We start from the raw sequence: 144179 nt of genomic DNA, 5'->3' as shown, positions 1-144179 counted from the left end.
CGCAACCATTCAAGGTAATTTAACTAAGAAATTTTATCTGTTACAATTATCTGATACAAATGTTAGAATTGGATTTAAATTTAACGGTGCGATATTCCACTTTAAACATCCTCAATGGTACCGTATTTAAAGATTGTCAGAGGTAAACCAGGCAAATACACTGCTTTATATAACTTTTTATTGTAACATTTCCATATGGCAAAAACTGTTTGGATAGCCCCTTTTCCAAAATCACGAACCCAGTACACGAACCCATATACCTTAGCAAAAAGTTCTGGTTATTGATTTTGGTTCATTCCACAAAATTATCTAATAAACATGTATTACTACTACCTCAAAATTTCTGGACCGCTTATTACATGCATATTGTCGTTCTACCAAGTCAGAGGTTGGTGTTTCAGCAATCTCCAGAAAAGATATGTTATGCTTTTTGCTCTGAGGTGTGGCTATATTACATAATTCGGTCTAAAACGAGGATAAAAAATAAAGGTAATTCTTATAAAAAACAAACATCAAAAGTAGGGTTAAAATATTAGTTTTTAAAAGTTGCCATTATTTTAACCAACAGAGAATACTATTAAATAAGAAAATACAATACAGTCCACATTACATAAGTTTAACTAATATCTTAAATTTTAGAACAAAATTTAACCTACCGATAATGTTTTGTATGTGAATTTAATATTCGCTAATGTAAGTTGATCACCATCGTTTAAGGAATACCGAATATTTGGCTTTAGTTTTAAGGTTCTTAGCATGGTTTTGTTGCTGCTTCCACAATCATAAATAAATGACATAGTCTTTTCTGCTTCGATGCAAGCATGTTTCTTGCTAAGAGCAACTCCGCTCGGAATGCTAATGTCACAGTTGTCATGGCGTCCTGCAAAACGATTAGAAGTAATTTTATTTTAAACCTAGTTTGGTTTTATAAAGTGGTATAAAAACCTATATTTGCAGCAGTTCCCTTTCGCTTGATGTTTTTTTATAAAATTTATTACAGTAACATAGGCTTTTTCCACCAAATGTGCGGCTGTGACTAATGGTGCAAGGAAAAGGCTATTTGCCTGTTGCTCAAGTATCTTTCAATTTTCACTGCATTACATGATCAATTTTTCAGACAATAAGACAAAGACAAGTGCAAAATGTGTTTAATACATGGCTAAAAAAGTAAAATTGCACACTTAAAATGCAATCATTGGCATACAGTCAATCAAATGCAAAATACTTGGAAGAAGTTCGTGTAGAATTTTAGCAATATTTTTTTACTACTCAGAATGTTAAGCTGCATAAACATCTCCTCTAAAGTTTCCAGACAGTAAAGTGGTAGTTGCTCAAATCGCTTCTAAAGAAGGAATAGAATCAAATTAATTTTGAATATATTGGACAAGGAGATGTTTATACTGTTTGAAATTGCATTGCTCTAATAAAATTTCAGTCAAAATTTTCACTGTTGTAATGTATTTGTTTCTAAAATTTGCACAGGTAAAAATTAACACCTATACAGAAAACCGATAGCAGGCAGAGGGGTAGCTAAGGGGAGCGGTAGGGTACATATGTCCCCAGGCGCCAAGGTACAGAGGCACCAAAATGAGGCTTACAAGTAGGGATGCTCAAAGTAGAATATCGAATCCTTGGATTCGAATCCAGATGGGATTCGAATCGAATTCTGCCGTTTATTTTGGGTAATTGGATTATTGGAACCAATATAATTTAATGTTTTACCGCGGATTGTTGCGCCTAATTGCACAAACGCATGTGGTAAGTTGGCCTGTCGCCGCGGCGACCGATTTATAGTGCTTGCTTTAAATGTAACCTGGTAGTGCAGTGTCAGCGTTTTTTCGGGCGACCAATTACTGCGTCTTGCGATAACGTTTAAGTCTAATAATTAAGTGTCAATCAAGCGTTATTGGGTGAGTGGCTAACGTGTAATGTCTGGTGTGGAGTTCGCAATTTCCCTAAATGCGTTAAGTTGTAAAAGTAACATAGCGTTGCAAAACGTGCTGGCCGTCCACAAAATGCACTATGGGGTTACTTAAGGTCAACTTTAGGCCAATATTCAGGGAAGTTATGCAGTTATGCACAACGTAATTGTCAAGAATTCGTTATGTCAATAATAACTTTGTATTCTTTGCAGTACATCATTTTACTGCATAACAGATCATGTTAGTCAAAAAAGAAGCAATAAGACTTAACAATGCTTTCAAAATCAGGACCGAATTGCTTAAGAGTTCTGTGTGCAGTGTTGCATTTTCTCACTAATGGCAGAAATATAAGTTTTGGACACAACCTGGACAGTTGACATATTCCAGTTTACATAACGGCTTCAGATGACGGTTGTTAAGAATGTTAAACATATGAGAGAGTTTTTTTATTATAATATACACATGTTAGAAAATTGTTTGGGCGATTTATTGCTGTGATTGTGGGCCCTGTTATTTTAAATAATTTAATAAAAATATACTAGGATTCGCTATTCTGGATTCGTTATTCTAGATTCGAAACCTATTATTCTAGAATACCTAGGGATTCTACTTTGAACATCCCTACTTACAAGTGCCAAAATGAGGCTACTTTCTTTTTTAAAGAATGTTCTACTAAAATTTTAATTGTTTTTCGTATAAAGTTAGGTATATTATGGTAATACAATAGAAAATGTGAATAAACATGGAGGAGGGTGCACAAATTGTATAGTTTGCCCCAGGCGCGAAATACCTTGGCTATGCAGCTACGTCTCTGTAGCAGGACAAAAGTTTTGCAGTTTTGAGTGACTTTTTTAGCTAACTGCACTTTATGGCGATTTTTTATGGGCGACTTCAGCCGCAGCTGAGAGTGCAAATGCATGCAGGCCACTTTCCAACCTGGGATGCTTTCACAACCGAGGTTAAGAATTCTATTAAAAATCACGATTTTATAAATTAAGTTTTGCGTTCAACAAATTTATGTGTGCATACCGCATACAAATTACTTTTTGACTTACCTATTACGTTATCACCTTCATACACGGGATATACGGAAATGAGTATATTATGCAATTTAGCTTCAGTTGATGTTATCTAGAAAACATGTAAACAGGCAATGCTTGTTTTCCAAAAATCGGCGCTAGTCTAGAATCCTACCACATTATTAAAACAACACACAATATTTGAGTTAGGGTGTCGGTTAGTGTTTGGGTAAGGGTGGGTCAAGTATTAATATATTCATTATTTAATAATAATACTTGACCCACCCTAACCCAAACGCCAACCCCGCACCCTAACCCAAATAATTTGCATTGTGGTAGGATTCTAGACCAGCGCCCAAAAATCTCAGCAAAGCCAACAAGTTTACTTTCTATACCTCTAACATTCCAACTTGATTTTTTTCTTGGTTTGCATCATCTGAAATAAAGCTATCATTACATTCTGGAAGCCGTTGGGTACTGGGAAAATCCATGCTTTTTTTAAAACTCAACAGGGTGCAAAGAATTAGAAAGTTCTTACAAACTTTATTATCACGATCTGCAATATGCAGCTGCAGGTCGCACTGGCAGCCTCGCAGGTTAACTTAACAATAACAACATATTTCGCGCCAGGAGATATGCTACAGTCGAGTGGTCGCCAGGCTTAGTCTAGCCATAGAATACTAATAGAGTTCATTTGCCAATAACCAAGCCTTAACTTGACAATAGCCAGAAAACATTTTCACAAAATACTAAACGCCAATAGTTTTGTTAAGTTAATATAACCAATGCTATAAATGTTTACCAACATTAACCTTCTTACATTCTTGAAATCATTTGATTTAAAAAAATCGTTAGACCGTGAAGCATTGGGACCGTAGTAACAGGGATTTAGTTGTCCTACTCGTCCAGTGTGCAATCCATGGCAGTTTTCGCCAATTTGGGTGGTGTACAGCTTAAATTTTAAGGTGTTCAGGTGTGCAATCAAGGTTTCATGCACACTTCAAGCTCGGAATCTTAATAATGCTTAACTTTTTTGTACCTACACGTACACCCACTTACCCGTAACGCTAATCGCTAAAATGGTCGATTTAGGAGGGCTCTTTCTGTTTGAAAGATAAAAAGTAACGCCAAAAAAACAGTCCACAAATACCGCTTACCGCAAAGCACATCATTTGGGTTAGGGTGTCGTATTATTAAATTTATTATTAATTATAAAGATTGACCCACTCTACCACTAACATGTACCCTAACCCAAATAGTGCACGTTGCGGTATGCAGCATTTGTAGACCGTTTTTGCGTTACTTTGTACTTATCGATAGAGCGCGGATTTAGGTTTAAGCATTTAAAGGTAAATAATAATGGTAAAATAAAATCCATTTGCGATTTAAAGAATGTAGAACTCCATTTTTGGTTATTATTCTCTTTTAAAAAATTTTAAAGAACACCAGAAAAAAAATCCAACATTTAGGAATGCAAAAAATTCCGTAAAGGAAAATATGTCATTGTGTACTTGTAATTTTTTTATATTAACTTATTAAGGCTATATCTTACATTATAACATGTCAGTTTATGTTGACGCAAGCACTGTTTTCGTCAAGAAGGGTGAACTACCACTATCAGCGCAAAGTGCATTTGGTTCAATACCTAAAAGTCGAGATGCCCCAAGACAATTGACATACTTCAACAATGAACAAAAGGTTTACTGCTAAGAAGTTGTTTAAAAATTATTAAAATTTAATTTTCTCCACCATTATTTTTTATCATGGCCTTCAAAAAGGAAAGAGTCAATTCAACCTACAACCGTCTCTTCCATTGGGAAAACAGTTTTAACAATAAACTTCATCGCTGTGACCGAGAACATGCCAAAAGCCGTGGCTTAGATGTTCATAGTGAGGTATTATGTTTCAGAAGTTTTTTTTATTGCTTTTTTTACAGAGCAATATACAAATCTACCTTGAAACCTGTCAATCAACAATATATTTTTTACCATAGGAATTTTCCAAACCATCTCCTACATTAATGTCAACTGTATACGGCCACAAACTTCACATGGCTGTAGATCTTCCAGACCGGAAGCATGTTAGAATAATTAAAACAAGGGAGTTCCTGAGCAACAATGGTATTACCCACTCTGTTCAACAAGGGTATGGCAATGTCACTCCAAGTTAACATGGTAGTGCAATTAATAGCCTTTTAGATTGTTGATATTGTGTTTCTGTAATTTTGTCTGTATTTTTAAATAATTGTTTGAACTTATTTATCCACTGATCTTTATTAATCATGTCTTATTTTAATGGAACAATGCTGTTTTACCACCATGATTTATTCAATAAATTTTGTCCACCTATGAATATTCTTGCATAGTATTTTTTCCAATACAATTTATTTACAGTTGCCAGTTTGGTACTAAAACATTGTGGTTATTATATCTCAATCTTCCAGAAAAATATCACACACATACCATAGAAACATTTATGTACTTTTATTATTATGTATCAAGTTTTCAAATGCTGAAAACGATAGTTGGCAATAAGTACAATATAATATAATAATTATGAAGGTTTGTATAGCTAGTAGTTTTCAAGGGTGGAATTAGGGATTGTCACCGGGTATATAAAAACTTCCAGGAATGACGTCATTAAGTGTTGCGTCATAACCAATTAAACTTAAAATCACCTGTTGTTTAAATAAACTTTGTGCAAACATGCCTAAAACCAATTTTTGTATCCCTTCGTGTAAAAAATGAATTGATTTATTTTAAATCGGCAAAACTTTCACACTGTACAACATGCCATAGTTTGGCGCCTTTGGGCTGAAAAGATTTCCCTCAAAAGGGCTTAGCAATACAAATAGTGTGGGCAAGCGCGTAGCGTGACCGTTTCAAAGGGGGTGTCACATGATCAGCAACCAAAATCACCTAGTCTAGGGGTTCTCGGGGTGACATATGAACACCCCTAGCAGGTACGGGCGGAGCCCGATAAAATTTTACGTTTTGTGTATTCTAGACGTTGAAATGGCGATCGTTAGGAGCAGGACTGCGGAGTCGGTTAAAATTTAAAATAACTCTAGTCTGACTCCGGCCAAAAAAATAAACCTGAGTCCGACTTGTGCGATTTCGCCGAGTCCTGCCCTGACTCGACAGCCTGTATTCCGCCAATTTACGTAACTAAAATAACGTAGAAATTCAGCAATCCACATAAGGGTATCGTATTATTCATTCACTTACATTACATAGTTAGAAAATATTCCACCTTTACAATTTCCAGTTGGCGGCCATATTAGTTTTAAAATTTCATAGTGCGCATGTCGGACTCGGGACTCGGGTAGTATTACGTGGTCTTCCTCGAGTCCCGAGTCCGACTCCAGCAAAACAAACCAACTCCGCGAGTCCGAGTCCCGAGTACCTTCGGCGAAAAGCGCTTGACCGACTTAACGCTTATGAGTGTAAACCTAGATATCAACTACTCCGTGGATGATATTATACAGGAGTTCACATAAAAAAATCGAGAAGACCAAATTACTTTTGTTTAAAGTGCACCTTGCTGTAGCTTACACGCCTGTTTTCTCTACGTCGTTGCTCGTTTCACCATTTAAATATATTTTTGTGATCAAGCCTGTTTGAGATTACTTGAGTCGGTGACAGGCGAACTGCTTAATAACAGACGATAACGAGCGGTGATATAGGCGGTGGCGGCGAAGCACTGACGACTAACGTGTTTTCCATGCCAGGTGCAATGTTTCCGATGTAACATCGCAGTAATCACGGTTTAGTTTTGTGATAATTGTTTACTGAGATATCAAATTTCGGTGTCTCTGGTAGTAGACTCTGTGTATTGTTCGAATCGACTCTGTGTATTGTTCGAATCGAATCCTTATTGAAGCATTGACGACTTGACAAATTGGTTGAAGTGCCAACAAAAATCTTTGTGAAAGCTCGCATTGCACAAACGAATATATACACCAACAAACGCTGCAAATACGTCCCACGGACCAGGACCAGCCCGCCAGGCAATTTAAGCTTACCCATGTATTTTATCCATAAAGTAGTGATAAAGTATTTTTAAGGAATAACAATATTTTAGATCGTGATATGCAACTAAAGTTTAATAAAACTAGCGAACCATAAAACAATGAGTTTATTTGGTTTTAATTTGCAAACTTTGTTTGTAATTTCAGAAAATAAGTTATTTGTATTACCAATAGGCATACACTCAAGCATTTTAGACGAAAACACGCATTATCCGTTACAAATTATTAATATTGAGACATTTACATATAGTTTGTCGTGTGTTTAGGGCAATTGTAAAATAACTCTATTGCTGTTCTGTTAAAAGTATGCCTCAAAATATTTAAGATTTTTTTTAGTGTGCCGCAAGCTAAAAAGTTTGAGAACCACTGCTGTATAAGCCTTAGCTAGATCTGCCTAACCATATTCATGTTGCATTCTATTAGGTGCGCCTTCTTCTTGTGCCTGCTTATATTTCTTACAACTTCTCGGTCAGGACAACCACCTCTGGTCTCCTCGCTTGCCCTCTATTCTGCCACTTCTGTGATGGAATAAACTAAACAAGTTAACCGAAAATAAGTAGTATATCTTTAAGATAACCTACACTACAGGCACATAAAAATATTAGACCAGAGTTCTCAACCGTGGCCCTCGGCCCCCCTTGTGGGACCACGGAACGGTCATTTGGGGGGCCACGGGCAACTCTCTAGCTAGGTATTGCGAAACAAAAGTGTCACTTTTTTTAATATGCCAGTTCTTAAATTTGTGTTTTTTATTACGACTGTAAAACATTTTTGTAACGTTATGTAACACACTTTTTTTTCTGACACCTGCTTTGACTCGCCAGTGGGTATGTTTAATATAGAATAATGGATCATTTTTATTCATTTATCGCGCAAAGTTGCGCCACCTAACTAAACGTACGCGAGTGGCAAGTTTGCTTGAAGGCCTGTCGCTATAGCGAAACAATTACTGTGCTGTTCGGGAGGCCAATTACTTGCCGATACCTTTCGCCTAATCAGTAAGTGTCTGGCAAATGCTGTTGGGCGAGCAACTAACGTGTAATGCCAGGTACAACGATTTCGCAATTTCCTTAAAGGGCGTTTATTTGCAAAATAAACGTTCCGTCGTAAAACGTATAAAGTACGCTACAGGGTTACTCAATGTCAATTTTAGGCCTATATTTAGCGAGGTTATGCACGGCCTATTTGTCAAATAAAAGTAAGGCATTAATAAAACGAAAATCAAGAAATCATCTCGACGAATGTAGTGACATCGCGACATCGCTTGGCTCAGTACAAAACAGAGCCGAATAAAAAAATACCTTGGCGTAGTCCAAGAACAAGCTTTGTAATGACTTACTAAGTTAGTTAAAATGACTTATTTGTTAATTTTTTAGAAAGTAAGTGCATTTATTCGTTTTTAATGGCTGTAATGGTTATTAACGTGAAGAAATAAAACAAGTGAAAATACGTTTAACACAATGCTAGGCAATTTTATAGGCAGCGCGGCCACAAGGGTTGAGAACCTTTTAAAGGGGGTTACGGAGCATAAAAGGTTGAGAACCACTGTATTAGACGTATATCACTGCTCCGCAATCAGTGTGCCGCTAGAGCTAGACCACACCAGGTGTGTCGCGGTGTTTCCGGAAGTTTGTTACTTTCGATTCTTGTTGCAAAAGTACATTTCAATGAATATTAAATATAATGAAAAAGAAATATATTTACCTAGACAGACAATTTCACTGTATACAATAATCCAAGTGCAAATTTTGTAACGTTTAATATTTATGCTTCTTAAAAAAACATCTTGTAGCCTACGGTTAATCGCTAAACGTCATTATAGTTCTAGATAGCCGTAGTCGTTTAACAATCTCAACTTCAAGCGATTATGGCGCGTCGAAACTATTTTTTAACAACGCTTTTCAATTTTTAAAACGAAGCATAAGAGGAGACTATCCAAAAGTATCCATGCACCGAAAACCCATGAAATACCATTGTAAAATTATGGGTATTTTTGTATTAATTATTATCACTTCGGTTTTCAATGGAGGCTATTGTTATTCTTGGCTGTCGATGTAAAAAAACAGGCGAAAAAGTCCAAACATAACCGTCAGGTTTTAGGTGTCGAATACTATTAATAGCTTCCAAAGGTCGCTGGTCGATTATTGTAACGGAGTAGGCTACAAAGTTTTTTTTTGAGGTTCGTAAAACCGCGATTTAAAATATAATAACTCTAAAAACTGGCCGTCGGTTACAAACGTTTTATATACACCTTATTTGATTTTATTATATTAAAACGAAGGGAAGATAACAAAATATATCAAAATTTATTCTCATGAAATTGTCGTTTAGTTTAAAACTTTATCGAATTTAGCCAATTTGGGCATCTGACAAACATTTTGGTGAATAAACTATTACTAATCCCGATCTTGCCCACAGGCCGTAGTTTGGTTACCCCTGACTTAGTAAAACGGATAAAGAGTTGTTGTATTTTGACTGCAGAACAACACAATAGGTGATTACAACGTAGCATATGTGTGCTTATTTTACAACAACAGAACAACCACTCAGTTTTGTAAAATGAAGAATACGGTCCAGGTTTGTTACAGGAAAATTAGGCCCAAAAATGTATCGTTAAGACTTCGCTGTTTTAAAAAGATAAAATTGTGACACAACCAAAATGAAACTTGAAAATAAGTTGTTTCTGCTTGTTTGGGTCCCAAATGCAAATGTTCGAGTCTGTGTCCCCTCCTCCCATCTTATCAGTACTTTTTCTACATAATATATCGTGAAAAAACAAAGAGCAATGTGAAAAACCCTCGTATATCATATTCTTAATACTATTAATATTTAAAATGTTTGAAAAAATTTAGTTTATTAGAGACGTTGAAAGTTTTTTGTGTTCCTGTGACGACGAATGAGTAGTACAGCAAGTCCTACGAGGACAAAACAAGATACAACGAGACAAAAACAGAATATTGCAAGGTTGATCCTGTTCTTCATATTGATAGCAGTATCGCTGTCGTGTACTGTTTCTGTTGAAAATTAATCGTATTGGAATTTTACTAAATTTGTAATTCATATTTATTTTAAGACAAGCTTGCTTACATTTATTTTTGTTTTGTTGAGTTTAACAAACAAAGTATTACAGCAATAAAAAGTATGACGTGTTGCGAGCAATATAGGGCGAGTATTTAACATTTTTTTAAAAATCAGTAGGTAATCAGAGGCCTATAGCTTACTCAAACAGCTGTGTCCATTTATACTCAAAACGTATCCTTTCTCGCAAGAACATCGGAATTCTTGGTTTTTCTTTACGCACAAATGTTCACAAGTTGCCCCGTTCTTAACGTAAAAATAAAACTTAGCCTATTAATACATTTTATATGTTGGGATTTTTTAAAGGAAGGGTTCAGCAAAATAATGTGATCGCATCAGTTACAACTAAAAAGTAAAACTGAAAATGTGGTTACCACCGTGCAGTTGACCGCCAAGTCATTGTTTGACAATTGTTCAACACTTGTCTTATTTTCACCTCGCTCTTGGATGCTGTTTGCCGCCTGACGAATGGATCGGCCGACAAAGCATCCCTGTTAAGCAAGCATTATTTTTTAACTAATTTGCAGTTTCGAGTTGCTCAAAATAAATAATTTCTATTCATTAATTTTACTGTTAATATTTACAACTGTAAGCACCCTTTTGTGTGATTTTAAATTAGAGCTGTCGTATAGCCAAGATTTTGCCTACGCATTTTACAAACAGTAGGCCCACGCTGGATTCAATAGCTGGGGTTTTTCACAGGCGACTAGCATTTTGTTAACTGTTTCACTTTGAGGGGTTTTATATCTTTGATTGATAAATAACTTACCGGTAAGCACCGCTTATTTTTTAAGCAAAGAAAGAAGCTGCACTGAAGATGCACACTTTTAGGCTCGATGGTCTCACTTGACCAATAGAATGAGCGGAACCGCAAGTTGACCGAACTCGTGACATTGCTTTCAAGCAGTTTGGTGCTGAATAAACGATTAACAGCACATCTGTAACAAAATTTAAAGGAATGTAAACAACATTTACGGTAATTTTTGGTCAGTAAAATAAATAATTTCGTTTGGCATTTGGTATTTAACTTCTTCTATTTCGCTCGGAAGGAGCAGTGTTGGTCTCCCACCTACTATATAATAGTTGTACAAAATGAAAATTCAGCTAAATTTCTTTGCAGTCCTAGATACAGCTGTGAAGTTAATGGTCAAAGTTTCAAAGTGAAAAGGCCTTCTAATAAAGTAAAATTCATGCATTTTTTAGCGCCTCGCGCGATTCCTGACTGCTGTTATGTGATGCACACGAGTTCGCTCAAGAACAGGTTTCTCCAGAGTTATTTGTTTTATGATATCACGTTATCACGTAACATCTTAAACAAATACTAACAAAGTGTGTTTGGCACACGAAGGATACGTCAATAGTATTGTGGCACTTGAATTAGACCAGGGGTGACTAACCTATTTGCTGTCGCGGGCCACTTTATCAGTTACCGCTGAGTAAGCGGATCGCACAACTTTTCACTCATACTACAAAACCTGTTAAAATCAAAGGCAAGCTAAGCTTACACTCCCAAGTTACTACTGCATTGTATTTAAGCAGCAACAGGCTCATGGTGTTAAATTGTTATTAATATATTTTGTGACACAACAATGAATAAACAGTTGAATCCTGAACTGTATCGATTTACACAACAGTTTCTACGATTCCTGCATGGTATACGCGTTATTCAATCCGGCTATCAGCTTTTGATATCGCATCGCAAGAGTAGAAGCGGGTTAAAGAAACTTCAAGACTGCCGTGATCTCACCCGAATGCTTCGCGGGCCACACAAAATTCTTTGGCCACATGTTCGTCACCCCTGAATTAGACAATGACAAATATTTTTTACCACCCTGATCTATGGTACATTGTGGCCTGCGGGTTATTACACATGTTTCATTAGGCCCTCAATAAAATTTGTGTTTATGACCATTAATTGTGTTTGCCACAGCAATATGCTATATTTGTAAGGTTAGAAAGACAGCTTTAGTTTGTACTCCATCAGGTATTCCTGTACAAAGTGACACTGATGCATGTCAAGTTAAATATGCATCATAAAACCCATTGGTTAGCAGTAACGAGTGTATTCAAAGATTAATGTCCCTTAATACAATTTCAGTCATTTAAACCATTGAAATGAATGCAATACGTGCAAGTTACTAAAAACACATGCACTATCTAAGTCACAGTGTTGTCTTGTTTATATATATTGTTTTTAAAACGTACAACATAAACAAACATAGACATTACCCGTTTGAAACAAGTTTAACTTTTCTTTTGCTATATGAATCCTTTCTATCCGCAGCGAAGCAAGAGTTAACCTGTACAATAAATTACATATGATATGGTATGGTTAGTCTATGCATAGGTCATGTGCGGCTCCACGATTTTTGTTTGGGGGAGTCATGACAATTTCTTTCAGAAATGAGCTACAAAGTTACGTTAGAACGTGACGTCACATAGTTACGACAAAACGTGAGATCACAAAGTTACATTCAAACGAGAATTCATAAAGACGTCGCCTAAAGAACACCACACAGTCCGTTTATTATGTCAAACTATTAGGTTGAAGAGGTGTTAGGTTTAATACAAAAGCTGCATTACAAAGATATTATCAATTCGCGCCAAACAAAAAAAACGCCTTTATATGGAAGTTTTCAAAACATATATTTTTGAGGTTGCGATGAGACGCTCGACGCCTTCAGGCTATAGAGAATTTATTAAAAGTAGTCTAAATAGAAATAAATTCAAATTTGCGCTGGAAAATGTCTAAATAAAACGTTGGGTTTTGTGGGAAGCTTCAATATTGCTATTAGCATTCTAATAAGCAGCTGGATGGTTTAGCCCAGGGGTTCCCAACCTTTTTTACACCGAGGCCTAGGGGGTCATGGCCCACAGGTTGGGAACCCCTGGTTTAGCCAGATCCGGCATCAGAGTTAATTTTACTCCATCGCGGCATATTTTCTGATAAAGTACTGTATAGAGCAGTGCTCCGCAACCTTTTTCATTTGCGGCGCACTAACAGTGCTAAAAATATTCGACGTACACCTACGAAATATATGAAGATCGTCAATAGAAAACAAAAGCAATATTCCAGGCTACCCAGGGAAAATCGGCGACTTTTGATCAAACGCGCCGTAGGCGTCTTATCTTCTGTTTTTACGGTCTTCCTAAAACATCTTAAGACGGCCACAGGGACTTCAGCCATAAGACCGAAATTAGAACAACTTAAACGCCGGTATAAAACACAGTTCGGAATAAGACCAAAATAGGACAATACTACCTAATAGTTGTATTAACGTTTAAATCGATATAAGTCCTATAGGTAGGCTTGCCATACGTCCCGGTTTAGCCGGTACAGTCCCGGTTTTAAGGCCTTGTCCCGGTGTCCCGGCCGGTTAACCCATTTGTCCCGGATTTTCAATTTGAGATTTACAAACAAAATTTATAAAATGTAAAAACTTATGAGTTAGCCATTTTAGTCTTTCTCAAAACTATATGTAATACTTTTTGATTTTGATTTTTGGTTGGTAAGGCTGCCAAGCTGCCATTTTAACATAAATTAATTATTTTTCAGCGGCTGTTAAAAAATATTTTTCTGGTGGTACGGTTGCTGGGGCTAGCTTATTTTTTGTGTGTGGTGAGTACATTTTTTTTGACGTATGACCAGGGACGCCCGCAGGAAATTTTCCAGGAGGGGGGGGCAATCAGGGGTGTAACCAGAAAATCAAAAAGGGGAGGTCCTGAATTTTCAACTTAGGGAATTCCCCTATTTTTCGTCTTACGTTAATGAATAATGACGTCATAAAACAGTTGCAGTATGACGTCATAGAATGGTGATTGCAAAACGTGATAAAAAAACTAATCAGAAACAGCCAAATAAGTCCAGCAAAAGCGACCACTTGCTAATCAGTCAACCTAAACAAACAACGAAAGAGAAAAACTTCCAGCGTTTACGGTCGACCAAACAAAAGACGAAAAACGGCGTTTTGCACTCAATTTTGGTTTCGCATTAGATTAGATTAAGACGCGTGACCCAATTACTTAAAAAATACGCCGCTTCGAACAGTTTGTTAAACCATGACAAAAACGATAATATCACTTACAAAAAGAGGGTAAGAACTCCCGCCCCGTGGATACGCCACTGGGGGCAATGGATAATGTATAATATTTTTTACCTTCTTAAGTAATACATATTACACTTATAAATAATGCTAATAATCGTATTTTGAAATTCCAGGGGGGGGCAATGAGGTTTTGCTTACGTTGGACGCAAAATGGTAGGGATTACATGTCTGCTTAAAGGTTTTACGTTTGTGAGTAGTTGTGAGTAGTTTAAAATTGCTTTTTGGTGACATACTTTATTGCATTGTATAAAAAAACTGTGTAAAGATAGTAATTTAATCACACAAGACCAAGAATTGAATTTGTTTCTTTAAAATATGCTTTTTGGCTACACTTTGTTGCATTGTATAAAAAAACTTTAATAGCAATTATCTGCGTGGAATAGGTATATATTGCCTTAATTAAAATTGATTACTTTTAGGTTTAAGAACTTATTGAAGTACGCATTTAATGCGGCGGTTTTAATCACAACCAATTTTCAGTTTCAAACTAGATTTTACTTACGTTGAACGCAGTATGGTACAGGGATTACGTGTTTGCTGAATATCACGCAATGCGAACAATGTCTGCTACACCTTAGGGTTTTACGTTAGTGAGTGGTTTCCTATTGATATATGTCACTGATTTTCGTTACGTAAAATATGTTTGACGTGCTTAGACATTGGGTATTCAGTCGTTTCATAAGTAAGCACACATTATTTGCAATTTTAGTTTGCGAAGACGAACAATTAGATGTTTCACAGTCACGCAGATAAATGCGATAATTTATAACACGCCATTCGATTAAATGCTGCTTCCACACAGGTTAAAGAATGTGACTCCATTTCAAGCCAGGATACTACGCTATTCGTAACATTACTTTTTAGTAACATGATAAATTACTTTTTTACATCATCGGCAATAACACGCGGCTCAAGCAAATGACGCAGAGTACATCATAGTATGAAATAGTTTTAAGAGGCCATCTGCTTGAGAACGAATTTGCTATGAACACAGCGCCTTTGCCAAAATACAACCTAATATTGTTGCTGCTTTCACGAGGACCGCATCCTACTTTAATTATAGAAAGTATTTACCCGACTTATTTTAGACACAATACAGATATTATTTTCGGTTACGATTTAAATTACTTCGACAAACCACGCTAAAAAATACCCCCTGACAAAATATAAAACAACCGCAACCCCGTTAAGTTAATTAGTTGCATTAAATTATTTTGTATTAGGTCTACATTAAGTTTATTTGCAGCTTTTAATATGCGTCCCGGATTTACGTTTCCAAAAACTGGCAAGCCTACCTATAGGCATACACAACATTTTACCAAACCTTAAACCCAACCCCTCAATTCATCACTAACTTAATTTTCAACCCCACCCATTAGACTGCCCAACACTTTCCCCCCAAAACGGGAAAACAACACAATGCGAAAACAGCGGCTCTCCAATGGCGCCCAAACCGCCGTTCCAATTAGAGCGCCCAAACGTCGACACCAAAAGAAGCCAGATTGGTGACCCCCGATCGTTCCATAGCCTCTCACAACATTTTTAGACATTTTTTGTCCATTAATAGGCCTAATTTCCATGAACTTTGAACTTATTCTGACAGGTTAAGGTATTTGTAGACGATTTTAGATCTTACTCTATTGTGGTTAGAAAACAATTGCTGCATAATTATACCTGTGTTATTGAGTTTTGAAATCCGACTTCCGGCGATTGACATAACGTAGATTTTAGTTTTAAATATTATGGAAAATTTATAAGGTACACCTTGATTATTAAATAAGGTTAAAATGCCTGCCTTGATATACCATTTTCATTCAATTCTACTGTAAAAAGTACGATTAAATAAAATGAATAAACGCAAGTAAAAACCTCCAGGGAACGGCGCGGCATACCTGGCATGGTCTCGCGGCACACCTGTTGCAGAGCACTGGTATAGAGTTGAAATGTGTTTAGATGCAATTATAAACTACATTTTCACAAAATGTTAAACTGGACGACACTTTAATAAATTTCGCTATAGTTTTGGTTGCATAGTAACGTATATTTTCATCATTTACCCGTAATCAAGTTCGACACAAAATGTTATATCTGACCCGCGATGGTCAACCCTTTCAGTTATTTGGCCATTAATGAAAAAAGTTTTGTGATAACTGGTTCAACAAAAACGCTGCGGTTAGTATAAGCCTAATCTTTTTCGCACGTCACACAAACTTTAGCAACAATTTCGTGTAATTACCGCTGCGAAAAATCGTCAAAGTGCCTGTAATGAAATTGTTCGAGTACGCCAAAAGGTACGCGTACCCCAGTGTGTGAGGCAATAATATTGTTTTATAGTTATTCTTCCAAATATAGTATGATGTTACTAACGTGGAGTTGATAAGAGTTAAAGGCTGAATCAGCCTGACATCTGACGTATATGAACTCTCCTGCTACTATGGAAGCAGCACGTGCTTGATCAATTGCGTGATCTTCTTGTGCGGATGTTTGGAGTTCAACTAACAAGGGAATCTGTGGATTGTCTTGAAGTTGCACGCTATAAAATTTTCAAGTTTTTAGTTAGATACCGCACCCCATTTATACATAACAGAAAATTGATGCCATGTACAAACTAATCAATAAGTTTTAAAGCACTAAAGTTTTGGGTAATATTGAATTTCAGACAACTTAAAAGTGTAGCACCTAATCTTGGGGTGATTCACGTCACAAACCATAGATATTTTGTTGTTCAATTTTTCGCCCAACCTTCGCACCACAAAATGCAACTCAGCACTATGGCTTGTGTAGTTAAACTGCAATATAAAAAATAACAGGTGTCTATTGGTGTAGCGTATCGGCAAATGCAAGAACCCTAAAAAAGCTTTTAGCTTTTTGAACAGGAAAGTATTTACTTTAAACACAAAAACAACAAAAGTTAAACAGCAAATACACTTTGAAAGTAGCCTAAATAACACAAAACTGTCAAATTTTATTGCTGTAGCCCCCAAACATGCAAATCGCAAAAACATGAACCATTTTTTCAGTTACTTATGATACACAATGTACCCATGCGTATTTGTTCATTTAAAGCATAGGACAACAAAAGCGGACCCCCATCAAACTCACTTACCCTAACTAGATTGTCACACTGAGAAGGTGAGAAGTTGAATTTGACCTCGGTTGGGGTTACGCTTGTTGGTCGGCAGTGGTGCGGAACCGAATGCCAAACATTTTGCGCCGCTCGTGAAACGATCAATGAATCAACTTTCTCATGAAAATCTAAATCTCTCAGACCTTGGGTCCCCACACTAAAATTAATCGTCTGGTTATAATTTATCTATTCATAATTTGCGTCTTTTGGAGTTTATTTATGTTGCTGCTTAAAAATTGACATCTGGACGAATCGTTCAAAAAAGCGAGTGATTATGAGCATTATTCTAAAACGAGAGCAGTCGTATACTTTTACTAAAAGAACTTACATTACGGAAATTTGCGTTAGAGAACACTCAATGGACGTCGTATATTCAAATTCTGAAAAAACAGTGATAAGTAAAGAAATACAAATAACAGGTAAATAAAAAAATAAACATTGTTTTTATTGGGATAAAAAAGATAATTATAAAACATATTTAAAGTTGCTTATAAAGAAGTTTTTGTATGTTTTCTCCAGAATTTAATTAATTAAAAATAGATTTAGTCCTAAATATATATTTGTTTGGAAACAATCATAACCCTATAAGGAAAACGAGACATTCAATTATTAAATTGAAAAGGTACAGCTACGATTCTCCGTGTCCTCCATTATATTTTAACTTTTATTTTTTTCCAAAATCATTCTATACTCTACAGCAGTGGTCGGCAAACTTTTTTCGTCGCGGCCCAAAATACTCTTTTCGGAGCTATTGAAGGCCCACTACGTAAAACCACTACGAAAACGGTGTCAGAAGTTTAAGGCATTAGAATGGCGTCACAAAGTTAGAAACTCTTGTTTTTCTCGAACGAACTCATGGGCAAATATGAGGCTAAAATCCAGTTTAATTGAGCAAAAAAAAAGTGGGCTAATTAGATTTACATTGGCAAAACTTCAATTAAAAGGATACGTGAGGCATGTGGCACTTAAAAAATTCCAATATTGCTCGAAATAAAGGCATTTATAGTATAATTTAACAGAAATTGAACTGTACAGTTATGAGACACACGACGCAAGAAATTATAGAATGTCGCTTTTTGGCTGTATAGATTTAAGTATAAAACTTAACATAAACGTACATAAAAATCCTTGCATTTGACTTCAAAAGTAACATCGTAGTTCAAGTAATTTGGGAAACTTGTTGTTCTCCAACCAACCGGTTTATCACGCGAAAAAGTTTACCACTATATCATCTCCACAGCTGAATGACGGCACCCGCAATTACGTAAATCGTTCGCACGAAACACGTAGAAAGAAATCCATTACGTTAATCTTGTTTTAAAATTTGAATAAATGTTACTCATGATACAATAGCCATATTGCAAAGTTGAATAGAAAATTAAATTTAACTACATATATTTTGGTAGAAATTGCAATTTGCAGAGAGTCTAAGTTTGCACGGCGTTAGACTGTTGACACCAAATAAAGGTGAAATGTTACACGGCGCTTTGATGCCGAAATCACTGCCATACGATAATGTAAAACATAGCGGTAGTTCAAAACGAAGAATATACGCGCGAAGCGCGAAAAAAATTGCGTTTACATATTGTTAACGTTGGCAAAAAATATAGTTTGATAGGCACTCTCGGGGCCCCATTTGGCAAGCGGGCCTGAAAAGCGCTAGGAAATATAATTCTTAGCCACATGAACTTTTAGAATACAGAAATGAGCGGCCCACAGTTTGCCGATCACTGCTCTACAGTGACAAGCAGTCTCAAGATTCCACATGATACAGTTTTATGTTTCGTTAAGGTGTTCTGTTTTGTGTTCATAATAATTGTTCCAAGAAGTCAGAATACCAATAAATTATTAAGGAATAACCAGTAATTAAAACATAACAAATATACCGAAGTAATCAAAGGCGTAGCGCCTTGTATTTCCTCCTGCATTGAAGTAGAATCGTACAAGTATTGAATGTTCTGTTGATACAATACCCGACATGTTTTTGACAAGATTGTAACCAGAGAAAAACAAAAGACGCTTATTAGAATCTCTAATGGTTCCATCGTATACCTAATCATAAAAGTGCCGTTACATTAACTGCACATTAAAATTATTATCTTTGAGTTTTATTAAAATAGTAGTGCGCAAGGTTTACATTGTTAAACTAAGCACAAACATAAATAAAAACTACTTATATAGGGTTAGCTGTACACAGGAATCATGCTATCGGGTTTTACCGTAACAATGTCGTCTGGCTCTGTATCAAAAACATAAAAATTCAGACCAACAGCAGCAGGAGGAGAAGCAGATATTTGCCACTCGCACAAATATTCATCTTGTTGTAATACTTTATTTGGTCCTGGCATTAATTTTGTTACCGGCACAGAATCGGCCATCAGAATCTTCTTACGGCATGTCGAGTTTACTGTGAATAAACATAAATAGGACACCTGTAAGCAGTTTCGGATCCATAACCTTTGTTTACGGAGAAAAGATGATTCCAGAAAGTTATGTCAAAAGCAAATTATCTCACTATAGTTGTTGTTGAGTGAACTCGTGCGCAAATATGCAAAAAATAACAGTTGAGTCAAAACTTTTTAAGCAATAGGTGATATATTAAGCAAATAAAAGAGATTCTCCTATCACTCAAATACCGGAATTTTTAACCTAATTTTCCAGAAATTGTAATTTGTAAAGGTTACGTGTCACGTGGCGGACCATGCCATAGTAGGCACAGTACTGTGCACGTGCGTTTGGGCTGAACGTTTTTTTAACGGGCAAAGTCATATAGTTAATACGAATTTTTTTTTTTTTTTTTTTTAGCAAAATTTTGTGTCTACATAGTAAAAGTAGCAGAACTATATAGTTAAGGGTGCTTAGGTTGGTGTCCCCGTCGATCCGCCCCGCTTGTAAAAGAGTAATTTACCCACATTTTTTTCTGAAAAACGCCGGGAAAGAAGGACCTTTACCAGTCATTATTTGAAAGCCGAATAGTGCAATAAACAAAATATGTACCTACTGTAGTGACATACTCACAAGTGTTCACAATTAGATTAAAATGATCGATAAACCCAGGCGTCAATTGTTCACAAACGCCATGCAATAGATGACTTGTGGTGGCAACTGTATCGGTGAGTCCTAGTGGATAGTCACCCGAGAAAGTAGCGATTGGTTGTGCTCCCATGTTGACTTCGTCAAAAACCTTAGGACAAAAAGCAGTATCTAAATATGGCCTGAAAACATGGTATATTAAACTCAAAAACGAACTTTTAATTGATTGTAGTACTTACACTGCAGTTGAAATTGTTTGAAAATATATTGTTATACTTGTATGCAGTTATACAAGTAATTACAGCAATGCCCAAAACGAATTTTGACATGGTTTAAGATAAAAATCATACTTTAAACAGCCTTAATCACTAAAAAATGCCATGCGAGATCGTAGGTGAACAAAACCCTATGATATGTCACTACTTCGCGTTCTTTCAAATTTATTAGATAGTATGCAAATATGTCAACATTGTTACCTTCTCACCCACCAAACGATATACTTCTTTCAAAACACGACCAAGTCTGGTTTAATATAGTTAATATTTCTGCAGCACCGAATTAACTTTCTATAAACTCCTATGCACATGAAAAGTTCTTGACTAAGCTATACTCACTACAATAAGAAAAGTATAATGTGGAACGTACATGACATATTGCGTGGTACCCGACGAAAAAGTTTGTGAATCTCATTAGAAGTCGTCCCTTCCCTTCAGCAATAAATGACAGTCTTGTGCAGAAGTCGCTAAATCTCAGCGTCGTAGTTCCTCCATTGGGCTTTACATTGTAATGACACGGCTCATCATTACCTTAAAAACAAGTCCCAAGGCCGCTATCTTGTGAAAAAAGCTGTTTTGTTTTATTCCGGAGCCCATTCCTATAACAAAATCTGTATAAAACTTACCATTGCAGAACCACACATAGAAAATGTATTGAAGGAGCACTATTGTGTACCGCATATTGACCTGAACTGAAGAACATCTATGCGAAATAATTATAATTTTCATTACTGACTCATTGCCGGGCATTAATCAACAATGATATTTCAAATCCGGTTATAACGCCAAAATTATATTGCGTGGTTTATATTTATTTTCATAAAGCGCAGATATTTCTTACGTTGCTTATACCTATAGATAAACACTTTTTGGTTTACTACGTTTCACTGTGTTTTTCAAATGGGGAAAATGAAACGTTTTTGTGACACAGCTTCTGTCGTTATCTATACCAGTGCTCCGCAACCTTTTACCAACAGGGCTCTTAAAATATTCGGCGGCACACCTACGAAATATATGACTATCGACAGTAGACGAAAAAACAAATATCAGTAGAACAGATCAAACAAAAACGGTCTACAATCGACCGATCGTGGCGAAAAAAAAATTGTAACAATGTTTGAGTCAATAAAGGCGAAATAACGTTTTTAAATTTGTGATTTTGCGAAATAGCTGAGGAAAGAGGGGTAAAATTATTTTTACAATAAGGTTTCGTTACTAACCATTGCCACGGATTTAACTAACGTTGGACGCCGTTTGGTGCCGGGATTACGCAATGATACCACGCAATTCGAAGAATTACTGCTACCACACGGGTCGTTTCCTTAAACTATTAGTAACTTTAATAAAAATATAAAAGCCATAATATTTGATAAAAGCGACATTTCGCAATTTACAGACGTTTCAGCAATAACTCATGCCATCATCAGTGTAAAAATCAAGTGAAGATAAAAGCGTTAAAACGTAAAAAGAAAGGAAAAAGGGACAAAAATAGCAGCGAAAAAAGGCGATGTATGGGTCAATGCTAAGTATTGAAAAAGATATTAAGGTGCCGAGGTTGTATCTATATTAAGTTCTGGTTTGTGATGTTGGATCATCAGCAATTCCAGCAAAAAAGGCGATATTTGTCATGCCGCGAACCCAATATTTCCGGTTTGTTGAAATTAACCTTATGTGTTGTATTCGCGAGCAAATGGGCACAAACTTCCGACTTTGGTAACGACTGGTGTTCTTTCATACGGGTCTTTAGGTTGCGTTGCGTTTGGCCGATGTATGTCTGGTTGCAGCTGCATCGCAGTCGATACACCACGTTGGTTTTGTGGAGTAGCGATGGTGAATCTTTTAGGGCAAACCAGGAGGCCAGCTTTGACGTTTCATGAACAAACCTTAGCTTAGCTTTGTTAGTTGTGCTTCGTTGAATAAAACGTTGGAGTTCACGTCTTATGTGCTGTGAAACAGGTCCAACAAATGGAAGTTTCATTACGCTAAAGCGCACATCTACAACCGGCGTAATTTCCGAATCCTTTTTCTGGTGGCGATTAGTAAGGAATTGCGAAATAGCACGGTCTACAAATGTATTGGGATATCCAAAACAGAATTTGTTTTAAAAAAAAAAAAATTTTTTTCACCACCATAAACGCTAACCATCCTAACATTGCGTTCACCAGCCAGGGAGTTGGAAACACCTAACGGACTAACCTATTTAGATGTACTTTTACAACGCTGTAGTCAAGGTTTACTTACCAAAGTTTTCCGCAAACCGACTCACTCGGGTATTTATGCCAACTGGTCCAGTTTTATTCCCTTTACGTACAAACGGAATTTAGCTAACGCTCTTTTAACCAGGGCGTATAACATCGCCAGTTCATACAAAATCATGCACGCTGAGTTTGCCACAATAAAGAACATGTTGTTGGGCAGTGGATATCCCAGTGCATTTGTTGACCGTGCTATTTCGCAATTCCTTACTAATCGCCACCAGAAAAAGGATTCGGAAATTACGCCGGTTGTAGATGTGCGCTTTAGCGTAATGAAACTTCCATTTGTCGGACCTGTTTCACAGCACATAAGACGTGAACTCCAACGTTTTATTCAACGAAGCACAAATAACAAGGCTAAGCTAAGGTTTGTTCATGAAACGTCAAAGCTGGCCTCCTGGTTTGCCCTAAAAGATTCGCCATCGCTACTCCACAAAACCAACGTGGTGTATCGACTGCGATGCAGCTGCAACCAGACATACATCGGCCAAACGCAACGCAACCTAAAGACCCGTATGAAAGAACACCAGTCGTCACAAGTCGTAAGTTTGTGCCCATTTGCTCGCGAATCCAACACACTGACCCATACATCGCCTTTTTGCGCTGCTATTTTGGTCCTTTTTTCCTTTGTTTTTACGTTTTAACGCTTTTATCTTCACTTGAGTATTGCACTGATGATGGCATGAGTTATTGCTGAAACGTCTGTAAATTGCGAAATGTCGCTTTTATCAAATATTATGGCTTTTATATTTTTATTGAAGTTACTAAAAAAACCCGTGTATTGTGTTCCATAATTTGATTAGGCAATAGGAAACTTACACAGATATCGTACAACAATTTTTAAAAAAGAACAAGATGAATTGTTTCATTTTGTTTACCCGCACGCAAAATTCGATAGATTTTGCAAATTATTTCGCTTATTGCAGTTGTAATTTATTTACATCGCCGGAAGAACGCCAGTAGTCCTTTGCTAGTTACATTTAAACGGACTTTAGCCATAAGACCGAAATGAGAACCACATCAACGTCGGAATAAGAATCAGTTCGGAAAAAGACCGAAATAAGACTAATACCCAATGGTGGTAATGAAGTCTAAATCGAAATAAGCCCTAATCAGTCGAAATGAGATCTAAATGGTCAAAAAATGGTTAATAATCTTTTAAACTTCGCAATGTCAGGTATTTCGTGTTCGACATTTGGTAAATAAAACGTTCGGCTTTGTTAAAATCATTTATATCACTGACATATAACTTGTTTGGTATTGCGTTTCGATAATTGTATTGTGATAGAGGTGAACAAAACTGTAATAAACTTCAAAAAGCGGTTGTTTAAAATGTCGTTTATTATTGTTATTAACTATAAATCTAAACAAGTAACTTAAAACGGTGATATATGTATTGTTACGTGACAAAAACATATTGTGGCGGCCAAGCGAACAATTAGTTTAATTGGCAAACAAAGCGGAAGTTATCCGATAAAGTTGTTTTTACGCAAGCAACTGCAATGAAGACCGGCCCATTTCGTTCAGATGTGTATGTTACAGGTAACAGTAAACTAGAAAATAAAAATTACCATTACTTGTTACGTATAGTTTGATATGGCCGTTGGCAAATGGAACAGTGTGCTACGAAACCCTACGATGTCCTTCAAAGATTCTACAGTAAAGCAAGGCTCTTTAACAGGATATACTGTATATCTAGCCTAGTGTATAGTATACACTGTATACCGAATCGAAGCTAGGGTAGAAAACTGACAAAACGGTATACAGATTAGTTTAGTATATGACTCTGCATGTCACAACTGTAACAGAATGTTTTTTACTCATCCCGACCTATGTTGTATTTTTTAAACTATTGGAAGGATTTATCTAAATCGCTTGTGTTTTTAACCAGATAGAAGACCAGATATAAGCACTTTAGTTTAACAATTAATATTAGTGTTTTTTCGTAGGCAGGGCCAGGAGGGATCTAACGTAGCAGGGTGCGTAACATGGCAGCACTCTCTATAATTTTTGTTTTAACTTAACAAATTAATGCATTTTTTCTCGCGCATATATTTGTCGTCTTTTGAATATCAATAAAAGATCGAGAAATTAAAGGCCCTATGCAATAAGGCTGTTGTATAAGATTGTTTAACAAGATAAACGGATTATATGATTATTTTGCGCATGGTACAAACTTATACGATGTTTTTTTTTTGTAGAACCGGGGTAAATTGCTCACAACTTGTTTGTTCAAATTACCTCCTTATATAATCTACAGTGTTGTAAACAAGTTATTTTAAAATGACTTAAGTCCAAGTCAAGACATTTGAAAAATAACTGAAGTACAAGTCAAGTCTTTCGCAAAAATAACAAGTCAAGTCCCAGTCCAAGTCATCGGTTGCCCAAGTCAAGTCCCAGTCAAGTCATTATGAGAGCAAGTCAATTTCAAGTCATGTTATTGTCATAAAAGTAAACTGTTAAACCATTAAAATCGGTAAACTCGTCCGATAATGAGCAACAATTTAACTAAAAATTTACACAAAGGAAATATGCAGCAATAAATTCTTTAGTGTGCAAAACTTGGGATACATTTTAATAAAAAACACTTAATTTAATCCCAAGATGTTTGACAGTATGACTCAAGTCCAAGTCAAGTCATTTGTCCAAAAGACTTAAGTCAAGTCAAGTCATTCTGGTCGAAATACTTAAGTCAAGTCAAGTCATTTTAAAACAGTGACTTAAGTGCACTTAAGTCAAGTCAGTGACTTAAGTCATTACAACACTGATAATCTATGTCTTAAAGCTACTTTGTTAAATGTTGTTTCATGCCCCCCTTTTCTTGTAAGGCAGTGTTTCTCAACCAATGGTGGTACTCGAGCACTTTTTCGCATTTTGCGGATGTAGTTCGTGTTTTTAAAAAACGTTAGGTGGTCTCAAAATATTTGTTGCTTTATCCGCTTGGTTATATACCTTGCAACACTAACCTATTTTAATCAAAGTGCAAAAGTAGGTTGGCCAAGGCCAACAACTTTTTTACGGACATTAAGTCTGTCTCAATAATGATACGTCATGAAGTTAATAAAGGCAAATGGTTAAGCGCCTCCAATTGTACTTTTTGCTACGCCTGGATTCAGGGGTCGGCAACCTTAGACCAGCGGGCCAAATCGGGTCAGCCATTGTAAATTATCTGACTGCTAGCTCTTTTGCAAACTGAGTACGAGGAACAATTTTTTTGCGTTTTACCACCAAGTAAACAAAATTAATGAAATTTGATGAACACCTGCGCGAATTGCGAATAGAATATTGTTTAAATCCATTACATTTATATGCACCACCGCCTAAAAAACTGTCTCGGTAAAAAAGGTTGACCTGGGAAATTATGAGTTAACTTAGGGAATAAAAATTGCACCACATTTAAAATCAACGTTAATTTGTAGGCAACGATAACATGTTGGCAGCGGATCCCGTCCATCTGCGCAAATCCAATTTGACCTTAAGCAAATTTGATGAAGTCATGCCTGGAAAACCAACCAACTCCAATTACGGTGTAAGGACAAGTGTTTACTACAATAACGTGAGTGAGAAAACAACAACATGACTATATATTCAATGGAAAGACAGCTCTTTCTTCGTTTTACACTAACGAAATATTAATTAGTTAAAATACAAAAATCTCCGCAAAAAGTTATTTATTTTAACGTTAATTCAAACTACGACACATTACAGTCAAATATTTAGAGTTAGACCTTTCGTGACATACCATTATAATTGTTGTTGATTTGAACTACCTTTTTTTACAGCCTGCATCAAAACGCATGTCTTCAAATATGAGGTATTCCAATACCAGCCAACAAAACATTGAAGTCGTTTCAACTATGGCAAAAAAATTGTCAGCAATATATCCTGGACCTGCCAGTCAGGTGAAATATATGCTTGCATTGTAAAACAACATGTAATCTTACCTCCAGGGATGGTTAATTTTTTATCATTAATTTGATAAATATTGCTTGAATGTTTTATAATTATAGGCGATTATTTTTTTCTGAAGAAATAAAGCAATGCTGTTTAATACATTTGTCCGAACTAGAGATACTAAACTATATAAAGCAAAAACGAAGTTCGAGCTCAACCTAATGCGTAAAACTAGGCCTGGGTAGTTATTTCTGCCAGCTCGGTATACCGTACATTGCTATAATGAAGATATAATACAGTTAAAATATGGTTGAATATAACTCAAAACTATTTTTATTGATAATATTTTAACTTATCGACAATTTAAAAAAAACGACTATAGTTTGTTTAATTTTGTAAACTATTTATTTGCATGTTTAATCGATTTTGACTTAAAATAATTTTGAAAAATGATAACCTAGTATCAATTTTGACAAAATTAGACTTTTTCAAGTCAAAAAATAATCATCCTATTTCTAATAAATGCTTAAAACCAGGGATTCAAATCGAACATAATTTTTACCCGAATCGTAACCGAACCTGAACCTTTTTATAAAAATTTAAGGACGCTGCTACGCCAATAGCGATTAGGAGGCGATAGTTTACTGGCGTTTTGCTCGCGTCTTCGCATTGCATGTAGCTCGCTGTAATTCAAGGGTCGCCAAACTTTTTTATAAAGGGACGAATATGTTGGCCACCTCAAGGTTAATCGATTAGCACATAAACATATTTATGAAAAAATAAAAGAAACAGTCATAATTTTTAACTTTACTAAATTACGTAATCGTGCGATTTATTTGTCGACTTATAGACGGAATTCTGCCCAGATCAGGATGACAGAGGGCTGGGACCCAGGAAAAGCATCCTGCATGAAATGGTCACGAAACAGCGACGAATCCTTATCTTAATCGGATGTATTTGCATAGCAGTCTTGGTTACTGGCAAGTGGTGTTACAAATCTCTTTTCCCTTTTTTCAGTATAGCGTTACTGCAAGCATTCGGACCAGTAGTTGATTTCGGTTTCATAAAGACACAGGTCGCAAGAGCGTGTTGAACCATTCATTATGGCTACATTTCTTTGTTAAATGAGAAGTAGGTTCTTAAATTGTTTTTCCTCGAGTTTGCTGGTCTTACGACGAACCCCGCCATAGGGATCCCAATACTTGTTTGTTTTTTACTATGAAAATACGCATAAAGAGAAAACAAGCAAATTGCAACTGCATATACAAAAAACAGCGCAAGAAATCGAGATAAGAAATTACGTTTGACGGGTGTCTCTTGTACAGAATTGTCGACAGAGTGTTCGACAAAACAAATGTTTTTTTTTTTTATCAAGTTCTTTTTTTTTTTTTTTTTTCAAGTTTAGTTACTTTTTCCCTTTTCATTTTGCAAGTGACATCGCTGTCACCAAAGCCTGGCAAATTAACCCATATTAGGCTAAAATGAAAAAAAAAATATTAATATTTTGTCAAAGCTTGAGAAGAGCACCGCTCCGAACAAAAATCTGTCAGCAAAGGTCTAAAACTTTTAATACAAATATGCATTTCGCCATATAAATGTCTGCATCAGTTTGTCTGTACAAATAAATAGTAAAAAATTAAAATATTAAAATGTAAAATAAATTAATAAAATACATTCAAGACGAACAAAGACAAAGACAGTCCGCGTATAAACGCCAACCACTAAAGTAAAAACAAAAGCAAAAGGAGCATGCGATACGTGTAGCGGCCGCAGAAAGCCACTGATAAAAAATCTGCAATTACATTTTCGGGTGTTTTGTTCAGATTACCCTAAATACGACGCTGTTTTTCGATGTGCTTCACGCTCGGATTCACGACTCGGGACAACGTTAAGATCACATCAAAAAATAGATGTTTTTGCATGGCTCCTCTTACCATCCATTACATATTTACAAATCTATTGTGTTGGGTAAAGCAAGCTGCTTCAGGAGGCTTAACGAATCCGATGAGGACTACCACCGAAGTCTGGAGCAATTGAAGATAAAATGCAGAAAATCCTGTTTTTCTGCTGGCCTCACGGATTACAACCTTGATGAGGCTAAATCGTGGACCGAGAGACTCGAACACACTAAAGAAAAGTCAGAAAACCGTGTTGTCGCATGGGCTACTCCAAAGTCTCTATAGAAATCACAAGTTGCGCAGCTAACTCGCTCTTAGTTAGAGTTAGAGTTAGAGTTAGAGTTAGAGTTAAGGCCCGTTTACACTACAGCTGCACTGAGCGGAGCTGAGCTGCACTGGGCGTGGAATTGTTTTCACTACAGCTGCAGTGAGCTGCGCTGGGCGTAAAAATCGCGACAAAACGTAATGTTTTTCTATAGCTGCACTGGGCTTGAGTTTAACAAAGCGTGGAAATCGCTCCAAAGCGTATTTTTTCCCACCTGCACGGGGCTTGAGTTTAGCAAAGCGTAACTTTAAGCTAGCTGCAGCTGCTGCACGGGGCTTGAGTTTAGCAAAGCGTGAACGCTCGCCACAATAGAATTTAAATGCAAATTACGCCCAGCGCAGCAAAAACAGGGGACATCTACTGCAAGACAATGTACTAAGTTTTATTTGAAACATATTCAAATATTTTGTTATCGATTCATAGGAAAACTACAAAAATAATTGGTCATTTTAATTTTCCGATGATTGCATTATTTTCATGATTAATTTTCCAACTCATTGAAGTAATTTCTTAGCGGGGTAAATAACCAAAACTGTACATATTGGCTATTAGCCTGGCACACTGGAGTAGGCATACACTATAATCCTACCACAGTTATGCTATTAACGCACAAAAATTTGGGTTAAGGTGTGAGTTAGCGTTTGGGTTTAGGTGGGTCAAATCTTATTTATTTAATTATAATACTTGACCCACCCTAACCCAAAGAATGCTTCTTGTGGTAGGATTCCAGACCAACGCCCCACTTGTAATTATATATGCATTTACCTACTTAGTAATCCGGGTAAATAGCGTCTTACCTAACTAAAATGCCTAAACCTATATAGTTGCTATTTTTCGTTCGAACGCCAATCTAACCAAATTAATGCGATATAACACACAAATCTAACATATTTTAACTTAATTCGGTGCATTATACATATACGTTTGTATATTGGGTCGTTACAATTTACAAAATTGCCCAAAAAAATTGAAAACGACGATTTTCTATTTTGCTCCCATAAGAGCCCATTATAAATTGAGGCAATTTGGGAAACATTTGAGCGCGCATGAATTTGAGTTGCACAACTTGTATAATTTCTATGGACTTTGGGCTACTCCATTCGCCCATCTACTCAGGCTCTCGGGCAAATAAAAGGCGCTTCAACCACGAGTTAAAATAGTATACAAAAGGCCTCATATACTCGGTAACCTTCATACTAACTACTGACAACTTGCGCACACCATGGGGGCACAAAGGGATGGTTGGTGAATCGAGTAACCTGGGGGCTGCAGGTAAGACCATAGCGCTCCCCAGATGGAACGCACACTGAGCGACCTGGAATACATTTAACCCAGCAACAACAAACGACAACGCAGCGCTGCTTCACCACAACGCAACCTACCATGGCGAGAAGTTAAAGAAACATCCGCATATTGCAGAATGTTTTACGGCCAACTTCTCTCGTTGAGGAGCAAAACACCAGCAAGCTCGATGAATCTGAGGTTAAATGGCTCAAACTGACCAGAGCCTCAATTACATTCAAAAAAATGATTTTAACCCAAATTCGGTAGCCTTTTTATATATATATTTTATATATAATTTTGCGGATTTGTGTTTTCGTTGTGCGCTGTACCGTTCCATTTTTCGGGATGTGATCTATATGCCGTTTCTTGTTTAACTGTTGTTTTAGGTTTGCTTTTGCCTTTCCACCGTCAGATTATTTTCTTATCTACCGTGTTTTGCTACGTCACTGATTCTCATACCGCTTTCCTATGGGCTGTGTTTTTATCAGTGGCTTTCTGCGGCGGCTACACGTATCGCATGCTCCTTTTGCTTTTGTTTTTACTTTAGTGGATGGCGTTTATACACAGACTGTCTTTGTCTTTGTTCGTCTTGAATGTATTTTATTAATATATTTTACATTTTAGTTTTTTACTATTTATTTGTACTGACAAACTGATGATGCCATTTATATGTCGAAATGCATATTTGTATTAAAAGTTTTAGACCTCTACTGACTGATTTTTGTTCGGAGCGGTATACTTCTCAAGCTTTTATAAAAAAATTAGATCTTTTATCGTCGGCATTATGTGTTCTGTTGGAGGGCAAGATTCTGTTGTGGATACACGTACTAAGCTTAATACTTTGTAATTAATTATTGTAGGACATAAACTAACAACGCCACCCCTAAATACCCTAAATGGGCTGCGATATTTCACTCAGTAATCCCGAACCTTTGGCAGGCTGCGTAATTTCAATCGTTTGCTATTCGATCGGTGACGTCAAAATGATGCCAGGACAAGTGCTCGGCCCGATCCTTTTATTTGCTGGAGCGGTGGGATCTGTTTTAAGTGCCCTGAAATTGCTTCACCTGACCACGGAAGACAAAGTATGTGTCGATATTTGCAACTTCATTTATGCGGAATAATGGTACTATTTAAAATATCAAGCTAACAAAACATGGAGAACGACAAGCAGTAAATTAGCATTAAAAGTATTTTATTGTATTGCAAATAGTCATTTGCAAAAATTGCAACCGCTGTCCAAGACAAGTCAGTTACATGTTAATTAAGTGGTAAACCATGCGCCAATGCTTGCTCAATCTGTTAGTACAAGCAAACCAATGGTTGTTTCTCGACTCGTTCACTTCTGAGCCTGCATAGCTCAGTTGGTAGAGCGACAATCCCGGCTTAACCGGAGGTCGTGAGTTCGAACCTCACTGCAGGCTAGTTGTTTTTCTAGTCTGCTCTGCTTGCATCATGGATCAACAGATTCGGTGAGTCTGCGATGGCTTTCGGTGTACTAATTATACGTAAGCCGTAGTCGTTGGTCAATAAGCAGCTTCGAAGGGCTAGATCTCAATTATTAACACACATTTGTGTGAATGTTTCATTGAATAAGGGATAAACTCGTTATAACTCAGCTATATTTCGAGCCATTGGTTCACGAGCCTTTAGTTAAGTCAATTAAGTTGACAACATTGACTTATAGTTGCACTTAATTACCACACGGCAAATAGTATTTTAAGATGTGACATAAAAATGGCTCATACGTAAATAAATATTGTCGTCTGCTACCCACAACCTTATATTTAAAGGTATCTACAATACCATATCAAGTCACTAAAACATAGGTGTGTACTACTCTGATCAAGCCATTCACAGGTCATACTAACCAACGATATTGAGAAACATATGTTAAGACTCAACTTGCTCCCCTGTGGGCCTGTATAGCTCAGTGATGACGTCACAAAACTACATTAATTTTCACTTTTCAACGGTCACAGGGTAAACTTGAATGCTCCTTTATGTTTAAGCAACAAAAGTTAAACAAAGCTCGCAAAGTGCGGGTTTAACAGTATTCAGGCAGGCCATTGATTCGATCCTTTGAAGACACATCACACAACGTAGTTTTTTTATGTTGTCAACCCTTGTACTTACAAAACTTTAAGTATAAAGTTTTAACGTTGCCAATTGTACACTGGTTTCGCCAATTGTAACGCTCTACAGCCAATTATTTATTCGGTCCATTTCAAACGCATAGCACAATAATTCGCCGGGACAACGTCGGATGTCTAAAGTAGTTTTTTGTATCACTTAATGTAACATATTTATAAACTGGTAAACACCTTATAGGTAGAATTAACCCAGGTAAGTATCTCGGTATAGCATTGCTTTTTCATTACCTGTCAAATTTTCACAATCTTTTTTAAGTCATTGGTCGACTTTCGCAAACCTAATTACACGGGGATGGCCCAACATAATAAATCGAGGTCACAGCTTCACAAAGTCTTAACGTTTTAAGCTTGACAAAACAGCGGCAAACGGCTAAGCAAGGCCCTCTTTATAGAAAAAAATAGCTAGAACTACGCAGACGCTGCTACGCCAACAGTGAATAAAAGGTCACAGTTTAATGGGTTTTTAGGCCGTGCATGCTTGTGTCTTCTCATTGTATGTAGCTCTCTGTAATTCATAGGTCACCAACCAAACTTTCTTATAAGGGGCCGGATATCTATAGCGTATGACGATCGAGAGCCGACTAACTGTGAGGATTGACAATAGCGGGGCGGACATAACATTTTGAGTAAAACTTTATTAACTAGATTATCGTTAAACACCGGTAGTTTATATAAATATATACAAAAAAAACTATAGTAAGCCTTAATAAATTGTGGTTTAGTTAAAATAAATCAAAATATATAGTTTAAGATTGCACCCGACAACATTTCAGCTGTACATCTTCATTACGCAAATATGCCGAGGCTTAATACGATAAATTTTGCGGCCTGTTGTCCCTCGAGCTGTAGTTTGGTGACCCTGCTATAATCGAAATATAATTATTTTGTTATTTTGCCGAATATTCAATAAACACGTGCTAACCGTTTATAGCGTATTGACTGGCCTGCAAAGTTGTGGTAACGCCGACCAATTCTTACCTTCTAGCAGTAGCCTAACTGTTTCATGATGTGTTAAATTTTCACAATGTGATTTTTAAATGATTGGCTGCAAAACGCGATTTAAACAAACTTACACATGTCAAAACGCATTAGTTACTATATGCGGCCTTAGCTTTGTGGCCTCTTTTATTTTGTTTAAGCAAGCAAAATATACCATTTATTGCATAGGCAAATACATTAATTTGATTAACTTGAGACCAGATGCCATGAACTAAAAAAAAATGATTTTATCAATTATATATTTGATTTTGTTTGTATTTGGATGTTAAAGTTCAATAAAAAAGTATATAGATTACTTTTACAGTATAATTTATTTTATCACAGAAACGAGCTCTTAGTCGAGATCGGATGTTTTCAAATTTTCGCAACATCGATAACGAGAGCAACACAAAATCAAAGCCATTCATCCAAAGCAGTATCCCGATATTGTTACCGTCCGGTGATAATCGTCAAACTATGCGTTTTTCCGAATAAAGATGAATGCCAACATTGCCTATTTATTACAAAAATTAAAACTGTTAAACAATGGATTTTGTTACGTAAGAATTCAGCAATGTCATTTTTGCTAAATGTTAAGGTATCGTTTTTATAATTTATTATAAAGAAAATTTAACTATTTCCTATATGAAATAAATCACTTGGGGAAATTTGGGCAAATTATTATTGACAACAAATAATAGTTTCAATAAAAACTGAAAAAATGAAGAATTATACTCTGGCCCAACATTTTCTCAACGAAGGAGTCGACAAAAACAACGAAAAAACGACAGAAAACGAAGTCGTAAGCAATCTGTGTAATAAAACAAATAGTAAAGTTATATAATGGTCAATCGTAATCTATTAACTAACACATGGTGGCCAGGGTCACCAGCATTAGGAGTTACTTGCTTATATGAGGTTACGTATCTTCGCAGGCATTACACAACAGGCTATTAATTTCCCTGTTACTATTTATTTATTTGTTCTTTCGCTTTTTTATTTGATTTTCGTGATACAGGTTGCACACTTTACAAAAACCACAAAAGGTACGCTAATAAAAAGTTTAAGCCTTATTAAATTAACCAATGTTCCGCAGCCAACAAATAGGCTAGTTATGTCCACATATAGCCAGAGGACCTAAGTTAGAACTAGTATCATCATAAACTAAGATATTATACAGTACACGCTAATATGGATTGATAAAAATAGTGCCGTTGGGCCATGCAGCGTACGTCGTTTGGTTTCGTAAGAACGTTTGATTTTTACGATATACGAAAACGTTAATAAAACCGATCTACAAACTCTATTAAGGAAAACAAAATCTCCAATAGGCTTATGGAAACTGATAAATAAGAATTAATTATCTCCGCATAATTAGCAGGCACGCTTTTAAAGGCCTTAATAGTGTCACAAAGACATATTTGTATGTTTCTATGGCCATCAGTGACTCAGTCTTTAGTGACACAGAGGGACATTTCTTAAAAATAGCGTTTTTTTCAACATCTGCTTAAATACAGACGCTGAAACTTCCACCGATAAGTAATATGAAGGTGAACAAGCGATGGAGTACAAATCCTTTTAGAACTCTTAACAAGGAGAACTGGATTAACCAGTGTCAGGTACCGTTCTTTAAAACGTATATGTTTCTCTTATTATTACAAGCAAGATCCACAGTTCAGACCCTAAAACATTTGTTTTGTAAATTAAGGCGAGCAAACAGTTTTAATAAATTGTATTTTTTAGTTTGAAATAAGTTTACTTAGAATAAATTTATAAATTTTAAGGTAAATGACGAAATAACAAAAGGAACATGAAAATATGTTATGAAGGATTTTTTCTAAATTAAAAAATTCTTATTGCTTCCTGATTAATGTACTAGTAATTTATGCTTTTTCTCAGCAACTTGACTCCTAAGGTGTTGGTGCATCTTAGGAAAGGTCCTGAGAAGTTACTTACCGATGATAAAATTGGGATTAATTTAATTATTTTCTGTTTCCAGTGTTGTAATGACTTAAGTCAATGACTTGACTCGAGTGCACTTAAGTCACTGTTTTCAAATGACTTGACTTGACTTAAGTCATTTGGGCGAAATGACTTGGCTTGACTTAAGTCTTTCGGGCAAATGACTTGACCTGACTTAAGTCTTTCGGGCAAATTACTTAAATTGAATTGAAATGCTTTCTGTAAGTCTTTTTTTAATAAAATTGAGCTATTTATCCAAATGTTTGCACATAAAACAATTTGCTTGCTATAAGTTGCGTTTTTCTCATTTTTTAGTTCAGTTATTGCTCATAATCGTACGAGATTAAAAATTTCAATAGTTCAACGTTTTATTTTTACGACAAGGACGTGACTTGAAGTTAACTTGCTCTAATTATGACTTGACTGGGACTTGACTTGCGCAACCGATGACTTGGACTGAAACTTGACTTGTTATCTATTCAAAAAGACTTGACTTGGACTTAAGTTATTTCAAAATGACTTGTTCACAACACTGTCTGTTTCCCAAACAACACTCTAAGTAGCCTATAGACCTCAAAATTGACTTTATAGAACACTTTTAAAAATGATGACTGCAACCCTTTTGCTTTGTTATAAGGTTTTTTGTTAAGAATCATTACCCATATAGGAGTAGAATTTGTTTTTTGCATTTGCTATTTTCGTGCAAAGATTAAATTTGTTGTTCTCAATGCCAAAACAGTAGGCCTATACATTTTAGTTTTTGCTAAACTTTTATTTACTATACCCTTTATTGTTCAATAGCTTGTTAACTTGATTTGTTACTACCAATATGTGAGATATATAAGCGTTTATGGAATCCAAAACAATTGGCAGAAGGTTTCTGTTTGCCGATTATTGTTCCCCTTACGCGTATATTAACAATACAACTTAAAAATAGAGTAAAACCAGAATCAATCATTTTTAAATGAATATATATTTCGCCTATACTGACATCGTAAGTTCCTATAAGTAAAGTAAAATAACTATAAATAGCAAAGTAATAATATAATTGATAAAAATGTCAAAAAAAAACTATGTAAGATAACGCGGCCTGTGTTCAACTTTCTTTCCGAAGTACGGTATATAACCTTGTTTTTCGTTTTAGCAACAAATGAACGTATTTGCTTCGTTAAGTCCACATTAAGTTGTTCCTCGCTTAGAAATTTGTCAAGGCGGATTTCTATAACACAACCAAATTAAAAACTGTAAATCCACAGAGAGAAAAGCAACGTTTAAAAGAACAACGCAGGTCCGAACGAACGAAAAAGGTGCATGAGAAACATACATTCACATCGCGAAATGTTGGCCCGACATTGCCCGCCATCAAACAAATGTTTAAGGACATGGACGAAGAAACCACCGAGGTTGGACCTAACAGTTTCAACACATTTTGAAATACAAACATACAAGGCAATGTCGTGGTTATTTGCAAAATAGGCATTCGAAACAAACCAATAGTAGGGATTCACATCAACTATACATAAAATGTATTTTGTTTTCTTGTTTACAAAATGTTAACAGCACAAAGTGTCAAGCCTTTATTTAGCACGTTGTTAGTTTAGGACGAGTTGGCAGCAATCAAGAGGACACACTTAAGCGAGGCGATCGCACAGACTTCCAAAATGTGTCGCGTGCGGCACGTCGAGCGCGAGTTTACCCATGAACTCGTACAACGCAAGCGCGAGATGTTTCTCGTCAACTACTCAATTCGGACCAAGCGCAACAAGATCGCGGCGTACAAAGCCAAAGAGGAGTCTGAGGAGAAAAAGGTGACCGAAGCGAGATATAAGTTACCGAATTTCCACTAAACGATTCAAACATTGGTTGTTAACATAAAATGTCTTTAGTTAAAATATTTCATTTATATCTAGGTTTAAATAAAACTTTTAATGCTTTTAACTTTTAATCGCTTACCCAAATGACAAGTTCGAATGATATTTGTTATGTTTACAGATCAATGAGATCGCTGCACGATTGCATAATGATGCTGTTCTATTTGACGATTTTCTCAAAGCAACAGATCAAGCTGCTGTGGACGCCATGAAGGGGGCGGAAAAAGAGACTAGAACCAAATTTGAAAAAGTAAATTTCAGATACAAGTAACATTTTACATATTTTTTAAGGCATTCATAATGTTTTGTTTGCAATGTCCGTAAATCCATAGGAAACATTTACTTGGACTCCATATCACTTCCTAAGTACGCGAACCGCCTTTTAAAATTAAAAAAGGTCGTAAAACCGTTTACTGGCCAACTTTTTTTAGGTAGATAAATTATGCTGAATAATCACTTCAACGCGAATCACCACTTGTTGTTAATTTTAACCGAATAATTCGGGAGCATCTTTGTTTTATTTTATAGTGTTTTTTGAGGCGCTGCCAACATTATGTCGTGTTGTGCCATGTAAATTAATAAACTCTAGAAATATAAATAAGCAATATGTGTTTTTTGTGTCCAACTCGTAACGTGTTTTTTTTTCAATGAAAAGTAAGTAATTTAAATAAAATAAAATCGTGGTTCCGTTCCTGACGTGGAATTGGTGCAGTTAAATCATCTGAATTATTTAAACTAGCGCTTCACATAATAACAATGAACTGTCTATTTGGAAGTATATCGATTATTGCAGTGAATAAAATTATTCCTCAAATGTTGTCATTTTTAATACCCGTACAAATATTCAGTTTCACAAATGTTGGTAAGATAGCAAACCGGTTGTTAATCAGATCAAATTCCACCACTGGTAAAAAAGGTTCCATTGAACGTCAAGCTTTTCTATTGATGCCTTACAGGCGATAAATATTTTACACGTCAAATTATCTCATAAATTTGCCGATTTTTTTTAAATTGGCCGAGTCCAATAATTTGGTACTTTATACATCCCGTTAGATAGCAGAAACGAGACGATATCAAGCAAAAGTAGCCGCAATGAAGGCTAATTTGTCCAAACAGGATGAGCAGTTGTTAGATTATTTAAGGTAAGAATGGCAGAGGTTTGTTCCTACACAAATTGTTATTACTGTGCTTTGTTCTTTGAACAGACAGTTTCGCTGATTTTAAGAGGTTTCAATATCTAATTTTCATAATGTATATGATATATCTGCTTAAAATTAAATTATATATCAGTTTTATAAGCAATTTATGTCTAGCTATAAAGAATTCCTTATGCAAGTACACCACAATTTAACAACTAAGGACAGTGATCTTATGATGAGCGACGAGTGGGATAAAAAGAGAATGGACAATATAAAAGCGAAGAAGCAAAATAAGTTTGGCAGAAATAGCTTGACTAAACAAACCTCTACAATGCGTAAATCAACACTCAAGTATGAAAACTAAGCAGAAAGATTAAATCTGTTTTATCAAGACTAAGACTTGTCTTGATTAGTGCAGGGGCCAGCTTACTTTTTTTTATAAAGGTCCAGATAACTGTAATGTCTGAGATATATGGCCTGATATATGTAAGGATAGACGCTTTCTGGCCATATGTTAAATCTTATGTCGAACATTACTAACTCGGAAAATACATTACTAACTCGGGAAATACCACAATAAAAGAAAACTGTAAAAAGTAGTATGAAATTATCGTTTGGTTTAATTTTATATCGAAATTTATTGTTGAATTACATATTCAACTGCGTTTTAACTTTATATTTGAAACAAAATGCAGGCCGACAAAATTAACTTCACGTGCCTTAGTTCGGTGACCACTTAAGCAGTGTATTGACCTGTGATTTGTATTGGTGTTTTCTGTACAACGCTGGTTTAGGTCGATACAAATAAATTTGGCGCTCTTGGATTTTGGCATGTAGAAAGCTTGTTAACATTAATTGGGTTATGGAGCAAGTTAGCGTTTGGGTTTGGGTGGGTCAAGTATTATTGTATTTTTCCCCCATACTTATTTCGGCGCTCTTTGAAAATATACTTTGGATAGCGTAACGTTTTATTTTGTTTTTGTGTTGCTTTCTATGTGCAAAAATCAAAGAGCGCCTTAATGTCTTTAAAATAACTCTTTAATTTTTACCCCGTTAGGATATTAGCATTACGCGTTTCATAATCACATTATTTACAGAGAGAAGCTTCAAAAGGAGATAATCGCAACAAAGCATTCTGTTGAAAATGCCGAGAAACAAGATAGCAAATTCTGTGTGTCAAAAACTAAGTACCCAGAAGAGTGGGATCCTACCTCAGACTCACTTACTGGTATTAAGTTTGTGCGTAATTAGGTCAGAAAAGAACTAATATCCCACAGATAGTACAATTATAGAGGATTCAATTATATTTTTCTTAACATCTAAACAGAATAATTTTCGGTTACTAAGTGTTTTTTACCTAGTTGGATCGTAAAAACTCCAACCAGAATTTTTGTTTTTTACCATTTGGATTCAGGAGTTTTTACATTTTTTTTTAAAGAAAATTTTGATTTATTTCTGATAATAAGTAATAACTTTTTTGTAAGTTTTTAGTGAAATTGGCTACATCTTGGAAAATCCAATGTTTCTGATTGACATAATTCATGATATGGAAAAAGAAATTCTTAAATTAATTTACCATTTTCAAAACTCTGAGGAATCGGTTGATGAAATCAAGGTAGCGTGCTTTGCTTTTTAATTTAAGAGATTTTTTTTATATTAATTACATTGATTGAGGAATATCTGTATGTTCAGTATCAGTCGATTTGGTCCACTTTACTGTTTTAATATTTTTTTATAAAACGACAAAATAATATGTTTTTAATATTTAAAATAGATTATTTTCATATATATTTGTAAATTAATATGTGATTTTCTAGCAATCTTATCGACGTACGAAAGAGCACATGGACAAAGAGTTGGAAGTCCTTACCTACCAGGTGAGTCGTATGGAAATGTTTATCGAAGAATGTGACACAAGGTGCGATCAACTGCAAGTAATGTGTCAAATACTAGAAGAAGGAGTATACGAAAACGGTGACCAGGCAATAGATCGCATCAAAAGTCAAGTTGCTAAGGTAAATCATAGTAACGTATGTATGTAGCTTCACACAAAAAGTAGTTACCACTGCCTTTGTTAAAAAGACAAAAGTGAGCTTAAAATGACAATACTTTGGGGGAGATTTATTTGTTTTTCTAACCGGTGGCAGTTTAACTTTGGCGACAGGTATACAAAAACGTCTTGGGACGTCTTGTCGTAAATATGGACGGGCTTGTGATGCTGACGTGTATCGAGAATAGGATGGATGAACTTCTTGATGAAGTTGAATCATTTCCTCCGGAAGCGGTAAAAGAGATTCAGAAAAGGAAAGACAAGGTGTGGAATTTATATTTAGGCTTAACGAAAACTACATCAAAGTTTATAGTTTAAAATGTAGTCCTGTTAATGCTTTTACCCCATAGACCTGTCTTTCTTAACCTTTTTTAGTTTGTGGCGCACCTATAGATATTTTAAAAGACCCGCACATTGCGAGCGAAGCGATCGCGAAATTTTTGAGATGTAGCCTACCGGTATTTGTCTTAAATTGCTTTGCAACTTTTTGGTATATAGGCTTTATAGTAGCATATCTTTAAAGAGACTCTAGCCTTGAAACTAAAATAAGAACAACAGCAATTTCGGAATGAAAGACAGTTAGGAATAAAGCGAAAATGGGACTAATACATAATAGTCGTAATAATGACGAAACAAAATCAGACCTAAATTGTCAAAATAATGCCTATACAATGTTTTATGTAAAGCCCCACATATAACTATCACTAACTCCCCTAATATTTTCATCCCTAACCCAACTGCTAACACCACAAACTACCTGCCCATAAGCCCAAACATGGGCATAAAATATAGGGCCAAATCAGCGGCGCCCAATCATCCCATACCCTTTCCCTAAAGTCTAGGTCTAGGACGTTATGTTGTCCATTTAGGTATTTTTCCGATTAATTTTGGACTTATTTCGACAGGTTTAGGTCTTATCTAGACTAGTTTAGATATTATCTGTTGTGGTTATTACTGCGAAGTTGGCTTAATTATGTCGGTGGTCTTAATACCATGGTATTACAGATTATCTGACTTAGATGCTGTTGCTTTAAATGTATTATTGTGTTTTTTACTTAAAAGGACTGTGGAATCAATGGGCTAAGCTTAATAGAAAAGTAAAAAATACATGTTTCACATAACACAATATTTTTCCTTTTTCTCGCGGCCAGGGGCGGATTAAGGCGGGGGCTGAGGGGGCTGCAGCCCCAGGCCCACCAAAAAAATAGGTCCACCGCTAACAATTTAATAAGACCAAAAGATGTTATCTTTGTATAAAAAGTTATATTGTAGAGCAGCGGTTCCCAAACTGGGGTCCGTACAGCAGTTTCAGAGGGTCCGCAAGGAGAATTAGTCTTTAAGTTTTTAAACATTAGTCTGCCATCATTATTGTCTTTAGTTATACTTTATTATTCGATCATATAGCGTGTTTTATGATGTCTTTTGTAGCATCACAAATCATCTAGTATTAGGCTACTGTACTACCCGTTGTAAGCGAATCGTTCGCGACCAAGCAAAGTTTTTAGAAAAGTTTTGGAACCGCTGTTCTAGAGATATCACCACGGACTCCAGCCATAAGACCAAAATAGGACTAATACCTTATAGTAGTATTACCGTCTGTATTGCAATAAGACCTATAGGTCAGAATCCGGCCTATAAACAACACTTTACCTAACCCCAAACCCCACCCCTAAGTAGGCTACATCACTAACTTCCCTAATAACCCTAAAACATTTCATATTCCCAGTATTGCCCAACATTAACCCAAAACAAAATAAAAAATTCGGTGCTAAAACAGCGAAGCCTTAAAGGCACCGGTCAAACTGGCGTCCAAAGCAAAACGGCGGATGCCTGACCGACGGCCCCCGATCGTCCCATACCCTATACCTACAGTTTCAGCAACTATTTTAGATATTTAGGCCTATTCGAATAAATATAGGACGTATTCCGACAGATTTTCGTCTTATTTAGAAGATTTCGATCTTCTTCTGTACGCGATTTGCTGTGCTATTCACCTTCATCAAAAATTCGTAAAGGAAGGTCTCATAGGCCTAGAACTAGTCCGACACTGCATAGTAGCAAAATGACTTTAAATAAGGCGACAAATTTGCTTCAGGGTCTATTGATTTTGTTTAGACATTAAAGACCCGATATCAAAAATTTGATAAAGAGGTACAATTTTAAGTGTCTGTCATTACTGAGGAAATTTCAAGAAATAACCTTGTTTCAGTATTACCCAGATGATCAGGAAGAATCACTGCCTAAAATGTTGATTCATTTTTCTGCACTGCTAAAAGAACGCCAATTTTATGTCGAAAGTAGCAAAGGAGCTCAAATGTTTAGATTTATTAATAAAAATAAGTTAATGTATGCGTTTTCTAACGTATCTGTGGTATTAAGGATGCATCTTTGTCTGATGATTACTAATTGTTCAGGCGAACGCTCTTTCAGTCCTTAAAAGAGTGCTGAACCAAATGCGTTCGTCTATGGACCAAAATAGGTTGCATTCCTTAATTAGCTCTTCTCGAGATTTTGGAAAAAAATAGACAGCAATAAAAATTAATAACGGCTTCGCTTTATATAAAGTGAGAAAACAAGTTAAATGAATCTATTTGACAAGTGAATAAAAAATCGTATTTCATGTTAATTCTGGTTGGAACATGAACATAATAAAAACGACCAATATACCTCTGAATGCCCTACAGCCCCAGGTCCATGAAAACCTTAATCCGGTCCTGCTCGCGGCGCACCTGGCAACCTTCCATGGCGCACTGGTTGAAAAGCGCTGCCATAGACATTATGTTTGCTGTATATTGGTAAAAACATTTAAAATCCAACTAATTTGGCGACTATCGTAAAATTACCCAGACGATAAAACTTGTACTAAGATTTTTGTTTGGGGGTCATGAAAATGTCAGAGATGGCTGATATAAGTACTCTTGAGAAACCTTCTGTTCACGGCCATACTCACGCGCAAATGTGCAATCAACATTTAGCCTAAAGTAAATGTGGATGACTCGTTAAAAAAATCCATAAACAAGTTCACATTTTAAAATTCGAGGGCATGGCCTCGCCTTACAAAACCGACAGCATAATGCATATAAACTTTAAAGGTAAAATAATACTGTGAATCCGTAAATCCAAAATTTCCTTTACAATCAAAGATGAAGGCTAGACATGTTATATAAACTCTGTAATAAACAAACGAATATAACATGGTCAAAACTTTTTATCTTCTTTTAGCTGTCACGTGTAACGTTTAGTGATTTATAGTTTCATTTTACACGACGTAATTAACAAACGCATAGTGTACCTGTCAGGTGTAACGCTTAGTGACTTATACTTTCATTTTATACGACGTAATTAACAAACGCATAGTGATTTAAAGGCGTTAACGTCAAACTAACGTTTTCAAACAAATCAGCAACGACGCTTGGTACTTCGCGAAGAGAAGTTGGCAATTCAACGACAACGCCAAGAAGAAAGGTCGAAACGAGCACAAGAAAGAGCGAACGCTGGCACCTATAGATGCACGGGGCGTCGACTGGTCTTCAGGTATAGTTGTAAGCCAACAACTGTGATTTTTAAGTCATTATTATGTACTAAACATATTCAATAAATTTAACGGATTAGGTACCTTGATAAAAACTTAATTTAATCGTTTTAATGTCGCAGTTTGCAGAAGCAGCACTTTGGTGCATTGGTACACCGCGTGGTTACAGTTATCCAAGTCATTTCTATTATAAAGCCAAAATCCTGATGTAAAATATTTTGCTACAACTTTTTTTTAACTGTTTTACAGGTCAAAGCCAATCCGAAATAAAGATATGGTGAGGATAAAAACCGACGGTCTGGTGATGAGTGACAGTTCACTGTTCTTTAACAAAGACTAAAAGCGCCATTCGATTGTAACAGTATAAAAAAATTCAAGCGATTTGATTATATTGCTGTTTTCATCACTCAAATTTTATATGGTTGTTGTGTTGCAGATTGCCAGGTATTTATTCCAACAGCGCCGCCATAGATTCATAACGAGATGGTGGGTATGGCGATAAGTGCGTGACTGGCTCATTGCGATTTCTCACCCTTGTACCTCGAAACGTGAAGGATTCGGCCGTTTTAACTGTTTTAAATCGATCTACAGCAGCGGTTACCCAATCGAAAAGACCCCAATAGCGAGATTGAAATAAGTTGTCAGACAAAATTTTCTGCGACAAGACTACCGTAAAGGAAAACTTCCTGCATGGTGACTATAGTAATCTGCAATACACATTTTAATCCGATACCAAAATCACAAAAAGAAGGTAAACGCGTCCTGATTTGATACCAGCAAATGACGTCATTATTATGGGCTTTTTCAAGGAAACGAAGCCGTTTCCAACCAAACCGGAAAGTTTTGCCTAATTATGTAGATATAACGAAATGTTTGCTGTTTGAGCATATAAACGCATAGCTCCATTTTTTTAACTTTGTGCTAACTTTTTACATGATTTCGGTGCAAGCCATTCATTCGTCTTTTCATATGCATGTGCCCAATTCATAAAATCACCTATATAAACCTTTTGTCACCTTAAAACCGATTTTGGAAAAAGAAAGCGATTCACGATTAAACGCGCCGAAGTCGCCGATAATTTGACTAGGTACATTCACTTATCCCATGATTTTGTGGTTTAACTGCCTTCCTAAAATATCTTAAGGAGGACAAAGTCCTGAAAATTCTACCCCCTTGAAAGAGCGGATCAGAGAACATTGAGGGCTGTTAATGGCATATTTAAAAAATGAAACCTGTCAATTGTGCTTTGGCTTTTAGACAAATTTACTTTAATAATAACAAAAAATAGATTTAGAATGATTTTTCATGGTTTTCGAGCTTATGAATAAAACTCACTTTGGTTTAAAGTTTAAAAACTATTGCTGTATAGTTATACCCAATCGTAACATAGGTTTCAAAAATAGTTTTAATATCAAGGAGAGAGTTCATAAAGTAGACCTACCTTATGTCCTCTTTTAGGAGGATTTGTCCTCTTTTCTCAAGAAAAGTGAATGGCCTCCGAGGACGCTCAAAAATGCCCAAATGTCCTATTTGTTTCGCATTTCGAGGTAGTTGGTTATACTTTCAACAAGTCTTTTAGGCGAGACGTTGTGTTTATTTCCAAAAAATACTGAAGCCATGAAACATGCTGAATTGCTGGTTTAAAAAAAGTTTTCCAACATATTGCCCCACCAGCCATATACCTTCTTGATTGTTATTGCAAACATTGCGCCAGAAAAATGGCAACAGAACCTCACATGTAAAAATGCCCATTAATAAAGATGCAACTGCATTTTGTAAAATGATTGCACATGAAAAATAGACAGAATATTTCCAGCATTCCAGCAAGCGAACTGTTAAAATTCGTAGTGCAAATGTTGAACGCATTTTTTCTTTGATGCAACAACAATAGTGCAAAGAAAGAGACAGCCTATTAGTTGGATCAGTTTCGAGCATCTTGACGGTTGTATATAATTTCAATGATATTTCGTGTACTCAATTTCACGATTTTGTTAAAAATGATCATTCCTTATTGGTAAAAGTTAAGGAAACCGCAAAGTATTCATGGGCTGAATCTGAAAAAGAAATATGATTTGTAATTGTTGCTTTTGCTTTGTTTTTGTAACTTTTGCCTGTAACTACCAAGAAAATGTAAAACATGATCAAATTCAAAAACGTAAAAACTCTACTTTCGTTTTACTTACCGGCAAAAAATGTCCTCTTTTTGGGTGCTGAAAATATGGTAGCCCTATTATAAAGTTACCTTAAATTATGTTGCATCAGGTCGAAATAATATTAATAAATAAATCTTTTCTCGGAAAACCTTTCGCGTCCTTCTTGCAAACCCATCCCCCCCCCATGGACCCTTGGGGTTCGTGAACTGATTTTAGGGGGTCCATAATGGCCAAATTAAAATTTTAGTGTATATTTAAGATGTAATCAATTTTTCAAAGAAAGGGGTTTAATTAAAAATAAAACGTTTGACCACTTAATGTATTTAGACTTCATTTTACTTAAATCATTAGCATATTTCTGAAAGTCTATTTGTATTGTGACAATGAGTTATGAAATATCGGCATATTTTATTGTGACGTCAATTTATGACGTCATTTTGAAAATTTTCTATCACCGGGGTTCACGCCAAGCAAATAAAATTAGGGGTCCGCGGTAAAAAAAGTTTAAGAACCCCTGTCCTATTGTATCGTAAATCGGCGTGTCCGATGTATTCCAGCACACGCAGTATTCCCAGTCTCCTTTATAGTATATTTAAGTAAGGCGAACTGAATGTGGCTATACACACACGCCGTATGTTAACTTATCCTACCGCACAGGCATTTTACATTCAACGTTATAGACACTTTTCGCTTTCATGCGCGCTTTAACTTTTCGTAAAGCTTAGCCCTGACTGCCTAGAGTCGCGTAAATAGTAAGTACCACCTAATCTTTGGAGCCCTATATTATTTGTTTGCGTTTTGTATTAGGTCTAGTAATTCGTTTAGAATTCCTTACCACGTTCGGTAGTGTGACCAAAATATTTTATCACATTCGAGTGATTTCACAAAACATTTTACTATGTTGCTTAATAAGTATACCAGAAACAGGGACGGATCCAGGGGAGCACAAGGCCATGCCCTACAAACTAGACGTTTTGTGTTTTAGTTTCAACTAAGTAAATTACTTTCGCGCTTTGGTCAAATCTACTATAACAGCTTATGTGACCAGCCAAAGTCATAACATCGACTTTGAATGTTCATGTATTGTGACTCGCGAGATGGACTACCATCGCCGGGTGTTTCTGGAATCATGGGCGATACATGAGCACGACAATACAATCAACATTAAGCAAGAGACTTTTCTTGCCCCGGCATATCATTTTCTGTGAAGTAGCGTGCTTTAGAAAGCTGCAGCCTCGATTTTTCGCATTGTTCGGTTACCGGGTGTTTATGTTGTTTTCACGCATCGTGATTTAGAACGTGGTCCATTGTGTTTTTACTTTATGATTTGTCTGGCATGTATTCCCCTCCTATTGTTGCAATAATATTGCCCTGAAGAAGATTTCCTGAATAGGTGTTCGAAAGGTTGGGACTAAAATTTTGCCGGAGTAACAATTTTACAACTGAAAAAAACTTTCTGATGCAAATTGTATATTTTTTGCTTGCTGGCCTAAGAGCGAAAACGAATCGTTTTTATACACATGGTTTTCATTTTTTTTATAATTACATTTAAACCTTGTAAGCATTGTAATGATTTGACTCACTGTTGTGGAGCATCCACAAAGAGACAATTAATTATTATTTCCGGTTCGGATAAAATATGACATGCGTTACACCTAAAAAATGTAGAGAATAATTATTAATGGATTGTAACGCGTATTTAATCTAAGTTCGCGACGTATTAACAAAAAACAGGCAGTTCATTATTAAAATATCTAAAAAATCAACGTTTTATTTAATGAATATTCATGTTTTTTCATAAAATTTCGAACATGGGATAACTTGACTCTGTAAAGTACAAGTTGTGACGTCATGCCGGAGTGAACCGCTTTCTTGACAGGTTCGAGTTCGGTTTAGGTTTTTTCAAAATATACGGTTCAGTTAAAAAAAAATCTTACAAAAAACGGTTAGCAAAAAAATGGCCAAACCGGTTCATAAGTTCCGGTTCGACTTCCTGCCTTAATAAGTGTAAAACATTAATGGGAGATAACCTGGGTTTTGACTTCGTTATTAAAAGACTTGATATTAGACCCGTCTGGTTATTTGTTGAACATGATTGAACTTGGGCCCCTCACAGAATAAGGTTTTGGTGGCTTTACATTTATGGGAAGAGAAAATAATTATAATGTTTTACTTTTATCCCTTTTTCTTGTTATCTATAATACAACACGATTGTTTCAAGTGGTTTCATTTATTGTCTAACGTTTTGCAATCAGTTTGTAAAACGATCACTAAAATTAAAAAATAAGCAAGAGGCACCCTTTAACCACAAGCTAAAGCTGCTGAAATACGAAATTCAACACTTACACACAAAGCGGGCAAAAAACACAAAAAAACAATTCGCCTAAAATTATTTAATGCCAGTCTAAACAATATAGATGTGCATTGTGCAGTATTTCAACATAACGGCGCAGGTACAAATTATATAAAACTATTAAAATCCGAGAGATTTGTAACCTACGGACTGGTATTTATTTATATTCAACAACTATTTAGATGCTATAAAAGCGTGTGCTATTTTACCACTTTAGCGCTGTTAAATAATACATATAAACATAGCATCAAATAAATACAGAACAAATCATACTCATGCTTTCGAAAACAACGTCAGATAGATAAGACATAAACAAGTCAAAAGTCGGTGTATACCGTGTATGTTGTGTAAATGGAGTAAAGCGAAATAGGAATTATATTGCGCAACGTGCGAGAAAGTATAGGTACAAATTGGCCGTCACCTAAATAGTGGACTGTGACTCCGACTCAGTATAAAAAGTTTTTGCAGTTTGAAGCTGTGCACATTTGTTACAGATTAGTCAACACTTTTATACAAACTGAACAAACCCCAAGAAATGTTGATAAAACTTAAACAAATTTACGTTTATACGCGAGACCAGAATCGGTAAAGAAATTATTTTACGTTCACATTAGTGCAAGGACTTCCTAACAAAGTTGCGACTGCCAACACGCTAAATATTTGCCAGTAATGCTAATTTTGCGCGTACTGCTGTACCCCTACTATGCAAATCGCACAACTCTCATCTTGTATCTGTCCGGTGGTACATTAATCCCAAAATTGTAACTTTAAATTTTAAAACGACAATAACTGCAACATCTAATGAGCGTTTTGCACAAAGTTTGCACAACAAATATAGATAACGCACGTAAGATTAGTATTTAAATACAAAATAAAAATTGTGTAACAATAAATGTGTCAAGTTTACAGCAGGTGGATTAATGAAGGATAGGTAAAGGTATGATAATCTTACTGTTATAAATATTATTTTGAAATATATCTATCCACCAAATGAAACATAACAAAAGACAGAAAATGACATGCTATACAAAACAGATATAAATAAACAAAACAAATAAATTTAAGTGGTAAAATTTAGCAGCGAACAGATTTTTTTAGTTTAGGTTTCATAGATTTACACTTTATATATTGTATAAACAGAACTTGTGATCAAATAGTGCAAAATTAGTTATTCAATTTTATTGTTGTACAATACATAGTTCTATGCGAACTTTGGCATTCGAAGGTATCGCCAAGCATCAACGATAAGACACAAAAACAGATGATTCCAGGTTCAGCATTATGGCTGTAAAAAACCTAGACTAGAACATACATTTAAAATCACTGCTTGACGTAGTTGTTTTATTTCATGTACATGTTTTTAAATCATGATTCAAACCGGAGTCTTAAAGGGCAACGTTTAAAAGTTTTATGAAAAACGTTTTATTTGTTGGTTGCATGCAAAAGCCAAAACTCATTTAAAACGAATCAGTTGCAATAGAAGTGTACATCAGTGTTGGGAATAGAAAGAAAGCAACAGTCCAGTGTATACCGCCTACAAATAAGAGTAACATATGGCCGGACTAAACTGCAAGCACAAAAGCGATCATCCTTAAGGTTTGTGACATGGATAAGTATAACATTTAATCAACGTGGCGATCTTGGGGCATTGCCAGGCAGATCTTCTGCACAAACTTCGTAAGGTCCGCTGGAACAAATATTAATATGATTGTGAACTGAGTTAAATTATCGTGTATAAATCTACTAACAAACAGTGACAAATACAAAAACACTATCCGACACATTTGTATTACTGTCTGTCATCCAATTAACAGATCAAAATCCGTGCTTTACTGGTATAAATAACGTACCAAATATATGTATTTCTGGACGAGTGATAGTGACTTTATTTGTCGAAACCAAAAATAAAACTTACATTTTATTTCCTTAAACCAGGCGGGATGATAATTCTCCCAGTGGATAAAGATTAGGTAAACAGGGATCCCAGTAAGGGTTATCGCCGTACCGATGAGAGACTCAACCGGTGCCGACACAAATGCAAGGGTGAGAATGAAGGCGCAAACAATGCAGAAGAAAATCGGAAAAACGATGTTGATCTGCAATGGGAAGCTGGCATGTTAATGGCTTAAGATAGCAATACCTTACATTCTTTTGAAGAGATCGTAACTAAAATAATTAGCTATTTAAAATATATATTTAGTGTTTAGAAATGAAATAAAGTTACATAATTTTATTTAAATTGTGCAACATACTATTTAAAAGTTTGTATGTAAATCAAGGCGGTTACAATATTCACCATCATAGTAGGGTGAATAGAAAATTGTAATAATGCGTCTAGATTCTAGATAAAAACTATGTATTAAATCGACTGGGGTCTTTTAAATTTGCTCAGTAGACTTTCAATCAAGTCACCTTGATCGGTCGTTTAAGATCCGGGTACTTGAATCGCCAGTAGATCTGTCCGGCGATCGCCACTCCGTACCACACCCAGTTAGCAAACCCAACGTAATTGATGAGAGCGTACATATCGCTTGTGACCAGCATGAGAAGGCTCAGTGCACACTGGTTAAAATTTCATTTAGTTAAGACTGAGAAGACTTAAAGTACACATGTAATGACGGCGACAGCATTTCGACGGATATCACAAAACAAGGGGTGGCGTAAATTTTAAATTTCGTGTAAACGATTGTGTGTTGAACATTATGAATATTAAAACTGGTAAAAACAGCGTATGGCATTAGTGTAGCTGTTAAAACTTACCATAACATCTATGCATTAGTAAAACACCAGTTTAGCGTTAGCCGTTAGGCACCTATTCAGTCAATAAATAGTTTGGAAACTCTTCCTGATAATCAAAAAACGCGATTAATAGTAATCTGTTGAATGCGAATCCCTATAAGTATTTATTAATTTCAGGTTCAATAAAAGTGCTACAGAGCAGTTTATTAAACTTACAGTGAATATAAGAGCGGGCACGGGCGTTATGTTCTTCATGTTAATCAGTGCCAAAGATTCTGGCATGTGGCCATGTCGAGCGCCCACAAAAAAGCATCTGCGAACACCAAAAAACATTATTTTTATCAGATTACAGTACAATTATCAAAAAGTTTATGTAATTAACGATATCACTTGTGAAAGGGAAATCCCCGTGTATTCATATTGATTCCGCAAGTCAGCCGAAATCTTAACAAGTCAATTCATCTAAAATTACACCAGTCGGCGAAGCAATCAAATCGAACAGCAACCCAATTTTGGGTAGCGACGCCAAAAGGTTGATAAACATTTCCATAGATTAATTAAACGGACGACCAAGTCCAAAGACTAATAATACCCACATTAAGAAAAGTATAATGTTGTCTATGCGACGAAAAGGTTTTCGAATGCATATGTAAATGAAAAACCCTTGTATAAAACGATTACCTTGACGAAACGAGCAAGGATCCGTTAACTCCTCCAAAAGTAGACAGCGCGACCGAGATGGGCATGACCCAAGCCATTACACCGAGAAGGCGATTGCCCAGAGTCTAAGACAACAAAATGTTATCTTTAATAAAGTCTAACATAAATTCAATCACCACTGGGTCCTGTTTACGAAATGGGCTGCCGACGACTATAGCTATGAGCGTTTCTCGAAGTAAAGTGCAAAATATAACTTACCACGGCGACTGCGTTGGAGGCTAGAAGATCAGCCGGGGACATTGCCGCAAAGTATGCGATGTTAGCCAGAAGGTATACAATGGTGACCAAGGGCATCGAGATTAGAATGGCCTTAGGCAAATTCCTAAAAAGCGAGCGAGTAGTATGAAAATGTTATCACCGGATAAACGTGAACTCAACACTAAAACACCATTTTAAAATTGAATAACACAATAAGGTAAACTCAAACATATCATGATTGGGCAACTGTTTCTGTTTGAAAGGGAAAAAAGTCTGACTTCTAAACCATGAGGTCGGTGCAATGAACTTATTAGATTTAGCAAATCTGCGGGAATATCAAATTTAATAATACTTGATACTTCACCTATCTGAATTAAAAAAACTAACCGCACCCTAACCTAAATAATGTTTGTTGATTTAATAATTTTATAAACGCTTTTGGACCTAATAAAAAAATTTGTGAAAAAAGTATTTCATGTCCACCTGAGGGTTACTCCCCAGCGCAGCGTTTAAATAATTAATATGTCAACCATACTATTTAGGATAGGGTTCGGGTGGGTCAAGTATTATCAAATTTAATCTCCCAGTTTTTTATTAATGTGAACATTCAGCCAATATTTTCATTTTTGTATGCTTGGGGGTTTTCCTAAAGGTCCTATTAGTCAATAGTGCATTGTTCATACCTTCAAGATCTAGAAGTCAGACCTTTTGATTGTTAGATGCCCCAACTGTCACAGACCTTTTGGCTTCGCAGTGCGCTAATTTCTCACGGACCAGGTGATTTTGGCTACACATTTTATCTGACCAAAAATAGCATTGGTTTCCATTTTTATGAATAAAGATGATATATTAATGTCTACCACCACACATGTATTGTTTTGTATAAAGCATCTAGCAGAGAGCGCGAGGCGCGATCAATTAAATAATCTCTGCAACAGCGCGTCTACGAGCTGAGCTGGCGGCCGTGGAAGGAGAAGAACATCTCTCACTACTTTACAGACTTGTATACATGCTAGTGCAATGTATGGTAACGCGTGCATTGTATCGTGATGTATATGTAACGCGCACTCGAATATGTAAGCATCTAAAAATATTTTGGTTGATATCACAGGATGCGATTCATGGCTAAATTCCAACATATTACATTATTATTTTTACACTTTGATTTACTTAAAACTTATAAGAATAAATGGTGAAAGAAGATAGGCAGTAAGATGCATAAGAAATAAAATCATTGAAGAACTTAATTTTCTTCATACCTGTACGGATTTATCATTTCCTCAGTGACGAAGTTTAAATAGTTCCTGCAATAAAAATGTAGTCAAAATTTAATTTTATATAAAAAAACACTTATTTTGTTAGTCAAACAAACAAATATATTAAAACAATACTAGGTTGGTCTCTTTTTATTTACATGGTAATCTTTTTTACTAATAATGTTAACGGATACAAATTAGGTAAAACTATTTGGCTGTAGTTATCTGTCAAATCACCTACTATCAGAGTTGAATAATTAAATAAGTATAGTTTTCTAATTCAATTAATTAGGGCAAAATGTGACTAATTCTCATTCTAATTTAATTTTTGAATTTCTTGTGTGTTATAATTTCAATTCTAATTTAATTTGGGTTTTACCAAACAAACTACTTTGTCCAACGACAATTTTAGTCTCCCAGTCGAAACAAAGAATTTAAATTATTATCCTTTTGGCGGAACGACTAAAACATAAAATTAGCACACAAATATTTACCATTCTCATTCTTATAAGAATAAATTGCGATTTAAATCAAAGTCATCGTGAGTATTTAAATGTAATTCTAGGTTAATTAGTATAATTTTATTTTGGAAGAATTCGGTTTAATTTAGAAAAACTATAATTTGCTCTATTTCTAATTCTAATGTAATTTTAAAAATCTAAAATAAATCTAGTTGTCCAAGTCTGCCTACTATAACTAGGCAAAATGTGATTAGTTTCGCATCTCCTCTGAAAATCCCTTTTGAAAGTTTATTGCTTATTTTAGCCTTTTTTATCAGGCTGCAGTAGGTTTTAGGATTAGGGTAAACTACCTACAAAGAAACACAGTTAGTTTTTAGCTGTGTACCGTTTGGATTTATATGAATGTATGACATGGACCTTAAAAAATAAGGAATTAAATGACAAAACATGTGTTTTTCAGGTTGGATGCCCGCCATTACTTGTATCACCAACTTTAGTTAAACATTTTTCGGGCTTTTTAATACGTGGATGGCAGTAGATCAACAAAAATTGACTACTTTTAATATAGTGTGGGGCAGTTACATGACAAGGCAAAGTAAAATTTCATTTGTTATAAACAGACAATATTGACTTACAAGGGCAGAAGAATAGTGTAAAAAAATGTTGCTTATGGTGCAAATATTTAATAAAAACATGCACATACACAATGTGTATTCTGTTATCAAGCCCTTCTGAGTACTGGCCAACGATAACGACACCCATATATAATACACACAATGCCTTTGGAGCGGCTTACCGAAATCAGTCAGCCTGATCAGGATTGCAGTGTAAGCAAGGCCGAGCTAGAAAAACAACTACAATCCTGTTTAGGCTGACTGATTTTTGGAAGCCTCTCGAAAGGCATCTTGTGTAATTTGCTACTTATAATGCCATTTAAAGAACAGTGATTTTTTTTTTCAGAAAAATATGCACCATGGTGGTTTTCACATAGAAGCTGTACTTTAAACTTTTGTTCTCTTATTTCTCCTCTGATAATTAACAAAGATAACAATTTTCTTAAAAAATAAGTTATAAGCTGTGACACATAAGTATGAACCCAGCATGTTATTATTTAGGACAAACAAACATGCAGCAAATCAACTGCATTTACTTTCAATACATATTGTGATAATGTCATGCAAAGATTTCAAAAGCATATTATCTTAGCCTGATGTATTTAAATGTGTTCGTTAACTGCTTACCACCCAGCATAAGCAAAGAAACCTTGGTATGCAGCCACTGCAATCTGAGCAGCACTTGGATGGTCTTTAATTGGTATCATAGACTGTGAAGGCAACAGAGCAGGTGCATCCCCTTAATAGACAGTTTCAATTAGTAAAGTATTATGACCTTCTATATTAAATAAATTGTATCACATAGTATATTTTGTAATTTAATAATTCTTAACTACTGTATACAATGTTTAGCATCCAAGCATTAAAAATGAAACATACTACAAAACAAATTAACATATTTAACATAACGGCTTACAAAGGTTTGCCTAAGAAAATGGTTGAAATACCTTTAAAAATTTGGACAAAGCCAGCCACTATAATCACCAAAAGTGCAAGTAATTTTGCCCCAGTAAAAGCATCTTGGACGGTAGTTGCCAGCTTTACGCTCTTACAATTTACCCAAGTCAGGATTACTGAAACAGAATTTAAAGGCATAAATTTTCACAAGTCAACTTTATAGTATAAATGTGCAATTACTAGATGTTGTAAGTAGAATATTAGATCCTTAGATTTCAAACCAAATTTGGTTTGTATACAATTCTGCCGTTTATATCTGGTAATTTGAAACCCTATAATTTATTTTTTACCATGAATGGTAGCGCTTAATTGTACATACACAAATGGCAAGTTAAAGGTCTGGTTCTGTGGCGAAACACTATCAATTACTAGCTTAGAAGGGGGACTAACATGTAATGCCACGTACAGAGTTAGAAGCAAGTTCCTTAAATGTGTTAAGTTGCAAAAGATACAATCCGTGGTGCATCGCACTGGTCTTGAAAAAAATGTGCTAAGGGGTTACTAAAGTTCAACCTTCTGCCAATATTCAGCAATGTTAAGCACATCGTAATTGTCACGGATTAGTTACACATTACAAGCAATAGTCATTTTGTATTGTTTGCAACACACTATTTGACTGCACAACAGATCATGTTTGTAGTAAAGTACAACTGACACATAACAATGTTATGAATTGCTGAAGAGTTCATTGTGTTGTGTATTCCACTTACTTTATATACAACATATTAAATTTTGGCAACAATTTCTATTATGTTTTACAATTTTGTTTTGTTCTTTATGAAGTTGGGAATTACGGTTTACACAACTGCTTCAAATGCCCCACCCCCTTCCTTTTCCAAGCCCCTAAAATTGGATTCTCTATTTTAGATTCAAAACCTAATATTCTAGAATCCCCTGGGATTCTACTTTTTAACATGCCTAGTAATTAGGTTACTAATTGTTATTACTTTACATCAATGTGATAATGTGTTATACTACTTCTATATTAGATTTTTATAATTAATAAACCACAATGGCAAACAATTACTCACATAAGCAAATTCCTGCCAACATTCTCACAGCAGTGTCCGGTGAATCACAAGTTTCAAAAAATGGAAAAGCTATATAGTTGGCAAAAGTGAGAGCAATAACAGCTTGGTTCGTGGGATAAATAATAAGAACAGCAATCCACAACCTAAAAAGTAGTTTAAGGTTTGACAAGGGTTATTTAAACAAAAAATGGAAATAAAAAAACATGACAAAATTTAACCTACTTTTCATATTGAAAATAAATCTACAACCTACCTTAAAAATGCAAGTAGGGAACCAAAGATCTGCAGTATATAAGCATAATCTCCACCAGACTCAACGATGGTTGTCCCCAATTCTGCATAGCAGAGTGCACCAATAGTCGACAAAACTCCACAAATAGCCCATACTATTAATGCAAGTCCAGCAGAACCAGTATTTTGCAACACACCCTTAGGTGATACAAAGATACCGGATCCAATGATGTTTCCTTAAAGCAGATTAATTTTTTTATTAAATCAATCAAAGTGCAAATGACAACACTTAAAACAACAAAGGACTAGCTGAATGCTTATTTTTCTTACCAACAATGATCCCAACACCATTCATCACAGTAATGGTGCGCTTTAGTTTAAAACTTCCTGTGCTTTGCTCAACACCCTGTTAAAGAAGCATACATCTTTAGAAATATACACAAAACAAATATATTTGATTTAATAAATTCAGATCTATATATACAGAAGTGTAATGCAAACGGAATTCTGTAATATTTTATTTTATATCACAGCATTACTGCAAAATTTGCATATTTTGACGCTTTTTCTTCCAGATCTCGTGCCAAATATTTAAGTGTGCAGGCGCAATCAAGGTTTTTATGCACATCTGAGGTTTCGAGGTTTTGGAATCCTAAAACAACTTGGTCGTTTTGTAAAATTTACTAATTTAGGTGTGCACGAATTTGGCTCAAGAAATCTCGAGTGTGCACCTGTCATGTGCGACATCATTGGACTGTGTCAACTGTTTATATTCACCTGATCTGCTTCTTTCGAATTTTGACCTTCAATGTACTTGCCTATTTCTTCCATTTCCGTCATTGGTCTTGATTATGTGTTAATTGCAAAGTTATCAATAAAAGTTAAATTACATACCACTGTATTCACTAACGAAAAATTATAATTAGTTTTTAACAGAAGAAAGGTTCATGTAAAATGCCTTAAGGCTGGTTTACACTAGACGCGTTTTGCTTCTGGCGTCAAGCGCTAGCGTCGTCCAGTTCACACATAACGCGTTGCCAGCGTTAACGGCAAATTTCCTTGCTTCTAACCGAAAGCGTCAAAGTTGAAATATTTTAACTTTCCGCAACCGAAAGAGTTTTTAAAAAAACGTTTTACGTTAACGCCAGACGCGTCTAGTGTGAACCAACCTTTAATCAAATCCAAAACTTCTAGATAAAACATCTACTAGCCTGAAGCATTTAAAAATAAATTGCGAAATAAACTTTTTGCTCCTGACTTGTTGTTTCGGTGATAGAGCGTTGCATCACACTTCGGTCTATTACTATGCCACATGAACAGCGCCTAGTATTCACGCGTACCCACACAAGATAAAATAAACAAGAGATTACTTTTAAAATGAGTAAAACAGTCGTTGGATAATGTAACTTATTGTTCAAAACCATAGACTAATTGCAATAGATGGTTTTGCATGAACTTTATTATCCTATACTTTTAATATTATGCATATTCTTTAAAATATTTTCACAAATGGTAACTAGTGTTATTGCTGAATCGTTATGAATATTTGTCGTAGTTTCCGTTTGCTCTTGAATGAAAATAAATCGGTAACCAAGCCTTTGACACACCCCTTAAGGAATGTTTACTTTTTTCTATCGCACGAGGTTCACACAAAAATACAATATAAGCTGCGGAGTAATCAGCGAATCGTGTGACACGTGAATGGTATGTTTCAGACTTTCTAGTTTTTCTTACTTGGGAATTTGCTAAACAGAAAGTGTGAATATAGGGCGGGCTAAGAATATAGGCTACAAATTGACGAAGTTAAAAAAATATGGCAACGTGATATCAATTAAATCAAACCTCCTTATCTTCTTTAAGTTTTTGTTACATTTTTTTAAACCAGATTTGGTTTGCTAGACTCTAGACTGTAAAAAATTATAGTTAAAAATGTCAATGCAACGATGAAAGTAACATTTTTTTAAATATAGGCTATGTGTACCGGTAAGGGTATAATTTGTTTACCGATTGGCAAAATGAAATTTTTAGTGATGAAGCTGGTAGAGGGATATGAAAACTTGGGAGATGCATATTTTGTATTTCATGTAATGGGGTATGAGACAGGCATTTTCTTTTATTGAAATCGTAAGCCAGGGAGACGCCGGCGCGGCGGACGACGTATCTCGACAAAATTTATTTTAAGGTTTTAGAGGCGTGCCTAGTTTTATTAGTAGGGGAGTTAGTGATGTACTTAGGGGTGGGGTTAGGTAAAATATGTATAACTCCATTTAGGTTTTAGGACTTATTCATTTTAGGTTTTAGGACCTATTTAGACGGTTTTACGACTATCAGGTATAGTCCTATTTTGATCTTATTTGGAAGTGTGTTTTTTCCGACGTTGATCTTATTTCGGTTTTATGACAGGAGTCCGTTTCACCCTCCTATTCAGTCATTCGGGCTACGCTAGAGTAAGCTAGCTACTTGCTGGTTGATGCTGACAGTGTCATACGTTGGTCTCAAAGATTAAGCCAACTTATCATGGAATGCTGTGATTATCATACTAATAAACCAACTGACCATAAATACTACTATTTAGAAAAAAAAAACAATTACTAATCAGAGATCAATAAATAAAACGTTTATTGCTAAGACACAAATTAGCATGCAATTTGAATTGGTAGTTTTTGACATGGCTTGTTGACTATTAAAACACAAAAGATTGTAACAAAGACCAATTAGGTAAAGCATTAAAATAAAACACTTCTATGCCAACATAAAGTACTACTGCAGCGGATAACAATCTGGGTAAAACTATAATGTAGGTTATACTTCATTTAAAAAAAATAGAACATTATACAAAAATAACCGCAAATATAGGTCTACGCCTCTTAAAGGTCTTGAAACAGCATGGAACAATTTTAAAATGGTGGTGTGTTTGCTATTTTAGTATTTGTTAACAAGTTAGTCGAATCTATCTAAAGCGATTAGATAATCAAAATGACGGTTACTGTTTGCAGTATTTCATTTAAGTGACAAGCATTCCAGAACAATCCGGTAAACCATGAAAACAGTTTTAAATAAAGAACCGCGCATAAAAACGAGCATCACTAATCAATAGCAAAAAAGCGCGCAGCTTTAATGTGATAAGAGCTGTGCTACTTTTGTAAATTAAACGCAATAATGATCAGGTTCAAAGGGTAGCGCTTATTATACGAATAAAAAGTTGAAAAGCTGTAGTAAACAGCAAGAAAAGGTTTAAAGAATAATATAACAACAGAAGGTAAAATGCACAACAGTATAACTATCTGACGGTTTGGGAGAACCACTTGGTGGCATAGCGCTCAACACAGTCCAGTAAAACGCGTCGTACGAAGATAGTTTTTGATATCACGCATCGATCACGGAGTTCCGCCATAAGTTGATTCATGCGCGATGGATTTTCGCTTTCCAAAGCCGGACCAGCTCTGACAAACTGCACCAAAACACAAAAAATTAAAGGTTTTGCATATAAGTGGTAACCGTAATGAATTAGGGTGAGTTATTTCGAGTCAGACTCTAGAACAGAACTAAAACAAAATAATGATAGCAGGAACGAATAAAAATGGAAATTTAAAGACCGTTCGTGTACCAACATGTAAGATTGCAAACTTGCATTTTTTAATTGTCAAAGCACTTTATCCAATACATTACATTCAATAGTTCTAAGCAGGCGCGGATCTAGGATTTTTTGTTGGAGGGGCCATTTTTTTCTCAAAGTGACGTAATAAGGTGAAGTCACAAGAAACACATGAAAGTGACGTCATAAAAAATAACCAAGAACACAACACAGTTCGTTTTTTCAAGTTTTAGGTTGGAGAGGCGTGACTTTCAATACAAAAGCTACATGAAAAAGATGTTATTGATAAGCGCAAAGCAATAAAAACGCCTTTTTCACGTTTAAGTTCCCCAAACTCTAATTTCCGATGCAAACGTGCCCCACCCGCCTTGCATCCGCCCCTGCTTCGAAGTAAAACAATAGATTTAATTTAAACATTACCAAAAGGCCAAAACACTCGATGTGGACTTGATTCACTTTTTCACTTTTTAGAACCTAAAAAACACATTTCAGTTAATTTGACCACAGATTAACAAACAAATCACGTCGTAAAAGCCGGTAATTCAAGCGTTCGCCACTAGCATTTTCTGGAGTTTTTTGAGGCGGTTACTTTGACGGTACGAAAACGTAAATAAAAACGAAGCGAATTTAACAGGAAAATATGTGTAAGTGTTAATTTGGAATTGCGGCCCAATAAGGGTTAAGGTAAATAAACTACCAAACTGCTATCTCGTTATTCTTTTTTTAACTGTCAACGTTTCAACAAACCTTCATTCGGGTTACTGACACTGTAGGTACGATAAACACTAAAAAAAAAAAAAAAAAAAAAAAAAAAAAAAAAAAAATTAAACAATTAAAATACATAATAAAATTAGAGATCAGTTTAGCGATGTAATATCGGCTGATATTTTCCTCATATCGCTATAATTTTTTTTTTGGAAGTACTATATAGCTTTTCCTTAAAAACAAACTGTTTGTTTTTCCTTGCAAATATGTCCTTAGCTTTCACTTTCGTGGCTGACAAACTTAACATAGATTATGGTTTACTGTGTTCGGCATTATTCAATGTTAATAAGCAAAATAGGGGTTTTAAGAAACAAAAAGTAGAGTAGAACTAAATGTTGCTACTAATCAAAATTCACAAGTTGGCACATATTTAAAACATTTGGTATTCATGTTCTGTTATAAACTCTTGTGATTTCAAAATTTAAAAACTAACTTGCCTGACAAAATAATTAACATATTTACCTGAAACAAGCAAGAGAAAACGGGCTCGACTAGGACCACTAGTCTGTCTTTGGTGGATGTACGAACATTAAGAAATATTTCAACGAGAAACGCTGCAAATCCAAACCATCTAAAGTCCGAACGAAATGATGAAGAGAAGAGTTGTTCACGATTTTTGTAGTGACCCTAAAAAGTTCAGGATAACGCATACAATATAATTATTAGCTATAGTTAAATTTAATGAAAATAGTCGTTGATGCAAATCAGTATTAAGCGTTTACATATATAAAAAGGATTCTACTAACAATACAAGTCAATAATATACAAGTCAAATAAAATACAAGTCAATAAAAAAAAAAAAAAAAAAAACTGAAAAACTATTTTAACCTAAATATCTGAAAATGTCGTACCTGCATCACATTAAGCACAACAGTACGAAATTTCGTGCCATGGACCATCATCCAGGACATGCGATCGCAAAGAATTGCGGCATTTCGGGCAAACTTGGGATTTTTTAGTGCCTTATTGCAGAGAATTTCTAAAACCAAATGTATATGCCTCAAAACAAATGGACTGTTAAAATATCAATTATCTTCAAATTAGTTGAAAAGCAAAAATACACGTAATTATCGGATATTTAACGACAGAAATACCTGCTACTTCTCTCATCTTGGATTCATTAGTTGCAAACGATTGAGTGGTCTCAATAAACTTTGTCAGGTCAGTTTCAGAATCACTTATCCGAAGTTTTCTGATTTCCTCCTCCGCGTTTCCTGTAGCCTAGAATGTAGTCTGGCAACTTTGCATTAAGTTTTCACAAGTGAAAAATAAACACAAGCTATCAGTCAGTTACTGTACACTAGTTCGCTAGGTTGGGTACTGAAAGTATGACCATTTGACTAACTTTCTTATCATTTTCACATGCTAAATTGACTTAGATGCAAGATACACTCTATAAATCAATAAGTTTCAGCGATATTGCATACACCTAAAATAAATTCAATACACCTGAAGACAAAATTTAACAACCGTTGTTATATAAATGTATAGCAAAAAATCTGCTGCCAAAAAACAAACCTTGCCATTTTCTAGCCACGAGTGGACTTTCGATTTTCCTTTGGCAGTTACTCTTCGGTGCCCGTCGCCTTCACTAGAAGTAGTACTTTCTTGCTGCTCATGCAAATACACCAGATATTAATAAGTTCAACTAAAAATGGGTGTTTCAAGACTAAGAGCATGGTTGGCAGAAAATATTTTTTCCCCTTAAAACGAAAAAACTCCGTCAGAAATAGCGCAATTCAAACACCCAAAGGTTTACCTAACGTCACAAGGTGTGCATGCGGCGCTGAAATGGGGTTCTCAATTGGGAAAGTGTGACACGCTTGTCAGGCAAGCATCTGGACGACGTGCATTAAAGCACCTCAAAAACGGCGAACTTACACGGCGATAATACAAAAGAATATGTGGTGGTGATTTAGGCCAAAGCTTGAAAGCTCCTTGCATTTTGTTTATCCACGCAAGTTAGATAAGTTAAATACATGGGAGTTCGGTACAAAACTATATTTTTCTGTTAGTCCTTAAAAGGTTTTACTGTTATTGTGGAAAGTGTCCCTTCGCACAATGCCACTTTAGCCACAATGAGCGACATACAAACAGGGGTGTAATTGATGTTTATAATGTTCATATTCACCGATTACTGTGTAATAAGGCAAACACACATAACGCAGGACTATAAAAAAATTATACCGTGCCAACGCTTAATAAACCATGTTTAACCAATTTATTAGTATAACATTGAAAAGCGTTTTTTACTAAGAATTAAATCATTTCTTAACATATGTAACACCCCTACTAATTTGGTCACGCAAATATTTCTCAATTGCTTAAAACTATTTCGTTGTAAACGTTTGTTTTTATCCAACTTGAAGTGTTCGGCTTTAAGGGCGTATAGTTGTGATGAGGATTGTCGCATTGCCTTTAAGTAAGTTGCCTGTGGGAATTATATTAAGTCCATTGACAAAGAATCTGCGGTATGTGCCTACAAATTGTGTAATCTAGAAACGAGTATTCTTCGACAAAACGTAAAACAAAAATAAATGGGATCTGGCTCCGAGTTGCATCATTTGCCATAGTTGACAGTTTTAAAAAGCTTTTGACATTTACAGTTCTGTATTCCATCCATCTACATGACTAAATTAAAGTGGAAGACAATTACCGACGTTGCCCATGTTGAAAACTATTTGGTGGGTAAACTAAATGTAGAATTCATCATGTTGTGAGCTCTTCGTCACTATTATAGACATATTACATTGCAACATGTTTGTGCACAATTGCTAGCTTAGTGATATAGTCGATGATTATAACAAATAAATGTCGCGATTCACATGTAAACAAAAAGTAATGTTAGGGATAGCGTAACATCGCTGTGAAGGGGCTAAACCAAGGGCTTTTTTGTAAAAACCGCCCAACATATTTGCTTTTTGGCGAACATTTTTGGTTATGCCCAGATGTAGAACTGTGGTGGTACAACTTCGGTTAATAAAAATTGTATAACATGTGATCCGTTTTTGTGAATTTCCGGGTGATCGGAAAGCATGTAGCCTGTACTGTTTGCTGCTGATTGTGTCTGAAATGTGTTGACAACTGCATTCTCAAAATAAAATTAAAACCTTTACCAGGATAAGGCCTGTGTGGAAGCGACATTTAGTTGCCTGGTGCAGTGCAATTATTTGCGTGACGGAGCTATCAATCGTAAAAGAGCTTTTGACGATGATTCCAAGCCAAAACAGCGCACATATTTTATCAAAGTCAATAGGCTGTCTTATTTTATCAAAGTCAATAGGCTGTGTTTCTTAATTAAAAATGTTGTATGTGTAGGTTTGCATGAGCTATCGACTCTGCGTGATATTCAAGCAAACACGTAATTCTTGTACCAAACGGCGTACAACACGAGTAAAATGCGGATTTCGACTGAAGTGGTATAAACTATCGCAATTATCTGCGTTACTGTAAAATAGGGGCGTCCAACCCGCGGCCCGCGTGTGGCCCGCCGGGACCTCAGAAGTGGCCCGTTGAAGTTTCTACATTTCATGTTATTTCTCACTAGTTATTACGATGGCAATTTATTTACATACAGTCTTACAGGAATAAAAAAAATCATTAAAACACAAGCAGCTGGAGCAGGCAGAAAATTAATAAGTGACATAATAATTGCCATTATCGTAAGACAATTAATACATTTTAAGTATATTTGAAACTACAGCAATAAGACGCAGGGTTGACAGATGGCCTAAAATTCGCACAAAAAACGATAAATTGTCCTAATTTTACCTGCTGTGTCCGACGGTTTGTAAATCATTAGGACAGTAAGTTTTCTGTCCTAATTTGGCCGAATTTATTTGGAACATTGAATAAAGTTAAACCACGGGCTTACGAGTTACGAGGCCTACAAACTTTATTTATACTCACTTTAACCACGTAAATCCAAAAATTGTTCGCGCTTCCCGCGATTTGATGCGTATTTTTACAGTAATTCTGTGCAGCACAAAAGCGTCGGGTTTAGTATAGGGCGCTCAAATTAAAATTTAGGCCAACTTACAATAAAATATATGTTAGGTTTACAATAGGTTACAGGTAGAGTATTTCTACCTTTTAGTGATATCATAACTTTTTACGTACGTGACCTTTTCCAAAACAAATACAGAATTCCGGTAATAAAATTGTGGTGTTGCGGTTTTGGCAAAAGGAAATCGAATTTACAGAAAGCTTTATTGTTGCACTGCTGTTAACGACTAACCGTTTTGTAAATTTGTAAGGAATTTTGGCAGCTCACTAAGAACAGTTCCTTCCATTCATTTCCATTAGTCTCGCACTAGGTGCATGCTAAATTATTATTTGTCCTAAATTGTCCAAATTTCACACCAACAATGTCCTAATCCTAAACCAAGCATCTGGCCACCCTAAGACGAAGTATACATCTAGAATTATTCAATCATAGATAGTTACCTTCAAGGAACATTTTAGTCAAGTTACTGCGATATTCGTCTTTGGTTGATATTTAGTATGGCAAATAAAAGACAGAAAATTAGTGATAATGGTAGAATATTTCAAGAGAGGTGGACAGAAGAGTACTTTTTCGTGCAAGTCAATAACAAACCGATCTGCTTAATATGCAACAAATCAGTATAACATTAAAAGGCTCTATATCAGTGTTTCTTAAACTTTTTTAGTTTCGTTCACCCCTAGCATCTATCTCTAGATTTCATTCACCCTTGTCTCATGATATGATAAAACTATCTCGTCTATCTAACAGCACAAAATGACTTGGGTTGTTTCGATTTTTGTTAAAATCAACTCCAGCTAAGTTTTACCATTGAAAATCTACAATTTCTCGAGTTCAGAGATATAAAGCTAAAAAAGCACAAAATAAAGTCACCAAATTGTTGTACTTATAACTAGGGCTGCCATATTTTTAGCACCCAAAAAGAGGATATTTTTTTGCCTGCAAGTAAAACGAAAATAGAATTGTTACGTTTAAGAAATACGTGCCATATCCATAACTTTTTTCAGCAGCGGCACCCTTTCTAATTTTCCTATGACTTGCACCCCTACGAAAAAAAGAATTTTTAATTAAATATCATTGAGACAACTTAAAAAAATAGTGTAGTTTGTTTTCGGTCGTGCGAGGCGCGAAAAAAATTGGATTTAATTGGTTGAATTGGCGCTAAACTGTAAAATCAGGAGGCTTTTCGCAAAACATTTCGTCCCCCTGTTGCTAGCCTGTTATTATAAAATATGGATAAAAAATAGTTCGAACGTTGGATGACTTTTATCGTTTATCTAGAAGTTAAAAAAATTATAATTAAATAGGGCCGTTATACCTTCGATGATATGAAAACATGGAATGGCACTCAAAGAGACTTTGTGCTCAACAAAGTAAACAAAATTAGATAACAGAAGATTAGCAAATTATTTTTTGGTAGTTTTAATGTTAAAGTTGGCAAAAACAGAGTTTGTACAGCGCTGTAGGAGTGGTGTACAACCAAAATCTTTCATAGCTTAAGTATTTTTGGAAATAAATACAACCTCTCGCCAAGTATAAGCAACTAACTTGAAATGCGAAAAAAGAGGACATTTGGGCATTTTTAAGCGTCCTCGGAGGACCATTTAGTTTTCTTGAGAAAAGGAGACAAATCCTTCTAAAATAGACGACATATGGTAGGCCTAACTCATACACTCAGTGCAAACCAACTTAACTATAACAATAAGCAAAAAAACACCAAAAAACAACAGGTTTTAGTCGATTTACTTCAGAAAGTTGTTTACTAGTGACTATAGGATGCTCCTGAACTTTCGTTCACCCTTATTCACCCCTTTTGGTTGGTTCACCCCTGCAAAAACTTTATTCACCCTGGGGTGAACCATTCACCACTTTAAGAAACACTGCTCTATATGACTACTCATGCACCAACGTATGACTAATTTAAAGATCACTATAGAAAAGATAAAGTTGCCAATTTAAAAAGTAGACTTGTTGGGCAACAAACAGTTTTTTGCAATATTTCCATTCAACAACAATCTGTTGTTGCAGCTAGTTATTTTGTGGTCGAAGTGATGGCGAATTTGTCAAAGAATGTTTACTACGGGTTGCTGATACCATCTGTCTTGAAAGAACAATTTAAAAAATAAGTTTTTCTAGGCAAACCATTGCACGACGAGTCGAAGAGTTGGGGACTTCCACAAAAAAGAGCCTTATATGAAAAGCTGAATATTTTATCCTTGGCGATTGATGAAACCACAGACAACAAAGATACCGCTCAGTTAGCCATATTTGTGCGTGGCAGAAGAATTTGCTTCCATGGTCCCCCTGAGAGGGACCACCAAAAGCAGTGATTTACTGGAAGCTGTTATGTCAACTTTGAATGGTCTGGAATTAAAGTTGAGCAACTTGTCTGACCTGTAACAACAGATGGAGCCCCATCTATGTGTGGAAATCGACATGGGTTAGTCAAGGTATTAGAAAAAGGAGGCGGACAAAGTTGGAAATAATTCGGTTATGCAAGTTTTACTGTGTGATTCATCAAGAAAACTTTGTGAGAAATCTTTGAGTATGGAAAATGTAATGTCTGTTGTTACAAAAACGGTCAATTTTATCCGTTCTAAAGGCCTACGTCACAGACAATTTCAATATTTTCTACGTAGCATAGAAGCAGATTTTGAGGACATTCCTTACTACTGCGAAGTACGTTCGCTTAGTCGTGGCAAAGTTTTAGAGCGATTTTTTAGACTGAAGGAAGAAATACAAAAATTTATGGAAGGAAAAGGTCAGCTGATTGTTGAGTTTAATGATGCAAATTGGGTACGCGATTTAGCTTTTCTTGTTGATATATGGTCCCACTTTAATGAACTTAATTGTCGTCTTTAAAGAAGAGGACAGTTAATTAATTGCATGTTTGATCATGTGAAAGCTTTTCTAGCAAAATTATCTCTGTGGGAAGAACAGATGAACAACAAAAACCTTACCCACTTTCTTACTTTGTTTAACTGTAAGGTTCAAGATACTAAGAAGTATGCAGAACTTATTTCGGAACTGATAATAGAATTTGGAAACAGATTTTATGACTTCAAAAAGTATGCGTCAAGTTAAAGTTTTTTCGTGTCCTTTTTCTACCAAACCATATGATGTTCCTGAATTAATGCAAATGGAGTTAATTGACTTTCAGTGTGAATCCAGCCTACATGATAAATTTAATCATTGCTCTTTGATAAATTTTTACAAGAATTATGTCTCTCAGGAAGTACCCATTCATTTACTAGCACGCAATGTGTATGATATCACTTTTTGGAAGCACATATTTGTGTGAACAAGATTGCTATAGAATGAAGTACACTACATCTCCGGCGAGGTCACTGATATCTGATAGTCACCTGGAGGATTCTCTGTGTGTTGCCACAACTTCATTTGAGCCAAATATCATAAGTCTCGTTCGTAATAAGCAATGCCAAGTTTCGCATTTATGCTTTATTTTAAAATTAAATCACGATTTTTGAAGGGGTTTTCTGTAATAGATTATTATTATTATTGTAGCTTTATTGAATTGTGGCCCGCGAAAAAATTTGAAAATTGAATTTGGCCCTTTACACAAAAAGGTTGGACGCCTATGCTGTAAATTATTAGTCCAAGTAAGCCTAAAATCTTATAAACTTAACAAAATGTATGGAAAACTCTGTGGCGCAACAACACCAAAAAACTCGCGTCTTAAGCGATCCCGATGCCTCTTGTTTGACACTTGGCTCCTACGTGCGCATTACTCCGCTTCTTATTATGCGAACACAAGTCCGGTAGACATGAAGCCAAATATTTTAGATATATACACTGCACATCAATTAATAGATTCCACCTTATGCTATAGCACATAGTCTTAGTATTCCCAAGTCCCGAGTCCGGCTGCGATTCCTTAGTCTCACAATCTGATATCATTGGCTATAACACGTGGCTTCGGCAAACATAGATTTAGAAGGCACAGCTTGATGGTGTTTTACATACGTTACCCACGCCAACTTGTGACAGGCATACAAATTATCGCCTTGTTACAACGAAATGTACTTTAAAACGCCGGGCCAACACAAGTAGGAAAAAAGTTTAATGCGGCATAATATTAAGCAGGTAATTTGCCCGGCATTTGGTCGCAAAAACAGTATTTGGTGGGATGTAAGTAAGACTGCGGGGGGGTTGGCATTGCTTCACTAGATATACATCCAAAATATATTTGTTTTTATATTGATAAACACAGTCACTTGAAACGATTGCAATATTTTAAGGCTTAAAATGATAATTTTTCTCAATGAAATGTTGAACTTACTCTTTTTCTCGGTTGTGTGGTTTTGTCTCTTTTACTGTTCTCATCTGGCTGATTTTTATTAGGCTTCGATTCTCTCTGTAAGAAAACAATGCATGGGGTTTTCAATGCAAAGTCGATGTTTTACAAATACCCAACTTCTGCTATGAACCCCAAACTAAGATGATATGTAAGGCAATAAAGTTAAAAAAAAATGATACTAAAACCAAAATGATACTTGGAAAACAGGATATTGAAAATGCTGCACTGGGCAACGAATGCTGCAACCTAAGGTCACATATATATATCATACTTATACAACTACCTTGCACCACCTTCGTTAGATGCTTAATAATAAACTTTTGTGAAGCTTATAATGTTAGCTTTTAGATGAATATCTTGTGTAATAATATGCCCAAGGGTTAACAACAGGCATGGAAAAAAATAAGCACTTGAAAGAAACAATTCGCAACTATCAGGCCATTCAGGATGTTATTGACTGTAAGTTAATTTAAATTAGTTTTGCCCAACACAGACATTTTTTTAAACTTATCTCAATTATATATCCTATTATTCGTAGTGATGAGAATCTGTTTAGCTGTTTTCTATTAAGAAAGTTAGGACTACAGTTTACTTAAATCTGCGCTTTTGAATAGGTGCCGAAACTTACATTAACAGAGGCCTAATTACAGCAGTTGTGACCAGAGCTCTTTCCTCATTGTCGGCCAACTTATTTTAGGGGTATGTAAATATTAAAATAATTGCATAACAAAATAACATTTTTTCAAAGATTAAAATTTAAGAATATAGCATTATTGGGAATCAGCAAACAAAACTTGTCTATAAATCGCTTTTGTTTCAGGATCTCACAAATCACAATATTAGCAACATCAAGGAATGTCTTAAATAAGTTGAAAAGCATAGTTTTGTGTGAATGTAAACGCATTATTAAAATGTATAGGCACAAAACTTTAGGAACCATAACTTTAAACAACGACAAAGCATTTGTACTGTTTATGGATCCTGAGTTTGCTTAGGGTGAGCACTACTAGAAAAACTTAGGGTGATCATCCCGCCCCCTAAATAATGACAAATATTTTGCGCCGTTAAAATAATAACAAATATATCCGCTGTTCATTAACACAAAAGCGATTGGACCATTAAGACGCATTCTCAAAAGTGTGAGACACATTTAATTTTAAAAGCAATTACAGAATTAAATATTATAAGTTAGATTTACTTTATAAAAGCATTTAATAACATCATATTTAGTGGGAAAAAAGCACTTCTGCGAAAAACAAAAGTCTATGTTAGTGGTACTGTTGTTAGCTATTTTGTATCGTTATTAGGAAATACCTGCCGTCTCTGAATTATTTGTCTTGCATCCCACTCTGGTGAAAATTGTTGATCAGTATCCTAAAATTTTAAGGCATAATTAAAACGTAGAATAGAATGGAACTAAAAGAGTAAAATAAATTAACAAGCCGTAACTAGAAAGGGTTGTTGTTGTGTCACATAAGGTTAGTTATCAGAATTCATTTTTTGATATCATACATTTTACTTTGGTTTATTATTTCAAGCTACATATTGCGTTTTCTGCTTTACGCAGACTTCTTTCTACAAGCTAACACAGATATAGGTCAAAAATTAAAGTAGGTAGCCATTTGGTACATCTAAATAGTTGTTGTTTGGGTTGAACCTAAGTAAAATCAATTTATTATATTACTTCCATAGAAAAATTAGCCTTACCTGGTTGCTCAGACCTCGCAAAACGTCCCTAAATTGATATTCAACAAACATTTTTTTAGAAATTTATATTCCCCTGCTCTAAAAATCACTCTGCACCCCCACACCCTTAAAAACAACTCTCAATCTTAAATCCTGCATCATTACATCAGTAGTCCAAAAGTGTCAGTAAACAAGGTCAGACTTTTAATGTAGATTTTGCTTTCTGCTAGTTTTTAATACCATTTTTGGTGTTTTCTTAGTTACAAGAATGAAAAAAGGTCCAGCTATAATAGCTAGCATTGCTGGATTACCACTGTTCTGTAAAACTATTTACTTTTAAATATTCAGAATTTATCAATTAATATCAAACAAAATAAAAATATTTTGTTTGATTTGCTACAATTAAACCTTAGATCTGATTTTCTCATCTGATTCACTATCACGTCTCCTCCAGTCTTGATCCTCATCAGCAGCGCTAGATTTTCTCCGTGCATCCTAACAGCAACAAAACTTGTTTAAAAATACAAACTAAGGATGTTAGGTTATAAATAGACCAGTGGTTTCCAACTGAGCTTATGGCACCCTATATAAAATGTGTTTAGTTTGCGGTACCCTTACTAGCATTTTTGTTAAGTGGTTTACTATAATGTTTCAACAAACCGAATGTAACAACGAAAATCAAAACATCCTTGATTTGTTGCAGTTCAATCAAACCCTAAAAAATTGTGTTAAGAGGCTTACCAAAAATCAAAAAATGGAACCCAAAAGAATGTTATACCCTGGCAACCTGAGTGGTAAAAAAGACCCTCCAGTTAGGGATTACTGGTATAGGCAGTCAATTACAAATGTTGTTTTTTTACATATGAACACGTTCAACAAAATTTGAATTAAATATAAAATTTAAATTAAACAACCTTGTATTTTTGGTATGCAGGATGCCCATCAGTCTCATTTTCAAAAACTTCAGAAGCTGGTTGCTGCTGATAACTATAAAGCTGGTTAGATTTTGCAGATGCAACAGGTGAGGAATGATGATTGGATGTTTTCAGGTCATCGCTTGGTGATCTTAATTTAGATTTTGGATACTTTTCGTTAGATGATTTGCGACTAAGACTTGGTTTATGCACAAAATTCCCGGTAACAGGAGTGTGTGAGTCTTGTACAACATGGGAATCTGTCTTTCCAAATTTTAAATCTTTTGTATCACGAGATATGGGATGTTTAGTGCTTAAATGTTGATTGCTTAGAGGGGAAGACATAACTTTTCCAGGACCATTCTGTTCTTCAAAGGTTTGTTGAGGTGAAAATGCAGCATTGTGAAACATTTCCCTGGAATGCTGGACATGACCATAAGGAGGATTTTCATCAAACTGTTGTTCTTGACCTTGATGCATGATGTACTGTTGCTCCTGGTAGCACATATTAGCATGTTGTTGCCAATCTTGCATTGTCTGTGGGTAAGGCTGGGACGTAGCAGATTGATGTTGGGATAAAGGTGGGGTACCTTTTTGCATCAGAGAATTTGAAGCAGGAGATTGAACATATGGATTGTCTGGAAATGACCGCTGGAAAGTCATGCTTTGAAGTATAGGTTCTCCACCATGTCCATCCAGAGGATTAACATAAGCATCACCTTGTGCATGGTTCTGATAACGGTTTTCTGACAACAATACAGGTGGTGGTTTGGAAACATCTATCCAAGGTGGGAGTTCCTGAGGTTTACTCATGTTGTTTTGCCGAATCAGGTCACTCACTATAGCCTGAATATCATTAGGATTCTGAGAACTGTGCAAATGTGGAGTGTGATGAATTATCTGATCATTTAAAGGTGCTTCAAAATGTTGAAAAAAGTTTGGTGATTGATTTTGTTGATATTGAACATTTGATGTCCATTGTTGAATTTCTCTTTCCTGCAATCATTTAAAAAATACCCAGGTAAAATATATATATAACCTAATAAAAAACACCACACCACAATTTAATGGTTTTTTGTTTGTTTTGTTTCAATTCTGATTTGGTAGAGTCCGATTGCAGTAGTTCACCCTTTTTTAGATTTAAATACATTGAGATTGGTTTTGAGCGTGATTTCTAAAGGTGAAAATAGCAGGCTGGCACAAGAAAGATGAATAGCAGCCTGGCACATAGCTATTACTTTTTTTAATAACGCTAGCCTAAAATCAGCAGTAATGAACATAAAATACTTATTAGGTCATATTTTATCAAAAAGTAGGTAATCTACTGGGTAACAGTACTCACCATTTATTTATACACAAACACCTGAACATTAATTGTGTGTGTGTTTTTGTAAGTTTTATAAGAAGTCTACTCAAGATATTTTATATTCATTAACAGATTTGTTAATAACTTTAGCACATCAGTGTTCCTGATAAACACATATTTTGCTTTTTAAGGGGGCACTTAAACACTGTTATGAAAAAGATACACCAGTTGTTTCCTGGAACCCACATAATCACTACTTTGCAAGGATTATTCAATATTATACCTTATAAATGTAACCTTTGTTTCTTCGTCTAAGTTTAAAAAAAGTGTCAAAATTAGTTTTATCTGAGCTTTGTACTAGACAAAAAGTGCCCAAATTGGTTTTATATGAGGTACTTACAAACAAAAAAGTGCCAACCTTACATTTATTCGAGCTACGTACACAACCAAATAAAGTGGCCAAATAAGTTTTATTCAAGCTAGGTAGTAACAAAAAGTGCCCAAACTATGTAGCCTACATTTCTCAACAGCAAAGGCCGTGGTCTTCCCTATGCTGTTGCTGTTGACCACTGAATGAGTCTTACATGAGTTAACTAAAAATGCTTTTCCACAATAAGAGTCACATCATACGGATATGGAATGTGTGAAAGCAGCATTTAAACTAAATTGCACCTGAATCTTGGGTCGTTGGTCATTTCTTTGGTTAGGATGGTTTCTCATTTGTCGAGGGTTACACCACTGAGGACCACTAAGAGTGTAACAGCAATAAATTTAGCAAACAAAGACAACATGAGGTTAAAACTTTAAACAATGGCAAATATCAGAACTTTAAAAATAATTAGTTAATGTTGGTTACAATGCATACAACAGATAATACTGTTTTTTTAAACTGTTAGTTACTTAGGCAAAGAATAAATCTATAATAAAGCCCATAAAGAAGTAGGTAGTATTTTGACAATTTTTTTAATAAATATTTATTAATTTTCAACTTAAGAAAGTTAGCACTGTTTCAATTTATATAAATTGCTGTCTCTTTAATCATTGTTTCGAAAGGTTACTTTATAATTTTCACAGGAACAATAAACTATATCAAGGTGGTCCAAGTCCAGGCCAAAAGGGGCAAATGTGACCTGTGACATCATTATCTGTGACCCACAACACATGGTCTAATTTTTAAATTTACTTTTTTGTTGTTAAATCATAAAAGGGATAAATCAGGGACAAGTGAGCAATAAACAGAAAATATGTTTAAACAGTTCTTGTATCACTTGTACACCCTAAATGTGTGAGGCCCACAAACAATATGCAAATAATTTGATGGGCTAAAATTCTGCAAGTCTTGGTACATCCTGATATAGTCAATGATTTAAAGCAGGGATTTGAATTTTTCATGAACCTAATCTTAACTTTTTTTGTTAGATTTTAAGTGGAACGAGAACTGAAACCAATATTTTGACAGTACCTGAACCTTAACCAAACTCGAACCTGTCAAAACCGGTTTCACTTCAGCATGCCATCACAAGTTTTTTTTTTTTCAGAGTCAAGTTATACCATGTTCAAAATTTTATGTAAAAAATGAATATTTATTAAATAAAACTGTGCTTTTTAATTTTTCAGATATTATATTTAATGAGCTCCTTGCTTTTTAATAAGCCACGAAACTTCGTTTTTATGCGAGTTGCAATTTTATAACTGTTCTCTACATTTATTGACCAACATTTTTAGATTTAATCCAACTTCTATTGCATCCCAACCAGAACTTATTAAACCGGTTTTGAAATAACAATGGCCGCTCTGAACCGAAACGGCAACTGAACAGTGTTCCGAAAAAATCCATACACCAAACCTAGTTTGTTTTTGCTTCAGATAGTGGAGTATCTATAATTGGGTAAACATGTAGAAAAGTTTTTGCTATGTCTTTATTCGGCGGTTTTTATTCTAGTGACCTTGTATTTTAAAACGCAATTGTTTTTTTTTTAATAAAAATATATATTTTTACAGCTGTTTTTAATTTGAAAGTTCCCTATCTCCTAAGCAGTGTAATAATTAAAATCTTACTCTGATACTTTTCCCCAGAACTCTGTTCCTGTGCCTTGCGTTGGTGCTGTGCTGTCAAGCTGGTAATGTACGGCATGTGAATGGTCTGCATCTAAATGCAAAAATAAAATACTTATATATATCCTGAATATAGAGTTAGACTTATATTTTTAATAGTTATGATAAGTTTAGTAGAAACAAGTAGCATTGATAGCTTTTAGTGGTTTTCTAACTTTTTTAGCTTGTGGCATACTAAGCAAGTATGTATGTGTGCATGCGTGTGTCAGTTGCAATGTTCGCCTCAGTGATCCTTAAAACTTGGGGAGTAGATCAACCAGAATGGTACAACACGAATTAGTGAATAAATGGGCACAGCTTGATTGCTTTTATTAAAATTAGACTGTATGTTGGCTGCTCATTTAGTCAATGTGTTTCAGACACAACACACAACATTGCTTTTTAGGTTATGTAAATAAATATGGTAACTTGTAACATGCCATTCAATTAAATGCCGCCTAACAGGGTGTAAGATGGTAATCTAATGGTTGGAAAGCATACATTTAACTGATTTGGGATACCACCAGCATTAAACAGAACAGGGACAACAAGCAACTTTTTTCCAATCATAAAAACACATCCCTATAGAGATGTTTAAATTTAAATGATAATTCAAATTTATTGTTTCTGCTTGATTTCTTATTATGTGTAATAAAAAATTAGAACATTCATTAATACAAAGCTAGTCCAACTCTCTTTGCCGCTTGTGACTCTGTTGAGTGTTTTAACTGAGTGTCCACCTTAAATGAGAAACATGGGGAACAGGGAAATTATGTCAACTTTTTTGACAGGTAATTTTTGTTTGTTTTCTTAATTAATTTTTGTTTAAATTAGTGATTACCATAGTTTACATGCCTGACAAGCCTGTTTATCTGACTGGCAGAATTCTACTATATAATGAATGGAGAAAAAAATAAAAGTTGCCGGTTAAACTGTATGGACTTTGCCCTTTGGTTTCAGAGAACTGATGTAGTATGACACATTGGACAAAAAAATATTAGCATGCGGCTCAATAAAGGGGTAAGTTTGGCCAAACATTGAGATACTTATAAAGCTATATAAAAATTTAGCTAGTTCCAGTTGATACACAATGTATATACAATACGAACATTTTATTTTGTTTTTGCATGCGCAACCCAATTGCCGCTGAGGGCAGTAAATGTAACATTTTCAAAAAAGATAATAGCAGTTACAAAGGATATGTGCTGCTTTTAGTTTATTCTTCCAACAGGTTTTATTTTTCAGTTTCCATTTATTTGATATGTAACATTCTGGTGCTTTAGCTGGCAAAATTGGATGTGGCCAGAAGTTACTGATTCAATTTTTTTTTCTTAAATTTTTTAAAGAATTTAAAAAATAAATATCTAAAATTTTGCCTCCACTAAAAGAGCCCCTTCGTTCCTACCGGCAGTTTTTTATGTATTTTGATTTTGAAATGGTTCTCTTACATGTGTAAAATTTTCAGATTTCTTCCTTATACTTATGTTTATTATGCTTTGAAATGGTAAATAACTCGGGTGGTTATTTAACCTTGCGTATGATATGTATCCATCATCCATTAATATATCATTTTTTACTTAATAATAATTATGACCCAGATTGGAACCTTTGGATTTTGCGTGGGGAAGACAATTTTGCGGCCTGAAATTGCGTGAATGTAATAACATTTTCGCCTAAATTTACGCGGCTGTAATAACGTTATTTGTAAAATTTGCATGGGTGAAAATGGAGTACTATACTGAAAACTGTTAGCACAACGAATGTTTTGCTCGTTCAAGCTATTTTCGTGGCAGGCCGCATTTTACATGAAATGCGCAGCTATGACCCTGTCCGAGCGGAAACAGGCCTTCCTTTCCAACCTATAATATGACACTTAAACCAACCCTTAGTTCCGGATTACAAAATTTTGCATGGAAAATTACTTTGCAAGTGATTTTGATGAAGTCAACGTTTTGTTTCCTGTCAATAATGTACAACAAAAAATTTCCTGAAGAAAAAAACAAAACAAAATAATAATTTACACAAAGTGTCCAAAAGAGCCATTAACTCTTACTGAATTCTACTTACTTTTATCAAAAGACTGAGTTCTTGACCATTCACTTGAAGAAGTCTACAAAAAATGAGTACAGCTTTAAAACCATTTTTATATGTAAGAGAAATAGGTTGATTGTGCAATTGACACCTGGCTGACAAAACACTATAATTGGTGCAAAACATAATTAGGAAAATGGGCTTACTAAGGTACAAACTTAGTTTTTGAGAACACGTGCCAAACACAAAACACAATATGTAATCAGCTAGATAAAAAAACAATTTGAAAAAAATCAGTGCTGGTTTAGAATCCTACATTACCAAACAATATTTGGGTTAGCGTTTGGGTGTGGATGGGTCAAGTATTACGCTTAACCTACCCAAACGCTAACTGGTGAACTAACCCAAACAATATTCTGGGTTGCGGTGCGTGGGTCCGGTATTATTATTATATTGATTCTTACATATTTATTTATTCCTTAAAATTTCAATTTTGACAACTAGTTTCGTTAATGGAAAAAAATTGTGGGATTCTAGACCGGCGCCCATTTTTTTCGGCGCTCTTTCACTATTGTACGTGAAAAGTTATGCAAAAAAATAATAATAATAATACCGCATACCACAACGCATATTGTTTGGGTGAGGGTGGGTTAAGTAATATTATGTTTATTATTAATAATAACTTGACCCACCCTAAACCAAACGCTAACCCGCACCCTAACCCAAACAATATGTGTTGTGGTATGCGGCATTTGAAGAAAAAAACATTTTTATTAATTTTTACGTACAATAGTGAAAGAGCGCCTTTTTTTCTTCCATATATATTGTTACTGTTTGTAATATAACAAATCTACAAACCCGAGATTCTGGTCCAACATAACTATCAATAAATTGTTCCAAATCTTCAATTTCCGAAGAAAAAGCCATCACAAATTTATAAAAATAGCATAACTATATGACAGCACTACACCAAATCCGCAGCTGTCGCAACACGTAATATCAATCAAGCTCAAGGCTACAAGTCATCAACCTACATTTCTGGCGTTCTTGAATAAGACCACAGAAAACTTATGTTGGTTAGTATTCTATAATTAAACGACTCCGTTTGTTCATATATCTTTATTTTGTATCAAAAAGTCGAACTGTGTCACTTTTCCCAGGTTCGGTTCATGTCAACGTATTTTCTTCACCCGGTCCGTCGGAAATTAGTACAGTTCTAATCAAAAAGGTATACGACAATTCGGGCATCCAAGGGCAGGAGAGTCTGAATTTTAGAATTCAAGGTCGCGGCAATGCGCTAATTGGACCTTTAGGTAAACTCCCGGCAGAGATAAATAGAAAATATTGGCTGAAAACTCACAAAACACTATGAGATAAATAATACCTGACCCAAACGCTAACCAACACGGCAGCACCCCGTTTATGTCCGCATCCCAGTTAAGTCCGCAAAAAATTCTCCAAAAATCAGGATTCAAGTTTATCAAAAAGATTGAGTAATTATCTAATATCGAGAGCTGTTCAGCGATTTGCTTTGCTTTTAAAATCGCCAATAAAGATGGGACCGAAAGACTTGCTCGGCGCATGTTATTAAATAAAAGATGCAGCATATCTGTTAGGTCAGAAAATCGACCAACAGATGCTCGAAGTTGTTTTCTTTTACTTTCTTCTGACATCCGATAGTTTTCACATGTCGTTTTCAAATAGCTTCTCTATTTTTTTCCCAACCTCCTGAATAGATTTTTCATCTACATCGTAATTTGCGAGACTTCGCTTACTAGGATGACCTGGGTCACACAATCTACTAGCGTAGGACCTTAACGTCACGCGTTATAGGATTTGATGGGGCAACTCTGATCCTAATTTATTATAATTTGGCCCCTGTTCGCTTCAAAAGTTTCAAAAAACCTAAAACAATAATTACAGTTTTATATGTTGCTTATTTTAAGCCAGGGTGGTGCAAGGTTGACAGCATCGCGGGCCAAAATATTTCTTGCATATTCTTTGCGCGCCACAAAAAGTGCTACATGCGTTCCAGGGGCGGATAATTGATTTTCGTTTGGTCAGGGCATAAAATGTTTAAAGATGACATCACAAAGCATCGCCAAATAACATATAAGCTCCATTAACTTGCTCCTATCGTCCTTGTGCGCAAATAAACTCAGGTGTTTATAAGCGTGGAATGTTTTTTAACTAGATCATTTTGGCTGAATTTGCGAGAAAGAGAGTTAGTATAGTCACGGTGAAATCCTGTAAAAACAGTACTTTCCAGAAGCGCGATATATTTTATCGTTTATTCACTTCCAAGTTGCAAAAATTGTGATTTATGTAGGTTTATACTTTTTAGGTTATGTTTATATTAAAAACACGGAAAAAAAAACGCAAGTATAACTTAAAAATTCGCAAAACAGTCATTTAAAAAAGTTTTATTATAGGACGTACTTCGACTTTCATACCGGTCTAACACATACCAAAATTAGTTTTTCTTGCCACCCCCTGTATCCGAACTTGATCAGCGATAGTAAACTGGTTTGTTTAATGGTGGAACCGGAAAATGTTATCATTACCAAACAACTTGAACATGGTTGCTGTTTGTTGGTCACTTATATTTCTTTGATTCCAGTGTTTCGCAACCTTTATTGGATTGAGGCACCCTACAGAAATTTTATACAGTTCTCGCCACCCTTGCTCGTATTTTATTGACCTGCAACGTGGCAATAAGCGAGATTGTAACAGCACAGTAACTGAGCAAAAAGGTTGAAAAAACGTTTAATTTTTGGCACACATATTTTGCCTAGTTTTGGACATCCCTGTTTTAAGCTATGCTTTTGTGATCTGGCGCTTGGTAATTAATCTTTTCCTCGCCTTTTTAGTATGCGTCTTAAAGCAGCGTTACGTATAATAACACTGTTAAATAGTTAATTAATGTCAAGTTTGACATAAATCGCTATGACGTGTTAAAATGACCATTAGAACAACGTAAATTATAATTTTTAAAGACGTAAACACGCTCTAATGATTATGTCTAACAAGAGTTTATTGTGCTGAGAAGTAGCCTAGTTTCTTTGTGCTATCCACTGTACTGTGTGTACCCGAAAAAATAACTAAAAACCTTAAGTCCGCACCTACCGGGTAAGTCCGCACAAGCCTATAAGATTCAGTTTGCGGAAACAAATATTTTCAACAAACTTGCATGTGCAACTGCAATCGACTTAATGTTCAAGGATATGGCAACAAAGCGGTCACGCAAAAAAATATCCGAATTTTTGGGTTAAATTAACAAAACGTCTAATTTCAAGAATGGCGCAGAATCAAGAATCACGAACTATTTGCTGATTCGCATTTATTAAGACGATTTTGTCAATTTGTAAGGGGAATTATTGACCCCACAGCCAGGGGCGCCCGCAGAAAATTTTTCAGGGGGGGCAACCAGGGGCGTAACCAGAAAAATCAAAAAGGGGGTTCCTGAATTTTCAACTTAGGGAATTCCCCTATTTTTCGTCTGACGTTAATGAATAATGACGTCACAAAACAGTGACAGTATGACGTCATAGAATGGTGATTGCAAGACGTGATAAAAAAACTTATCAGAAACAGACAAATACGTCCAAAAGCGACCACGTGCGTCGTCGACAATCCTGTCAGGCGCCAGTTGCGAAATCACGGTGTGCAATCGTTAACTTCAGGCAAAAAAACAAACCACGACCGTGAAATATGTGTGATTAATTGTGGTAGAATCACACATAATTCGACTATCAGCAGCGCAGTTTTCAAGTTCCATGAACAATACGAGCGCTAAATTACAAGCACGTCTTTCACCAAACGAAGATCGTTTTTTCCGGGTGTTATTATGCCACGATTAGCGCAACATCTGCACCGAGCTGTGTGCCAAGTCAGCTAAATTACAAGCTGCGGTTGAGGGAAAATAAGTTGTGTCCATTGGACACTTAGCACGTGGTCTTAGAGTATGCTTAAAGGACATAATTTTGCGTTAACCATCATTACTTAAAAATGAAGACTTTGAAACGCGCACGACAGTCACCATTATAGGGGAAAGCGGGGCAAAACGGACCCCTCACTTTTCTCGTTAACGAAAACTGTGAGCGTTAATATTTGTTTGCTGAACATTGACTATCGTCCCAAAAACTTCTGTGGCCAAAAATTAGGCAAATTCGATGTTGCACAAACCAGGGAGGGGAGAAAATGTGTTTGGGGGACTTTAACATAAGGATAGTACAGTGAAAAGATGCCTATGTTACTAAAGTTAAAGTAAAGACGAAGTTACATTTTTGCTAAATAATTTGTAAGTAAGGGTCTGTTAAATTATTCCAAAACAGTTGGCTTTTACGTTTAAAAGATTTTAAACAAATCAGGTTTTCATGCGATAGATAGTGGTGGGGCAAAACGGACCCCTTACCAGTAATCCGTTATCACTAGCGTATAAATAAACTTAAAACTGCACAGTTTGTTTTATTAATAGCCTTTCAGTAAGACGTTTTGGAACTTGAATAAAACTAAATAGTATATCATTATTTTATATGTTTAGATCAGTTTTGCAGGAAGGCCAAACAATCAAAAATTTTACCAAGATATGTTGTAAAAAATCTCGATTGCTATTTGTTTTAATAGTTACATTTTAAGAGAAATATAAGGCAGTTTCCGTACGGCCTATTTATAACCATGTAACTTATGTATAGTTACAATGCTTCTTAATATAGCGCTATTTTGATTTTCTTGTATGTTTTGGCCTATTTTTGTAAAATATTTTTAACCTATAAGGCGCCATGTATACCATTACTTAAATTATGACGTCACATTGTGACGTAACTTATAACAATATTTCTGAAAATTTTCATGCGCTACTTGAGCACAAATCCTTGATCCGGCATTTCCACACAACAAGGCAATTAAATTATATTTTATTAGTGGGGTCCGTTTTGCCCCGCCAGGGGTCCGTTTTGCCCCGTGTAAAAATCCACAGCAAAGGTTAATTTATTCAGAAGTTGTGCTTCTTTTAGTTGTTATTTTTAGAGTATTTTAAGTTGATACCCTACTCATCAAAAAATATTTTGTGAAACTCGAAATATAGCATTTATCCCTTACGGCAGTGGTCGGCAAACGTGTTTCGTCGCGGCCCACTCCGCTCTTCTCGGAGCTATTGAAGGCCCACTACGAAAACAGTGTCAGGATATTTGTTTGAAGTTGGTGGCATTAGAATGACGCCACAAAGTTAAAACGCTTGTTTTCCTCGAACAAACATTTGCGCAAATATGAAGCTCCAGTCAATTACGCTTAAAAAAATAAAAAAATAAAAAACAAAAATTGGGTTGATTACTTTTAAATTGGAAAAACTTCAATTAGAAGGTACGTGACGCATATTGCACATGAAAGGATTTAAATATTGCTCGAAACAACGGCTTTTATAGGCTAATTTAACAGAAATTGGACTGTACAATTATGAGCCACATGGCGCAAGAAATTATTGAATATCGCTTTTGGGTTAAACAGATTAAAGAATAGCTGAATAGCGGCACTCGCAATCACCTAAAACGTTCGCACGAAACTCGTAAAATAAATCCATTACGTTAATCTTGTTTTAAAATTGGGATAATGTTACTCATGATTATGTATTTTGGTAGAAATTGCATTTTGCAAGGAGTCTAAGTCCAAACAGCGTTAGGCTTGACTCCAAGAAAAGATGAAATATTACACTGCGCCTTGGTGCCGAAAACACTGCCGTGCCATAATGTAAAACATACCGTAAAACGGAAAATCTACGCTCGAAGCGCAAACATTTTTTTTTTAGCGTTTATATATGGTGGCACTCTCTGGGCAACATTTGGCAAGCGGGTCTGAACCACGCTGAGACGATATAAAAATTCTTTATCAAGCGGCCCTCAACTACACGAAACTCGCGGCCCACTAAAAATGGCTCTGCGGCGCACATTTGGGCCGCGGCCCACAGTTTGCCGACCACTGCCTTACGGGGTCCGTTTTGCCCCGCCTTCCCCTACCTCCTTTTAAAAAATCTGCTTCAGTTAAACAAATGTCGATGTTACACCAACATCGGATATTAGCGCAGAGACCGAACAGCGAGGAACATACTACGTATAACTCGACGTTTTTCAGCTGGAAAAAAAGAAAGAAGTTTTGACTTAGCGTTGTCAATTGTCGAATACACACTTGCTAATCAGTCAACCTAAACAAATAACAACAGAGAAAAACTTCCAGCGTTTACGGTCGACCAAACAAAAGACGAAAAACGGCGTTTTGCTCTCGATTTTGGTTTCGCATTAGTTTAAGACGCGTGACCCAATTACTTACAAAGCACGCCGCTTCGAACAGTTTGTTAAACAATGACAAAAACGAACAAAAAACGATAATATTACTTACAAAAAGGGGGTAGGAACTCCCGCCCCCTGGATACGCCACTGGGGGCAATCGATAATGTATAATATTTTTAACCTTCATAAGTAATACATATTTCACTTATAAATAATACTGTGATATTTTTGATGGAATGATGGTACAATTAAATAATCGACTATGGCACACACAAAATGCATGTCATACATATTTCAGGTTACGAAAACCCGTCAAATTTGACAATGGAGAACAACTCTCAGACGTAAAACTTTAGGTTGTAGCAGCAATTGTTTAGACTTGCTTAATAGCGTCGTTTTTAAACAAGCACGTAATCCCGATATCAAATTTTGTATACAACAGGGGTCGGCAACCCCTGGCACGCGGGGCAAAAGTTCCACGCGAGTTGATTTTCCAGGGCACGCCAAATGATTTAACGCGCTCGTTATATCAACTTAAAAAATGCAACCATTACATCACTATCACATCATTAATATTATTATTACATGGCTAACACTAGCGCTAACTAAACTGTTGCACACATTTCTAGTTCGATCTGCAGTGTTTGTGTCACAAATTAGTGTCTTAAATGTTGTATTTAATATTATTCTTTTGTGGGCGTTATACTTGTTGTCTACGACTAACCGTTTGTATTAAGTCACACTGCCCTAAAATTGGCGCGATGTTTACTGCGATAAAGCAGGGCATTCTACATTAAAGTACGCACGTGTGTTTTTGTGCGACTGAGAAACCTAGCTTAAAGCGAAACTGTTAGTTAACACTACTAGGTAGGTACCGGCTGAAAAACGTTGGAGTGTATTCCAAAGTAGCGGGCACAGAATTGGGTTTGTGACACTTTGTTTTTTTTCAGCAGGGTTAAGGAATCTTTACAGAATTTAACGTATGAAATTAGGTTTAATGGCGTCTCCAAAGATACGTCAATTAGATGTCAGATCATTCGTAACTTAGATGTCAGATCACAGCAGGGTTGCGGAGTCGGACTCTGGACTCGAGTAAGACTAGATAAAACTACCCGGGCCCGAAATGTGCGCATAAAAAAAAATGTTTGGCACGCGAGTTGGTAATATTTTGAAATTATTCATAATTTGGCACACTGTATACGAAAGGTTGCCGACCCCTATGGTGTACAACGTAAGGAAAATCCGCATTGTGTTTAAAAGTGAAAATTGCTAAACCTCTTCACTAAATGCCAAATTAAGCTGCGTCAAACGTCAGACAAACCAGTAAACATAAATTGCTTACTGTTCAAACTGCGACAACAAACACGATGTTTTGCGAAATCTGGCTAAATTTTGCATGGTTAAACATACTGCAATGTGTTTTAAACTTGAGTCTTTACTTGAACGTTGCACACGTTCGGTAACATAAATTTTATAACATGTGATGTGCTTTGTACGTAATCCCGGTACCATACTGCTTCAAACGTAAGTAAAATCGTGCTTGAAAATGAAAATTGGTTACTATTAAAACCTCTGGAAGGACTTAATATCCAACGGCTAAGCACGTCAAACATCTTATAGGTTGAAACCATTAAAATTTTATTTTATTAAGGCAATAACTTAATGTGATTTTTTATATCCACGCAGGTAATTGCGCTTGAAAAAAAGTTTTGCCCTGTTACGGCAGTAATTTTACGATATATTGCGCGCGCGCCCGTCGAGAAGCGAGCGCACGGTGGGGAGTCACTGCGGTCCTTTTGTTGGCGACGACCACGTTGCTCTACCAGCGACCGTCCGGGCGAACATATACCGTCCGGCGGACCAACTCTTTCATTGATATATACAAATTAAATAATTATATTGTATTATTATACTGTTGTAACTGGTATATAGCATCACGTTCAGTACGTGTAGAATTCGCGACAACCGGAGTAACTGCAATAAGTATATGTTATGGCAGTAAAAAGGTTTACACTGTGGTGTGTCGCGAACTTGCAACAAGCGGCGTTAAAGGGTTAACAAAACCGGCCAAAAAATCCGGTGTCAATACAGCGGCGCCCTAACGGTGCCGTTTAAACGTGGGCGCCCAAACGACTGATGCCAGACCCATATGGCCCCGATCGTCGCATACCCTTTCCTACAGTTCAGGCGTCAGTTTAGCCATTTAGGCTTTATTCCGAAATGGTGTATAAATTACTCTGAGGGGCCACATCGGTGCAAAAAAAGTTGATTAGATTATTTTATAGTTGCGCTTTTAAACGGATTTCTAATAGTCAGGAAAGTTGACAAGAAACATACACCAAGGTACTCATAATTATTCTGTATATAGGTGAAACGTGAAGCCTTTAGGCAATTAGCGCACGGATCTCCAAACTACGGCCCGCAGAGCCCTTAATTGTTTATTAAGCCTCAATACAGTTTTTGCATAGTTATTAATTGTTTTTTCGTTTAACCTTTAACCCATGGGTTCTCAAACTGTGTGTCGTGATAAACTTTTTTTTTTTTTTTTTTTATTAATAAAATAAATAGGGAAAAAACGAACAAGAAAAACAAATCAAAATAGTGAAGCTCTCAAGCAGCTAACGACCATTTACTTATGTGTTTTGTCATACTTCCTCTTTTTAAATCCGAATATCGCTCGGAAGTTCGCACAGAAGATAACATCATAAGAAAGCGAACCGGTAACATAGTCGGGACAGCTTCGGCATATTTACATTGACAAATAACATATCGCGCGCATAAAAGGACACAATTCACAAATGTTTTGCACGGTTCATTTTCGTGCACTCCAAAGAGTAATTGCTCGCGGGAAAAAACACACGATATTCGTAGTTTAGTACTTAACCACGCACTCACGTTTTCCCAGTATAGACACGTAACAGGACACAAATAAAACAAGTGGTACAGGGTTTCCGTGGCCTTTTTGCAAAAAGTACATTGGTTAGATTCGGTTTTACCAAACAAATAAAGGGAGTCATTTGTAACAATTGCGTCCAAGTTAAACTTTATCTGAAAGCTTCTTAGTTTGTTTTCGATTGTTGAATTGTAGAGGTTGCGGTAAATTTTTTCCCATGGCAGACGTGCACTCCCGCAACTTAAGGTCCGGTACCATTCTAATTTAGCTTTTGGAGGAAAAAGGATTGATGTTTGTATTATTTCGTAAACCGATTTGGTGGAGTTATACTGCTGGATAAATACTTTTAATGTTTGGGTTCTATACGATCGGGACGTTGTTGCGCTACCCGAATCCCAGTCTTCTGGGAGACTCGATATTAATTTTATGAATTGGACAAAATCTGTGTTGTTAGGAGTAAAGTTAAATTTATTTACCAATGCATCATATTGTAGGTACTGGCCGTGAACATTCAATAAATCCTGGTGAAAAATTATATTGGAATCTATAAGTGATGGCATGAAAAAAACATTTGAGTGGTACTTTACTTTTTTGTTTAGTCAAAGCGGACGGCTGTTTGACTTTGTATCTATGACCGCTTCCGCGTTTTCGTCGAGTAGTATATAGATCCATTTTGTATGTAAGGCTAACAAGTAATTATCTATATTGATCATGCCTGTCCCCCCATTTGCAATACTCGCACTCAAAGTCTCTCTTTTCACCCTCTCCAATTTGGACCCCCATAAAATGTATAGAGGATTCGTTTAACTTTGGAGATAAAGCATTTTGGTACACAAACCGGGACAATAGTGATTTTAAAGGATAAAATTGGGATCATAAGCCTCTTTTTTTTTTTTTTATTATTACGCGATAATAAGTTACACGGCGGAAGAAAATGACGCACAAGAGATAAAAGATGGATAGCACTTAATAAGAAGCGACAGGTATACGTTTACAGACTGGACCATTTAACTCGAAAAGCAGCAAGATTCTTATTTCCTAGCGCAATATGGTATTCTGATTTTTTCACTGTTTTTACCATGTTCTTGAACATTAATAAAGAAGGAAAAGTTTTGGCGTATTTACATCGATAAATCACAAAGCGAGCACAAATCAGTAAACAGTTTAGCAAATCATCCTAATTTACAGTACCAAACAGAACAGTTACTGGAATGGTTTGTAGGGATATAAAAAGTTTTGCTGAAATCCAAGCAGTGACTTCTTCCCAAAACTTTACAACATGTTCGCAATAGAAGAACACATGAGAAATTGTTTCAACATTTAAATTGCAAAAAACACACCGATTGGTTTCAGTTATATCAAAAGAGAATAGCGCATCATTGGTCACAATCGCACGAAGATTAAGTTTAATTTGAAAGGATCGCAGTTTAGTTTCAATTGTGGCTTTACGAGTGTTTTCATATAACCTGTCCCAAGGAGTTGTGTTCGGTACAAGATTTAAATCCCGTTCCCACTTGCGTTGTTCTTTTTGGGGACGATCAGTAGTGTATGTTTTTATCTCATTGTATAAAGTTTTTGATGAGTTATGTACCTGAAGTACCTGCCTTAAAGTGGTGACTAGTTTAGTATCGGGTGGAGATCCTGCCGTGGAGTGGACCCACTCAGGTGGGAGAGCAGCAGTGTTCCCTCTGAGGTGCGCAACTGCGCAATTCATCACCAGACAAATCAGCCACACCAGACAAATTGCGCAGTAAAAATTGCCTTTGCGCACTTAAATCATTCTCATACTAAAACCAAAAATGTTCACTTTTTTGCCACAAAGTTTAAGCATTTCGCATTGGCTATCTTTTCATTGAAGTTTGTAGCTAAAAGCAAGTAAATAAAATTCGCATTGACGATTATGATGTAATAAATTACTTTGTTTGATCGGTTTTCATCATCCATGCTGTTTATGTTTTTTATCTCACGTAGAATTAAATGTCTACTCAGGAAAATCAAGAAAAAATAGTTTATAACAGAGCTGAACACAGCAGTGGAGTGTTTGACAATAATGCGGGATCTTGAAACCGAAATTTATTTTCAGGACTTAAATTTTAACACAATTACGGTTTTTACGCGATTTAGGTGCAGATAATGGCGCCCTCACAAATTGATAAATGCAAATGAGCGGATAGTTTGTGATTCTTGATTGTGCGCGAAAGGCATCACGCATTAGATTTGTAAAATTAAACATTTTGTCAATATAACCCAAATATTCGGATTTTGTTTCGCGCGACCGCATTGTTTGCCATATTTTGTTTCATGTCGTCACGCTTTGTGACGTCTTCTTTAAAAGTTTCAAGCCTCTCCCCCAAAACAAAAAACATTGATTTGCCGCGAGCCCCTGCCAACGCAGCCTTAAAATATTCTTGCGCACTACAAGAAATATTTGCGCAGTACAAAATTTTCTTAGAGGGAACACTGGAGAGCAGCGATCATTTTAATAAAGGTTTTAAAATCTATATTGTTTGGGTGGAATTTGTACTTAACTGACAGTTGATCATAGGTCATATAGTGTCCCGAGTCGTTTAGAAGATCATTGTGGTCAATAACTCCCGCATTGATAAGTGGCTTTGCATAAAAGGTTTCTGTCTTGAGTCGGACGTTTTTGTTTACCCATAAAGGACGGGCCTTGAGTGTTTGCAATTGTGTTATTGTCATATACTTCCTAAACAGTCTGATATTGCCTTTCTAGTAGTGCGTAAAGGTATATTAGTTTAGAACATTGCCTCGATGCGACAGATAAGTGCTTCGGGCAGGTTGACCGGAAGAACACTAATTTTGTAAATAAGTGTGGGAATCACTAAGCTTTTTAGGATACAAATTCGTCCCAGAAGAGGTAGCCCCCGAGCGGACCAAATGTTTAAGACTGCACTAATTTTATTTATAACTTCACCAAAGTTAAGCGGAAACAGTTCCTTTGGGTTTTTAGTGGAATTTTTACACCTAAGTACTTAAATGAGTGTTCTGGACACTCGAGGCCTTTGTTCGCGTAAGGTTTTTCTGTCAAAGAGCGATTGGCTCCTACATGGAATGCAAGCGATTTTTGCATATTGATTTTACATCCGGACATGTCTCCAAATTTATCTAGCACACCAAATATTCGTTCGAAATCTTTCTGTTCGCCTCTTAAAAAGACTAACGTATCATCAGCAAGTATAGATACTTTAAATTCGTCGTTATTCAGTTGTAATCCTACAAATTTGTCTTTTCGCAACGCCGTTGCTAGACATTCGATACATAGCAAAAAAAGCGTCGGAGATAATGGGTCTCGTTGCCGGACACCTCTTTCGATTTTAAATTCGCGCGACAAAAAATTGTTGTTGGTTATTTTACAGGTAGGTTCCGCATAACAACATTTTATCCAGTTTGTTAGGTTATGTACGAAGCCAAAATTTCCTAATGCTGCGTAAATAAAATCCCAACCAACAGTGTCAAACGCTTTGTAAATGTCCAAAGATAGTATGGAACCCGGAATTTTAAAAAAATCGGAGGAATCGATAATATCAAAGAGCAGGCGAAGATTATCCCCAATATATCTACCCTTCATAAAGCCATTTTGGTCTCCACTGATTAGGAACTCGATATTGGATTTTAACCTGTTGTTTATAACTTTTGACATAATTTGATAGTCCACATTAAGCAAAGAGATAGGGCGGTGATTAGTTATCAGCGAAGGATCTTTATGTGCCTTGGGGATCAGTGTTACTACACCTTGCGCTTGACTTTGACTAAATTTACCCGTTTCTTCAGTATACATCCAAGCGTCGTAAAACAAGGTTTTTATCTCATGTCAAAAAGTCTGATAAAATTCTACCGGCAATCCATCAAGGCCCGGGGATTTATTCCTCGGCATAGTGTTAATTGCCGCTAGAATTTCCTCAAGCGTGATTGGGCACTCGGTCGATTCTTTCTGCATTGCGTCTAGCTTCGGCAGATTTAATGTCGATAAGTTTACGTTAATTTGTGTCGTAGTATATTGAGCATCGCATTGTTTGTATAGACTTTTAAAAAAATTGGCCAGTTCTTTTAGAATGTTCTTTGGATTTGTTTGGATTTGATCACCCACTTTTAGGCAGTTGATTGATTTTTTTTGGACGTGTCGTTTCTCTAAGTTTAAAAAGTACTTTGTGTTTTTTTCACCCATCTCTGCCCAGCGCGCTCTGCTTCTAATAATAGCACCTTGTTTACGTCTTTCAATCAAGTTAACTAACTCCAGTTTTAATTTGGCCAACTTATCGCTTTGAACCGTGTTGGGTCGATTTGTCAGCGTTAATTCCAGTTCAACGCCTTTGATCGCCCGTTCTAGATATAGCTGTTGACTGCGGTTTGCTGGTTTTACTTTGGCGCTGTGTTTAATGGACTCCTCACGTATTGCTGCTTTAAGAGCACCCCACCAATGTGTGGATTCACCTCATGTTTAGGATTGTTGGACACATAATCACGTATTGTGCGCCTCGTGTTTTTTATGTATTCGTTGTTGAGCAAGAGATTTGTGTTTAGCTTCCAGCATCCTTTGCCACGAGAAGAACTCGAGACTGTCATCGAATACTATTTTATGATCTGATTTAATGCCTGGTGTGATATTTGCGGAATTTAGGTAATTTAATAATGACTCCGATATTAAAAAGAAATCAATACGCGTCGCGGGCAAGGGGTTAACCTGAAACCTTGAGTATTGGCGGGCTGGTGGGTGCAAATATCGAAACGCATCACTTAACTTGTAGGATTGCATGTGCGATACAACTCTGGCACAAGAGTTTCGGTTAGAATGAGAGGGACCCTGGTTTTTATCTAAGTTACCCTGCAAAATCGTATTAAAATTACCCCCCAAATTAATTCTGAGTTGTCAATAGATGCCAGTTTCGCAAATAGTCGATCAAAAAACTTAGGATCGTCGTTGTTTGGTTGCACAATTTAAACTCTTTGCCTTCAACCGTTAACGAGGCAACTAGATACCTCCCTTCAGGGTCTATTTCTAGCTCCTTAATCGACATCGAGGTATTTTTTGTCAATAGAATGGCAACTCCTTTATTGCGAGTAGAGCCATGTGCCCGTAATATTTTTGTTCCCCACTCCATTTCCCATAATTTTTCGTCCCTTACTGAGGAGTGTGTTTCCTGCAAAAGGACAATATTAAAGTTTTTTTCTCTAAGAAAGTTAAATATTGGCTTTCGTTTGCGCGGATTTCGAATACCCCCCACATTAAATGATGCAATTTTGAAGCTCGTTATACAACAACAAAAAAATATACACCAAAATAGTTACCATAATACATCTAATTGTTCATCTGTACTCCTAGTTCGATATCCCATTCATATTGGAACCCGCAACTGCAGTTATATGGCTGGCTCGGTTCAATAACCTCGGCGGATTTTTCCCGCAACTGCAGTGCATCACTTTATATTTGCATAGATGATTTACACATTCCTTGGACATGGTAATGTTTGGAAGGGCATTTACAGTATTACACACACAAGTTATTGCGTACCTTTTGCATTGGATGCACCCGAACATGTCTCCGTCCATTCGAAACTCCGATTGTATTTCCTCACAGCAGGGCATAAGTCTCATTTTGGCCTGGCACTTGGGGCAGTTGGCCACTGTTTCCTCCAAGGGCACCAAAAACTAGACGGTGTCATCACAGCATGCGTTGGCAACTCTATATTCTTGTTTGCAGTTGCAGCAGTAAAAATGACGGCATTGGGGATCCAGAATACTGTCCGTGTGACAATTTGGGCAATCCAGTAAGACGGTAACTTCGCTCATGCTTCTTGATTTACTGTCAGGGAGAAAAGGTGGACTGGTGCTTTCGGGATGTTTGTAGTTGTAAGCTCGGAGATTCTGCGTTGTTTTGGTTATCAACGGGGATTGCATCAACCCCGGGCAGTGATTCGTTTCTATTCTCGAGCGTTTGCCCTGCAGTTTTGTCACCCGCTTTTGAGCGCAGAGGCGTTGATGAGCTGGTAATCAGGCCTGGCGCAATTGCTGATTGGTTTGCTTTACTGTGAAGCGGTGGGTAATCAGCTTTTCCCTTTGCGCAATCAGCTTGTTTGTGGCCAGTTTCGCCACAATACTTGCAAGTAATCTTTTGTCCGTGGTAGGTTACATAAAATTCACAACCGTTCATTCTTATATAGCTTGGTATTGGATTTTTTCTACATCCGCTTTGTTCATTGTTGCAATTCGCATTCCTGTTAATAACCCTTCTTTGTCTTTTCTGTGTGTCATTTTTTTGACTTCTCCAAACTGTTCTTCAATCCGGTTTTTCAAATGCAATTCCCGCATTAATCACATCGGACTCGTAAAGACGAACATTACGAATGTATGACACATTCAGTAGTCTTCTATGAAGGTCATGTACATTTTCCCTGGTCGTACACGTCACGTCTACTAGCGTCCCTTTCATTTCAGCAATTCCTATAATTTTTTTCAGAGGAAAATCAACCTCTTTTATTAAATTCCATAAGTCTTCTCTTTTAAGCTGCATAGCTCCTGTAGCGTCATAAGTAATAATTAGTGGATAATTTGGAATTTATTGTATTGTGTATTTATCAAATATGTTACGATTTATGATTTGTCACTTTTTCACGCCTTTTACCAAACACTCGCTGTCATTCTGAGAACAAAGCATTCGGCTGTTTCACACATGATAAATGTTATATCGTGACACATACTTCCGTAACAGATAAAAGTATTTCACTTGTGTGAACGCGTTATTGTTAAAGTTCCCGGCTGCCAAAAAGGCTCCGGGTTATAAATCATTTCCGCTTTTTGGTGTTGCCTTTCCTCTTTAATGCAAACTTTCAACTTATACATGCGAAAGCTTATATCAATATAACCAGTCTTGTCTAGTTAATACAGTAAGCGGTTGTGTTGCTTGCCGGCTTCTGGCTGGCCAGCTCAACACCAGCCAACAAAAACTGTGTGGATTTGTAATCAGACTACAACAATACTTATTGAAGCAATAGTGTGGTTGATTGGTCGAGACAAATTAGTTTAATGAGTAGGGATGTTCAAAGTAGAATCCCAAGGTATTCTAGAATAATAGGTTTCGAATCTAGAATAACGAATCCAGAATAGCGAATACTAGTATATTTTTATTAAATTATTTAGCCTCGATTTTGTTTGGGGAAGAGATCTTAATCTACCCTACAGGGCCCACAATCACAGCAATAAATCGCCCAAACAATTTGCTAACATGTGTACATTATAATAAAAAATTCTCCCATATGTTTAACATTCTTAACAACTGTCATTTGAAGCAGTTGTGTAAACTGTAATATGTCAACTGTCCAGGTTGTGTCCAAAACTTATATTTTTAGCAATAGTGAGAAAATGCAACACTGCACACAGAAGTCTTAAGCAATTCAATCCTGTTTTTGAAAGCATTGTTAAGTCTTAGTGCTTTTTTTTACTAACATGATCTGTTATGCAGTCAAATAATGTACTGCAAAGAATACAAAGTTATTATTGACATAACGAATTCTTGACAATTACGTTGTGCATAACTCCATAACCTCACTGAATATTAGCCTAAAGTTGACCTTAAGTAAGTAACCCCATAGCGCATTTTGTGGACGGCCAGCACGCTTTGCAACGCTATGTTACTTTTGCAACTTAATGCATTTAGGGAAATTTGGAATTCCACAACAGACATTACACGTTGATCGCTCGCCCAATAACGCTTGATTGACGCTTAATTATTGGACGAACGTTATCGCGAGACGCGGTAATTAGTTGCCCGAAAAAACGCTGACACTGCACTACGAAGTTACATTTAAAGCAAACACCATAAATTGGTCGCCGCAGCGACAGGCCAACTTACCACACGCGTTTGTACAATTAGGCGCAACAATCCGCGGTAAAACATTAAATTATATCGGTTCCAATTACCCGAAATAAACGGCAGAATTGGATTCGAATCCCATCTGGATTCGAATCCAAGGATTCGATATTCTACTTTGAGCATCCCTATTAATGAGTCTTTCAATTAACACACTTCTTCAAATTGTTGCCACGCGAGTGAGGAAAAAAAAAACTCTATTTCTTATGGCCAAGAAAAGTCGTCGAACGAAGCTCAAAAAAAAAGATGTGCCTTAATCTGTACGGACCACCTACAAACGACCGCCTAAAAACTATTATGCTTGAAACCTGCAAGAAGCTAGCTGTTGGAAGAATTGATTTCGTCGAAAGATACGTGAAGAGACGCTCCGTAGCGTCAGCAAAGCATTTGCTTGGAATTCGAAATACTAAATACAAACAAGCGTTGCCGATAAAGACATCACCACCGTTTGGAATCATGGATTTCATAATAACTGATTCTGCCTAATTTATCAGGTGAAAAATGTATTATACCTTTAAAATAAAAATAAAATTATATATATAATAAGTAAAAATATCGACTGAAAGGTCTGTAAGTTGTTTTTATGCGACCTTTTATTAAACAATTATGTATCGCATTTCGCAAAGTATGTATAGTCTATATCTATGAAGTCTAAGCTTAAACGTCGATCGCACGATCTTTTGATAAATGTTAAAAAAGCTTAATTTTTGTGCTTGGAGCTCAATAGTTTGAAATCAACGCGTTAAACTTGTGAATCGCGACTTAATTTTGTTGTGCATGAAATAATTTCGTGTTAAATTTCCGAATTCTTTTAAACATTTGGTACGTTTTGGGTTTTTGTCTGTTTTTCTCTCATCACGCAGCCGCGTTTACACACGAGTTTAAATACCTCGTATCAAAAAGCATAATGATTTATTCACACGCGAAACATTAGCTTTCAAATCTCAACTTTAGGAACACCCCATTTCCTGCCTTTTGTTGAAAGCAATAGTGAATAAGCAACAACTTCAAAGCGTATTTTCTTGTGATGCGTCGTTATTTTAAAACTTACATTGAACGAATTGTGCAAACTAAAAAAAATGCAAATTTATAAGGTGATGTTGCTTAATGTTAAAAATCAATAGAATTCAATTCCGAACAAATAAATGCCCCTCCTTTCTTTTGTCTTCACAGTTTCACGTTTCACGTTTCACCATGTATGACGATAGGACGTGAGCTAGACAAAGAGACAACAACAAAACACCTGTCGTTCGTTGGCTTATCGACAGAAGAATAACATCTTGTTGTTGAACGTGTTGCTAAAAGCTACAACTCGTGTGACTCATTGCCTTGTTCATGTTCATTTCGCTCAAATCGTATGAAGCACTTTCTAACAAAAGTCAATTGTGTTAAAAAATAGAAACCTTTCGGGTATATTGCGAAAAGCAGCCGCCGTGTTACATTCACGACGGCAATTCCTTTTGTGCTGGAGTGTCTGTAGCGTCATAAGTAATAATTAGTGGATAATTTGGAATTTATTGTATTGTGTATTTATCAAATATGTTACGATTTATGATTTGTCACTTTTTAACGCCTTTTACCAAACACTCGCTGTCATTCTGAGAACAAAGCATTCGGCTGTTTCACACATGATAAATGTTATTTCGCGACAGATACTTCCGTAACAGATAAAAGTATTTCACTTGTGCGAACGCGTTATTGTTAAAGTTCCCGGCTGCCAAAAAGGCTCCGGGTTATAAATCATTTCCGCTTTTTGGTGTTGCCTTTCCTCTTTTATGCAAACTTTCAACTTATATATGCGAAAGCTTATATCAATATAACCAGTCTTGTCTAGTTAATACAGTAAGCGGTTGTGTTGCTTGCCGGCTTCTGGCTGGCCAGCTCAACACCAGCCAACAAAAACTGTGTGGATTTGTAATCAGACTACAACAATACTTATTGAAGCAATAGTGTGGTTGATTGGTCGAGGCAAATTAGTTTAATGAGACTTGTAATGGCCACGCATTCTACACTCCTCTAAAGCTTAAACAGTTAGGCATTTTCAGTGCACTCACTGCACTTTCGCCTGCCGCTTGTGCATAACTAGCTTTTTCGCTCATTTTGCTCCGTGCTCTAGGAGCGCCAATCTCGAATCGATCATAAGGCTCTTAATAACTGTTGTTTTTTCCGAGGAGCGAGAGACCCCTTGCGGACCAGATATTTGATACTATTTTGAATTTTATTTTTTTAAGTGGTGTGAAGTTTTTTTCAATTAGATCGGCGTCGTTACTCGGGCCAGTGAAAATTTCAACGCCTAAGTATTTGATAGTGCCTGATGGCCATATAGGACCACTTTGTTCCATGGGTTTGTGACTGTTTTTACCATTTGAACCGATGAAAACGCATTTGATTTGCATTTACTTTGCAGCCTGACATTTCGCCGAAGTCTTCGATTATTCTATAAAGACTTCTGTAAAATCCTGATCACTACCCGATTGAAATACTGTGGTATCGTCAGCAAATAGGGACACTTTAAATTCCTTTCCATTTATCGTGATGCCGTTGTAAAGGCCCTGTCTTGAAGCATCGGCAAGGCATTCAATGCACAGAACAAATAAAAAAATTCGTTTCATTTATAACATTTTGCAAACAGTTGACATTTTCGGCGGGTTAAAACATTAAAATTTATGCGGCACCTAATCCGATTGCATTCCGTAAAAGATTTGTTTTGAGTCGAAAAATTCACCCGATCCGTTAGAAATTAGTGCATTTCTAAGCAAAAAGGTCTACGACAATTAATGCTGAAACTATTCGTTGAACATTCACAAAATATTACAAAAAGTGTGAGATGGCATTATAACACTTGACACACCCTAACCCAAACGCTAACCCTAACCCAACTAATGTGCGTTAATGTAATAATTATTTGAATGCTGGTGAAAAAGCCCAAACTCGGGTGGGCATAAGATAGTTTCTCGTCTATGGTACCATAGGATTGTTACGTCACAAATTTAGGTTTTGGAGCCTAAAGCGTTTATGTAATTATTAATTCAATTCACATTATTTGGGTTAGGGTGCTGGTTATAGCGTTTGGGTTTAGGTAGGTCAAGTATTATTAAACTTAATCTTTTGAAGCACATTGTTAAGTCAAATTAGTACATTGTCCGAGACCTCAAAGTCTAAAAGTCGGACTTTTTGGTCCTTTGGATGCACTAATCGTCGTAGACCTATTTGCTTAGAAATGCACTAATTTCTAACGTATCGGGTGAAAAATTATGGCGCTGGTCTAGAATCCTACCACAACGTTGAAATGATTATTAAGCAATGCATAATATGTGGGTTAGGGTGTCGGTTAGTGTTTGGGTGTGGGTAGGTCAAGTAATATTGTTTAACACTATTACTGGACTCACCCAAACCCAAACGCTAACCGGCACCCTAACCAAAATAATGTTCGTTGTGGTAGGATTCTAGACGAGCGCCAAAATTATTGTTACTCATATTGACGGCCACAAATTATTTAATGTAATCTGGGCACCCCGCACCCGTGCCACTGTACTTTGTATTTGCTAAAACGTATGCATCATATTCACAACTGTAAATATTTGAGCATATTGTTGATACGTAAAATATAATTGATTATACAAAATTTGCTGTTTGCCAAAAATATATCTCATGCAGCCCGCGGCCCCTCGTAAGACCTGAGTTTGACACCTGTGAAGCTCAAGGTTCGTCTGACATATATTCTGTTTAATAATATGTTAATGCATTTTTGTTGAATAACCTTTGACGCCATACCATGATTGATGAACCCTAGAGAACAGTAGCGTCAGTGTTAATGGTGTACGTTACCGTCTGGAATGTAATCGGTCTTGCAAATTGCACTTCATCCAAGTTTAATTTGCGTTAGATTGCAAACAATGGATCAATTCGTTAGTCAATCCGAGATTGAACAGTACATAACAACAAAACAAAAACTTGACCACCATTACCACATGGTTAAAAGGTAATATATTTAAATAAAATAATTTACCCTTTAAAGAAATTGATTTAAATCTATTTTTAGTATATATGTATACTTGTTTAATAACCAATAAATATATTGCCTATAGTGTATATTAAAATGTCATGACACTTTTTTTATTTCAGGTTGTTTTTGCCTTATCAGAGTTCATCCACTGGTTTGTTCTCTTGCAGTAATGAAGCTCATATACGAGATAGTATGTACTGCAGTGCTGCAGTATGGGCACTGGCAATGGCATATAGAAGGTAAGTTAGATTATGTGTATAGTCTTATCAGCTTTCGTTAGGCTGCGAAGTCCGACTCAGCACTCAATATGGAATCGGTTTGTTTTGCTTGAGTCGGACTCAAGACTCAGGTAATCAGATGTGCGCATGTCCAGTACTGAATTTTTTGAAAAGATAAGGGGCGCAACATGTTTTTTGGAAAGGTAGAATAGAATAAGGTTGGTGGAGTATTTTTCAACCATGTATTGTGGGTGGATGAATTTATATGACACCACTACAGTTGGATTGATAAGTATCCACCTTATTTTGTTACGTAAATGGGATTAAAACAGACTCTTAGAGCTGGAGCTGGACTTGGGACTCAACAAAACAATTTGGGACATTTGGCCGGATTTGGACTACTGACTCGAGAGTCAGACTTTTTACTGGAGTCAAACTCCGGTTATTTTTATTCGACTCCACAGCCGTGCCTTTGGTACTGAAAAAATGTGACAGCTTTCATTACTTGTATTACTTTACCTATTTTGTTAACTTATGTTTGGAAAAAGTAAAAAAAATGGTTTGATATTGAATCATACCATTATTTTATATTATGTGACTTAAAATACTAAGGATTAATATGTATGGAATATTTGTTATGCTATATTACATACCTTGTATTCTTTATTTTAAACACATGAAATTTGTTGGTTTGATTCAAGAATTGATGATGATAATGGAAGAACATATGAATTAGAGCATGTTGCTGTCAAGTGTATGAGAGGAATCTTATTTTGCTTCATGCGTCAAATGGACAAGGTGTTGTACCAATTACCTAAACTTTACAAGCCTACTTAGTTTCAACCTCTTGCCTAATCTGTCAAAGTGTGTCAATAATATGACTTTTAAGTCAAGGAGTGTGCTTGTTTGTAACTCAGCAAAACAACAAATGTCATCATTGACCAAAAAATTTCAAAAGTTTGCTGTGAATGTTTGGGGCCATGGCCCCCCCAAAATTTATAAATATTTTACTCTGAATCATTTGTTTTGTAGCATTTATGAGCAGTACCACAAAAGTAGATGCCACACCTTAAATTGTCATGCATTGTTACGTCACAAACGATGTAGTTAATATAATGTTTGCTATACAATAATGTAGTTTTACTATTTCATTCAGTTTTTGCTCTTTGAGTGGTTTTTGTGTATTACGTTAACACTCAGTCAGTTGCTGCTCGAAACGGTTTGCTCGCATTGTTAATTGTGTTCGTTACGGCAATTAATACAATGATAAAAGCTAAACAAAAAATTCCAACTTTTTGGCCCCCCCAAAATTTTCGCCTGGCTGCGCCACTGCAATGCTAATCCTTCATTCAATTTCCATTGCCTTGTAGTTAAGGATTGTATTCAGTGAATGGAAAAATTAATTTTTGGTTTAATCTGCTAGGTAGAAAACTTCAAACTAACTCAAAAAGTTGAAACAGCACTGCACTGCATATTCGACCATTCTTCTGGAGATGCAATCCGAGATGATTATCATCATTTGCAACTTGATGTGGTGGCCCTTTTTGTTCTTTATGTTGTCCAGATGTCAGCTTCTGGACTGCAGATTATATTCAACACCGATGAAGTGTCATTTGTTCAGAACTTAATTTACTACCTGGAAAGATCATACAGGTTCATACTGTGTAAATATTTATGTTGTTCTCTGTTATAAATTTTAAACCGATTATAAATAAATGACATTCATTCTCTTTCTTTCCAGGGTCCCTGACTTTGGTATGTGGGAACGCGGTAGCAAGTACAATAATGGTAGTTGTGAACTGCATGCAAGTTCGGTAGGAGCTGCCAAGGCTGCCTTGGAATCTGCCAATGGCTTTAACTTGTTTGGGAAGCAAAAGGGTGCACCATGGTCGGTGTTGTGGGTGGACATTGATGCACACAACCGCAATCGGACGGTAATGGACTCACTCCTTCCCCGAGAATCCAACTCTAAAAACAGTGGTTGGTTGGTATTGTTGCTTTGTTTGCAGGCGTAATTGTGAAAGACTCAAATATTTTCCTATAAAAAGTTTGTGGTGCAATGTTGATATGCAAAAACAGTGTGTTAGGGCAGTGCTCTTTTAACCGGTTTGCACGGTACACCAAAATATGCATGGGGTGCAGAAGTTCAAAAAAGTATACAAGGGTGCATCACAAACTTTTAATGAACATTTAATATTTGACATTGAATGCTATTTTATGACATGCAATAGTACTTGCAAGCAGCTGCAGCCATAATCGAACTCTCACTGACGGTGTGTAAAACTTCAGCAGCTCTGCTCGCTTGAATTTACATAATGATGTTGATATGCATAATGATTTTTCATACCGCTTTATACCTCAGTTTACCGAGTTCGTTACAATAACTTTAAGCGTTAACCAAACCAAAAATGGTTGAAGAGCACTGTGTTAGATTAACGACTAAAAATTGGCTTGGATCAAATAATATATTACTATTTAGGTTATTCATTGCTACATGCATTTGCATGCAAACAGGATCAATTTTATTGTTATTAAGCCTGCCAAATATGTTTTAGTCATTTTAATATGCTATAGGTGGTGGATAAGGCGTTTCAACGTTTTGTTATTTGTTTGACCGCCAATGTAACTTTTAACTACTGTAGCGTTTGGAACTACAGCCCTCCGCATCGCTAAACTACTGAAATGTATTAAACAGACGCCGCATTACTTACAACGGTTTCGTTTCCCTTCTTTGCCGTTGATAGCGAAGATTTGAGAAACGCCACAGTTGCGCAAGTGGTTGGAAAACTTGAAGGGCAGTATGGGATGAAACGATTTATGGTATGTGTAGGGATGTTCAAAGTACAATATCGAATTCAATTCTGCCGTTTATTTCGGGTAATTGGAACCGATATAATGTAATGCTTTACCGCGGATTGTTGCGCCTAATTGCACAAACGCGTGTGGTAAGTTGGCCTGTCGCTGCGGCGACCAATTTATAGTGCTTGCTTTAAACGTAACCTGTTAGTGCAGTGTCAGCGTTTTTTCGGGCGAGCAATTACCGCGTCTCTCTATTACGTTCGTCTAACAATTAAGTGTCAATCAAGCGTTATTGGGCGAGCGATCAACGTGTAATGTCTGGTGTGGAATTCGCAATTTCCCTAAATGCGTTAAGTTGCAAAAGTAACATTACGTTGTAAAACGTGCTGGCCGTCCACAAAATGCGCTTTAGGGTTACTTAAGGTCAACTTTAGGCCAATATTCAGCGAGGTTATGCAGTTATGCGCAGTGTAATTGTCAAGAATTCGTTAAGTCCATAGTAACTTTGTATTCTTTGCAGTACATTATTTGTCTGCATAACAAATCACGTTAGTAAAAAAATAAGCCCTAAGACTCAACAATGCTTGAAAAAACAGGACCGAATTGCTAAGATTTCTGTGTGCATTGTTGCATTGTACTCACTATTGGCAAAAATATAAGTTTTGGTAACAACCTGGACTGTTGACATATTACAGTTTAGACAACTGCTTCAAATGACAGTTGTTAAGAATGTTAAACATATGGGAGATTTTTTTATTATAATGTACACATGTTAGAAAATTGTTTGGGCGATTTATTGCTGTGATTGTGGGCCCTGTAGGGTATTTAAGTTTAATCTCTTTCCCAAACAAAATAGAGGTTAAATAATTGAATAAAAATATACTAGGATTCTCTATTCTGGATTCGTTATTCTAGATTCGAAACCTATTATTCTAGAATACCTTGGGATTCTACTTTGAACATCCCAGGTATGTGCATTATTATCCAATAGTGTGACTCTACCTTAACGACAAAGTTAATTGCAATACGATAAATTTTACTTAGTATGTAACGGTATATATTGTGCTCGTTTCGGAGAATCGCGCGATGTACTTGTCTGCTCTTTTTTCTGTTATTTTATAATTTTTTTTAATGGAAAGACAGACCAGGATTAAATAACGGCGATAGGCTGAAAAGGCCAGCCGAAGTAGTGGAGGTTCGTAGTTTTACAATGTTTATACAAAAATATACCCATAGTTTTGATTTAAACAATAAAAACATGGGAGTGTCGGTAATATCGTTGCATACTTACAACGGTGTACACTGTACAACGTACTGCGCACATAACAGTAGACGAAATTCATGATCTAGAGCAGGGGTCGGCAACCTTTTTCTAGTCGCGGGCCAAAGCCTAACTCAGAAAGGTCTTAGCGGGCCGCACAAAATGATATCTAAGAATTATGTTATTGAAATGTTAGAACAACTGTGAATCAGGCTGGCTCGGATATTTTTTGCACTTATAAACGTGTTTAATTACATTTACAGAGGCAGTAATGTGTTAGTCTAACTACTTCGGGGGAACGCGATAACATTTAAAGTGTCAGTGTTTGTTAGCCGTTTTAAGTCAAGGCGTACCTTGCGAGCGAGATTTTTTTGGTATACCGGTATTTCTCTTAATTTTTTGCCAGTTTTTATTACATTCCAGAAATTAAAAAAAATGTTAAAAAATGTATGTCCAATATTTTTTAATGTGTTTTCCCTTTTTGCTCGACGCACTTGGTAGCCTTCCACCAGCAACGGTAAAGAATCACTGATCTAATTGAAAATGCAGAATCAAAACGTAAACAAATCGGACGTATAATAAACATTCGCGCGAAAGCAATATTTTTTCGCAATTACGTAGTTAAAATAGTCAAAAAGTTTGTGAAATAGAATCGTGTTTAATTTGTCAAAGAGGAGGCAGCTGGATGAATTACATCGCCCGTGGGCCGTAGGTTGCCGACACATGATCTAGACTCTAGAGCAGTGCTTCTCAACCTTTTTTCGCGGCGACGCAAATAGCAAGCGTAAGTGTGACAGCGAGTTTTGACGACCCAATTGTTTTTTCTTTTAAGAGAACAAACAATAGGCATTATCATAAAGAATTTCGAATTATTATTAGACATTAATTGTATTGCTTCCTTAATTGAGAGATTTTGCTCAGAAACAATCTCAATTACTAGGGTTCCTCTTTTTCCCGGATTTTCTCACTCCCGGGAAACGGGATAAAGTAAGCTCATTTACGTTTTGTAGTATTGCTTCTGCAATCTTACAAGACCTTTTCGTATTAAATTCAGGACTGTAGCGATGATTCTTGTATGAGGCGCTCAAAGAAGTGGTGAAACATGTACCGCGTAACCACGATGAAAACGTACGCAAGAAAAAGGCAATTGTACGCTTCGTCAACTGCAGTGTGCTAACTCGAGTGTGACATTAATTAGGTCACCCACGGGCTGTTACACGCCAGCAACTATGCTGGAGGGAGAATGCGTGCATAGAGTCGCCACAGGACCCTTATTTGTTTAATTTAAAAAAAGCGCATGCAAGGCGCATTTTATTGGTAGAATAAATTTAATTAATTTTTTTCGCTGGTAAGCGCAAATAATGCAACAGGCAATGACGTTAACATGGTTTGTACTATTTTCCGCGCTCCTTCACTTTTGCACGTAGAAATTTATGCAAAAAAACAAAAAAAAAACCGCATACCATAACGACCATTATTTGGGTTAGGGTGCGGGTTATCGTTTGGGTGAGGGTGGGTGAAGTCTTATTATATTTATTATTCATAATACCACCTGACCCACCCTCATTCAAACGCTTATGCGCACCCCAACCCAAATAATGTGCATTATGGTATGCGGTATTTGTAGACCGTTTTTTGCATAACTTCCTATGTGCAGAAGTGAAGGAGCGCCCCATTTGTTCTTTATATTTGTCAAAAACGACAATTTTTTTAAAGTTTTGCTGTGTTGCCGAATACCCGGGAAAATCCGAGGATTCGGGATTGTTAATTCGCGGGAAATCCCGGGAATTTCCCGTCGAAACATTCCCGGAGAGGAACCCTAGTATAAACATGTGACTACTGCGGTCGGCGACCCAACCAAATCAAACAGCGACCCAATTTTTGGTCGCGGCCCATAGGTTCAGAAGCACTGCTCTAGAGTATAAAGTTTGCTTAAAATTTGAGGCTCATTAAAGCCCACGGTAATCTACTGTGAGTTTTGGTTGTGAGAAATCGTTTGATTTAATCTATAACGTTTGTATTTGGGAAATTTAAGCGCATTGTTGGATGTTGCCAAAATACATCGAAGCCAGCAATCTCTCGTTTGATAATTGCTATATTTTTGAGTGGGACCTAAGAGTCAACTTTACCAAAATATTTGTGTTCCATTTTAGGTTTAAGATAAAATGTGTTATAGTACAAAATTAAAAAAACAACCGCATTTATTAAAAAGGACGTACAAATTCCATTTGTCATCACGAATTTACTGCATTTATTTATTTGTTTATTCATACACCATGATGCTTATAGGGTGATGGATATATGACATGCGTTGAAGACCAGCACCGAAAGCACTACCAACCTGCCGAAATAAAATATTTCCAAAACATTGAGTGCGAGTGGCCCATCTTTTTTGTGCAGCTCATTATTGACGGCATTATCAACAAAAACCAAACACAGGTGGATAATTTGTACGTTTGTCGTGCTTTTGATTTTCATATAGTTTTTATCAAAAAATGAATACTATAATACATTACTTTTTTAAATATGCGTATATAGTTAGTATGATCTTTAATGATAACACTATATGATATGTAAAGGTCGACAAATACCTTGAAAAACTCAGACCCTTGTTAGTGGAAAAGGACGGGGCGGAACTCTTGCCTCGCTTTTTCTACGTACCGAGTGATCTTATAGCTAATGAACGACAAAATCCCGGGTCTAGCAAGCGACTCTGTAGTTTTGGAATGTTTGATGAGCCTCCTGTTTTTCTATGGGGCCAAGCGACCTTGCTTATTTCAAGGTTTGTTACATATAGGGCGTCAGAAACAACTCAAAGAAGCCATTGTTCGATACAAAGTTTGATCCAGATTCATGGTATTTTGAGTTGGTAGTTCCTCAGCATTGCCTTCTAACAAATTTGTCAAATTTTACGTTTTAATTTTATTTCGTCAAAGCAATAATACACAAAACTTAACTAGACTCTATTTTCTATATTGCACAACCAATTACTACCCAAAGTTTTTTTTGACAATATGTTAGCATCACTGTGTTGTTCTTGAATTGTTTTTTTGCGTAATTGCGATCTCTGTGTTCCGAGTTTTGTAAATTTTGCTTTAAAAATGTTTAGTGTTCTTATCGTGTCCATGAATTTCATCACGTTTGCTTACGCGTTACAAGGTTGCTGCAGGACATGTTGATAACTTGGTCAGATCTTGACCCGATTAAGCGTTATTTGCCGATTGAGGAGCGTCACAAGGTCAGCATGCGGTACTCCACTTTTAGCGGGGTTATCAGCGACACAATTATCCAGGTGCGTGCTTGATGCGCATTTTCTAGTCAATTTACGCAAAGTAATTGTTTTCAAAATGGCAGTTTTCTGTAGTAGAGTAGGAACAAATGCTTAATTTAACATTTCTTTTATTGTGCATTTTCCCCAAAAAGCAATAACGGACAAAAATTGTCGCAAAATCCTAATTAAAAAAAACAACAACAAAAACATTGTCATTTTCTTTTCTTAAATGTATTTCTTGTGATATTACCGCAGGTTTCCCTCGTAGCTGAGAGCAAACATCTACAGCGCATCCTTGCGACGTACGGCTTTGAAACCCAGACACCGGAACAAGTGGAGCCCATACAGATATGGCCGTCACAGGAACTCGTTAACGTCTACCTGCATCTAGGCGCAAATAAGAAATTAGAGTTATCCGGTCGACCAAAGCGGCCCATCGGTGCCCTTGGAACTTGCAAAGTTTACAGGTTAGCATAGTTTGATTTGCAATACAGTTATTGCGTCAAAGCCAAGTACAAACCTTTTTTTAATTGTTTGCAATTTTAAGAAAGTTTTGGTGCGGAGATTTATTTTGAACCAGAATTTGAACTATTATTTTTTTAAATCAAAACACACGCGTTCAGTAATTACGAAAACCTGACGCACCCGTTCAAGCATGCAGACCTTTTACGTCTTATTATTGCGTAACAAGACTCTCCACAATAACAATGGTATATTGCTTTAAAGCTGTTCTTTTCATTTTCATCACGTTTTCGTCCGCGAACCACTATTCATACTAAGATAACTATGTGGACTTGGAAAAATACCAGTATAGGGAATATTTACAGAGATATAGCAAAATGCGCAAAGCAAAACTGTCCCAACTGCTACTTGATATATTGACCAAGCAAATATGAGGATACTCATCGATCAAATAGGTTACTAAAAGTAAAACAAAATTAATTAACAGCAAATAATTACTTTCAAAAAAATTTCGTGGACATTTACGATACTTCACCGTGGCCCTTGAGGTCCATAGAAGAGGCTGAATAATTATAAAATTAAATTTCCTTTTTATCCACACTCACTTCCAAACTTTGAAGGTAGTGACGAGCAGCAGGGAAACTAGTCCACAAGACAAAGAATACAAACTACTAAACGATGGATTTCAATATGATGTCAGATTATTATTTTTTGCATGTAATAGCTAGTTTTGGGAGACCCGGTTGTATTAAAGTCAACAGACAGTAGGCACACAAACATATTTTTGCTATTTTAAATTTTAGTTCTCTGATTTCCCTAATAATGAAAAGTGCCGACAGGCATTTTATATCTTCGAAATTTGCCTAGACATACTTAAAGCCGTGCCTATGAAATTACAGACGCGGCCGAAAAACAATCATTAGAGTCATGCCCCCTATATAACGAGGGAAACTCGCCAACCATAAATATCAAAATTGTTATTTATGTTGATGAACTACACGAGACATTGCTGTACGCAGAATCCACGGTCGCACAGTTGTGTGTTACCCACTTATGTTTGATATTGGGGACTTCTACATGGCTTTTGATACACAAACACTTATCGACGAGCTACAACACTCCCTCCAGTTTGTCAGTAGCTACTGGCGGATGCCTATGAGACCTCTATTCATCTTCCTACTCAGAGAAGACATTACGGAAGACGACCGACTTAAGCCAATGTTAGGGGTAAATGAATTACTATACAATTACTAAATTTCACAAAACTACAGTGCTTCCAACTTATGCATTATGCTTGGATTAACTTTAAACTATACCGGGTCTACTTATTTTATACTAGAAATAATACCCGACGTTGCCTTGGTTAAATAGGGTATTTACTTGTAACAATATAATACAGTCTTTTGTAATAAGCCCGATATATTACGTGCATTATACTGCAGTCTGCAATGCCCCAATTTTGCGTGGTTACAAATGTATGGAGCAATCAAGCTGTTGATTGTTGATCACCATCGCATATTATGATGTACCACTTCCGTATTAGTGTAAATGAATGTGTAATTTAACATGTGACCTAATCTAATGTTCCGTTTTTCGTGTAGGATGGGTCAAAATACTTTCTCGAAATTAAAGTAGGATGCGACCCTTGTGTAGCAGCAACAATATTAGGCCCTACATACTGACAAATGTGCTGTGTTCATAAAAAATGCGTATTCCCCCGGCCAAATCATTCTCGAGTATAGGTTAAACAAAATTCCACACTATCGGTAAAATACATTTTATGCTTTGTGATTTTTTAGTTTTTTACAATGATCGGATAGCTTATAATAGTAATACAGCACAGGTACTTGCAGCTGGTCGTCCCTATGCGTTTAGCCGCTGATTGAGTGTGAAATGAAAAATATTTTCCCACAAACCAGTAAAATCTTATATGGAAACGGCTTGTGTTGTGTGCCATTAATCGATTGGCGTTATATTTAAAACAAATATGTAATTCCGGTGCCAAATGGCCATTGGGTTGTTCTCTGTTAATCACCCTTACGTATTATGTTGACACATAACGTGTTAGTGTGCTTATCTCGCTTTATAACCGATAATTAAAAATTACTTCTGGCAATTTAGCATGTTGTCGAAATACACACTTAAAATAAAACCTTATGAGTGGCAACACCATTAAAATTTAGCAAAGCCGATGTTGGGCCCTAACAAATAGGTATTTCCTGCGCCACATTATTCTCGGGATGCTTTAGTAAATAGGCGCTAACCCAACCGGTAACAACGTCACCGAATTTCGTTATATGCATATCGATCGGGAATCACCAACAAATCTAAACCATATTTTTTTACTTATCGCTAAACGTTGCACTGCGTGGCGCTACACGTAGACATTTTAAATCATGGGATGATGTGTTTTTTGCATTTCGCTGGTCATCGGAAACATGTAGCCTAAATTGTTACAGCATATGTGTTGTTTGTTCCTTGACTATGTTGCGCTGATTGTCCCTTGAATGGGTTAACGAAATGCTTTCCCACAATTGGAGTCGCACCTTTTAGCCTATATGGAAGCGGCATTCAATCGGATGGCGTGTTACAAATTATCGCATTTATCTGCGTGACTGTGAAACTTATAATTGTTCGTCTTCGTAAACTAAAATTTTCATAAATTTTACATTTTGTTACAACAGTAATATGTATAGCCAAATTCCAATACTGTGTGGGTTTGAATTGGAACCACTAAATACCCATCTAAGCACGTCAAACATATTTTACTAAACGAAAACTGGTGACATATATCGATAGGGAAGCACTCACAAACGTAAAACCTTAAGTTGTAGCAGCCTTTGTTCGCATTGAGTGATATTCAAGCAAATACGCAATCCCGGTACCATACTGCGTCCAACGTAAGTAAAATCTTGTTTGAAACTGAAAAGTGGTTACTATTAAAACCGCCGCATTAAATGCGATAGTTTGCGAACTCTAGTCTAAATTTTGCGTGGTAACATACTTCAAGAAGTTCCTAACCATAAAAGTCTTAAATTGGAAACATTAAAATTTATTTTTATTAAGGCAACAACTCAATTTAATTTTATGTCCACGCTGGTAATTGCGCTTAAAAAAAGTTTTGCGCGGGTACGTTAAGAGTTTTATGATATGTCGCCTGCGCGTCCGTGTAGAAGCAAGCGCACTTCGCCGCTTCTTTTGTTGGACGACGATTCACTCCCTAACTCGAGCGCACAGTGGGGCGTCGCTACGCCTTTCTTTCGGCGACGATGACGTTGCTCTGTCTGCCTCGTTTGTGATCACGTGCCAGCGACCAACCGGCCGAACATGTTATCTACAATCGCCCAGCGAACAAACTTTGCCATTTATTATAAGAGATTAGGATTATAGAGTAAGTCGTTATAACCTTTTAAAACCAAAACTAAAATATAGTATAGATAAATAAAGGATAGGAGCGCACTTTAAGCTTATATTTAAATAAAGAAAAACAAAGAACAGTACCTTACATTTATTGCATGCCTAAGTAGGGTACTAATTGTATGTTGTATGTAGGTGCTGAGTTCTTTAAAGCAGGGCGAGTGGCAAGGTATCAAGGTGTGCTTGGGTAGAGTTCAATCTTTCATCGCATCGTCTGTGGTCGAGCATCTAGAATTTGTAAAGTATGATAAAAAAGACCTATCTTTTAATAAACTTTTTATTTTCGGACTGTTTCATAGGAAAATATTCCTAAATAAAACATATCAAGGTGAATCTTTTTAATTAATTTTTTTGCTTAACCTGTATTAGAATGACCTATAAATGTTTAATTTGAACACAATTTTTATCTGTATATAGCACCAGTTTTACTTGTAGGACGTCTTGCAATTGTTTAAAATATTAAGTAAAGGTAAATAAGTCTTACTGCATAGTTCACCCTAAAAATATACGATGCCAACGTTTTGTTTTATCACGAAGTTTTATGTGCAGGCATGAAGGTGGAAACGGCTCGCACGCTGACATTTGTAAGCCGTTTGTTGGCAAGGAAAGGGAATCAGATGCTGATGTTGAGCACTTGAAAAGGAGCACGAGCTCTTGCTCCAACCTTACAAAGCTCGAAGATGACGTTGACGAGGTACCGGCGTTTTTTAGTTATAAAATTAATAAGTTTTAACGTTTTTTATCTGGAAGAAAAATATGTAATATTTATTTTAACAACATATACGACTCACGCGTCGAAGGGGCAATTTAATCGACTGGCTTAATATTTGAAGCAAATCTATCAAATTAACAAAAAAGTAAACAGCCTTCAACGCAAACTAAGAATACAACTTTCCCTAGCTACTAACAATCGTTCACGAGTAACTATATCGAATTTAAAATCTGAATTTAAAAAGGTTTGCGGGTATAGGTCAAGCGGTTTTGCGTTTTTGAAAAGTGCTTCCAAAAGGGAGGATTTCCAAAGAGGAAACAGGAGGACTGGGGAGCTCCAGGGAAAAGCAAGCGCTATTATCACAGCGGTGCAGTTGCCGTCGTTGTGTTTGGCGACGCTTTGCCCCGAAATTCTACCAACTGAAGCGCGCTATGCACATACGAAGTAAGGCGTATACTGCCTTCTTCTAACGCTGGTTAAAAGTGATTTTACCCCCGGCATGATGCGTATCGTTCGATGCCGGCTCGCTTGCGGTTCCTTTTCCTTCTCTATTTTAACAAACTAAATGGTTGGATCATAAATACAAACCTCAAACATCGGCCCGGTTATTTTTTTTGTCCCATAGGAAATACTGCAAGCCAATCAACTTCGTTCGCTTCCAACTGAACACATTATTGCGCACATGCGAGAGTTTCGCTCAGGTGCATCTTTAGCAACTCTTCTGTGCGAAGTCAGCAAGCGCGAGGGCCTACACTACGAAACCGGCTGTGGAACGTGCTATGACAGACTTAATCGACTTTGCAGGTGAAAAACAAAGTTCATGCTAAGAAAAACTGCCTTCATAACAAAACAAAATATAAACACCTGTCGTATAATCCGTTCAAACTTATTTTGCATAGTCTTCATTACGTAATTCATTAAAAATGTAGGCCTTTGTCGCATTAAGGGATTATTTCAAAAAGAACTACCAAATATTCTCATCTTGTTGTACCTTAGGTGGGCCGCCAAGCAAAAGTTGTGGAGTTTGGTTCGGTATTGCGCCAGCATTTGTCACAAGGTTGTCGACAGTCTCGCGCCCTCGATCACCTCAGTCTTGGTCAGGGACAAACACCTCACCCTTGGCGTGTTTGGACACGAAGAGGTTGTGTTAATTGTTATTTGAATAACTTTTTTCGTTTTTTCCATGAGACCGTTTTTGCACTGTCAGAAGTTTTAAAATCAATGATGAATTCCGTTGTTTGATGATATTTTGTCGTGTGAGAAAAAAAACACTGTTTTAAAGGTTGTGATTAGCAACCCTCTGCCACCATCCATGATCAAGGACATATTGTACACATTATGCACCCCTCACGATGAACGTGAAGCATGTTTGCAACAAGAACTTGTTTTGTACGTTGGAGCCGCCATCAACAAGCAACCTGATCTATTTGACGGTAGGTTTAAATGCGCATGTTTAATAATTAGCATTTTTTATTTCGTTTATAGTTGTAAGCATGCGGTATATGACACCTTACTTTTAGGAATGCTGCAAGTGCGCATTGGTTGGTTGGCTCATGCTATGAGACTTCTTCTGAAGCACAAAGAAGCAAACGGGAAGCAACCGGCAGCTCAAGACATACACGAGCTTTCACCGAGCGAGGTGAAGCAACTCCTGCTTGATGTTCTCTCTGTGAACAACCACACTGATCTGACCTGGTTCCAAAAAAAGCAGATCATAGGAGCACTCAACAAAGTAGGTTTTACTATATTACTAAGCGTCACACCCATCCTTTTTATATCAGGGGCGGGCAACTTCTCCAGTCGGCGGGCCTGATATGGGAAAATAAAGTACTGGGCGGGCCGGATTCCTAGATCGATATATTAATTGTGCTGCCATAGCCTACATGTTTTGTCGCATAATAGCGGCTAATGTTGTACTATTAAAACACGGTATAATGGCATCGGCCGTTTTGTGTCGAATTTTGGACGCCTTACTTTTTTAGGACGCCGTTATGGCGCCGCTATTTTGGCACCTGATTTTCTGGCCTTCTTTAGGGTTATTCATGGGTAATGAGTGGGTTAGAAAATAGGTTAGGGTTAAAATTATTAGGGGGGTTAGCGATGTACTGAGGGATGGGGCTTGGGTTAGCTAAAATATTTTATAGGCCTAATTGTGGTCATTTAGGTCTTATTCAGACGGGTTTATGACTTATTCCGATTTAGACTGTACTACGACGATTAGGTATTAGTCCTATTATGGTCTTATTCCTAATTGGGTGCTATTTCGACGTTAATGTTGTTCTTATTTCCATCTTATGGCTGGATTCCTATAATTTAACCCAAGACAATGAACTAAAGAATAACTAAGAATCACTATTATTTAACGTAGTAAGTAAGTAGTGAGGGATTGCGGCAGACTGTTGCCGCGGGCCACATTATCATGCAAAACCGGAAGCTGTCTGCGGGCCGCTCAAAATCCTGTTGCCCGCCCCTGCTTCATATAATTGTGTTGTAACTTTAAAAATTTGCGGGCGTATTTTTTTAAATCAGTGCGAAATAATTTCCGTTGAACTGCTGCGCATCTGGCAACCTTCCATGGCGTACCGGTAATGAAACACTAATATAGTCTGCTTCCTTTTCACATTTGTTTAGGCTCCGCACGATTTTTACGCTAAAGTGTGGCTAATACTGGAGCGAAGTCCTGATGGTTTTGTAATTAACAAACATCACCTGCCACAACAACCAACTCTGTCAGATATGGGTAAGTTGAAAATTCCATACGAAACAGCATACGAATATATTGTTGCTACCAGGCATTGTATCAATTACAAAATTCTTTGTCCGACAATCATTTTTATTATATGTGCAAGTAAAAATGTGCTGACATTCTAGTCGGACATGGCATGTGCACATCTACGAAAATGTTCCTCTATACTCTTAGTCTATACGGTGTGCAAATGAGTTGGCGATTCGCGGTGTATATTATTGTCGTAACAAGTTTCATGGAGGCCTAGCTCAAAAAATTAAACATGTTTGTTTGGTTTTAAGGAAAGAATGAGGTTGCCTGGTGGAAGAGGGTCGAGGGAATGTTTGTGGGATTGCACAGGCCAGAGTTAAGACACTTGGTTGTCGAAATGCTTATGGTGACTGCCACGATACTGGAGCGAAACCCGGAATTGTCCTTTCAGTCGCGAACTGATGTTGACACAGTGGTACAGGACGCCATTGACCTTTTCAAGAAAGTAAGTCAGTCCCAGCTTTGGCTGCCTCTTGGCACTGTGTATGTGTTAGGGTTGATCAAAAAAACACTTTTTTGTCAAATTTCAGTGGAGACCCCTGAAATTGTTAGGTTACGTCTAAAAAAAAACACAAACCAAATCTAAGAACTTTTTGTTCAGTATTACCCTTGCTACGTCAATTTAAAAATTCAGATTTAGGCTAAAATTTTGGAAAAAAATAATTTATCCTCCCTCTTTTTCTATTTTTGCATTGCTTTGGAATTGAATAGCTATGAATAAACCTGTTTTACAGTTTAAAAGTGAGTAGTCATTGTATAAATGTTTCATTTTAACAACATTTGTTAGGCTGTGTTATACGAAAAATGGCCTAAAAATTTAAAATAAAGTAGATGCAGCACACATGACATCAAATCAATAAAATAGTGCATTTAGTCTTCACACAATTATATCAATTACTCATCAAAAATTGAAAAAAACGTGCTAAAATCCATTTTTCGTACAAAACAGCCTAACAAATATTGTTGAACCCTTACAAATAACCAATTTGCAGACTTGCAACTTGACCGGTTACAACTTTTACATATACAGGAAAATGTTTTGAATGTCAAGGATAACGCATGCGAGAAAGAAGGAGATGACAGGGATGACATTTCGAGGTTTTGCGATCTACCTCCGGAGACCTGTGTGCACTTTATGATGAGGAGTTTGGTGAAGTCGCTTTTTCACGTCTCACTCGCACTCACGTCTGACACCTCGTGTTTAATCAGTTAGTCTCGTTCTACTCAATACGAGATTACGGCAGTAACTGTGCTCTGATCAACTAAATTTGTTCATAAAATGTATTATTTTCTCACAAATAAAAAGCTTGGTTGTGTTATCACTGTGACAGCTTCTGCCAAACTACGTTGTGTTGAGTAATTCTCCAAATCCTCCTTTTCCTCATCCAATGGTCTGCGTCCCTCGAGGCCTAAGTGTTATTAGGTCTTTAGTGAGCTTTCAAACATTTTGCATCGTATACCGTTGTTATTTAAACTTTGTTTTATCTTGTATAGTGGGCTAGCATGCAAAACCGACCCTGAGACACAAAAAAAAAATTGTTTAATTTCGATAGTACGCTTTCCGATCTTTATACTCTTCACAGAAATGTCGCTTTACTAACGTTATAAATCGAGCTTTGCATATTTACTTCTCTGACTTCTTCCAATTAACATTGAGCGATCCTTGATAGCGACTCCGAGTTAAGAAAGTAACTGCTCTAAAAATACATATTGTCAGTTCTGCTTATCTCATTTAGAGATATAAAATAAAATAAAAATTCAAACAGTTTGTGTGGTGGTTTTAATTGTGATACAAGTGCTGAATTAAAATATGATGAAAATGTATGTATGCAAAACATAAGCGCAGCGAAGTTACGAGTAGTAAAAAGGCACTTTCATTTGGAATATTGACAGAAATAATTAAAAAAAAACAATAATAAAAAGAAAAACATCGCCTGATTTGTACAAAAATAGAAGATTTTGTGCTATAAACATACAAATGATAAAAATTTTAAGGCATCAAAGAGAGAGAGCGATACCCTTGCGGGGTTAACGTGCAGAGTGAAACAAAAAAACATACCTATTTGACCTATTGCATTATATTAGTAGGGGTACAAAATGGTAATATCGAAGCCGATACCCACGCCAAGAAGTAGTATCGGTACTCGTCCGATAATATGTTGGTCCAGGTGCCATTCCAATACCAAATTACTTTGAGCGTTGCATCCATGGTTTAAATGGCGTTTTCAAATTAACATTAAAATAATTTTTTTCCGACGCTAAAGCAATTTTTAGCATAAAAACCTGGAAAACTTTACGTTAGCACCTTTCTATTTGATATTTCAATTTTGCTTATTTGACCATAGTAATGACGTAATTTAATACAGAATCGCCAGTAGTTTTTGCCTAAAATATCGGGAATCGGAATAAAATAAATATCGGATTCCTAGCTTAAAACTATGTCATGATACCACGTAACAATTAAACAAAAACATAAGCCATACACTAACATATTATATATACGTTACAAGTTTGCATTCAACCGTTTAGCAAATGTTAAAAAAAAGTCTTAAAGAAGCTTCTTACACCAAGCCACGATTATGTAACTTTTCAGAGGAATTAAACAATAAATAAGAAACGCGATTCATTACGTCCTGCCTGGAGACGTAAACTTACGAAAGGCGCTTTTGATCTGCACACGCAGAAAGGAACAGAAGAACAATGTAAAAAACATATTTAAAGAAGAAGCACATATGAAAAAGTTTTGGTGACATCACTATAGCTAAAACTACGATTGTGAGTCAAACGAAGCGGGATGGAAAAGGATCATCGCATTGCACAGTAGAAGGCAGCCTAAGCCGCTTACATAACAATACAAGCCTTCGAGTTTTTGGCACTGTTTCCACTTGAAGTGGGTGAAGGACGGCCGTTAGCAGGTGCATTTGCCTTGGCTTGTTTTGAAGCTTGAATCATCTGTAATTAGAATCTCAGATATTAGACAGGCAAGAAAACGGACATGAAATATTTTTCGTCGGGCAAACAAGTAGCCTACTTAATGTGGTCAGTAAATTAGCCGACGCTTTGAGGTTTTTATTATTTTTAAATAAATATGGCGATGATAGATTACCAATTTTATTGTTATTATAATGGACATGTAGCACACATGCAACACTTGATTGGTGTATTGCTGTGAAAGCGGTATGCCCCTAAAATTAAAATAACTTAAAATACAATATTTCCGAATGGTCCTGGGGTTGATGAAACAAAAGTTAATTTTGTTACATAGATTTTAAGAACGTTGCCATCTTATATTACCATAGTAAGGCTGACAATTTTGTTAGGCGTTTTACCACAATGATTACAAAAAATGTATTTTGTGTGTATTGTACCAAAATTTTAAATTTTATCGGTGAATAGTTAAGGTCTGCCTACTTTTGCTCATGCCTGACTGAGACCAAAAACATTTTAAACAAGTCTTAAAAAAGTATATGGAACTAATGATTGAGAATATCACGCTGTATACCATGACGTACATACCTAGTTAAGCAATACACTTTTCTACACAGACCAAAAATACAAACCTTGAGATGTCTCCACGCGATGCTTCGAATGTAAAACAAACCCAATAACTCATGCAACATGCAAAAACATCTACTATACAAGCTGTTAAAAGATGCATACCAGTTTAACATGCTATATATTGGACAAAACACGTAATTGAGTATAGACAACATTTGAAATCACCTTTTCAAAAAATTAAAATATATTCGTTATTTTGGAAAACGATTGCATTGGCGATGCACTGCGTTGTCTCGATTGCTTAATTTGTTTCTTTTTGTTACATAAAATCCCAAATTATTTACCTTATAGGCCAAATTCTATACATTGGACAACCCTTTACTTTAGAGAAATGTTGCCGATCAAAGTTCAGTGATGGGTAACTTACGCATGAACAGAGGAAGGAATCAGATGGGTTAATCAAACTCGCACTACGTAGTGCTAAACGGGTGCTTTCCCGGTCTTGGGAGAGCTGGGGTGTCGGACTCTCGCCCCGCTCGGGGGTGACGAGGTAGGCTGAATGGGCGCTGAAACGCCGCTGCGCCAGATAAGCCAGGGAGCTGCGGCGACGCGGCGCAAGCAATGACGTAGAAACGTCAGCTGATTCAGTATTACTGCCCTTGAACAACCTTAAAATCTACGACAACTCGCAGTTAGTGGTTTAATATTAACTGATTGGAATGAACACCCCTTGGCCTGTGTGTACTGATTTGTTTTCGGTTAGAAGTTTGACCAAGGTCGCTGATCAACACTACAATTTCCATATTCAAATTGAACTCTAGCACCTCAAACGCATGCAAACACAGAATCCAACAGATGAATTTAATTCTAGTCTTGGGAGTTGTTTTGTTGTTGTATAAAACGAGCGTTAACACAAACTTGTCGGATCAGTAGGAGAGAAAAGCACGGACACGTTTGGCATTGAGCAAGCAGAGTTTCTTAATAACATGTCAATCACAAAAAGTAAGGACAAAAAGGCAGCGATTGGTCACAGCATCATGACTGACAGGCGCGTGATTGCAGGAAAACAAAGAAATCAAAATGTAATGGTTAACATTATGTTATTGGTTTATTGTCTTTGGTTTAGATATGAAAGGCAAAAAGGGAGATGTTTCACCCCCATGCGATAAAATTGCAAAGATATTATTTAATTAAATGAGTTCGCCTGACATTTAAATCACGAATTTGTAAAACAAAAAAATAGATTAACAATACCAATTAATATAAAGATGAAAACCTTCGTTATCATGTATTTGTCTTACCTGTAGGTCAGTTCGGTGCACGTATAGATTTAATTCGCATATTTAAATTTTAGTTTAGAAATGTTTTGCGCTTTGGTTGCTACTGGTCGCAATGGGCTTTTTGAAAGTTTAAAGGTATTGATTAAATATCATCGGCGAGGAGTGAATTAAAACTTTAGTAGCGTGAAAAAACGTAATGTAATCATAAAACACAGTGCCAAATGTGTCTTATTGAAACCTTGGATTATGGTTGCTGTTGCTACTTATAAGTCCAAGGTTTGTCAATTGTTTCAATTGGGAATTTTACCTAAAATAAAAATAGCCATTTTACGCCGACTTCGGTAAGGTGAAAAACGTAACTCTTGAAAATTAGGCTATTATAACAGAACGACTAATTTTGGCCTCAAAGCATCATATAATCTTTTGTGGGTTCTGTTTGGCAATAATTTGTTGGCAAGCTTGTGAGGGGTTTTACCAACAGGACAGTTGCACCGAGGCAGATAAAGCGCGGGTCATTTTTACCAGCAGTCTGGTGGCCTGTCCAACTACATTTAAAGTTATCACATGGTAATGTTCTATATCAGGGGTCGGCAACTCCAAAAAAATATGAATTTCAGGGCACGGTAATTGATTTAACACGCACGTTACATAACCTTAAGAAAGTGCAACCATCACATCACTACCACATCATTAATATATACTACATCACTATCGCGAACTAAATGGTTGCACACATTTCCAGTTCGTGTCACAAATTAGTGTCTTAACTGTTGTATTTAACATTATTTTATGTGGGCGTTAAACTTGTCGGTTACGACTAACCGTTCATGATACGTCACAATGCCCTAAAATTGGCGTGATATTTACTGCGTTAAAGCAGGGCACTCTACATTAAAAAGTATAGGCACGTGAGTTTTTGTGCGACTAAGAAACCAAAATAAAAGCGAAACCGATAGTTAACATTTCTAGATATCGGCTGAAAAGCGTCGAAGTGTATTCCAAAACTGCGAGCAAATTATTGTGTCCGCGACAGTTCGTTTTTTTAGCATGGTTAGGGTATTTTTTATAGAATTTTACTTATGCAATTACGTTTAATGACGTCCCCCAAGATACGTAAATTAGATGTCAGGTTATTCGTAAATTAGCAGCTATCGCAGCAGGGTTGCTCAGTGGAACTGGGACTCGAGTAAGACCACGTAAAACTACCGTCGACGTGTGCGCATGCGCAGTACCACATTTCGAAACTAATAAGGCAGCAAATTATAAATTGTTAAGGTGGAATAGTATATGGTGGCATATTTTCCATGACCCCTACGAGTAGATTGCCATTCTTATTTTAGTTCGGTGAAATGTAGGCTGTAGAGCAGGGATGGCGAACCTTTTTTATCGCGCGGGTCACAAACACGACCTTAATCCTTACAAAATGCACAAGTGGTTCATATATTTAACTATATGATGAAATTGCACATTTGGCCGGAGTCGGCCTCGGGCTGTTTTTAACAGACTCCGGAGTCGCAAGTGCAAAACCAAACAAATAAAAATGATTGGCACGCGAGTTGTTGATATTTAGACATTATTCATAAACTGGCACACTGCATACCAAAGGTTGCCGACCCCTGTTCTATATATTACCGATCAAGTGTGTTGACATACCAAAGCGTAAAATAAAAAAGCTAAACTTCCAGTTCTTATTACCTTCGGTTAAAAATTGTAGTAAAACCAAAAAACGTTGTCGTTTTACTTCAAACATCTTACACATATGCTGATGAGGATCGGATCTGCAGGCGAGATGTATACGTTATTATTGCCAACTTTATTTGTCAATGTCATTATATGCTCAAATCTCCCGAGTAAAACGTGATTCAATGCTTGGTGCTAGTTGTGCAACAATATTACGGTTTGGAATTGCGTTGGTGCTTCTACGCCAAGGTAATCTAATTCTTAATAAACGCAAAAACTCTACGCAGTGCAGGTGATTTAAACAAGTCGAGGAAAAACATAAACAGTTTTGCTTCTAGCGTAGCTTTTAAAATGTTGAGCAGTTTGTCTTTCTTATTAGAGACACCTTAGTCACCAAGACAACAGCAACTCATGCAGATGAAAATTGATGAATCATGCCATGTGTTAGCCACGAAGTTGAACATGTATAGGATCATATACAGTATACAAGGTATAGTATATTATGATGCTGCGACTATCGGGACAGACTTGCGTCTTACAAAAGGCGTCACCTGATCAACTGGGTTTGGAAAGGGTGGTCAAAGTTTAGTGAGCTTCTACGCATGCAAAAACCCAAACGCAGTTGGGTGACGCCCGTTTGTACACTGCCATTTCCTCCTTACTTTTGGCGATCCTCCGTTGTTTTGTTGGGTCGTTAACCCATTGGTGGGTTTCGTGGTATTTGTTTCACTGGGGTCTGAGCCCCTTCTGCTTCCCAAATCTGTCTCGTCCTCCTCTTTTATGGTTTCCTCGTAGGGGCCGGGAATCATGCGCATTTCGGGTGTAAGCTCAAAGCTGTACACGCTGAACGCGTCCGAGTCTCTCTGTGTGCAGCAGTGTGGGTAAAACATAAGGACAATACCGAGGTTTCTAATTTGTTGTTGTTGGCGAGCATGCGATTGTGATGCAACAGGCACCATGCGGCGTTAGTTGCTTTTTAAATCTCAAACAAAAAACCCTGGGTATTAAATTAAGTAGTGATAAAAGCAACATTTTGAACGTGATAAGTTTTTGTAGATCAATTTACTAGGAAACCAAACAACCAAGAAACTATAATTTTTGGTTAGGCGTCAAACAAGGACCTTATTTTCATTTTTTCACATGGCTGCTTTGTTTGCGGTCACCTTTAGCACTTCAAAATAAACCAGGTATATTACAAGACACAAGCAAGTCAAGGGGGCATCCCTTTGTTATTACACTAATATCAGGCATAAATCAAGGTGTAAGTGGAGTTCCAGATTTTTACGTCGGAAAGTGACTAGAAACTATAACGTTCAATGAATACCAAATCCGATGTGCTTACACTTTGATTTTCGCGGACGTATTTCTGCGCTTTAATAAGCTAGTAAATAGAAATATATCATGTTACTAGATTTACCAATAAAACATCCATCTAAATCAATTAAAAGTGAAACCTACAACGTTTTCACTTATTTTTATCTAAATTCATAAAACTATCACAATGTAAACACTAAACAGCTATATATTTAGACTTTTAAAACCAACACTAAGAAACAGTCGACTAAATAAACATGTTAAAAATCAAATAAATAGATATTAAGCCACAAGCAAAGCTAGACTAATGCTATAAAAACTAAAACTAAAAAAAACAATGCTTAATATTTTTTAATTAATGGAAAAATATTTTCCGGCTGCATTGTTTAGGTCAGGGGTTCTTAAACTTTTTTCAACGCGGACCACTCAAAAAATATTTAATTTCGCGTGGACTATGGTCGGCATAATTTTTTATAGAGACGACGTCAAAATTGCGTTTTTGTTTTAATGTATATTTTTTCTTTCAAAAAAATCATTCAATTTTTTAAATGAAACACTAATATGTCAATTAGGCCCCTACCAAACTAGACCACCTACCCAAGTTTGAGAACTCCTGCTATATGTGGTTAAAATATAGTTACGTGTATCAGGTTAGTGTTGAACAACATTAACTGGTTTCTAAATTATGATAGCTAACTATATGTTAAAACACAAGCATACTGAATAAATCTGTATGGTGAAGACAAACAACATAAGTTAAAACATATCAGTGAAAAAACACCAATTATCACTCACGTGATTGATAAGTCGAACTTTGCTCCGCAACTTGTTGCCATTGCTAAATGCGACAGCTTTAACTGAGTTGTAGAAGGATGTAAAATCATCGCTCTTCGGTTTCTCCGACCAAGTGTTGCAGATTTCCTACAAATCCAAATACATAATAAATTGACTTGCAAAACATAAAATAGTACAACTACTATGAAGCAAGGCGAAGTTGGCAAACAAATTATAATAAAATTTAAAACACTTAAAGCCAACCCAAAACCACTGTACAGGTTTTTGTTAATATATGGGCAAATATGAGTAACATTAAAGAAAAAATGTTTAACAATAAAACATTAGAAGGGTGAAGCGTGAATTAGTGAACCTGGATTCTCTTTTCCTTTTTATCAAGTCGATCGAACTTTCGTTGCAGTGTATTCAGCTCAGCCTTCAATTGCGAGTCAACTAGGGCGTTGCTAGGTTGGGGAAGAACCGATGCCCTTCGGGCCATTCGGGGCCTCATCTGACCCGCCATTTCGCGCAATTCCTAATTTAACGCAAGAAAAACATATGACACAGGATCTTAAATTTTTGGCGAAAGTACAAAACACGAGCTTCGTAGGTTATTTCAAAGCAAAGACCAGTGTTAGATCACTAAATCGCGATAGCTTTCATGCAAACTTACATTAGTTTGTGTATTAAAAAAACAATTTATTTTGTACTCCCTTATAACTAGGGTTGTGTAAATTTCAAATTTAGAAGTGTGTATACAATTAAGTACCTAAATTCAACCGTCATTTTTGATTTCACATTAACAAAACCTGGTCATTTTTGGCGGTAGCTATAACTAGCAATTAGCAAAAAAAAATAGGATTTACCTTGGTGTTCAGTTTCTCGACGCTCGTGTTAGGAGGTGCGTCGACTTGACATCCATAGAGGAAAAAGGTTATGGAATTGTTATCAAAGTAATCCAGATGAGTCTCAGTGACCCCTTGGATGGCAACCACTCGCTTATGGGAAAACTCCGGTGACAAACTTTCCTGCACGTTTATACCACATATTACACACTTTGTACGACGATTTTTGCCCAAACAGAGTTATGCCAATTAATAGGGCATTAAAATATTGATTTCAGTACAATTTCTCTATACTAATATCAAAAAGGAAATCAAAGCATTTTTAATTGTCACTATGACAGTGAAAGTAATCAACGAAGAGTCTATTTCCAAATTTAATTTAAATCGAGTGTTGAGATATGGGGAGATTTCTATATCTAGCTAATATTACATGTGGTTTGTAAAATTAGTTCTGGGGATAGTTGTTTTTTCTTAAAAACATAAATAAAAACCTGGTTAATTTTAGCCTTTAGAAAAAGGTAGCACAAAAATTAAGCATATTAGAAATCACTCACACTAATTCTAAATTAATTAAAATAAAATAGCAAAACAACGCAGGATCACCAGATACGGGTCACCGTTTTGGTCTTACCTTTACAATTTTGGTGGAACACGATTCTTCATCGCCAAGCGTCTTGTATTTGACGTAACAACCCTTGGTGTATCGTGAGTTATTAATTTCGGCTGACCGAATAGAAACCTGTAACCATAACAATTGCAAAAAATAATTTCGTCGTAACCTTAAAAATAAACAAGACCCAAAAGTAAAATAGTTTTTGCAATAATAATTTCCAACCTTAAAATAATAGTCTTTTCCCAAAAGTTCACTCGGTTCTTCGATGAAACTTTCGTCGTCCAGGGACTTACCCTTGGCGTCGCACGGCGAAACAGACACGTATAAAAAACCTTCTTCGTCGCCCTGCAAGTTACAAAAAGAGTTCACATCAAACTTCCCAAAACAAGATTAGCATAAATTTATTATGCTTTATTTACCTATTTTTGTGGAACAACAAACGTAGTATATATCTACGATATACATTCGCAGTCACAAAGTGACTCCCACTTTATCTCATGTGGGTTTGTTAAAGGTATAAAACAGGAGTTAAACTGGGGTCCATGGACCCCTTCGGGGTCCGTGAACTAGTTTTAGGGGGTCCATGAAGAACTAATTAAAGAACTAGTCTAGTGTATACTTAAGTAATTAATTTTTCAAAGAAAACACTTTAATTAAAAATTAAACGGTTTTGCACTGAATGCATAGTTAGACTCCATTTACCTTTCACATTTTTCGGACCGAATTAACAGAGTTATAAAGTCTATTTGTATTGTGACGTCATATTATGACGTCATTTTGAAGCATTTCTTGCCTACCGGGGTCCATGCAAAGCCAAAAAAATTTAGGGGTCCGCGGTAAAAAAAGTTTAGGGTTCCGCGGTAAAAAAAGTTTAAGAACCCCTGGTATAAAATAACGTGTGGGTGATGCGAGTACACGAGAAATAATTTTTAATTCCTAGTTTTTCATTGTTAACAAGTTGCTCTGTTTAACCTTGTAGTTTGATATTGCCAGTTTATCATCAAAGTCCAGAGCGTACGACAGAGATTGAAGGAAGACGTTTGCTGTCCCGATGACACAGTCCTCTGGAGGATCGTAAAACGGATCCTCTTCTTTTGGTATGTTTTTGTAGCTGTCATCGCCATCCACGTATTGCTGGTAGTGTTCCTATTTGTACGCAATTAAATGTGAAAATTTAAGGTGTTGGTTTGCTTGTTTGTTATAACTCAAAGTGTTGAAGGCAGGGTTGAGCCAGAGTTTGTCAAAAACAAAACCACATAAAAAAGGTGGGCAAGTTTTTTTTCTATTTGAATAAACGTGGCAGTTTTTAGGCTTTCGTTTAATGTGCTATGCGCAATAACAATCACTTACACTTTCACAAGACCTTGGCAAAGGAACTTCAAATCCGGTAACTATGGAAAACCGACAACACAGTAAATCTGTAACAATAAAAGTGCCACCGCAACGCCAAACAGTTTAACTAATAAAACCCATTTCAAACTTGAACATTGACGACCGGAGTAGGCTCGTCGAAACTGAACCGCAGACATGATCAGTGAAATATTTGTTCTTAACAAATAGATTTCAAAGATTGGTCTTTAACAAAACAGGCGTGGTGTTAGGGTCTCCGAACAATAAAGCGCGGCTCATATTTGCTTGCTATTGATGCGCGGGAGTCACATGACAGCGTTAAGCGTCAATTCCGACAATAGGTTGCTATGACAACAGCACGCTGCGCAAAGCTGTGGGCGTTGACCTTTGTGACGCAAAACTATAAATTAAAGTGACGTTAAAACGATCGCACGAATTTAGGAGGCGAGAAGCGGTGTCTATTGACGTAGAGGAATCCAATGGCAACGACAACCAACTAGTTGCACGCACACCATTAACAAACCTTGTTCGTTACAAACGGGTAATGGATTTACAGCGCATATCTTTTAATATGCATTTTTTTCACAATGCAGCGATAGTAAGTAAATCTCAATATAGCAATATGTTAAATTTCACAGTAAATGTTTCTCTCGTTTTTTTAAATCTGAGTTTTATTAAACAACGCCGGTGCTGTTTATTTTTCATAAGACCCAAAGTACATTTACTAGTTTTAACTTATATACATTTGCTACAATGTACAATACATATATTGTTTTACCGACAGCGAACAAAGTATTTTATTGTCACCTGCATTATGTATCTTCGGTTCATGAACTTTCCCCTCTCCCACATCCACACGTTGTCGTTCAGCAAGTTGCGAACTTTTACCATTGGTCTGTCAGGTTAACGATTATTATTAGCTTGACAATAAGGAAAAACAATCTGTGTCAAGTGTATCGTTTATTTCCTGGTAAACAGTAAATTCTTGGGTTCAGCAACTCCTGTTATCCCTTGACATATTTTAATTTATCATGGTTAGTCCAACTATGAAGAGGCGCTTAAAGAGAAGCCAAAAATAATACAGATAAACGAATACTAATCAATAAGCGGTAGAAAACTTGCTCTTGAAATTATCGCAGAGGGTGTTTTGTATTGGGTGCGTTTCGTCCTCTCCAGGCTATCCCTGGTTAAGAAACCCTTGTCTAAAATATTTACATATCGTCAAACCATAAAACTTACTTTGGGCCCTTGTCGCGGTCTTCCTGGTATCCACCAGAAATGAGAACGAGCTCGAAAGCGCGATATTTGTTGAGTTCCTCGGAAACAGCGTTTATTTCGCTAATCATAGGCAAAAGTTCAAGTACCTGTTCCTGTGTGCGCTGTTGATCTGAAAAGAGAGGCCCGTAAAACGAAAGTAAATAATTTACAATGTTATTGAGGAACCAACAGAAGAGGTACTACACACGGTAGGGAAGACAATATACTTTTATCTCATCTTTAAAGTTAAGATTCTGAAGCCCTGCTGTTGAAAGAAAGGTATTACTAATATTTATTTGCATTAACCTGGAATGAAGGGTTAACAGTATTGTATAGTATTGAAAAATTCTTACTTACGTTTATTAAAAAATTAGATTGCGCTAATATTTCTGACAAATCTTAAGACTGTCAGTTCAAACAGGCAAAAACTTTTTATCCCACCTAAAAATTTAACTTGTTTGTAGCATATTTATACAGTTTATTGTTTGTGAGAGGTTTCTTAGATATGTGTATTATGCCTGAAAATTTCATGCTAGTTAAAATAGCAATATGACGTTGATAAAAGTGGGCAACGATTGAAAACGTTCATCTCACCCTTGCTCATTCCGGCTTGCAGTGTAGAAAATCCGCTGTTTTCGGCAAGTTCTTTTTGAGCAAAATCCCAATCAACAACCTCAGGTGCCCCTTCAGGTAGGTCGGGCTTTAGAGGGTTGACGAACACATACAAGTGATTCGATCCTGTAGCAAAAAGTAAGTTTTGTGTCTGCAGTTGGCAACAAAAATAGAAATTTAGGGGTATTAAGTTTTGCAAGTTGTATGATGTTTTATTTACGTTTTTTTTAATATAATTTTCGAAAGCTGTAGAATTATTTTACCGAAAAGAACTCTGTCGTGGTGCTCCAACTTTCTCTCTCCAGTCAGAGGAGCTCCATTCACTTTAATTTTTGCTCCGGTTGCTCCTGGTTTAATTACAACCTCCTCGTCATCAAAAGCGATGCTAGCATGCTCCTTTTGAATGCTGCGAATAAAACAGCGAGTCAACATATCTGTTTTTTTAATAAAATGAACGAATGGTTAACCTAACACATTTGTATCACGAACTAATAGTTACCTGAGACCAGTGAGCAGTATGTCTGGAGCAGGATCTGCGTCCTTGCGCCCGATCCTTATTTGCTTTCCCTTTTGTATCCTGTGCTTGATCACTCCCGACAGCATCGGATCTTCGTTGAGGTTGACGAAGTGAGCGTCGTTCATTTTTCCTACTACGTGTTGGCGTTCTAGGATCTGGTCCTCCTCACGTGACTGTTATATCACAATCGTACAAATGTGCAACTTTATGGGTTTGAAATCACAGAATCACGTAAATGTTGTTTTTGAAACAACTTACTCGAGACCTTGGAGCATATATTACTATTGTGACCCGTCATTTACTTGTTCTGGAAAGATGTAGCCACTTAGCTACTGTTTTGGCGTCAGTAGATCGTGTTCAGAAACCGAACTTGTGAACTCTGTATTGTTGTGCACCCGATTTTACATATATATGGATGCAAAATTCAAAAGAGTTTACCGATACTTACGAACCTTATGAATATTAAATTATACACTTAAATCTCAGCGCATGTTGCACGTAAACGAAGCCAATGCTGGAATAAGCATACCAATCAATGGTGTCAACTTTTGGGGGTCATTATTTTCTTACTTACGGTTTTCGCCTGTTGTTTGTCTTATTCGCCTTGTTTTATAACGCTTTATTGTCACTAAAATGTTAAAAAAAATTATATCATAACCGAAATTGTTCATTACAACTAGGTTAATACTATATTTAAAAGTGGCCTTACAATAATATGCATGCTATATTTTTAGGAAAGTGAACTTTGTTGTTTTGGCTTCAGACGCTATGTTCGTTATCCTGAGCGAAATCAATTTATATCCACTAAAATGCTTATAGTTGACTATTTTTGTAAACTAATATTTTATAAACTAAAAAAGAAAGCTATGTTAAAATATGGAAATATATCTGTGTTTAATCACAACTTTCGTCGAATAATAATAATTCAGGTTTGTTAATGATTGTCCAAACAAAGCATGTAGAAAAACAAACGCACCTTTTCCAGTCTAGCATCCCAGTCCATATCATTCATACTTTCTTCATTTGCCATCAACTGCGCTCGTATTTCTTCCGCCATCTTGCGGCGCATCTCTTCGATATCTGCAACATAAGTAGGGCGATTATTTTTTGACCTAAAATTTTTTTTTTAACAAAATTTTTACCAATTAGAAATACAAAATTTTGATCTATTAGACATTGATTGAAACAACATGTTGTGATATAATGTACTACATTAATGTCTTTGCGTCGTCAACACACAATTTTGATGTTTGTCGAACCGAAGTTATTTTTTCGAGTTCATGCAAAACTCATAAGACCTAGCATATTTTCGAAATACGAAATCGGATAATTGTAAATCACCAGTGAAAAAAGACAGCAACTGTCTAAATCAGAAATACACAACTATTCAAAGCAAAAAGAAGTTTGATCTGAACCTAATACGATAAACTAGACCAGGGTGGTTAATTCTCCTGTCTCGCTTATACCGTAATATTACTCTTATGAAGATATAAGATACGCTAAAAAAATGTTGAATATAATTTAAAACTAAATTGTTGTGGTAAACTTTTAACTGAAAGACAATTTAAAAAAACTGACTATACTTTTGTTTTAAATTTGCAAACGATTTATGTGCATTTTTAATTGAATTTGACTTGAAAAAATGATGACCTAACGTGTAAATTTTTGACAAAGTTTCACAAGTCAAAAAATTATCGCCCTACTCATAAGCATACTAAAAGGATATTTGGGTAAAGTTAAATTTAAGACAGTTAAGACGAAGAATATAACAAAATGTTCATCGACACACCTCGATGTGATACATATGCATCGAATATAAGTTCGCATGGAAGTGTAGGTTCCAACAATTTGGGCCCCCCTGCTAACCTTTTAAGTAATACGACACGGAACGTCACAAGGCAGGTCTTCGAAATAAAAATGAAATTTGCAAACTTGGGTTTCCACTGGCTAAACGCTTATACCCCAGGAAGGCCAAAGACCGCAAATGAGAAACCCTGCCCTATGGCATAATGTGAAATGCAAAACCTAATAGAAAAAAACTTAGTTTAAATAAACCATTACTTTTTCCAAACCTTTCATTTTACATATCGTTCCATATTAGGTGATGATTCTTCATTTTCCAGACAATTAGGTTCACCTAGAGACCTGAACACTACTCGCGCTGCTAATAAAGTATAGGTATCGAGAATTCGTGATTTTCAACGTAGATAAAGAACATTGCGTTGCCTCTTTGAACTTAAAAGTGTTGGCCTTCACCAAAGATAGTCTTGGGTAAAATTCACGACTATTCAAGGGAGGTATCTCTATACATAAACCTGCGTTGCTACGTTAGTCAGAGGGTAACAAGTCGAGAAACAGCTATAGCACCACTGCCATGCTGATGGTTCTACGGCAACTCATTGAGGGGATCTTTTTGGCATTTCGGAATTGAGGGACCCGTTCAACAAGTTGTCGCAGTAGGACCAAGGTGCAGCACTGCAGCAGTGAACGGTGCCATGGTTGTTTCTCGATTTCCTTCGAGTCAGTCTCCACAGCTCAGACGCAAGAACTAATGGCCTAGATCAGGAGTTCTTAATGGACCCCTTGGGGGTCCGTGAACTAGCTTTAGGGTGTCCATGAAGGTCTAATTGAAATATTAGTGTATATTTAAGAAGTAATCAATTTATTAAAGAAAACAATTTAATTGAAAATAAAGCGGTTTTGCACTGAATGTATTTATACTCCATTTCACTTTCACATTTTTTGACGAAAATCAGCAAATTTATGAAATCTATTTGTACTGTGACGTCAATTTTTATATTTTTTATCCTACAGTGGTCCACGCGATATGAAAGAAAATTTTAGGGGTCCGCGGTAAAAAAAGTTTAAGAACCCCTGGCCTAGAGTTATTCCAAAAAACAGTTCCGTTATGGTTGTTTTCACAAAAAAGTTTTCAAAAGGAACACTGGTTTATTATTCGGGTTAGTCTTAGTCGTAGTTTAAAAACACGACAACGCCATCTGAAATGTCACAAATACTTACACATAAAAAAAGGAAAATACCTTGGGGAGACATTCCAGCTTGTGGTTGTATTGTCATGTCACCGGTAAGGCGATTTTTTAACTTCTCATTCTCTTCCCTTAGCTCGCGGATTAACTTGTCAAGTGGATTTTCATTAATGACAGCCTTGTTCTTGATTTTTTTTGCGCGATCAGCATATCTAGAGATAAAGGCGAAACAATGGTTATATCGTTTAGTTCAATAAAATCAAAATCTAATGGGTCACCGTCGAAAGGCCAAAAACATATCTGGTCGAGTCACTGGCCTTCAGAAAACATGGCCCATGTTTATTTTGCTGCTTCAAAAAAATATCAACCAAAATGTAATTAAAGTTAACGTATATCTTATTGTTGTGACTGATTACCTGAAATAGGATAATATATGTCAAACTGTACCACGTGAGGTACTACCTTAGAGTGGAAAGTGTCTCGTCGTAGTTGATGTCAGCCGGAGAAAGTGCAGCGATCATGATTGTCTTAGAGTTTCCTCCAAGTGCGTTCATCAACAGCTTTGTGAGCACCGAATCGCGGTAAGGAACAACGATTTTCTTCTTTCCCAGCGATAAGTCAGCCAGCGCCTGGTCAGTGAAAGATGGTTAAGTATTTCTTATACTTTTACTCTAACAATAAATTTATTTTTTTATAAATTGTAAATAAACCTACAGGTATTCCTATCTCTGAACATTAGTGAGACTCCAAAGGTATTTTCTAACACAATATAACAGAAATCGCATAAACTAAAAAGGTCAAAAACTAAACATAATTATATGGAAAATGAATAAAGAGTTATTCGAAACGTCCAAAATGATACCTACTTCTGTATGGGCTTTGATATTCTTATTACGTCTTAAACATAATTAGGAAGTAGGATTTTATGATTTAAATAAGATATTGTTCCGAATCGATAAAAAACACATAATATATTTTTTCACTTCATTCGCATACCGATATGACGTTGCCAAGTGCTGACAGAGATTTGTTGATATTGGCTCCTTCTTTTAGCCGATCTCCAGTTGCGCCTGTACTGTCTGCTCTCTCAGAACCTACATTCAAAAACGTCTTGAGTTTTATCAGCAAGAGTTAAAAACAGGTTGTAAATTTAATTAAAATAGGTTAAAATATAATTGTTAAAAAACGAATGTTATCGATTAACACATGTTAAGCGAGAAATCTCACTGTACAACATTAATCATACACATGTTTTACTTTTTAGTTAAAATTTTGTGTTTAGTTTGCGTCAAAGATGCTTACCTGCCAAATCCACAAGATTAATGCTTGAGCTCTTTTTTGTCTCCTGGCCAGCTTCATTTTTCTGAATCTGGTCAAATGTAATGGTGACCACTGTATGCGCCCGAGAGCTGGTGGCGTTCATCTGTGTCGAGGCCACAGTTCGGTTGGCAGTACCTAAACATTATAGTTGAAACAATCAAGACTGTACAAATGTAACTCGACCTAACTATTAAAACAGCCTTTAAATAGAAAAATTCAGGTGTATAATTTATCGAACCCAGAAAAAAATTATAGGATTACAATATTTTTCGGTTCAATAACCTTCTTCCATTCGCCTTTCAATCTCATTGTAGCTTCCCACCGCAACTTTCTTGAGTTTCTCGACATAAAAAAGTCCGAGCTTTGGATTCTGTCGCACTTGCAGTCCCCCCTTAGGATTGTCTTTAGTGAGCAAATCTCGCACTTGTTCGTTGTAAATTTCAAGCATAGAAAATGTGACTTCGAATTTCTGCGCAAACAAAGAAAAAACTCAAAATAAGATATCATAAAATTTACCTTATACATTGGCAAAGGAAAATACAAATACCACAAGGTGTTTATCAAACAAAACTTAGTCTGTAAGCGAGCGTTTCTAAATATCTTTGTAAACAGTTTAATTTAGTTATTTATAAGTTTTTAACCAGTAATGAAAAAGAAGACGCCGTTGGTAGTAATAGTAGAAGACGCCGTTGGTAGTAATAGTAGAAGACGCCGTTGGTAGGAAGCCATTTTTCCGCAATATAATGGGCGGACAATAGCTAGACAACGCTGCCCTAGGACAATGAAGAGACAAGTCGCAAATGCCAATCACAATGCTCTTCATATCCCCGATCAAACAATGACATGAGCGCCAAAATGTGCTTTGTAATATTTGACAATAGATTTTCTCATAGCTTTTTCACAGCAAATATCACGGAGTAGGCGAAAGTTGAAAATAAAGAAGATTTTAAAGTTTTCCATAAAGTTTTTCGTGGTGGTGGCGCCAGCAATAAAAACTGTATTTCAAACAGAGTTACAGACTATTAAGACAAGAGGAGCGCATTTAAAATCGAATCAATTTGCTCAAAATGTGATAGCCATATTTAATAGCAAACACGGTCCTTGTGTCCAGAGAAAGACTTTCAATTCCACGCTTGCTTGTCAATTAACAAAAGCCTTTGTTCGCATTATGTGTAATGTGTTATCAGCCTTAGAAGGAGAATATTTACAGATATACTCAATATAAACTAGGGAAAGGTTGCCCATGATGGGACACGTTTTTTCAAATTATTTTAGTTCTAAGTTATAACAATAATTTTGAATAATATCATGCCTACTTGATACCTCTGCCCTTAACGCTTAAAAAACACTTATAACTTTGTCTCTGAGAGTTTCATATGATGGAACAGTGTGATTCGCAAGATGGGACAGGACGAATCCGTTGTTTTAAATTGATCAATTTGTACCACAAGCATTAAAAACAACTTTAACTTCACCTGCTACACTTACATAAGTTTAAAACTAGCCTGTTTAGAACAATTTCACAGAATCTTAGAACGAATTTGCTGTGGTAAGCGAAAATTAATATTTTTAAATTAACAGGACAAGTGCGTGGCAAAGAGTGGCTGTCTTGGAACTTTAGTTTTGTTGTGTCTATATTTTTACATTGAATACATTACACAAATATTTTGCCTGTGTTGATAGCTCTCAACACACGCGACCTAGGCCAAATCTTGTCTGTTTGCTGGTTTATTTTTTAGTGGACTTTTAAACAATAATTTTGTTTTAATTCGAATAGGTATGGTTTTTGTTAAGTGAAATTTTACCTGCATTTACAATATTTCTTACAAACATGTTGATACGCTGATCCATTTTAACCAGGTGCATTTCCTAACTTATTTTATGGATAGGGAAACCGTATAAAATGTTTTATGTCATACATCAAAAATTTAAAACTAACCATATTAAAATTTGTTAGTTGAAAACTTTTCTGTAACAAAATGTTAGCTTCTTAAAATGAGGTAATGGCAAGTCCACTTTTTGTCACAATAACAAAATGTAGGTTGCAACAAATAGTTCCTCACTTGGGAACGGCCTGTCCCATCTTACGCACCCCACATCACCATATACAGAAGATATACTGGCTGCTTCTAGGTACAAGATAATATGAAAAACTTACCTGTATAAGTAAGCCTGGTAAATTACCCATATATTAATAAAAAATGAATTGTATTCAACTTCAACAAATATGAAATAACTCAGATATAAAAATAATAAAACCAGCAAGAAAACATCCCTATTTTCTTTAGATTGATATGTTGTAAAAACGCCGTCAGCCTACTGAAATATTTTTGTGTTAAAATAATGGCTACCATTTGGGTGCTTAAATATAAAAATAATTTAAACTTAAATATAAAAATAATTAAGAATTGGCGCTACCTAATGGCACGTTGATGTAATCCCCAAGTCCCGACTCAGGCAACGTCCCATCTAGGGCAACCTTCCGCCTAATTCTTAGCTAATTAATCGAAAACAATTTCTACTCGATCTAAACTACTAAACAATGGATTCGTCGATAGTCGATAGAACGTAAGTTAGATGCTGCTAAGCAGCCGGTGCCTAATTTAATAAAAACGCTTTAGTAAAAAAATTGGTAAATTCACAAAAGAGATTGCTTAACCGGGATCTGCGAAGCGGCTATATCACGAAAAAAACTAAGCGAATTAGCGTTATATTGCGCACAGCTGAATTAAATAACAATTTTGTTGAAATAAAGCGTTGGAGTTGGTATTTATTTAACTCACACTGCGATGGCTTTCTAAACTTACTTAGTTAGAATATAGACACTGGCATTCCTTTCTAGGATTAACGCATCTTAAATAAACCGGCCCTTGGAGCGAAAACATATTGGATGCAGGGTGTAGTTACTCATAGTTGATATTTCTTGGGGTAAAAATAGGACCCAAAAATTTGAAATACAAGATAATATTATCGCCAATTAATACTTTGCACACCTTTTTAGTTTTAGTTTCTCCATATTTAATTTTTTACAATAAGAACAAAGAAGTGGTTACTCAATTACATACAGTGCCACAGCTTAAACTTCCAAGGATGTATTGATAACTACAAAGGATTTTAAAATGGCGGTGCGAGATAAATTTGGATTATTGTCCATCGTTAGACAATTGCTTTGACGACCAAGCTACAAACACTAGATTTATATAATTGGTTAAGTCGCTTGGCATTATCTCAGGGGCCAAAACCAAGTTAGAACGGTCTCTGCGGGCCGCACAAAATGATAACTAAGAATTATGGTATTAAAATGTTAGAACAACTGTGAATCAGGCGGGCCTCAGTTATTTTTTGCATTTAAAAACATGTTTAATTACATTTACAGAGGCAGTAAAGTGTTGACGTGAAGCGCGAAAAAAAGCGTTTGTTTGGTTTAAAATTCGAGTTCACACGTCGTCATCCTTACTGCTAATGAAAAGTGTAATAAGCCAACTTTGAGGGAACGCGATAACATTTAAGGTTAATCTAGCTGTGTGTTTGTTAAGCGTTTTAAGTTAAGGCACACCTGGCAAGCGAAGCGAGCGACATTTTTTGGGTATACCTGTATTTCTATTAACTTTTTTGCAAGTTTTATTACATTGCGGAAAATGTTAAAAATAGATATCCAATATTTTAATTACGCTTTCCGTTTTTGCGCGACGCACGCCTTCTACGGTTCGACGGTAAAATCAGCGTTTTTTAGCAGCCTTCCACGGTGCAACGGTAAACAATCGCTGATCTACTTGAAAAGATAGCATCAAAACGTAAAAAACAGACGTATCGATCATTCGAAAATTTTTTACATTTACGAAGTTCAATTAGCCAAAAAGTATGTGAAACAGACTCGTGTCTAATTTGCCAAAGAGGCCGCGGGCCGGGTGAATTACCTCGGCGGGCCGGATCCGGCCCGCGGGCCGTAGGTTGCCGACCCCTGCTCTAATATTAGGTAAAAAATAATTTTAGATAAAGGTAACAGCAATATTAATAAAAAAGTATTAAATCGTAACTTCTAGTTTTACAATACAGGTTAAATTCAACAAATATACAACGGCCACAGAATGAATAAATGATGGGTAAAAACATTATTAAAGCGCAAACTCCACCACTACAAACTTATTGTGTTCTTATTACCGTATCTTCTTTGCTTGATTCTATCGCTTTAAAAAGTTCATCACAAGTGATAGGAACGATTCCTCTGGAAAAGTAATCAGTTTTGTTCAACACGGGTTTCGTATTACATTAGTACAAACAGTTACAAATGCCTACTTGTTTTTTCCGTAACCGACCATGGAGAATGATTTGCCAGATCCTGTTTGACCATAAGCAAATAGGGAACAATTGTAACCTCAAATAAAATATAACAAAATTGTAAATCATGGAGCATTGTTCTTTCCATTTTCAAAAATAATCGTGTAAAAAAGGTGTATGGTTCAAGTTAATGTAATAGCAAAGTTAATACTGTATAAGGTAATTTCGATACTTCATCTTATTATTCTCTCACGCTATAGTTTGGACAAACAGTATCGCAATCTAATCTGATACTAAATCACATCATTACTATAGTCAAACAAGCAAAATAGATAAAACTGAAACGTGCGATGGTTAGTTTTTTGTGTAATAGGGCTATTTTGTCAACTGTAAAATATTTTTTTGATAATTTGCCTAATTTTGTAATGAAACCAATTCCACCGTAGCATCGGAGGAGTAGCGATATTACATTTTGGTGCTGCTGACACAGTACTATACTATGTAAAAAGTTTGACTTGAGATGGGCAAAACAAATTTAAGAGCACATACGGCAATGCATTAGAATACCTTTCTTTGGAAAACAATTTTATCTTGAACTTATAACGTTTAACTATTTGGATAAACAATAGGTTGATTACTCAGTAACAAAACCATCTATCAGGTATGACTGAGACAAAAATAGAGCGTTATCAAAAAGACTATTTTTTAATAAAGCTAAACAAGCCTGATTTTTTACAAACCTTTACTGCAAAGATAGATTGCTATTTTAATTTAAACTAATTAACATTATTTAGTTCATATACTCCAAAAAGCAAAAAAGTATTTTAATAATTGGTTTAGGTTAAGATGTGATGCAGCTGAAACAGTAGTCCTGCAAGAGCACTTCTAAGCAGTGCGCCATAAACCGTTACTAGGTGCTACGCCGGCAAGTAGAAAAATATTCTACACTATAAAATGAAATTAAAAAAATAAGAATACAATTTGATAGAAATTACAATTTGGTATGAATTATGTCGCATTTTATAGTTTTTCTTCATCTTGTGTTGTTGCTTTTTTATTTTACTACAATTACATCTTTAACCAATATGGTACATCTAAATTATGTCATTAAAAATCTTCACCTACCATCAAATGCATTGTCCAGTACACCTTGACCAAGATTGTCAAATACATTTCTTTGTGTTGCATACTTCTTTGTGCTTGCTGTTAATACCCCATCTATGTCATCATACCCATCATGTGACCTTATAACACATTAAGATTTCTGGTCTCATAATGTCAACTAATAATTGTCATATTTGTTCATATTTACGATGGTTTGTCTAAGTTAATATATGCAATATTTTAAAGTATAATTTTGTTTAAAACACAATCAGATTTCCATTGCAAATTGAATAACATAATGTTATACTTACCAATATGAAAAGTCAAAAGAGAACTGAAAAAATATAGGTATGTCATTTATAAAACTATATATAATAAACATGATATTACAAAAGTAAAGAAGTTAAAGCAAAAGTTAAAACAAAAGTAAAGTAGAAATTGCCTACAAAACAAAAATATAGTATACCTGTTTGGGTTCTTCCTCTGTAAAAAAATGAGAGGTATTATAAATTTTCTTTAGTATAACAACAAAAGCATTTATGACATATAAAATATGTTTATATAACCTTGTTTTACTCATTTAGTGACTTTTTATAAAAACAATTAGCATAGAGAGGAAAATGAACCTACTTGGTGTTTCAGGGTTGGCAATGGTTGTGGTGGTACCAGTCATTTCAATAATACATTTTGCCCCTCTATCCTTTTCTCTGTTGACAACACAACCCTCACATTTAATAACTATTTGTTAAACAATATTGTAGTCGTATTTCTATGTTCAATAAAACTTATATTGACATAGTGAAAAAACGTAAATACTACACATTATACATATATGTTTCACTAGTCGATTAAGACGCATATATCAATAAACTATCCCGTGGTCGATCAATGATAAAATGTTTATGCAATTTTAAAAGAACTTTTAATAACTTCCAAAAACAAACAATTGAAATATGTATACAAATAACATATATATATATATATATACCTCTGATTAAAGGGCCGAACTCTAACAGCAACTTTAACTCTGCAAAACATAAGCAATTACTCATCATTCTATATTCCAGTGGTTTCAAACAAGGGAAAAGGGGCACTTAACAAGGAGTTTTCAGGGGTCACAATGTAGTGTACTAAACAAATTTTTGCTTAACTGTCTGAATATCTTTGTGTTATCTATACATCATGTCTTCTTTGATATTAAAACTTTACCATCATAAAACACATAGATGTAATTTAGGTAAACATTTTTAATTTAATGGAAAACACTTGAGTGTTTTTAGTCACCATTTTAGTTGCACATCTGCAAGCAAGTTCAACCAATAAAAACACATTGGAGTTTGTATTTTATGAATCCATGTATTTGTGAAGTTATGTTTAAATATTGTCATGTTCAATTGTTCATGAACAAAATCTTGGATCTGCGGATTGTTCAGATGTATTCCATTTTAAAGTTTTGAAAGTAGGTCTTTAAATAGTTAATTGAAATAGGTAAAACTTACGAATGGCCCTTCGTGGACATAGCAGAGTTATAAACAGGTTAACGAGTTGACTTCACTTATTAATTGCCGCACAACCATACTACATTGCCTAATATACAGAGAGATCACAAATCCAGTGTTTTGACAGGCATACATTTCTTATGTTAATAGGTCTTGACAACAGCAAAGCGAGAAGTGTACATGCAGTACACCCAGAGACTGTCCCAAATATTGACAAAAGTCAAAAAGTTCATCTGAGGTTTATTAGTAACGCCATGACAACCGCATGGAAGGGAGGGCGGTATTTTATTTTGTATAAAAACATATTTATAGGGTTGCGCATTTAACATTGATGATAGCGCTTTTGTAAACCCTAACAATATGGACAGTGTGTTATTGCAAAAGCGTTTACCAACTGTTTCGTTGTAAAAATCCACAAAATTAGTTTTTGGATAATTTGCTATTTTCCACGGTAAATTTATAAAAAATAAAAAAAATTACGCTACTTGCCATAGAAATCCAGCATGGGCGTATCAATGTCAAAATTAATACAAAAAAAATTACTTCAGCCAGAGGTCCCAGATATTACGAAGAATTTATATAATTAGTTAATTACGAAACGGAAAAAGGCACTAACATGATACTTACGGTACGGTAATAATATGCGAAATTAAATAAAACGGAAAGCGACAAAAGGTTCATTTATAACAAGGTCATGTTTAAAACTCGAACTTTCATCATTTTATCCCGAAGCCTATAAAACGCCAAGTGCTTAAGCGCAGCTTAATAGTTTGTGTTACATTTTGATTACACTCTGCTAAAATTACGACAAATAACACACTTTGTATTTTATTTTACCCTGCAGAAATATGTATACAAGTTCTTTGACTAAAACAAATTACATTTGTACTTACGATTCGCCGCCAGACATTTCTGTTTCAATGTGGTCTCAACAGATTGACAATTTTTTAAAGTGCCTAAATCATTTAATGCATAACACAACAAAAACTGGGAACAAATTCACCTCTGTTGTAGTAACTAGCTAGTAAAAAGTTATTTTTTCACTGAAAATTCACGGAACAATAGATCAGTAAATGGTTTCCACAATCGAATCTGAGCTCAATTTTAGTTGAATACTAATTGCTTCAGTCATTCAACGTTAACAGCCGCTGTCGAAGAGTGACTGTTAAGGTATAATTGAAAAGAGTTCCTTGAATGAAACAATTCTCTTAAGTGGCGTCACAGCCCTTTGTTTCGCGAGAGTTACACCTTTGCGAGACCTTTGGGCCGTTGTAAAAAGGAATTTGACAAAGTGTGTTTAGAGAGTTCATTACACACCTTGACACCTGAACAAACGCTGTATCGTATAACTATAACCGACATTAAAAATGCATAATTTGTTGATACCTAGCCAAGACATCAAAATTACCCGCAAATGTATTCGCAAACCAAGTGTAGGCTATAGGCTTTGCCAATATGTGAATTCTCTAGATTTGAGCTACGGTACTCAGGCGGTCAACAACTAAAAGGGGATAATTAACCAATTGGAAGTAGGTCTACTGATTATTTATTCGTTCTTATCTCAAACCTGTTGACACATAAAACATTCTTGTTTTACTATAGCTTCAAACGCACTTTAAAATATTACTTAATAAACACGCCATAGTTCAAAAAAATCGGTGAAAGAAACGCTACACGAACATCGGAACAACTTGTTTTTTGTTTTGTTTTTTTAGTTGTTTAGGATTTTTTGCGTGATTTCTCACCCTATGACACTTGCAAACCGCCAAAAATACAAAAATCCTTTCACGGACCGTATTTTGGAGGGCACGACTATTTGCTGGCCAACTGGGGCTAGTCATTCATATACAACATATACAAAGTATAGTATAGTAATATACACGGTTAGCAGATACTAGCTAATCTTGAAATGTTAATAGGCTATGCAATTTGGACATATTAAGGCAATACTATAGTTAGCACATGTGCGATTGTGCGTGCTGGCACCGTAATTACCTTTTCCTGGTTGGCGGCCTATTTTTCTTACGAATTTGCTGAATTTTACGATCAATCTTTTACAGTAATGCGATTAAAAAAGATAGTTTGCTTGTTTCGCTGAACACATCACACAAAACTTGCACTCAGTTATATAAACTTGTAACTATAATGGGACAAGTCATTCTAATTTAGAGCTAGATTCACATAAACTATACTCACAACAGAGTCTCTCAAAGCGTGATTAATGTACAGCACTAAAATAGTAAATTAAATTATTTTTTTGCATTTACGCAGTTAAGTGTAAAAACATAGTTTGCCCACTGCACAAGTTAAAGAAAACGTTTTGCCTAACAGGCAAAGTTCTATCGCGGACTGATAGTTAAGAACCAACGTAGTAGACACTATTCAAAAACACGTTAACTAAAAAAAATAAAAATTAATTTCTACCTAATCAATAACACATCTTCATGAAACAAACAATATGCTTATTGCTAACTTGAATTGAACACATATAAGGCGCCCTATAGTTGGAGTACGTGCAGCTAAATTTTTAATTGTCTGGCTTTCGCTGTCGAACGTTATCCCTTCCTCGCCCAAACCCAACTGTTCTGACATAACCAAAGATCAGCCAACGCTAAGGTGCTAAAAATTATTCAAATATTGAATTAAGAGCTAGGTCTGGATCCCCGTAACTAACAGAATAGCCTGAATGCCCCCCCCCCCCGCGATGACCTTGCCGGCAAAGCACACAAAAATGGAAAAAATCGAAAATAGGACTCCTGCTGTGCGATAGTGTTGAATTCGACAATATAGCAAAATTCTACTTTTGATAAAGGTAAGCAAGCACAAACGTGCATAAATTATTAAACAGACGTCGCCGTTTTCAAAGCTTCGGCTCACGTATGAAGAATTTGTATTAGAATTGGACTATGTCCAACGACATCGTACCAAGCTGATAGGACTTCTATAGCATACTATTATCCAGGTTAATGTGGAACGTTCAAAGGTAAGAAAGGCTAAATTAACAAATTTTCGTACTATTTTTAACCAAATTAGATAAATTTACTTAGTTGTATTGGATATATTGAATATGTCCTGTGCCAACATTGTATTATTTCCATGTATGGACATGTTTAAAGTTGTTTTATTTCATTTACATTAACTACAGATTTAATTATTTTAAAACAAACATTTATTAGTTGTGTTAGGTCCCAGGTCAGATTTACATTGGGGGCTCCATGTTGAAATAACTCAAATGAGTAACATTAATATTATTAACAAAGTAAAAATATTCAAGATTAAAAAATAATTAATAACTTAACTAAAATTGTTAACAACCCCTGATGATTTATTTGCCCATTGTTTTTTGACTATTTTATGTATTTGAGGAACGTTTTGTAATGCATATATAGTACAAAAACTTTGTATTAAAATTTGTAGCTTTTGCTCTTGGTTGTGTATCCTTCCTCGACCTTACTTTGACTTTGTTTAATGTATTGTCAATTGTTAAATAGAATTTGGCAAATCTTTAATCGTTACACTTCATGTTTGGTGATAAGCGTTTGCTGCGGGTAAATTAATAATGTTTTAATTACCGGTACTAACTTTTACTGAATGTATCCCTTAAATTTGTAACTGTATTTACGTTTGATTTCCCTATCTATTTTACGCCTTTCCAAATAATTATTTCTATGTGATCATAGGCTTCCTTGGATTCGGGGTCTTGATTTTTAAAAAAATTACCGTATGCCACGCTTTGTGGTTATCTTTCGCGTCTCTATATGTTCTAAACTTAGTAATAATGTTTTTTTCAAATAAAAATATCTTTGTTAAAAAACATCTTTGCTAGGCACGAATCCACGACACAATCAAACTGAATGTATTTTAACGATTCCTGATGATCAGTGCACTGGTTTGAGGCACGGTACGTCTTTTAAGTTAGTCGTTTGGTTACGTTATATTATGATACAGTTTTGACACGAGTATACCTATTTTTTCCGTGTGGACAATTTAGCTGGATTTCCAGTTTTCTGACGAACTTTATTTACTATATAAGAACTTTATTTTACTATATAGCCTATATTGTCATGTATAAATGGTTTATTCACTTTTTTACATCATTGAAACCTGTGGCCTAATAACAATGCAATACCTTGTTAGTTAATTCATCAAATAATGTTGTATGCTTTGTGTTTATATATGTAAGTGCCTAAGTTGAAAACATTACGTTATTAATAGCATTTAATGGTGGCGGATGCCATAATGTCGCCATAACTCGGATAAATCGATTAGTTTAAATTGACTGTTTGTTACAATCAGAATATTTTTCAAGATGAGACCAATCTCAAGCGTTTATAGGCCTATAAACGTGAATTTTGTAGTTTATACGAAAAATGGATGGCACCATTATGACGTGGTAGACAATATATTTTTCCAGGGAACTTATTTTGGGAGTTCATTGTCACCTTTGTGCATTGAATCAACAAAATAACTTTATGTTTCAATTAGTTATAGAGGTTTAGGCCTTCTTTAACCAAGATTTTCTGGCTTGTATGGCAAAAATGTACAACCAAACATGTGAAGATGCCATACCTTTCACTGCCCCCCTCCTAGTTTAGAACCACGCTAAATTTAACAAGGCTCACATACTTTACAGTTCTTGATTAAAGTGCCAGTAATAGTTGTAAATAAAACGCTGTCTATACCTACAAAATACGACTTGTATTTAGAAAAGTGAAGGAAAAAAGTCATAAAGGTGTTAAAACTGTTAAACTATGCTGAATGCCATAAACTATTCTTGAGTTGCATGTTAAAAGTTTTCCTTGAAGCTACGCATTTAAAAAAATAACACACTGTTAAATTAAACTTGATAGTAATTTCCAGGGGTAAAAGTACAATAATTTTCTTACCGGAACGATAAAAACTTTTCCTACCGGAAAGCATGAAAATGTTTAGAGACGACGTTACAAAGTTAACGGGAAAAAGTAACTTGAAGGAAACATAAGGTTATCGCACGATGTAGTGCACAAATATGCAACTTTGCATACTTTCAGGAAGTTGGCGCGATGGTTTATTGAAAAAGGGACATGCCCTGCGGTAAACATAAAACATTTGTACCGATCCAATGTAGGCTACGCAAAAAATTATTTACCATAACGCCGTTCCGGCAGCATTTGTGTTACAGGAACGCCGTTCTGGACCGTACCGGCTTACTTTTACCTGTGCTCATTACTCGTATTTCGTTTAATGTCGTTGAAACCAGTACGCGATCCACTCAAGGGATATGCGAAAGTTCTTAGTAACCTATGCGGTACTAACATGCTTTTGCCCTGTGTTAGTATAAAGAACAAGCCTTATAACTTATTATTAACACAAAACTTACGTTTCCTCCTTCATGGTCACGGAGTTGTCTTTGAAAATGAATATAATAAAATTCAAACACAAATGCAGATAAAAATATTTCTGTAAAACGACGAAACATTCTGACTTTAATTAAAACAAAATTAACTCTACTAAATTGCTTAGAAAAATGTTATCAATTGATTCTCATTTTATTCTAAAGGGCTAATCTCGATTTTTTTTTGCAAAACAATATTATTATAACAGTAAAAACATATTACATTCGGTCTGACCCTGTCTTGGATTTTTATCACAAAATCTTTATATGCATTATGCAAGCAATCATACTAGACTAAATACATGTATACATTCCAAACAACTGATAATCTGGTCTGGTATATACCCAACGCTATACCTACCGTGTATGAGAAGCGATTGTAAAGTTATGATCAAATGTTTTGTAGAAAGTGTGTCGCAAATATTTCATGATTTTCTGCGTGTGCCAAAAGCTCAAAAAGTTTAATAACCACTTCTTTACGTTATTAACACAAACGGATAATTTTGAACTTGTATTTCTGATCCCGTTTTCGCTGTCTCG

At 36.0% G+C, this 144179-nt stretch overlaps 7 protein-coding genes and 1 pseudogene across 12 annotated transcripts in view; 3 read left to right on the top strand and 5 right to left on the bottom strand.

Moving 5' to 3' along the window:
• LOC146160436 (uncharacterized) overlaps nucleotides 1-3518 on the bottom strand; it is a 9885-nt gene extending 6367 nt beyond the window's left edge. The window contains exons 1-4 of the mRNA XM_083384946.1: nucleotides 3337-3518; nucleotides 2978-3053; nucleotides 657-880; nucleotides 334-465 (exon numbers count right to left, since the gene is read on the bottom strand). Coding sequence (XP_083241072.1) covers nucleotides 334-465; nucleotides 657-880; nucleotides 2978-3053; nucleotides 3337-3432 — 528 coding nt within the window. The 5' untranslated portion in view covers nucleotides 3433-3518. The remainder of the gene's footprint in view (nucleotides 1-333; nucleotides 466-656; nucleotides 881-2977; nucleotides 3054-3336) is intronic.
• A 948-nt stretch (nucleotides 3519-4466) lies between these two features.
• Nucleotides 4467-5333, top strand: LOC146160435 (cilia- and flagella-associated protein 90-like). The gene is made up of 3 exons (XM_083385634.1): nucleotides 4467-4639; nucleotides 4720-4836; nucleotides 4935-5333. The coding sequence occupies exons 1-3, from the start codon at nucleotides 4502-4504 to the stop codon at nucleotides 5109-5111; spliced, it is 432 nt and encodes a 143-aa protein (XP_083241760.1). The 5' UTR covers nucleotides 4467-4501; the 3' UTR covers nucleotides 5112-5333.
• A 29588-nt stretch (nucleotides 5334-34921) lies between these two features.
• LOC146160434 (cilia- and flagella-associated protein 100-like) lies at nucleotides 34922-44278 on the top strand. The gene is made up of 12 exons (XM_083384945.1): nucleotides 34922-34996; nucleotides 36596-36742; nucleotides 36941-37147; nucleotides 37332-37460; nucleotides 38264-38352; nucleotides 38524-38643; nucleotides 39447-39577; nucleotides 39834-39964; nucleotides 40167-40364; nucleotides 40514-40663; nucleotides 43803-43933; nucleotides 44181-44278. The coding sequence occupies exons 1-12, from the start codon at nucleotides 34922-34924 to the stop codon at nucleotides 44269-44271; spliced, it is 1599 nt and encodes a 532-aa protein (XP_083241071.1). The 3' UTR covers nucleotides 44272-44278.
• Nucleotides 44279-48304: 4026 nt separating this feature from the next.
• On the bottom strand, nucleotides 48305-57551 carry LOC146160433 (large neutral amino acids transporter small subunit 2-like). Its single transcript, XM_083386150.1, has 13 exons — nucleotides 57422-57551; nucleotides 56975-57050; nucleotides 56667-56880; nucleotides 56414-56556; nucleotides 55373-55498; nucleotides 55053-55164; nucleotides 53354-53398; nucleotides 52095-52218; nucleotides 51858-51961; nucleotides 51393-51489; nucleotides 50850-50999; nucleotides 50353-50533; nucleotides 48305-50124 (listed from the first exon to the last, which is right to left on the bottom strand). Exons 1-13 carry the CDS (start codon nucleotides 57482-57484, stop codon nucleotides 50060-50062), a joined length of 1500 nt encoding a protein of 499 aa, XP_083242276.1. The 5' UTR covers nucleotides 57485-57551; the 3' UTR covers nucleotides 48305-50059.
• Nucleotides 57552-59245: 1694 nt separating this feature from the next.
• LOC146160432 (uncharacterized) lies at nucleotides 59246-78384 on the bottom strand. The gene is made up of 14 exons (XM_083384537.1): nucleotides 78215-78384; nucleotides 77393-77435; nucleotides 75290-75380; nucleotides 73904-73979; nucleotides 71926-72921; nucleotides 71420-71506; nucleotides 70640-70699; nucleotides 69308-69382; nucleotides 62523-62615; nucleotides 62099-62225; nucleotides 61856-61983; nucleotides 61467-61631; nucleotides 60660-60713; nucleotides 59246-60095 (listed from the first exon to the last, which is right to left on the bottom strand). The coding sequence occupies exons 1-14, from the start codon at nucleotides 78281-78283 to the stop codon at nucleotides 59925-59927; spliced, it is 2235 nt and encodes a 744-aa protein (XP_083240663.1). The 5' UTR covers nucleotides 78284-78384; the 3' UTR covers nucleotides 59246-59924.
• Nucleotides 78385-91026: 12642 nt separating this feature from the next.
• On the bottom strand, nucleotides 91027-96514 carry LOC146160431 (uncharacterized; annotated as a pseudogene).
• Nucleotides 96515-97249: 735 nt separating this feature from the next.
• Nucleotides 97250-115055, top strand: LOC146160430 (phosphorylase b kinase regulatory subunit beta-like). Of its 2 annotated transcripts, none has more exons than XM_083383765.1 (20): nucleotides 97250-98397; nucleotides 98541-98660; nucleotides 99341-99437; nucleotides 100063-100292; nucleotides 100381-100619; nucleotides 101335-101459; nucleotides 104989-105138; nucleotides 105279-105481; nucleotides 105859-105991; nucleotides 106226-106437; nucleotides 107452-107659; nucleotides 109985-110091; nucleotides 110399-110543; nucleotides 111187-111365; nucleotides 111558-111702; nucleotides 111844-111994; nucleotides 112082-112293; nucleotides 113193-113301; nucleotides 113589-113782; nucleotides 114389-115055. In XM_083383765.1, exons 1-20 carry the CDS (start codon nucleotides 98312-98314, stop codon nucleotides 114548-114550), a joined length of 3207 nt encoding a protein of 1068 aa, XP_083239891.1. In that variant the 5' UTR covers nucleotides 97250-98311; the 3' UTR covers nucleotides 114551-115055. The 2 variants fall into 2 exon arrangements, with proteins under 2 accessions (XP_083239891.1, XP_083239890.1); XM_083383764.1 differs by having other exon boundaries at nucleotides 114368-115055.
• Nucleotides 115056-115116: 61 nt separating this feature from the next.
• Nucleotides 115117-143690, bottom strand: LOC146160429 (kinesin-like protein KIF28). 5 transcript variants are annotated; one of them, XM_083385740.1, is made up of 27 exons: nucleotides 143625-143690; nucleotides 137755-137793; nucleotides 137397-137473; nucleotides 137233-137249; nucleotides 137078-137100; nucleotides 136788-136906; nucleotides 135681-135759; nucleotides 135546-135609; nucleotides 131667-131853; nucleotides 131367-131519; nucleotides 131061-131158; nucleotides 130527-130693; nucleotides 130119-130276; nucleotides 128054-128157; nucleotides 127060-127250; nucleotides 126824-126966; nucleotides 126543-126686; nucleotides 125931-126078; nucleotides 125499-125586; nucleotides 124314-124487; nucleotides 123564-123686; nucleotides 123360-123467; nucleotides 122750-122911; nucleotides 122257-122418; nucleotides 121905-122030; nucleotides 120458-120658; nucleotides 115117-116289 (listed from the first exon to the last, which is right to left on the bottom strand). In XM_083385740.1, the coding sequence occupies exons 1-27, from the start codon at nucleotides 143636-143638 to the stop codon at nucleotides 116179-116181; spliced, it is 3180 nt and encodes a 1059-aa protein (XP_083241866.1). In that variant the 5' UTR covers nucleotides 143639-143690; the 3' UTR covers nucleotides 115117-116178. The 5 variants fall into 5 exon arrangements, with proteins under 5 accessions (XP_083241866.1, XP_083241867.1, XP_083241865.1 ...); XM_083385741.1 differs by lacking the exon at nucleotides 143625-143690 and adding an exon at nucleotides 143152-143242; XM_083385739.1 differs by lacking the exon at nucleotides 143625-143690 and adding an exon at nucleotides 139159-139418.
• Between the last annotated feature and the right edge of the window lie 489 nt (nucleotides 143691-144179).

This window comes from Ascidiella aspersa, chromosome 3, assembly GCF_963924565.1.
Source record: "Ascidiella aspersa chromosome 3, kaAscAspe10.2, whole genome shotgun sequence".
Taxonomy (NCBI): Eukaryota; Metazoa; Chordata; class Ascidiacea; order Phlebobranchia; family Ascidiidae; genus Ascidiella; species Ascidiella aspersa.
Note: the sequence above shows the minus strand (reverse complement) of the source record. Positions and strands in the feature narration are given on the sequence as shown.

Bases quoted from the DNA above. Each gene is read 5' to 3' on its own strand.
- LOC146160435 (XM_083385634.1), top strand. From the start codon at position 4,502: ATGTCAGTTTATGTTGACGCAAGCACTGTTTTCGTCAAGAAGGGTGAA. The intron at 4,640-4,719 runs GTTTACTGCTAA...GCCTTCAAAAAG, and splicing joins ACTTCAACAATGAACAAAAG to GAAAGAGTCAATTCAACCTA. The intron at 4,837-4,934 runs GTATTATGTTTC...TTTTTACCATAG, and splicing joins GCTTAGATGTTCATAGTGAG to GAATTTTCCAAACCATCTCC.
- LOC146160434 (XM_083384945.1), top strand. From the start codon at position 34,922: ATGAAGGTGAACAAGCGATGGAGTACAAATCCTTTTAGAACTCTTAAC. The intron at 34,997-36,595 runs GTACCGTTCTTT...GTAAATCCACAG, and splicing joins ACTGGATTAACCAGTGTCAG to AGAGAAAAGCAACGTTTAAA. The intron at 40,664-43,802 runs GTGTGGAATTTA...CAAACAAATCAG, and splicing joins TTCAGAAAAGGAAAGACAAG to CAACGACGCTTGGTACTTCG.
- LOC146160433 (XM_083386150.1), bottom strand. From the start codon at position 57,484: ATGACGGAAATGGAAGAAATAGGCAAGTACATTGAAGGTCAAAATTCG. The intron at 50,534-50,849 runs GTGACTTGATTG...TTCCCATTGCAG, and splicing joins ATCTTAAACGACCGATCAAG to ATCAACATCGTTTTTCCGAT. The intron at 50,125-50,352 runs GTAAGTTTTATT...TATTTGTTCCAG, and splicing joins CTGGTTTAAGGAAATAAAAT to CGGACCTTACGAAGTTTGTG.
- LOC146160432 (XM_083384537.1), bottom strand. From the start codon at position 78,283: ATGGCTTTTTCTTCGGAAATTGAAGATTTGGAACAATTTATTGATAGT. The intron at 60,714-61,466 runs GTAAATATGTTA...TGTGTTTTTTAG, and splicing joins TTTTCTCTTGCTTGTTTCAG to GTTCTAAAAAGTGAAAAAGT. The intron at 60,096-60,659 runs GTAATGTTTAAA...GTTTTGGTGCAG, and splicing joins TCGAGTGTTTTGGCCTTTTG to TTTGTCAGAGCTGGTCCGGC.
- LOC146160430 (XM_083383764.1), top strand. From the start codon at position 98,312: ATGGATCAATTCGTTAGTCAATCCGAGATTGAACAGTACATAACAACA. The intron at 106,438-107,451 runs GTTAGCATAGTT...TGCTGTACGCAG, and splicing joins GGAACTTGCAAAGTTTACAG to AATCCACGGTCGCACAGTTG. The intron at 107,660-109,984 runs GTAAATGAATTA...TGTTGTATGTAG, and splicing joins GACTTAAGCCAATGTTAGGG to GTGCTGAGTTCTTTAAAGCA.
- LOC146160429 (XM_083385738.1), bottom strand. From the start codon at position 138,285: ATGTCCACGAAGGGCCATTC. The intron at 128,158-130,118 runs GTATTTTCCTTT...CTTATGTTGCAG, and splicing joins AGCTGGAATGTCTCCCCAAG to ATATCGAAGAGATGCGCCGC. The intron at 123,468-123,563 runs GTTGGAAATTAT...TTATGGTTACAG, and splicing joins GAAAAGACTATTATTTTAAG to GTTTCTATTCGGTCAGCCGA.